Here is a 144,179-nt window from a genome sequence, read left to right on the forward strand (position 1 = left end):
AGATGCCCTCCAGTGCTTACGGCAGGGGGGGATGCCAGGGAGGTGACATGAACAGGCCACTTGGTCTCAGACTTGAGGGCACAGAACACGGATATCCCACTTTTGATGCAGCCAGACAGCCTCTCTGAAGATGCTTGACTGACATCCTGTTTTGGATGGAATATGTGGAAACAGATTTGGGAAGGGGCACACACAGGACCTTTTTAGAAATGAAACAGATGCATGGTCTATTCATTTCCTAGGGCTTCCGTAATACAGTACCACAGTCTGGGTGGCTTCGAACAACAGAAATGTATTCCCTCACAGTTATGAGGGCCGGAAGTCCAAAAGCAAAGCCTTGGCAGGACCCTGCTTTCCCTAAGCCTATAGAGGAGAGTCTTTCCTGCCTCTTCCAGCTTCTGGTGGCTTCTGGTGGCTCCCTGGCTTGTGCAGCATCACTCCAATCTCTGCCTCTGTCTTCACATGGCTGTGTTCCCTGTGTGTCTGTCTATGTTCAAATTTTCATCTTCTTATAAGGTTGCCAGTCATCTTGAATTAGGGCCCACCCTAATCCAATATGACCTCATCTTAACCTGATTACATCTGCAAAGACCTATTTCCAAATAAAGGCACATTTACAGGTCCTGGGGTTAGGACTCCAACATATCTTTTCGGGGGGACATAATTCAACCCGTAACACATGGATATGTGAAAAAGCAAAGATGCTATTCATATGATTTATTGGATCTATTGTCACTTCAACTTTGGGTTCATCCTCTAATAGAGGCAATGGCTTTTTATTTTTGGCTTTAATTTCAAAAAAGAGATAATCTTGTATGATGTAATATAATGTATAATAAACTCAGGTATAATGAAATTATAATACAGATATAGAAGGGGGCTGTAAACCTAAGGGGCAGGGAAGCTACTAGGGACCTAACTGTCACATGAAGTGTTCTTAGAAGAGGGGGAGGAGGACTGAGAAGAGGGAGAAAAATGATCAGAGAAGCTTCATGGATTGAATTCCCCCAGTACCTTGGGCAGATTGTAGCATGACATTGACGAGGGAGCACGGTTAGAGAAAAACAAACAAGGCAGCACCAGCTTACAGTGTGTGGTCCTAACATTCCAGAAGATCCTAGTGGTGGGAGACTGTTGCGTGCTCACAGAAGCAGTGGTGCCAAGAAGAAGACTGAGGTGAGAGCAGGTCCGTGGGGTTCCCTCAAGGGGTACCCGTGGGGCATGAAACACAAAGCAGTGCGTGGTTCCATATCACATGGGCCAAGTGGGCGGGGCCTTGCAAACCAAGGCTGCCCTGGGATTCCCCACAGCCAGGCATCATCTCTTCACCTGACCTTGGCTCCGATCTACATGTGATAAAGGGTATTATCTATCGATTACAGTTCTTAACTGAATTCTGTAGAAGGCCCTCTTAGCTGGTGTTTCTAATGTTCCTAGGGTTCCAGGAAGACGGGCTAATGCTAGCAATATTCAATTAACCACCTGGGGAAGAAAACACATGACAATCGATGCGGATGTTCATGCTACAAGCCAGGTTGAGCACTAAGGGCTGAATCTGGGGGAGAAGCATTATGGCCATTTATAACTTTGCTTCCGGAGCCTAAAGATGCCGTGAATGGTCTGGCTTTAAAAAATAAACGCTATGGGGCTTCCCTGGTGGCGCAGTGGTTGAGAGTCCGCCTGCCGATGCAGGGGACACGGGTTCGGGCCTTGGTCCGGGAAGATCCCACATGCCGCGGAGCGGCTGGGCCTGTGAGCCATGGCCGCTGAGCCTGTGCTCCACAACGGGAGAGGCCCATGTACGCAAAAAAATAAAATAAACCCTACGAGTTCATCCGAACCTGTCATAAACAGATTCTGACACATATTACATAATTTTCAAAATTGGTGGGTAGCACTGTAGCATGGTCACATGATTCAATTAAAACATATAAAAATGTGTACAGAGAAAATTTTCCTTCCTACCTTTTCTGCTTCCGTTCAGTTCCTATCCGTCCCAGCAAGGAATATTAATAGTAGTTTTTTATTTATCCTTCCAAGGAATTATTAAAAATTTGCCAGCCAACACAGATATATAATTCTGTTTCACCTTAATATTTTACACCAAGGTAGCATGCTATATGCTTTTTCCTACAACTATTCATATGAGTGTAAAATGGGGTATGTACATGTTTATTCATTACAGTGTTGTTTGCAACATCAAAAATTTGGAAATAACTCCAGTGTCCATCAAAAGGGGACTAATTAAGTTATGGAACATCTCCACTATGGAGTAATACACAGTTGTAAAAAAAAAATAATAATGAGGATGAGCCCTATGTACTTATATGAAAAGATCTGTAGGATGCATTAAGCAAAAAATTTCATGTATAAATAGTGTATTTAGTATGAATTTGGGGTAAGAGGAGATAAGAATAGATATATTTTCATTTTCTTGCATCTGAATAAAGAACAATCTAGAAGGATTCACTAGAACCTACTAAAGTCTTTACTTACAGATGGTGAAGGTAGGAAAATGATCAGAGACAGGGAAGGGGGTGAAATTTTCCAATATTTATTTTGTTATAGTATTTTAATTTTTGAACCATGCAAAGTGTGTTTTCTCTTTAAAATAAGACATACAATTAAAATAAATTAATTAAATGCACATCCCCAGCATCTGATAAGCATACCACAAGGAACTTACCCTACAAATATTTCTCACACATGTTCAAAAATACCTTCAAGGAAGTTCACTGTAGCGTTATTTCAACAGCAAAAGACTGGAAATGACCTAAATACCTATTAAATGTAGACTGGTTAAGTGAATTAAGTTACATTCAAACAGTGAAACACCATGCAGATATTCCAAAGAATGTGAAATATGTATTGATATGGAAAGGTCTCCAAGATATAAGTAAAAAAAAATGCAACATAAAAAACATTGTGCCCCCATTTTTGATAAAATAAATTTGACGCATGCACATATTCCCATGTATCCTGTATTTCTATTAAAAAAAAAACTTGAGGGGCTTCCCTGGTGGCGCAGTGGTTGAGAGTCCGCCTGCCGATGCAGGGGACGCGGGTTCGTGCCCCGGTCCGGGAGGATCCCACATGCCGCGGAGCGGCTGGGCCCGTGAGCCATGGCCGCTGAGCCTGCGCGTCCGGAGCCTGTGCTCCGCAGCGGGAGAGGCCGCAGCGGTGAGAGGCCCGCGTACCGCAAAACAAAACAAAACAAACAAATAAAAAAACTTGACGTGCAACGCTGTGTGTGTGTGTGTGTGTGTGTGTGTGTGTGTGTGTGTGTGTGTACACACATGGAAAATTTCTGGAAGCAAATACAAAAAATTGCTAATGGTGGTGGCCTCTGGGAAGGGGGTGAGAGTGTGTAGGGTAGGAAAGTCACCTATTTTTCATTGTAATGACTTTTGAACTATATGCCTTTTTCTGTGGGCATTTTTTTTCGATTAAAAATATTTACAAATAAATCAACAAATAAAAGTACATCCATACAATGAAAACTGCAGCTGTAAAACCAACAACTGAGGAAGATTTTAATGTACTTATACAGAACAGTTTCCAAGATACGTTGTTAAGCAATATATTTTTAAATTTTAGCTGCTTCAGGGTTTCCCATACTATGTGTTACTTGGTTGACACTTCTACCTGGTGTTCAACCCACACCAATTTTCATTACTTGGGGTATGAACATGTCACATCCCTGCCTTTCAGATCAAGGATGACTCTTTTTGTTCTGGTATGTCTTCCTCACCTCTAAGACTTGATACCAGTCTTTTGGGTTGAAATCCTAGCTCCTACTGGCTTGTGGACACAAGCGACTTAACTGCTGTGGGCCTCAGATTCCCCATCCGTCAAAAAAAAAAAAAAAAAAGAATACATTACAGGAATGCTGTAAGAATTTGCAATAACTATTTAGCACATAAGGACCCAAGGGTAAGCATTTTTCAAGATGGTGGCTGTTACTATCATTAATATTCCTTGGGATGTGGCCATTGGAAGTGTAGACAGGAGGGACCACACCCTGGTTTTGCACGAGGGGAGGCAAGGCTTTGTGTGTCATGGCCAAGGCTGTTCCAGAGGAAGCCTAACATTTGGCTGGTCTATTTGGCCACAGTAGCCTTGAGCCTGTATCTCAGAGAAGCAGCTACTAATAATAGTTCAGAATTCAGTATTCTCTGGGTACAACTGGGGCTGTGTTTTGCTTATACGGTGCATTTAAAGCCCCTCTTAGGGAAGCTTATTCTCGTCTTTTAAGCATGAATTGTATCTAGTGGCTCCTCCCCACTCCCACAAGATGCCTCTTGCTGCCTTCTGTTGCCCTGGGTCCATTAGTCCTATTTGTGTTTGAGTCTCTGTTTATAACAATGTCTTTCAGAAGAGGAAGTGAGGATGCCCATGTTGTCTTTCTTCACTTTTACAGAGTTAAAAAGAAAAAGAACTGTGTCTCCACTGTCTCTCCGTTTCATTTCCCAGGGCAGCTCTGGGTCAGCTGGTCTCACTGATTACCCAGTAGGCTTTCTGCCTTGATGCATTGAACAGGGTCTTTTATTATTGACTTTGGAGCTCCTTGTAAGGTACTCCAAAAAAGCATTTTAAAATAGTGTCTAGTGGGCAATTTACATTTTAACTGCTCCTTTCACTACCCCTCGCAACACCCTCACGTAGTTCCCTTTTCTAGAATTAAATAACCACATCATAGCTTTTGGGCTCCATGTCTCTTTTAGATGTTGAACTTGGCCCTGTTATGGTCTTTATTTATATAGTGGTTCAGTTAGGGTCTCATGCTTGTCCCCATTCTTCATCTTTCTCCTAGTGTGTGTCTTCAGGTTATATGGCATCTTGATAAATTAAGGGCCAGATAGTACTATCTGGGCTTGTTTTTCTGAGAATCCTCTGAGAATCACTGACGCTGTGATAAGCGATTGTGCTCAAGGAGTCATGTGATCGTGAGAATATGGTGGGTGTGAAAGGAAAGACTGAGGACAACCGTTTTCCAAAAGTCCTTTGGTTCCGGGTGAATGTCAAGTGTCTTTTCCCCATTAATTAATCTAGGATTTAAGATCGAAGATCTGTCTGTCTCTTGGGTTTTATTTTAGATGTCACAGTACTTTGGAGACCATTACCCTAGAAATACAGACCTGGATTTCAGGTTCTCTCTCGTCACTTTCCTACCACACTTTTACAAATCCCAGTGGGGGACCTGCCAACTTGCCATTTTCCTTTCTCTTTCCTTTATCCACACTCATCTTCCCTAAGGGTGGGCCCAACCTTATTCTGAAGGTCAAAAGCTCAATGAATAGTGAGAATTTCTTGTGGAAATTTCTAGTAGAAAATAACACTTCACAAGCCCAATACTAATGTTTCCAAAGCTGCAGGCCAGCGAGGACCCCCTGTCTTTCCCCACCACCAACACACAAATACACCTTCCCATATTATGTTCCCAATACCCTGAAGACGATACTGGCAGGGTGTACACTTGGCTTACTCTTATGTGGCCTCAAGTAAGGATGTGTTTTTTATTTTTCTTTTATTTAAAGGAGGAATTCTACATTTTTTTCCCCTTCTACTTTAAAACTATACCAAGAAGTTACAAGGGGATCAGCAACTTCCTCAAGAAACAGTTTATACTCAACTCATTCCATGATGTGGCAGCCTCATGGGTATGTAGCAACTGAATTACAGAGGAAGACATGAGCACAGTTTCTTGTGCTCTCCAAGAGAGAGAAAACCTAAAGTCAGTAAAGAAAATGGAATTGTGCACTTGGGAGAGATCTTCAACAAGTAGACAAATAGATAGCAGTCAGATATATTTCACTTCTCAAACTAAGAAGAATTGAAAAATAATACAACCCGATACTGGCAATGATGTGAAAATATGAGCACTCATATTCTTCTGGTGAGAGAATAAGTTGGAACAATCTGGAGGCAAAGTTAGCAATACTATATATCAGGAGCCTTAAAATCTGCATGTCTTTTGATTTGGCAAATCACCTCCAGAAATCTATTCCAAGGAAAAAATAGAGGTAACAGAGAATCTCACCAATTGGAACTTCATTATAGCATTGATTATCAGAGTAAAAGATTAGGAATATCCTAAGGACCAAGTAATAGGGAATTGGTTAAATGGATTATGATACATAAGAATGATGTCATAGATGAAAAGGGGCTTGGAAAGATGTTCTTGATATATAAGCAAGAAAAAAACATTAGAAAAACAGTATGAAGAGTGTTAGCTGACAATTACACCCCCCCAAAAAACCCAAACCAAACTAAACCAAAACAAACAAACAAAAACACACTAGAAAAACTTGATTAAGAAAAGCTAAGTTTATTAGATTTATTTCAATAAAGAAGAATACAGAGTCTTAGCAGTAGAGCAGAAAGGGGAAGCTGCAGGCGGAGGACGTTCACAGGGCTTTACGCCAGAGCTGATTGATTATAAGATGGGTCTTACCAGGTGGGGAACTGGTGGGGATTGAACGATTTATGACATAACAGCTTTGGATTGATGGACACAGTAAGGTACGGTCTTGAAACAAACATTGTCGAGCAAACTGTTGATCTTGATAAGTAAGCAAGTATTTTCTGGAGCAAACAGCAGGTTATTTGTGCCTAGTCCTGGTATAGTTTGGCACAGAAACAGGAATATATGTTTTGCTTACAATTGTTTACCATAGAGACAAGAAAGTACTTTGATTTCAGTTGTCAATAATAGCTCTTTTGTTAAAAAAAATTGTCTATATTTATATTTCAATCTCACTAGATAATTATGTGTAAATTAAATGTGGTTATCTCCTGGTGGAGGGGTTACAGGTATTCTTTTAGTTTCTTCTTTCTTGCTAGTTTGTATTTTCTAAGTTTTCTCTAATGAACATATATTCAGAAAAGAAGATGCATTCGTTTAACTCATACTGAGCCAGATAATTGCAGGACTATAGCATCCATAGTCACTCTCACTTCAGAACTTCTAACCCATTTCTGAGTACACCCAATCGAGGCAGAATTTTGTGGCCTACTTGGGAAACTGGCTAGATCATCACCTAATCCAACCATGCGATTCAATGTGCATTAGACGGCTTTTCATCTGTTCAGACAGATAAGCGCTATACAGACTGTAGTAGAAGGATCCATTCTTCAGATGTATAATGAAAGCATGCTTAGCAAACACAGACATGCATTTCTGTCCTGGGCCCTGTTATCATTCCACGTTCAGAATTACGATACCGTGGGGATCAGGGACTCCAGGGAAGTCGATACAGTGGGGATCAGGGACTCCAGGGAAGTGGTGAACCAGAAGTCTCGAATACTGTCTCATGACTCTCCAATCAACCACTGATAAATATTTTGGAGCTTCTGATATTAGCTGAGTGCTGGACAGCTGAGGCATGGCACAAAAATTGGATAACCTACGTTCCAGTCCTTAAAGGAGCTTAGTTTTTCATTGGGGAAGGGGCTATGAGGAGCGATGGACACACAGGGAACAATGCCAAGTAGCTACAAGATGGCATATAACCAAGCCACGGGTGGATCAGGTGTTGATTCTATGCTGGTCTCTATCATGACATTTGTACTATGCATCTTGTGTGGTCTAGACTCCAAGTCCTATACAAATTCACTGGTTTGAAGGTTTGGGACATTGAGATATTCTAGTTAAAGACGGGTTAAACTCAAATTTTTTTAAATGTCCTTTCTTTATATTGAAAATCTTTCCAAAACTTGAGTCTGGTTTACTTTCTGCATAAGTAACTGTAGCTCAGTGAACCTAATTGCGGGGCCCACAGTCATTCTCATTGCATCTAGATGTAGATTTCATTCAGTGTAGATGAGAAAGATAGGAGGCTGATGTGGACGTGAATTGACTCCAAAATAGCCTGAAATTTACAAGACACCCCCCCAACACACACACACACACACACATACACACACACACACATACACACACATTCCTAGTATCCATGTGTTTTCTGGTGATCATCTCTTTCCATTAAAGACTACAGTGAGACCTTCCAACAGATTGAAGATTCCAATTGGCCAAAATGTCATTCCACTTGAAATAACCCTTTATTATTCATAAATACTCTTCATCAAGGATTTCATCATCTCATAGGCAAGAGGCCTTAATAACCCCTGGGGGAAACTGAGACTCAGAAAGGGACTTTATGCCAAGTCACATAGTAACTAAGTGATGGACCTACGATTAAAATCCTCATCTCCTTGTTTTTAATCCTCAGCCTCCTACCTCTCTAGTCTGACACCCCATGCCTTTCCCCACAAGGCAAAACTTACTGGGGACTCTGGCAATCTTAAGCTACTAGACATAAGAGTAAAAAAGACACGGCCCACAACACCTTTGAGTATATGAGATGCTCCCATCTCCAAGTCCACCTTTTGGAAACTCCTCTGGAACAAGGCGCAGTTCTCCTCAATGCCAAGCACAGGGATTGCCACTCGCATGCCCCTTGGTTTTGTCACAGCATAGGGAAGGAAACAAGATGCAGAGAGATGAAGACCCATGTTCCCAGCCCTTGGTCAGCCTGTAGAACAGACCCTCTGCACGCAAACAGTAGAAACACAGAACACCTCCTGGGTGAACAAGATGATGATCTAACTGGCTATTAACAGCAACAACAAACTTGGCTAATGTACCACTTAGGATGTTCTGGCCACTCATAATAATAAACAAAGAAGCAATAAACATCCTCAAACAGTCTAGGATGTATCACAGGACAGGAAGTGCAGAGGTAGAACCAGTCTCAAGATTTGACATTTCAGCAGTTCGGGGTCCCATCGAGGACCCAGGCTCTCTCCACTCTTGTTGCATTTTGCAGTGTATTAGTGCCTTTGCCTGAGGCTTGGCCCTCATGGTCTCCAGAGGGCGGCAGCGCTTCCAGACCTCACACCCACATTCCGAGGGAGCACCAGAGGCAGTGACTTAGGGAGTCACTTTCTGAAAAACAAGGAAATCTTTCTCAGCAGTTCCTGAACAAACCTCCCCTCACAACACTGGGTGAAACTTGGTCAAGAGTCCACTCTGAAACCAACCACAGCCAGGAGGACAGGCTCAGACCATTCATAATTCACCCCTGAACCTGGGGTTGGAACCATTCTCACCTGAGTCACAGGAGGGTGGGGAGAGAGTGGGCAGGTGGGGAGAAGGGAGGAATGGGGAAGTGGACTCCGACCCCATCAGAGATCGCCAGAGGAAGATAGGGGTGGTCGGGATGGAGAGATGACCACCAACAGTATCTGCTCTGAGCTGCCGGCTGCCTCTCCCACCAGGACTTATTCCCTGAGTCAAGGGTCTGATCTCTTCCAAGGGATGAGAAGCTGTTCTGACAGAGCACGGAGAGCACAGAGGACTGCCAGGACCTTTGCACCTTTCAGCAGTGTGAATGCTCACAGAGATCCTCCTCAGGTGCAACGCTGACTTACAGGTAAATTCTTTTTTTAAATTTTATTTTAATAAATTAATTAATTTATTTTTTGGCTGCGTTGGGTCTTTGTTGCTGTGCGTGTTGCTGTTCTCTAGTTGTGGCAAGCGGGGGCTACTCTTCATTGTGGTGCAAGGGCTTCTCACTGTGGTGGTTTCTCTTGTTGCGGAGCACTGGCTCTAGGCACGCAGGCTTCAGTAGTTGTGGCTATTGGGCTCTAGAGCGCAGGCTCAGTAGTTGTGGCGCACGGGCTTAGTTGCTCCGCGGCATGTGGGATCTTCCCAGACCGGGGCTTGAACCCGCGTCCCCTGCATTGACAGGCGGATTCTTAATCACTGAGCCACCAGGGAAGACCCTACAGGTAAATTCTTACTGAGGATTCTGGGGACCTTAATCCAGAGTCAGTGACATGATGCTAAGGGTGGGAATTTCAGGCCAGGAAAGCTGATAGGGCGAGGCCACCGAGGGCCAAGAGAGAGCTTTGGGTGCAGACAGACCAGTCTTTTAAGGTGTTCCTTAAATCGCACCTACACTGTCACTGCTGGCCCACCCCCAGGTACAATACACATAGGAAACTGAAATAAGACCCACGAAGGAACATCAGTATATTTTTTTCACCTGGGCCATGTACCATGATAGAATTTTTAGCCTTGCTAAAATAAAAATCTGTTTTTGGATGGCTGAGTCACAAGCTTTTTGCTTTTCCTTCTGTTCTTCTTCCTCCTTTTTTTTTTCTTTTCTTTTTTTAATTGAAGTCTAGTTGATTTACAATGTCGTGTTAGTTTCAGGTGTACAGCACAGTGCTTCAGTTATACATATATATATATATATATATATATTCATTCTTTTCCAGATTCTTTTCCCTTATAGGTTATTACAAAATATTGAGTATAGTTCTCTGTGCTATACAGTAGGTCCTTGTTGGTTATCTATTTTATATACAGTAGTGTGTATCCGTTAATCCCATCCTCCTAATTTATCCCTCCCCCCCTACACCTTTGGTAATCATAAATTTGTTTTCTATGTCTCTGGGTCTATTTCTGTTTTGTAAATAAGTTCATTTGTATCTTTTATTTTTCAGATTCCACACAGAAGCAATATCATATGATATGTGTCTTTGTCTAGCTTACTTCACTCAGTAGGATAATCTCTCGGTCCATCCATGTTGCTACAAATGGCATCATTTCATTCCTCTTATTACTTTTTTTTTAGCTGCACCGTGGGGCTTGCGGGATCTTAGTTCCCCAACCGGGGACAGAACCCAGGGCCTCGGCAGTGAGAGCGCCAAATCCTAACCACTGTACCACCAGGGAATTCCCTATTTCATTCTTTTTTATTGCTGTGTAATTTTTATTTGCTTTTGATTTTTAAGAAGAATGAACATATTTTCTTTTACAATGGGAAAATAAAATAACGTTTGGGAAAAAAAGAGGTATTTCGTACACATTTCAAACAGCACAGGAAATCCCCACCTCCAGTAAGAAGTCTGATGATTGCCTTTGTAATATTTGAAAATAAACCAACTTTATTTGAATCAGTCAATATCAATCAAGACTGGAAAACAAATTTATGACTGGTTCAGGTTCATGAGGAAGACACTCAGCAATAGCTTCACGAAAAGGCATTTTACATTATTCAGGCTTGAAAGCAAGACCTGCGATTTTATCACCACAGTTAAAGGTCCTGAGAAAATCAAGTTACCATCATTGGGAGTGTCTTTATAAAATGATACGTTTGATCTTTTATAAAAGCTAGGCTTCTTTTGCTAAATTAGTTAGCGCTCCAGCTTATAAAATGGGATAGGCAGGTGGTCAGGAAAGATAGACAAATTCAAACATCAGCTGGGTATTTTATATTTTAAATATATGCAGAGTCCGTATTGCAAAATCTCTAATTATACATAAATACCTTAGACAACTGTATCCTTAAAATTGTATTTTGCCAGAACAACAGATTGCTTTTAGAGGAACACAGATTAGCCCAAACCCTACAACGAGGCAACTTTAAATTTTATTTCTGGTTGCAGAGAGTAGCATTGGATCCATTTCCTTGAGTAACATTAAGTAAGATTACGCACACTTTGGATCATACCTAATTACGAAATGAAAGTATCCTGAAAGTAAACTGGGAGGAGAATACTGACAAAGGGAGAGGAAGATGCATTCATAGGAGGGCACGTGTTGTTTGGATTAAATGCCAAGAGCAGTGGAGAGAAGCTAATGGGCCTTGTGTGCTAGAAGGGCCCCAAAGCCAATGATGTGATCACTTCTGTCCCAACATCAGAACCAGGATGCTTCACAGGCACACTCCTTTCTCTAATGCTTTAGGTTCTTTTTAATGTTACATAAAAGATAAGAAAGTGATCCCTTGTGAATCATCGAGCTTAGTTTTAACCATGAGTTACTGCTTCATCTTTCCAAGGAGGAAGACACTGGCATCTTGATTCCCTCTGCTGTTGACCTGGCTCCTGGTCAGTGGAAATAGGAACCACAGACGTACCTACTGGATGTCTTAGACCAACTTAATTTCAGACAGACTCTCCCTGCTTCCTCCTGATGGAAAACTTGCTGGGTAGACCTGCACTTTCCTGACTCTGCCTCCCTTTTAATTCTCTTTGTCCAGACCTTGCTGATTTCTAAGACTCTTAGATCTTCAGGGTCCATTCTGGGCATGATGCATTTTGCAACAATTCTAAGATGCTTGGTCTTGTCTTTCTGCAGAGTGGCCAGTGGGCACAGGTGTTGTGAGCTTCTGTTATTTCATTCAGTGCTAGAAAATTCAGCCCAGGAAACCTCACTCTTGCCATGGCCCCTTTCTAATGAAAAGATCAAACTCCTCAATGGCCCCACCAGCACGAGAAGTGAATGCTGAAGACGGTGCCATTTCCTAGGAAGCTGAAACCGGTTTGAGATCCTGCGGTCCAATAACCCAGTGGACTGTGGGTTTCACTTTTCAACTCACGAGCTTGGTGCCAGGCAGCTGTATCCTTGTTCAAAACAAGACAGCCATACTCATGCCTGTGATTCTGAATTGTCAGGTGATGAAGGTGTGCGATAGAAGGAACTATGCTCTGGACCAATCCAGATTTTACTGACCCAGCTCATCTTTTATAGCTATTAAAATCTTATCCCATACCCTCTTGGGGCCACCTGAGAGGCAGGCAGGACTGAGAAGATGGGTAAATTCAACACAGTCATTCTGAGTATGATTCTTGTTTCTCCCCCACTATGCTACTCCACCAAAAAAGCCACCGTGATGTGAAAGTCGAAGGAGAGAATTAAATCCAGAGTAAAACAGGATCTTAACCCAAATAAATCCCCTTTCAGCGTCATTGAAATGCTTTCTGAGTCATCGATATGCATTCCAGACCAATGACAAAGGTCACCTCCCATCTTAACACTCTGGAGTTCAGGGTCAAACTGCAGACCATCAATACTCCCTGAGTTGGTTCTGGGGACACCTAAGGACCTCTCCACACTGTTGCTGGGAGATGATAAGCTGTGTACATGACAAGGTCATGGCCAAAACCCGGGGAGGCTGAAAGATCTGGAGAAAAATCTCTTTGGAAAAAAATAATCATAAGGCAATATTATTATTATTATGTAAAAATATTCTGATAAATCTGGTCATAGACATTAAAGCTTTAAATCAATAGTCAGTTGCATCCCATGATAATCTCCTGTTGCAAGAAAAAGATAGTCCTGGATTGAGTACCAGGAAGTGCTGTCCATCTATCACTCCTCTCCCTATTCTACGTGGTTACGATGGATCATATAACTGTCCCAACCTCACCCCCTTGCCTTAATATTGTTATTTATGTAAAACGAAGTCAACCACAGAAAGAACATCTAGAACCAACAATGTGGATTTGGTTTGGCTTGTTTGTTTTTAAAGGCTGGGTTTAAAGACTCACCAGTTGCTGAATTCTGAATATCAAAGCAGAGCCTTGGGGTGCAAAAACTCCTCTGGGGGAGCTACTCCACTTGAGCTCCTCCTGTTTTCTCTGTCGCTGGCTGGCTATGCTCCTCAGATGTGCTTTAAGACAAGCGCCTCTCTGGGTCCCAGGAAAGTAAACTGCCTCTTAGATCATCACGCTTGTGCTGTGACGTTGAGGGAAGGATTTCTGGGACAATAGGATTTCACACTACGTAAAAGGCCTTTGGGATCATTCAAGCTTTCATCTCCCAGGAGGCCAGTTTGGGGCTTTTCCCTACAGTCAAAAGGACTGTCTCCTTACCAGTTCTTTTCAAACATCTCCAGGGACAAAATTACCAGGGAGTCTGTGGAAAGGTTCGCTTAGAGGTGAAAATGCATCAATTCATTCTGCGTTTTGAAAGGTCTCAGGCTTATAGGATGTCTTGCTGAGAAACGTCGTCTTCCTCCCTGGGCTAAAGGAGACCCTCCTGCTTCTCCTTGGCTCTGATCAGGGGCCCCTTTTATCTCCAGAGATCCCTGGAGGCAGGTAGGTCCGGGGATTGCTTGGGTTAGAATCTGGTGATGTTTCTACAGGAAGGCCCTGTGCCGTCCTGCCCTCGCTGACCAGTGAGCCAAGTCCTGGGGCTTTCGGGCACTTGGGAGCCTCTCTCTCCACCAACAGGCAACACAGAAGGAAGGATTGTTGGAGGCGAGGGTCTGTGGCAGGTGGACTTTCTCCCAGGGTGTTCACGGGAAGAGGGAGCTGATGACTAGCTCATTTTTCTTTGTCTCCTCTGCACAGGTCCCCGTGCTCAAGCAGGGTGAGCTTTTAAGGAGGTGAAATTCAAGGAGAATGACTACAGAGCGAAATATTAGCTAAAAAACAGTTTCTTCTTTTTCATCTTGCAGTTGAGTCAGATGGTAGGAAAATTGACCCAGATGTGTATGTATTTTCTGTTCGAGTTTAAACCACATGGTTTCCCAATCAGAAAGGCCCATGGACCTTATTCCTAAGGCTCCGTCATCAAGCCACCTCCTAAATGTATCTGTCACCCATCAGAGGCTACAGTTGATTCAGAGAGCACCCGGCTTAGCAGACTCACATCCAGGAGCAACTTGAAGAGACCGGACAGTCATTTTTGGCCAATTCTTGGATTTTGGTGGGTAGTTACATGACATCACCAGTTCAAGACTTACTTAGATCATAAGAGAGAAGACCTATCTAAAAGATTCCTGGGAAACATTGAGTCCTAAAGGACTTTTTTTTAATCCTCACCCATCCCTCCACCCCCCCACTCCCATCTGCCTTCTCAGAGACCAAAATTCCCTCGTGGATAAACACAGTCAAACCCAGGCATGTAATCTCCAAGGAAACCACTCCCGTAAGCAAGCAAACCCCATGGCTGGTAGACCCCTTGGGCCTTTTGGCATTGACACTGTTCCCCTCCCCTCCCCTTCCCAGTCCCCCCAGCTTGGAATTACATGCCAATTGCCCTTCCTGGCAAGGCCTGGACAGATAAAAATGGAGATCAGCATCAAGCCAGGTACCTGATAGCATCAGACTGCGCCTGGCACTGCAGCAAACTGAGACTGTGTCTGAAATAGTTTTCCAATCTGGCCTTCAGTGCCCGAAGGGACAGGAGTGCCAGAAAGTGGTGAGTGACTGGAGGTGTGTCTGCCGGATGCCCAAATGCACACCTGCTCCATTCTTTCCATTCACTCTCTGTGTCCCCCTAACAAAGCACTGCATCTCTTTCTAATGAGAACTAAGATGGCGTTTAGCCTTGGCCTTGGAGTTACTGACAAAGAGGTGAGTGGACGAGGACAGGGTGTTGCACGTGTCTAACACAGCCTAGGAGATATTTTGATATTGGCAAAAGGGGCCAGTGACAATCCCACAGACGGGTTCGTTCTCCCGCACTGACCCCAGATACACTGAACCCAGCCCAGGCCCGAAAGGCTGAGAGCTTGACGGTTTCTCTCATTTCTGCTTGCAGGTTCCTGCCTGATCAGATGGGGGTGGTGCCGACCTTCATCAAAGACAGCAGGCTGGGGTTCCAATGATGCCAGCAAGATGCGGCCTGATAAAAACAGAAGTCTCTGGAGGTGCCGTGGAAAAGGAGTCCGTGACGCTGGAGTCCTTGGGGAGATGGTGAGTCTTTCTGCAGCAGTGATGGGGCAAGACGGCCAAGTTCAGGATCGGCTGAGGCGCTTGGCCACATCCGCATAGGCCAACTCAATCTCACTGTCGGCCGCGCAGGTGTTGGTGAACTCGTCCCGGGCATAGGCATTCTTAAGGTACCGCCACAAGCCCGTCATCTCAGCCGGGAAATCGTAGTTGCGGTATTTCTTGGCCACAGTCTACAACAGAGATGGCAGGATGGAGATGGTGTTAAAGCGTGACACAAACCACCGGGAAGGTGTTAGTGGTGTGACCGAGTGTGTGCACAGAGGGAAGACCCTCCATGCATCCCAAGGGGCCGGCAGCAAGATGCTTGTCATACACGGTGGCAGTGCTGCCTTTTTAATGCAATTTATTTTATTTTATATTTTATTTATTTTTATTTTATTGTATTTTCTCAAGCAAATATAATTCGCCCTTTGACTTAGTAATTCTGCTTCCAGGGATTTTTTTCCTTAGGAAATACTATGGGTGTACAAGAAGATCTAGCTACACACATAGGACCGTAGGACTATTTGGAATAGCAAAAAATGGAATCCAACACAAATGTCCAGCAACACGTGAATGGATAAATACGTTATCATACATATCTGGAGAGCCATGAAAAATGATGCTGCAGAGGAAATCCCAGTGACTTGGAAAACGCTTCAAGAGAGGCCGTTAAGTTTGAAGTGTAGTATAAGGCATTTGGAGAAATATGTAGGATGACTAGAAGTATATACACCAATCTATTACCAGTGGTTATGTCTGCTTGATTGAATTACAGACAACCTTTTTTTTTCTTTTTTCCCCATCCACTTTGCTTTACTAAGCATCCTTATTTACAGAAGAGAATACAAAGCATAAAACGTAAGTTAGGTATAGCAATGTATATGGAGGTTCAGGGTATGTGGGAGTGAACAGAGATTTCTGTTCTCTCCTTAGCTTACCACACTCGGGGCTGTGGACCTGGGCGTTCTGAGGAAGTGGTGTTTGTGTTGAGAGACACAGTAGCATAGTGGTTAAAAGCGTGGGCTCTGGATCCCAGCTGACTGGATCTGCAATCCTGACCACACTACTTGACAGCTGTGTGACCTTGGACTAGTTACTTAACTTCTCTGAGCCCCAAATTCTTTTCCTCTAAAATGGAGGTAATAAGATGAGCTACCTTGGAGTAATAAATCAGTTAATACACATAAAATGATTGGGGGTGGGGGGGCTGGCTCATACTAAGTGCTCAATAAAGATGACCTGTTGTCAGAATTCACTGAGACCCACCTTTTGCCCACTGCATGCATTCCTTCCCTAGGTAGGGGCTGCGTGGTCTCTTTAATAAGGTCTCTCTAGCCAGGGAGGGCTTCAAAGACGTGAGACCTGTGAGTCACAGGGGGTCTCACACTCGGAAGGGCCCTGCTCTTGGTTTAACACTCTGCTGTCAACATCTGGAAACTGAAGACTTTTTTAACGGGCACCCTTTTAGTTTCGCTGGGCACTGGGGCCTGCACATTGACTAGTCTTGCCTCTACCCCTCGGGAACCGGGGAGGAGAGAGCAAAGAGTAGCCTCTCTCCTACACCACTGACTTCTGACTCCTTTCCTTGCTTTCTTTTTAAAGAGGTCACCAGATCACTGGCCCAGGGATCCTCCCACACAGGGAACGCCCCAGACCAGCCACTTCGGGCTTTCATCTTCATCTGGGCGCCAGTGCTGTGCCGGGTTCCCCAGAAAGCAGTTCTGAGTGAGGGACACCGATGACCTATTGTGTGAACAGCTCAGTTGCATAGACACGACCACGTTCCAGGGAGGATGCATTTCCCCGCTCCGATCTCCCACATCGGTTTTGAACTTCCATTACGGCCCTAAGCTCTATTCTACTCCGAATCACAGTCAGTTCCTATCCCCCCCTCTCTTCCCTAGCTTGTGAGCGGTATGAGGACAGGAACCACAGCTTCTTCATTTCTGTCTCCCTTGATAACCTCAATAATGCTGTTGATAAGAGTAACAACAATAGCAAACATCTATTCCCTCTGTGCTCTGCACCAGGCACTGCCTTAAGCACTTGGCAAGCTACTGAAATCCCTAAATAACACTACAAGGAAGAGTGTGTTATATTCCCATTTTACAGATGAGAAAAATAAGGCAGAGAGAGGTTAAACAAGCAGGGAGGGATTCAATAAAAAGTTGTATTTAATCTTTACCATCTTGTTATCCGAACATCAGACAGAGTGCATCTAGTGTCAAACGTATATGATCACTTAACTTTAAAGCCTGCAGATCCTTTGCAATGAGCAAACTGGAGTCACAGGAGATTTAGTGGTTTATACAATATTACACAGAAAAATAGTTCAACCAGTATGTTATCTATAATTTTCTATTAATCACTAATATCTATTACAGTCTAATCCAATTCTGTCCTGCTGTCTAATCCAATTCTTTCCACTTTGCCACTCAGCCTTATGTAAATGATAAAGGAATAGCTCTACTCAGAATCCCTCCTGTGCCAATTATTCAGCTACTGTTGCTTTATCTCCAGACCTACCGGTGTAGCTGTACCGGCTTCTTGGTGATGCTGGGACTGGGACTGCAAACCTTACCTCTGCTTTGCCGGCAACTCCCCTGAGGCTATGACAACAGGGGGTGCTAGAGAGAGGCTGCGCGACTGGAGGAGGGAACAGGGACTGGCCCCTTCCTGTGGGTTTCCTGTTCCTATGAGAGTCTCCTTTTCTCCAGTAGCAGCAGCTGAATCCAGTTTGCCATTCTGCAAACGCTCACAGGACCCATGTCCTCACACCAGCTCAGAGAGGCCGGCACACAACAGTGAGCCCACCACCGAGCTTGGGTCCCAGCCCTACAGGCCTCTCTGAACCCAGTCCTCAGCCCCAGCTAAGCAGCACCCCACCTCGGAGGTCCAAGGTGTAGCTCTGTGGGATCCCTCATGGAGTTCTAGGGGTTTTTTGTTCTTTAATTTATTTTGTTGAAGTGTAGTTGATTTACAATGTCGTGTTCATTTCTGCTGTACAGCAAAGTGACTCAGTTATACATATATATTACACATTCTTTTTCATATTATTTTCCATTATGGTTTATCCCAGGATATTGAATAGAGTTCCCTGTGCTGTACAGTAGGACCTTGCTGCTTATCCAGTCTATGTACACTAGTTTGCATTTGCTCATCCCAAACTCCCAGTCCGTCCCTCCCCCACCCCTGCCGTTGGCAACCACACGTCTGTTCTCTCTGTCTGTGACTCTGTTTCGTAGATAAGTTCATTTGGGTCATATTTTAGATTCCACATATAAGGGATATCATACGGTGTTCGTCTTTCTCTTTCTGACTTGCTTCACTTAGTATGATGATCTCTAGGTCCATCTATATTGCTGCAAATGGGATTGTTTCATTCTTTTTTATGGCTGAGTAGTATTCCATTGCATATACATATGTACATATACGTATACACACACATATATATATTACATCTTCTTTATCCATTCATCTGTCAATGGACATTTTAGGTTGTTTCCATGTCTTGGCTATTGTATAGTTCAAGTTTGGATCATCCCAACCTCTTCCCTCTGCCCTGCTGCCCTGAAGGAGGAACCTCAAGGGACATTTTGGCTTCCTAGTTCTTAGTACTTCTTCATATGAAATTATCTCGGTTAAAATAACTGGTTTGGGGTGGTCACTACGGAAGCCACCTGGCAATGTGTGTCTAGCATAGGTGTGGCCGATAACACAGGGGATGGAATCAGGGTCCTTCGACAGAACCCTCTGCTCACTGCAAGACGGCGGCTCCTTGGGTTTGCTCGCGAACCTACAGGAAAGGCTGTCTTGGGTAATGAGAAAATCCATGCAGGGGTGGAGGTTCCACCAAGGGACGCAGCTGGAAATTGCCAGAGTGAATGAAAAGGGCCCACACGATGCAAAGCGATGCAGCCCCTGTGGAAAACAGTATGACGTTTTCGCAAAAATCTAGAACTAGAACCACCGCATGATCCAGTAATTCCACTCCTGTTTATACCCTAAAATAACAAGAACAGTATTTCAAAAAGATACATGCACCCCAGTGTTCATAGCAGCACTATTTACAATAGCCAAGACATGGAAGCAACCCAAGTGCCCATCAACAGATGACTGGATAAAGAAGATGTGGTCTATATACAATGGAATATTACTCAGCCTTAAAAAAGAATGAAATAATGCTATTTGCAGCAACATGGATGGCCTTGGAGGGCATTATGCTAAATGGAAGAAGTCACACGGAGAGACACAAATCATGCGTGTTATCATTTATATGTGGAATCTAAAAAAGAGAACAAACTAGTGAATCTAACAGAGACAGATTCATAGATACAGAGAACAGACTAGTGGTTACCAGAGGGAAGGAGCAAAATAGAGGCTAGGAGATCAAGAGGCACAAAATACTACGTATAAAAAAAGCTACAAAGATGTACAATATGGGGAATACAGCCAGTATTTTATAGTTAACTATAAGTGCAGTATAACCTTTAAAAATCATGAATCACTATGTTGTACACCTGTAACTTATATTGTACATGAACTATACTTCAATTTAAAAAATGGAAAAAAACAGAAAGGAAAGGCCCACAATAAGGTCAAGGCATCGATCAAAAAATATTTTTCAAAAAAAAAATATTTTTCAAAATTATAAACTGATCCGTGGGGCAGCCTCAAGTCTCTACGTGCTGGAATGCATTTTCAAGTTTTTAAAGCATGTATATAATATGGGCTTGAAAACGGCAGAGATGCACCTTATGAAAATATATTTGTATTTATATATATAGCTCCCTTCCTGTTTGCTTCAGCAGCTGAACAGGTCCCTGTGCCACGTGAGGGTCCAGGGGCCGAGGGTCCCAGGGGCAGCCACAAGAGTCCCGTGTGTCCCTCCCTGCCCGGGGGGACCATGACCTTGGCCAGAGCTGGTTCTTTCCTCACACGTTGGCTTGTGTGGGGAGATGAGAATACAAGGCAGCCAGGCAACGAAAGTTCAAACCAGGCTGTCCGTGAGCAGCGGGGCCAGAGCAACTCAGCCTCCAAGGATGCAGCCATACCGAAGGAGAGCCAATGAGAGAGAGAGGGAGAGGACGCGCACGGCAGAAGCTCTGACGTCCGCAGGAACGTCCACGCTCATGTTCTGAATTTGCTTTCATATGAAAACAGTTAGCTCCCCCAGCCCAGATGAAGTCTTGGCGTCTGAAGCCAAAATGGAGGTCTGACTTGGTTGCCCCTTCGCGCTTTCCACACTTCAGAGGTTTGCCAGGGCTCTGGGATCTGATAAGCTGGGTCAGCAGAAATCCAAGAAGACGGGAGGTGAGGCCCAGCCTTTGTCCCCTCGCGGGCCATCCTCCCTCCGATCCCCAGCTCCTCCAAGTAAATGACACACTGAACTTCATCCCAGGACAGGAGTGTAACTTAGTCGTCCAGGGCTGGAGGAACTGGAGAAACCAGAGGATGAAGCGTGAGGCCTGGAAGATCCATTTGTTCACCTGATCAGACACGTGGTTCTTGAGTGGGTGGTCAACCCACGTGTGAGTGACAGGAGGAGGGACGGAAGTGAGGGGAAGAGGCGAGGAGGAATGTAATCCACATCTCTTCTTTTGGGCATGAGAGAAATGATTCCCCCAAAGAGTAAAAGGCCTGGCCCAACTCCTGCTGCACCCACGGGACCAGAACTTGGGTCTCCGGACTTCTAGAACAGGGTTCTTTCCATTACCTCACTCTGACAGTGTGACTGATAGAATCATATCACGCCTAATGGTGCCACTTGTTCCTCAGGAAATGAGAAAAAAAGATGTTTTGGAGGTGGGGAGGGCGTGCAGTAATTAATAACTTCAAAGACATAGCTTGGCTGGACCTACCAGTGACCATTGGCTTGGCCCAAACCCAAAGTGTCTTCTTATTAATAGACTGAATTTGCTCTGCCCATCAGCCCTGGCAAGCATGATTCTCTCCCAGCCTCCAGCCCTGACGTGTCCCGCAGGAGCACCGGTGTGTGCACAGCTAACATTTCAACTCAAGCTGGCATGTGTTCTGATTGGAGGGCTCTGATTTCCAGCTCAGGACATCAGCTGAAAACCAGTAGGCAGATATCCAGCTGATAAATGATTGAATCTGGTTCTCCTTAGTGACAGGCGGAAAGAAACTGGGGATCACAAGCTAGGTGATCAAATGGTCAATCAGTGAGTATTTATTAAAGGGCCACCATGTACCCACCATCATGCTTGGAGAAGACCTGTCCTCACAGAGCTTTTTGTCTGAGACAATAAAATATTAACACGTGTAACGTAGAGAGCAGTCTAGCTCTACGATCACACTGTAATTTTCTCTGGTCTGGTGAGAGTCAGAAAAGGATGTGATAGAAAACAAACTATGGTTACCAATGGGGATAGTTGGGGGGCGAGGGGTGGAGATAAATTGGGAGTTTGGGATTAACATATACACACTACTATATATAACATAGATAGACAACAACAGTATAGCACAGGGAACTATACTCAATATCTCGTAATAACCTATAATGGAAAAGAATCTGAAAAAGAATATATATATATATATATATATATATATATATATAAAAAACCAGATCACTTTGCTGAACATCCGGAACTAACACAACATTGTAAGTCAACTATACTCCAAGAAAGATGATTTTAAAACAAACAAATAAAATGGTTAAAAAAAATAAAAATGAAAAAAAAGGATGTGAGAAGAAGTATTAGTGTAGAGAAATGTGGGAGACACAACTGCTGTCTCCAAATGAGTTGAAGAGAGCAGCCCTGTTTCGTGTTGCTCCAGAGAACCAAGGGAGCAGGGAGGCACGTTTGGGCTCCATATGAAGAAGGATGGTTTAATAACTGGAACCGTCCAAAATAGTAGGGCTGGCTCGGTAGGCAGAGGGCTCTTCATCATCAGAAACGTGCAGTCACAGCTGCACAGAAGCCTGTCACAGACACACAGGAAGGGGTCCACTTTGGGGTGGGAGATTAGGGTGACCTCAGAATTTCCCCCTTCTTTCCAATTCTCAGACCCTAAGGCTGGTATAGGAAAGGATTACACTGCAGGTTAACCGTGATCAGTAAGTGCAGCAGTAGCAAGAAAATCCAGCTCTTCAACTGGTAGATGAGGAAGATGGCTGCCTGCCCCAGAGAGTGGCTACAGGGAATCAGAAGGTGCATCTGCCCACAAAGAAAACATGCATATGAGGGCACGCTTAATAGAGATGTCGGGGTGGAGGTGTGGCCAGTGAAAACCTATGAGGAAGAGGTAAGGAAGAGGCCTGTGGAGTGACAGGACTATATATAACAGGACAATAATAGCAACTATTATCTATCGAGCCCTTACAATATGGCAGGAACGTTCAGGCCACAGTTAGTCTCCCAACAGGCCTAGTTAAACAATACATGCCTATGTTACAGGTGTAACCTGGAGCTCAGAGAGGCTATACAGCCAGCATGCTGCGGAGGCTGACTCGGGGTCCCGGTTCGCGTGACTTCCGAGCTCTGATTCTCCGTCAGCAGGCGGCACTGCCCTCGCCTCACCTCCACAGGTGACCCGGGCCTTTGATGGAGCTGGATCTGGGGAGCATCTGCAGATAGATTAAGCGTTTTTACCTTGACCACATGGAGCTTGGGCAGCAGGTTGCAGTCGGCCAGGGTCAGCTCGTCTCCATCCAGGAACTTGCGCCGGGAGCCCTTGTCATCGTCCCCGCAAGTGCTGGAGTCGATCTCCTCCGGCAGAGGGGTGCTCAGGTAGTCATCCAGTTTCTTCAGTGCCTTGGTCAGGCCTCGCTCAAGGGCTGGCGTGGGACAGCAAAAGAAGTGTCTTTAGTCAACCTTCCTGCCGCTGGAGACAGCCACGGGGTCTTCAGAGCAAAGGAGCTTATCCAGAATCCTGTCCGCCTCATGATACTGGCTCCCCCCGTACTACAGAGTACCTGACCGCCAGGTACACGATGCCGTAGAAGAGTATTAAACAGCCTGAAAAAGCAAACCTTAACCAAACAATAAACATTTGCTCATCCTTTTTCTTTGGAAAAGATCATATAAATACAGAAATACAACCATCAGGATATCTGTCAAAGCTTGTACAATTCCTCTCCAACAGATGCAATAATAATCGTCAGTTTTCACTTTCTTCTTTTGCTCATCTAAATCTTGCCGATATTCCGCAATAAACCCGCATAAAAATTTTGTAGAAAGAAAGAACTATTAAATAAGTAAACAACAACGGCAGAGAGGTCCTAGGACAGAGATAGGCACCAGATTTGGGGGCAGCCTTAGCTATGGCTAGCCCAACCTCAGGAGGAGAGGTGTGAAGGCTTCCAGGAAGACATGACATACGACAGTAAGCACCCATGTCCGGGGCTGCCCCCAGGGAACCAGCGGGTATCAAGGAGGCATCCTTGAGTTTAATCTAGAGGGGTTGCTCTAAAAATCAGAGCGGTCCAAAATGGAATGGCCAACGCACCGGGCAGCAGGTTCCACCAGAAATGTGCGACCCTGCCTGCATGGAAACCTGTCACGGATACAGCTCAAAGGGTGAAAATCCGAGGGAAGACAATGTGGCAGAAGATTCTTCCTGTCTTGCCCCAGTGATTATCTAGCAAATAATTCACTTACGTATAAGAACAGAACAAAATACTCAGAAGAGCAGCTATAGAAAATCACTGTCACTCAGAGTCATTCCACCCGAAATCTCACCGACCACTCCAGTCAGAGAACCCTAACCTAGAACCTGTCCACCGGAGCGCTGGAGGAGATGGCTAGCCAGGTCATTGGCCAATGCACCTGTCATCAGCCCACCCTCCAATGACTGTTTTTTCCAGACTCTAGTTTAGAGATTGACACCGAGACAGTGGGAATCAGGCTGGATGTTAATTTCAGCAGCTAAAAGGAGGGAGCTGCCTCTGGAGGAAGAGCCCAGAGGACTGTGCTCTCGCTCAGATTTTCCCCAAATGTGCCTTCTGTTAGCTCCTCCTCGCATAACCCGTGTTTGTCTTTTCATAGAAAGACTTTGTCTGAGACAATGAAACGACACCAGCCCAAGATACATCAACTGAACGCTTACTGGAACATGTGAAAACAGGCTGGAGGTTGGATGTGGTTTCTCAACACTTCCTTCTCCCTGGCATTTGAACTTGGACTTCATCATCTGCTTTGTGTTTCCAGTTTGGGAGAACAGAGTGAGCGGGGCTGGGAAAAATGCTTGTATTCCCCTTAGTAATTGTCTAGACTGGGATGGGACGGCAAGCCTATGCAAGCGCACCAGCAGAGGGCGCCAACAATACTTCTTAGCACCCCAGCTCACCCCCACTGAAGCAGCTGTGATTTATACTGGGTCTCTTTGCTTCCACAAATCCCGCTACCCCTTTCAGTTATGGAGATGATGACAAAATCTTGATTCTAATGGAGAAAGGAAAAATCGGATAGAACGCCTGCTGAAATGCGATGAGCTGATATCACCCGCGGGAAAGAGACATTGATGGGATATGAGACATTGCAGGTTCTAACTCCAAATGCCCCCAGACACCTGAGCAGGTCCCTGCCCGAGTGCCCAGTCTTGGAAACGTGAAACTTGGTAAGAGAGGCCTAGAACAGCAACTGAAGCTCTTTGGGAGGATAGTTCTGGAGAAATTTCAACTCTCTCTCCAGCCGTCTCTTAAGGTGGAAGGGTAAAGTTTGGCAATGGGCAGGGTCATTGCCTTATGTTACAACGACGACACGCCACGTAACGTATCAAGTCAGGATGTTCTGAGGACATCTTCCGAGTGTCAGTTGCATCACTCATGTTTGTGCATTTTTGATCAGGAACGTGAAGGCCAGAGTTGGCGATAATCACGGTAGAGAAAAGAGGAGACGAGGCAGCAGGGAAGGGCCCATGTGACAGAGCTAACCCTGTGTTTAATTTTTGACCCCTCCCAGGGTGAATTTACTGTGATGCTGCTGAGGCTTACCCTCCAAGGCCTTGAACTTGACTTTTCAAATCCCCCATTTATTGTATTGGCTTCCGACTCCACAAATCCTGGAAATGACCCTGATCCTGGCATTTACGAAGTGTGACGGTGGGCAAGTTCCTCAACCTCTCTGAGCATCGCTTTTCTCATCTCAACTGCAGGATTAAAAATCCCTAACTCTCATAAGGCCATCGGGAGGATTAACTCAGCCAATGCGGGGAAAGTGCGTCACGCAGTGCCTGGCTCCTATTAGGACATCAGTTAATGACACTTACTGCCATTGTGTTACCAAACGTGGCAGTCACCCCTGCTCTGTCCCTCACCCCACACTCTTGGTCAGTATATTCCTCAAAAAATCCGAGGTACGGCAGAGCACGAGAGATTCTAAGCTCCAATTCTGAAGCCCAGTCCCTAGAGGAGGAAATTCAATGGCCTGCAGCTTGGCTTCTCTTACTGACTGAATGTCCAGCCACAGCCCTGTCCCTTACCCTCCCTCGGGATCCTTCTCGGTGACAAGCCGTGCTGAGAGGCAGGGCCAGAGGGAGATAGGAGTTCCTGTGTGCTAACACACTGCTGTGTTGTTGAATGACAAAGACCAGCGCCAACACATTCTCTGCTGCTTCTTTCCCCCCTACCTGCCAACTCATTCCTTCCTCTGACCCCCGCTCAATCTGGCATCCATAGAATTTAATGATCTCTTTTGGCTAATGGTACCCAGGTCATGAAACCGTTGCTGTTAAACTTTCTGCTCTGGTGAGAGTGAAGGGGATGTGAAAGAAACCAGAGCGACAAGAAGATGTTAATTCCTTCTGTGTTGGCATTTGAAACCCTCCCTCCAAAAGACTTCCTCTGAGTAGCAGGACGGCGTTGGGCAGGGAGGGGGTGGGGGGGAACCTCAGAGAGCAGCAAGCAAGCCTGAGGCCAGGGGACCCTGAGACCCGGGACCACTAACGTCCCAGGCACTGGATGGAGCCCCAGTCCTTGAACTGCTTTCTTCCCCTCTCCACCCCGCCCTTCCCGTAAAGATTTATTCCGTACCACACACAAACACACTGGGTGAAATATGTGATGAGGAAACAAGGGGAAGAGTTCGTAAATATTCTCAGCCATATGCAAACAATCTCAAATTTATTTTTCTCTTTTTTAAGGAGGAAAAAAAAAAAATCCACCCATTCCATGATCACTTCCAGATTCACTGAGGTTGATATTACATAAGACCCAATATTGTTTTCTCTTCGTAGAGAAATAATGACTTGGAAACGGCAATTTGAGCTAAGAAAATAATATACTCTTACCCGGGCATGGAGGCTGAATGGGGACCGGGGAGCCAAGACTCAGCCTCCAACAAGCTCTTGCAAGCAGGGCCCAGCCCGGGTTTGCTGGCACGCTTTGTGCAGCGGGGATATCAAGCAGCAAAGAGCCACGCAGACCCCGGGGGCTCAACATTCGCTTGGAGTTGAGCGATGTCACAGGTGACCTTTGAAAGGACAGGAGCAGCCCTGTGGGCCCAGGTTGCTATGTTTTCAGTTTCTCGTGTGTTATTTTTCTCTGGCACGTGAACTTGCAGACAGGTAAGAACCAGGGGTCCACCTCTGATCATGGTCCGCAGCCTGGATGGGGGTCTGTTCACCTCTCCCGTGGAGAAGGAGATGGTGGTCACTGGGAGCCTACCCCAGAGCGGGCACCCTGGACCCTGCTGTGTTCCTTTCCCTGCTCGAAACCTGTTCCCCAGCACCGGCACGAAATACAGTCACTGATGTTCTGAAGTGGACCAGGGGTGTTTATGCCACTGATCATTTAAATACACAACGAAGCTATTGAGATGAGAGTTATTATTCATCCCCATTGAACAGATAAAGACATTGTGTCTTAGTCCCATCCAAGGCACACAGGCCTGTGCCAGCAGGCTGTCCAAACGACTCCTGGCGCGTACCATGAAAAAAGTACCTTGTTTTTTTTTTGTTTTTTTTTTTTTGTGGTACCTCCTGGCACTGGGGAGATGGGAAGCCTGAGGTCTGTCGGGTGGGCGGCTTGGGGAGGCTACCACAGGGGCTCTGTCTCTTCTCAGTGACGCTGACCCTCCACATCCTTCCAGAGTAACCGTGGGGATGTTGACCCTTGGGTGGTGGTCAGAGGTGGGATACTGCTTGCCTCTGCCCGAAACTTTGATTGGGAAGAATACCCGAGCAAGGCACCCCATGGGGCTCCCCAGACACGTCTCTGGTTCCCTTTCTCCCTGCCTCGCTGTCCTCCTTCATCCCCAAAACCCCTGTTTCCATTTCCTACGTCCAAGATTCCATCAACCACAGAGCAGCTATCCTCCCTGTGAGCTGAGTCCTCCAGGCCTGGCTCCTGACGTGATAAAATGGAGAGAGAAAAAGGCATCTAGGACATTTTAAGACAATAGCTTGGCTTGCAAGGCTACTGTCTTGTTGAAAATGCTATTTTGAATATCAGAAGCTAACTATTAAATTCTTTTTTCTTTCTTAGAATTCCTTCTATAGAAACCCTCATCTCTCATGGAGTTGATGGAGGCCTAGGACAGATTAGAGTTAGGTACTCAGGAAAATATTTTCAAAATAGTAATCCTATCATATGAATGAAAAGCAAAATGAGGATTTAAAACCAGGGCTGCTGGATTCTAAAACTTAAACTTCTTCTACTCTGCAAGGCCATGTCTGGATGCTATGCGCTGGCCCACTGCTCCTTGGGGGTCCACCCAGCCTGCCGTCTTCCTTCCATACTGCAGACCTTTCTCACGTACCCTTATCCTCTGACAAGAGTGTGGCTGTCAGGATACCATTCCTCATGTCCTAGCTTCCAGCTTTTTTTTTTTTTTGCGGTACGCGGGCCTCTCACTGTTGTGGCCTCTCCCGTTGCGGAACACAGGCTCTGGACGCGCAGGTTCAGCAGACGTGGCCCACGGGCCCAGCCGCTCCGCGGCATGTGGGATCTTCCCGGACCAGGGCACGAACCTGCGTCCCCTGCATCGGCAGGCGGACTCTCAACCACTGCGCCACCAGGGAAGCCCTAGCTTCCAGCTATTTGATAACATATTTGTACTCTGCTATTAACGGGTTGATTTCAGCTATAATCCTTGGTGCTCTTGGTAACCATGATTGGCTCTAGAAGGAGTAATCTCTGAAGAGAGAGCCTACCAGGGCCCTTTACATCATTCCTCAGTAACAAATAGCAACTCTGCCTGTAGTCGGGGCCAGTGCTGTCCCATTGCCTCAGTGACAGCAAAACATCGGGGTGAAGAAAGAAATACATTTGGGTTTCACCTATGAAGGAAGAAATATCTAGATATTGAGAAACGCCTGGCTGACTGAATGAAGTTTTCATTTTCATCTTCTCATTTGAGACCATGTCAATATAAAGGATGCAAAAAAAAAAAAAAAAAAGCTGCTGTGGTTTGAGGGAGACCACAACAGAGATGTTTCTGGCCATCACATATTCTTGGAGGGAAAATACAAAGATGGCCTCACCTTGTTGATATTCGATAGCTTTAAGCATGAATGAAAATGTGATGGGAAAAACAACAACAAAAAAATCAAATAGAATTTACTATCACTTCTTCCTCACCTTTTGGAGAAAGAAGGCTTTCTTTAGAAACCAAGGGAGGTCAAATTGTTCTTCCGTGAGATGCCCAGGGCCAAAGATCCAGGAGACAGGAGGGGGCGGGGGCAGCAGAAAGGCCCAGGAGAGTTATGGGAGGTGGGGGAAGAGAAGCGGTGGGCCAGGTGAGCAGAAATGTAGATGCTGTCATAAAGAATACAATTTTGAGGAGAGAAAAAGATGTTCTAAGGGCATATGTAGGACTTTCAGCTTTGTGACGGGCAGTGTAATTTCCTCTCACTAAACATCTTCTGTAAAGGTCTGAATTCCTCTTCCAGGTTTTGGAATTAGAGTCATGTAGCTTTTCTCTGTTTCCAAGAGTCCTTAAAGAGAGGAAGGTGGCCCAGTTATATCTGGGTTACATGAGTATGAATGACCACATAGAGGGAAAATTATAAAGCAGGTAGAAACTGGGGGCCACATCCACTCTGATTCACAGTGACCCTTCTAGAACACAAAGCAGGTAAGGGGTGACTGATCCCCTCGGCCCCTTAACTCTTAAAGCCGTGTCTCTGCCGGGTCCTTAGACCACAGTGAGGCAGAAATGGCAGCAGGGTTGTAGGAGATGGGAACGGCTTTCCTTCCGGTTTGGTGGGCCCTTCTCTGCTGTGCCTGGGTCCTCTGGCTATGTTGGCAAATCACTGGTATCATCAGGGAAGGGATGGAGAGAGCCTGGGTCGGGGGTGTCAGACAGCCCTGGACCAGGCTGCCCGAGAGGGCCTGTGATGACAGGCATGATACCAGGCAAGGCGGTCCAGAGGTCCGGTGTTCAGGAGACCTGGGTTGGAATCCTGCCACTTGTTCTACGGAGTCTGGTGGGACTTAATGAAACATCATTGTTATTATACTAACTATGATCATTATTATGGCTGTAGAATGTCAGTTTGAGGATGGAGCAAGGACAGAGTGGGGAAAAGATGAGAGCAAGAGATAAACTCAAGGCAGAAGCTGGCTGTCTGAAGTGAGGCTTATCCCATCACCCCAGAACTTCACAGGTCCAAGGAGAATCGAGGGAGCTCAGAGGGTGAAGCCCACTCCTGCATTCCCCAGCATGCTCAGGACCCCAAGTCTCCTGGAATCATTTCTTTGGGTTGAGCGTTTTTCTCTCTGGGCTCTTTGGGTGCGTCAAATATTCTTGGTTTGATGGTTTGGAGAATTCACGTCCACTTTGGCATCAGACCAGGAATGGTGGACTTGGCCTCACAGAGGGGAGGATGCTGTCAAATGGGCTCTGTCTGTGACGGGCTCATATGTGGGAAGCAGTTCCCAGGCCCCCATTTCTAGGCACTGGTGAAAACAGGAAAGGCAGAAAAACAGTGGTTTATGAGACAGCAAAGAGCAATGACAATTTCAGCAGACCCCCTAGTGTTCCCTTGTGTGGCGTCCCCTGGTCTTGAGGAGAGTCTGCAGCTCATGCTGCCATGAGTATTATTCCTCCATTCTAGAAGGGATTTTGGCCTTGAATGAGAGGGATTTTAAATGGCAAATTCTTGTGGTTCTTCCAATAAGAGGCCAGTAGATAATTCTCTACTCCCAAGGCAGGATTCAACTCTTACAACTATAGTGGATTGGGATCTAGGACATCGTTGGATGCCTCCTTAACCCCCTTTCGTGGAGCGAATCACCAAGTGAATGGGGCACTCTCTGACAGATTTCCAAAGAATTCCAGAGGATCTTCCTTGAGGAAGAGACAGATCCTCTGCATAGCTCCCTCCTCAAACCCCGTAGGGCATCATTGTGAATAATCATCTTATTTATACAGCTCCACAAATCAACTTCATATTTGCCCTTTGTTCAGAAGTATTATTCCCAACAACAACAAACAACGATAACAAATATTTTTCTTTAAGAAAGATGAGTCTTTGGCAATTATCTGGCTGTGTTTAAAACACCAGCGTGGTAAAGAAGTTAGGACAATCCAACATGCCTTTCATAAGCTATGATTTTAAAGTATGAGGGGAGGTATGGATCACATAGACAATTCCAGATTCAGATAATTTGCTAAATCTCCTAAAAGCCACAGTAAATTTGAAGAGAAAGATTATCACTTAGCTCTTCACATGTAGGTTTCCTTTTGTGGACACAGTCTGTACCATGTAAACGCCCCAAATGTTTATTTATGAACAGGAGGAGAAAGAGAGACAGAGAGACACTGAATGCAGCCAACTGAAGAGGAAAATGCAGAAACTCACCAGGGAGGGTAAAAACTAGCTGGAGCCGCCAGGAGGGAATGTGGTCCGCATTAGGGAGCCTGGCCCCGACTTTTGTGACAGGGAGGTGGCGCCTCCTACTGGCTAAAGGAGATTCAAAAAAAAAAACTCTTCTGCAACTTCCACAGCAAACACGTATGTGTGTTTTCTATTAGGCTTTCCAGAAACTCATAAATGGTTGTAAAACCCATTGTGCTAATAGGAAGAACGACATAAATGCTGACTAAAGCTATTAATGCTGGTTGTAGTTTATGCAGCGGACTGAATCAGGCTGAAAACTGGGAGTTTTTTTACAGTGACTTTCCAACAGGTTATTTTTAAGTATCAGGCCATAGATTAGCTGGAGTGTTGATGTTCAAACATTTGGAAGGAGCTGGTCAAGGGAGGTTCTAACTTTCTCAGTCATCTGTTCCAGCGTTTAGACCTAGAGACTTTCATTCTCAACTCTCAACCCCTCCAAACAGGCTGAAATGATTTAATCACATTCTGTCTTGCTTCATCCTCAAATGGCCACATCTTTTATGTAAGAGCTATTAACAGCTTTAAAAACGGCCACCCTGCTGTCACAGCTCTGTATTTAAATGATTACTGGTTCTAGTCGTTTTGTGATTATAAATTCCTTTCCCGTTGGTCCATTCTTTCATTTGTTAAATGGGTATCTATGGAGCGCCCTCTATGGGCCAGGTTTGGGACTCCTAGTCCCCCACAGATTGCTGAGTTAGGACTCTAGAGGTGAAACTGGGATGGTTGGGTATATATAGCGAAACACACATGGTAGTTGTTCAATCAGTATGTGTTGTTTTATGAGTTGATTTGATCCCAATTTCCGAAATGACCTACCTACTCTTGTTCAAAAACTCCGTACCACATGCATTTTCAATAATGAAGTGTATTAAATGTATATACTGTGCCCAGATCAAGTGCACAGACCATGGGACCAGCTGCTTGGGTTGGGATCCCAGCTCTGCCACATACTACCTTAACCTCTGGTGTCTCAGTTTCCTAATGTGCAAAATAGACATCATAGCACAGCACACCTTATAGGGTGGCCGTGAATAATGCCTGCAGAGGGCTTGGGACAGCGCTTGGCAGGCAGTAAGTGGTCGTTATGTGTAGTGTGTGATGATGCTGGTGTATAAGGATCAAAGCTACAAAACAGCTAATAAATTCTCAGAGTTGCAAGGAAAAGGAATGTTTGATAAATATCGTGCTTGACTGGTCGTCTGCCTCGAGAAAGTCACCCCGGATGAATTAGGCAGAGTCTTTTTTTCTTGTGTTCAGCTGGTCCTTTCACTCTGACTCTGCTGCCGTGACCACAGTCCCACCAGAGTGGGCCTTCTTCCTAACAGTCATGCAATGAGGCAAACTTAGAGGCTAAGATGAGCGGGGGTTGGGGGTGACCGACACTTTTGCAGAATTTTCCAGATAGGCCACAATAACACCCGCCCCCTCCCTTGCTCAGAGCAGATCTCTGGGTGCCTGCTCTTGCCCCCCCATGGATTACAGTCTCGGGGGGGTGTGGAAACTCTCCACTGTGTGTTATAACTTTTACTAAACAGCTTTTGCTACGTGAGTCTTGTATTTTCTAAAGTTTGAAGTAAGAGTATTGCAGATTAAGTGTGCAATTTTATATTTCTGTTGCCTAAAACCTAGGTGGGGTAATGATTCAGAATTGGTCAACCCCAAGGGAGAATTTGAAATAGTATGCCTTTTTTTGGCATGGCTAGCTGAGATAGTTTCACCGCAGTTTTTTAAAAAAATCATACTAAATTGAAAGTGAATTATATGCGAGAATTCACTCTTACCTTCTTTGTTACCAAGAGAATCCAGATTTTTTCAGAGTAGCAACATGCTGGGTCACAAATACTTATTTTCCCAGACTCCCAGACTAGAGGAGGCCAAATGATCAAGTTCTTGCCAATGAAATGTTAAGTGGAAATTGATGGATACGCTTCTGGGAAAGAAAAAACAAGACATAGCTGGCAGTGCCTGAACTCAGATGTAATGTCTGGAAGTGGAGCAACTATCTTGTGACATGAGAATGGGAGTCACACACTCAAGATGGAGAATCAGGTGCTCTAAGGAGCTGGATGCATGACTTCTTGAAGAACTACAACTGCCTGGAATTCTCTCTTCTCTGGACTTCTTGTGATGTGAGAAAAGCAAACTCCTATTAAGAAGTAAACGTTTATAAAGATAAAGAATAAAATACCTAGGAATAAACCTACCTAGGGAGACAAAAGACCTGTATGCAGAAAACTATAAGACACAGATGAAAGAAATTAAAGATGATACCAACAGATGGAGAGATATACCATGTTCTTGGATTGGAAGAATCAATATTGTGAAAATGACTATACTACCCAAAGCAATCTACAGATTCAATGCAATCCCTGTCAAATTACCAATGGCATTTTTTACGGAACTAGAACAAATAATCTTAAAATTTGTATGGAGACACAAAAGACCCCGAATAGCCAAAGCAGTCTTGAGGGAAAAAAAAACGGAGCTGGAGGAATGAGACTCCCTGACTTCAGACTATACTACAAAGCTACAGTAATCAAGACAATATGGTACTGGCACAAAAACAGAAACATAGATCAATGGAACAAGATAGAAAGCCCAGAGATAAACCCATGCACCTATGGTCAACTAATCTATGACAAAGGAGTCAAAGATATACAATGGAAAAAAGACAGTCTCTTCAGTAAGTGGTGCTGGGAAAACTGGACAGCTACATGTAAAAGAATGAAATGAGAACACTCCCTAACACCATACACAAAAATAAGCTCAGAATGGATTCTAGACCTAAATGTAAGACCGGACATTATAAAACTCTTAGAGGAAAACGTAGGAAGAACACTCTTTGACATAAATCACAGCAAGATCTTTTTGATCCACCTCCTAGAGTACTGGAAATAAAAACAAAAATAAACAAATGGGACCTAATGAAACTTCAAAGCTTTTGCACAGCAAAGGAAACCATAAACAAGACAGCCCTCAGAATGGGAGAAAGTATTTGCAAATGAATCAACAGACGAAGGATTAATCTCTAAAATATGTAAACAGCTCATGCAGCTCAATATTAAAGAAACAAACAACCCAATCCAAAAATGGGCAGAAGACCTAAACAGACATTTCTCCAAAGAAGACATACAGATGGCCAAGAAGCACATGAAAAGCTGCTCAACATCACTAATTATTAGAGAAATGCAAATCAAAACTACAATGAGGTATCACCTCACACCAGTTAGAATGGGCATCATCAGAAAATCTACAAACAACAAATGCTGGAGAGGGTGTGGAGAAAAGGGAACCCTCTTGCACTGTTGGTGGGAATGTAAATTGATACAGCCACTATGGAGAAAAGTATGGAAGTTCTATGAAAAACTAAAAATAGAATTACCATATGATCCAGCAATCCCACTACTGGGCATATACCCAGAGAAAACCATAATTCAAAAAGACACATGCACCCCAATGTTCATTGCAGCACTATTTACAATAGCCAGGTCATGGAAGCAACCTAAATGCCCATCGACAGACGAATGGATACAGAAGATGTGGTACATATATACAATGGAATATTACTCAGCCATAAAAAGGAACAAAATTGAGTCATTTGTTGAGACGTGGGTGGATCTAAAGACTGTCATACAGAGTGAAGTAAGTCAGAAAGAGAAAAATAAATATCGTATATTAACGCATGTATGTGGAACCTAGAAAAATGGTACAGATGAACCGGTTTGCAGGGCAGAAGTTGAGACACAGATGTAGAGAACAAACATATGGACACCAAGGGGGGAAAACCGCAGGGGCTGGGGATGGTGGTGTGCTGAATTGGATGATTGGGATTGACATGTATACACTGATGCGTATAAAATTGATGACTAACAAGAACCTGCTGTATAAAAAATAATAATAAATTTTAAAAAAGAAGTAAACATTTATAAAGAGTGCTTAGAGCAGGGCATGGCACATAGTACTGATAAAATGCTACATAGGTTTTTGCTAAGTCAAATGAAATAAATATTTGCTTTAGGTTCTGTGATCAGGTTTGTATTCTATGCAGCCAAACACAACCATTGCCAGTACACAGAGATATTGCCAATACTTCATTATTGCATTATTATGCTAGCACCTTGGGCAGTGTCTGGTACTGAATACGTATTTGTTGAAAGACTGAGCTGTTCAGTGGGGTTTGAGGAAAGATGAGAGGCCCTAAATTGTAACTCCATGTCCCCCTATGTGTATGCAACTGGCTTCCTGTCCTTAGAGGACCTAGGATGGCTCCCTTCTTTGTGTGCTGAGAGCCCCTGGTTTCTGGGGGATGGATGTAGGGATTCCATTTGCTTGGCCTGGCATGCCCTCTTGCAGGGTCATGAGAGCCAAACGAGACGCAAAGGCCATCACCAATCCGCAGCCCCTGACACGCGACGCAAGCAGTACGGAGGCCAGGGCCGAACCTGGGCAGAGTGTTGAGGAAGCTTGCTTTGAGATCTCCACCATGGAAGCAAAACACGCGTAGCTGTCAATGCAAATGCCAGAGGGCATGTGACCATCAGAGTTAGAGTTGGGCAGGGGGGTGCTGAGAAATCATTGGGTGAGACCCTCTTCCCTGGAATATTCAGGAATGGAAGGCGTTCTGGACGTGCGCACAGAGAAACGCATTTCTTACTATGATCCAGATCATTAAATGCTGCTTCAACTAGGAGTTCCTAGAAAAATAATTTGACCCCTGGCTTCTGGCTGGAAGAACACTGGAAGTTAGTCTGGGTACTTACTCTTCCCGCCCTTGGTGATGTTTCACCTTTAACGCCGAATATAACGTTCCTTGAATGTAGTTATAAAAATGAGGGTGAGAAGAAAAGTACCATTTAAGCCAACACCACCACCCACACTGACAGTTTTCGTGGGGGAACTGTTCAGATTTTTACACTTTTATTGATTGGTTTTTTTGTTTGCTTGTTTTTTGCGGTACGTGGGCCTCTCACTCTTGTGGCCTCTCCCGTTGCGGAGCACAGGCTCCGGACGCGCAGGCTCAGCGGCCATGGCTCACGGGCCCAGCCGCTTTTGGCATGTGGGATCTTCCTGGACCAGGGCACGAACCCGTGTCTCCTGCATCGGCAGGGGGACTCTCAACCACTGCGCCACCAGGGAAGCCCTATTGATTGGTTTTAAATGAGGTTTTTCTTTTTTTTTTCCTATCATGATACTGGATTTAATAGAACAGGGGTTATATAAGCATGACATATTCTCAGCTGAGAGACAGTTCTAGCCCTAGAGTATCATAAAATTTAAAAGGAGACTGGGAAGTGTCAGGGGTAACCAAGAGAATGGAAGGGGCTGTACAGTGGGACAGGCTTAAAGGTGAGTGCGGGACGGGCTGGAACAGGAAGCATCCTGGAGGAAATGCTCCTGACACGGGTGAAGCAGGGTCAGCCCTTCCATCCTCTCTCAGTAAATGAGCAGAGAGGGTCGGGGCATCTCGAGGTGTTTGGGATATGGTTCGTTCATTCATTTAGCAAATGTTTATTGAGCACCTGTTCTGGGCTAGATGATGAGCTGGGCTCTGGGGATGAGGATGATGAATGAGACACAGGCAGCTTGTCTCCATGGAGACTGCTGCCTAGACCCTACTTCCCAAAGCTCCCTCCTGGACCAGCAGCATCAGGAGCACCTGGGAGCCCTCAGGCCCCACCCTAGACCCACTGCATCAATCTCTGCATTGTCACAAGACCCCTGGGGGATTCAAATGTACGTCCAAGTTGGATAATGGTCTGGATCACAAGGCAAAGTGAAGCGCCACTTGAGCCTTAAGTCCTGAACGTCTGTGTCTCTTTAGTGCATGAGGCTTCTCAGGCTGAACTCACCAATAGGCTGGAGGCGGGTTGGGATGCCTTCCAGAAAGACAGGTCTAGAGCAGGGTTTTAAAGAAAGCTAGAGGTTTTAAAGTCAATATTCTGTGTAGCAACTTTGGTTTTCAATAAATTATCCTCGGGACTTCCCTGGTGGTCCAGCCAGTGGTACAGAATCTGCCTTCCACTGCAGGGGAGGCGGGTTCCATCCCTGGTAGGGAACTAAGATCCCACATGCCGCGGGGCAACTAAGCTCGCGTGCCACAACTACTGAGCTCGGGCGCCTCAACGAGAGAGCACGCGTGCTGCAAAACTACAGAGCCCATGCTCTCTGGAACCCACGTGACACAACTACAGAGCCCAGACGCTCTGGAGCTCGCGTACTACAACTAGAGACAAGGCTGCACGCCACAACGAAAGATCCCTCATGCCTCAACAAAGATGTGTGTGCCGCAACTAAGACCCGACGCAGCCAAAAAGATAAAGAAAATAAATAATAAAAAAAAGGAAATAAAGTATTTTACATAAATGAATAAATAATCCTCTCTAAGTTGCTGATAAATACGAGACTGGATTTAACCCCTGGTTTCAATTCTTATGTTTTAGTATTACTGGTTTGTAGCAAAAGAGTTTAAAAGCTGAGAAGTGCCTGGTTTGCCCTACGTCCATCGCTGGCTCCATCGTGTCTTCTGAACAGTTTATCCACGCTTCAGCTATTCTCATGTGAAATGGAGAGAATGTTGCCCATCCTGCCTGGATAAGATCACGACAGATTTGACGAGGAGGATTCATAATTGGGGTGAATGTGAAGTTTTGGTTAGAAGGTTCAACCCACTACCTGGATTTCACATCTTGTCATTTTCAGCCCCAGCTCCACCACAAATGGGTAACCCATTCTACGTGCTCATTTCCCCAGAGCCATTCTCCACCGAGAGTCAACAGAGAAGAGGGGGACTTTTCCCTCAAAGCTACGTTCTAATCACAGATGAGAGACTATGAGTGCAGTCACCGTATAAACCAACTACAGCCCTCCAGACCGGTACGCGCACAATGACATGTAGACACCTGCACCCACATGCACCCCATGCTTCTGTGGTCTGAACACCATGGGGCTTAATGGCAAAGCTACCCCATCGTGTCTTGGCACTAATACAACTTTACACGCAAGCACTTTTATTTTTTCAGATTAATTGATCGATGACCCTGTTTATTTGAGGAGGCATGTAATGGCCGTAGCTGGCACATAGAAATATCAGAACACACACTAGCTGTTTGTGTGTGTGTATGTCTGCATGGAGGGGGAGAGAGAGAGAAAGGTAGAGATTGAGTTCCCACGTGCAGACTGTGTAAGAGCCTGTATCCGTTGCACAGGATAAAGTAACGGTAGCCCGAGGTGCAAGAGCACTGAACTCGTGTTCGAATTAGTCATTTAATGTTCCTTATTCCCCAGGCCTTGATCCGAGGCCAGGCCAGACCAGGCGAGCTCGTTCTGGTCAGACGGCGGGAAATTCCAGCACATGGAATGGTGTTGGTGGTCTCAGCTCTGCTGCCGGGAGCCCACACAGCTAACGGCGGCTCTCTCCACTAATGAATGCGCCCACCCACGCAGGACCCTGCTTGCCATCCCCCTTTCCCCCTCCTCCCTCCCCAGGCCTGCCGCCTTCAACAGCCCAATGCCACCAACCGCCTTCCTGAAGACTTCATTTCAGGAGCAACATCTGTGAAATTAGACATGGCCACAGCGACCGCCTTGATCATACGCCAAATCCAAGACCCTCTGGAGGGATGCTCTGGGCAGCCGCTGTAGGTGCCAAAAGGAATTGTTCGACCCTTCCCCTCCCTCCGGCTCTTAGCCTCAAGGACCCTCCGCGGGTGTGAAGACAGCCGAGCATCTCTGCAGGGCGCTCCACACCTCGGAGGTGGGTCCCACCGAGCCTAGGTGGTTTTTCCTCATAAGACTGTTAATCAAAGCAAAACGGTAACCCAACAAACAAACAAACGAAATACCCCAAGTTGGCCCTGGGCACGCAAGGGTGGCCAAGGAAGGCAGCCTGAAGGGCTCCTTTATGACCAGAGGCGTTTTTGAAATGAGACAGCAGTGGCTGTTTTGTGAGGAAGTGGGAAGACAGTCCCCCGCGTTACCCTCTGCACTGTGGTAGTCCAGGGACCACCCCGGAGATGCCCTCGTGATAACAGCCTGGGCTCGGGCCTCCTTCCAGGGAACCCGTTGTCCCGAGTTGGACACAGCTATCTTCCTCCAAAAGAAAACGTTGGGGTTTCTTATAGCATAGATCTGGAAGCCCACGCCACCTCAGGACCTCTGTCTCTGAGCAGCGCGATTACAACGCACGTTCCTTCTCCTTTTGACATATTGCCTTAGCTTTCATCTCTGAGCACGAGGTTGAATAAGGGAGGGTCGTGCCCATCCCCTTGGGAAGGCCTGGCCTCCAGCCTGGGCCCACCGTGACCTGGGGCTGAGGGCAGAAGGGAGGAAGAGGTGAAGGAAGGAAGGGCCTGGGATGGAAACGGTTGGTTTGGAATAATAAATGCACACACTGGCTTCTGAACGCGGCTTGCCACATCCTGGGGAATCTGGAGAAACGCTCCACCCCTGCCCCCCACAGAAGCTGGCTTTCACGAGGCTGCAGGAAAAAGCACAGGGGGCTTTGATAGTAAGGGGCTTGTTAGTTCTGGGCTAACGGCCCTCCCAGGCCGCTCTGACTCCTTTCAAATACTTTCCTACTTTAGGTCAAGGAAGTTCGTAAAAGCAAAGACTGGAGGTGATGGAGTGGGGAGAGGCAAGGGAGGAAGAAGTAGTTGATGGAGGACAGCTTATCACCAGGCAGCCAGCGACCTCTGGAGGATCCATCAGGCCTGGGACACATGCCCCACCCTGGGTGCAGGGGACAGATAAAGCAAGATGGCTTCAAGCCCCCGAAGGAGACCTGGCGTCTTCTGGAATTCCCAACTAAAGCTCAGGATAACCGAGCCCCTGAACGCAGAAGATGCTTAAAAGTCCATAGGCTTCCTTACACTAAAACATGAGGAGCTGTCCCTCGCGCTGATTCCTCCACCTGCCAGAAGAGGGCAGCACATACTTCTACATTACCGGGAAAGCTGGACTGCCCAGTCCAAAGGGTGGGTACCATGGGATCTGGGGGAGGATTCATGAAATGAACAGCAGAAGCAGTAACAGCCATCACCTATTGGTGCCTACTGTCTGAAGTGCTTTAATGCATGCATTCGTTTAACTAACATGACAATGCAAAAAAGGACACTATTATGGTCTCTATACTAGACATGAGGAGGATGAGAGGCATAGAAATTAAAAGAACTTGCTATTGTAGCCCTGGACTGTCTAAGACAGAGCTCAGCAAATTACAGTCCAAGGGCCAAATCCAGCCTACTGCCTAGTTTTGCACTGCCCTGAAGCTACGAATGTTTTTTACATTTTTGGATGGTTGAAAAAAAAGTCAAAAGAGAATAATACTTTGTGATCCCTGAAAATGTTGTGAAATTCAAATTTCAGTGCCATAAGAGAAGTTGTATCGGAGCACAGCCACACCCATTGGTTTACGTATTGTCCGTGGCCACTTTATTCTTCCAGCAGCAGAGTTGAGCAGTGGCGACATCCTGCAGAGCCTGAAAAGTCTAAAAGTTTGCCAAACCCTGAGCTAAGAGATAAGCACTACTTGTTTCCAGGCAGGAGAGACAAAGGGATATGGGGTTAGGACAGCCATCCCAGAGGGATCTGGAAGCAGTATTGACCTCAATTCGCTTTCCTTCCAACAGGGTAGCTCAAGGTCAAGCAGAAGGGAGGGTTTGACATTTCACGCTTAGCCTCTAGGAAGTAACAGAATGTTAGATTTAAAAAGGGCTATGGGAGGGCTTCCCTGGTGGCGCAGTGGTTGAGAGTCCGCCTGCCGATGCAGGGGACACGGGTTCGTGCCCCGGTCTGGGAAGATCCCACATGCCGCGGAGCAGCTGGGCCCATGAGCCATGGCCACTGAGCTTGCACGTCTGGAGCCTGTGCTCCGCAATGGGAGAGGCCCATGAAAAAAAGGGCTATGGGAATTGCCTTCCATATTTCATCGAGACTAAGATGCACATTTTTTCACATTTGACATATTCGAAATCAGACTGCGTCTTACCATGAAAATCTTAGAGTTTAAGTGAAAGCATTTTTGTTTACTTGAAGGCACATTTTGTTTCTTAGTGGTACTTAAAATAAGTGTCTTATAATAGTCGACCACTTAGGTTAGGAAAAAGTCCAACCTCTGAAGGTCCAGTCTCTTTTTGTACCCTTCCGTTGACGGGACCCTCTCTTCTTTAGTTGGTGGCCCATTCTGCAGATGTAATTGTAAACTTCTTAATATTGAGCTGAAGTCTTGTGATCCTCAATTTTCTATACATCCAATGGGGATTGTCTTGTTTAATATATGTACTTAAGGGCTCTTACAGATCTTATTAAAAGGGAGTGAGGGGGCTTCCCTGGTGGTGCAGTGGTTAAGAATCCGCCTGCCAATGCAGGAGACATGGGTTTGTGCCCCGGTCCGGGAAGATCCCACATGCCGCGGAGCGGCTAGGCCCGTGAGCCACAACTACTGAGCCTGTGCGTCTGGAGCCTGTGCTCCGCAACGGGAGAGGCCCTGACAGTGAGAGGCCCGCGCACCGCGATGAAGAGTGGCCCCTGCTCTCCGCAACTGGAGAAAGCCCTCGCACAGAAACGAAGACCCAACACAGCCAAAAATAGATGTAAAATAAATAAATTAATTTTAAAAAAAAGGGAGTGAGGGGCATGTGCTAGGGAAGAGGCACTTTGACGCAGGGGCAAGCATGAGCAGAGCTGGACGCAGGAGGAGTCTGTGTGTTGGTCTGATGGAGCCAGGCAGGCTGCGGACAGGGGTGAGCTCATGCGGACACGAGCCTTGGAGAACGTGGCAGGGAAAGAAGATCGCCAGTGCTACAGGCAGATTCTTTTTCTACTAGCATCCACCCGGAGCACGGCCCACTCCGGGGGCCACCTCTTAGAAGAGAAGACAGGAGTGATTTGAAGATTCAGGCCTGAATGGCGGAGGGAGACAAGGAAGGAGTAAGGAATCCAGCTGTGGCTGGTTTGATCAAGCTGCCTTTCCTGAGGGCTCCGGGAGATGCTGGGGGCAAGAGAGGCAGGATGAGAGTAATTGATATTGTGTTGATAACCACGATGTAGGCCTTCAGTCACATGTCCATCTAGAGAGAATGACCAGCCCAATGATGAGATGAGCTCACCGAGGTTTCTAGATACCCTGAGGGTCTCTTCTTCAGGATACGTGGCTGTGACTATCAATTTTCTCAGAATAAACCCAGGGCGCCTGCTACCTGCTTCCAGGTCCCAGGAAGTGAAGCCGCTGACACAAGCCTCAGGAAGGGAGGAAACCTTGATCCTTATTTGGAAACAGAACCAAGACTGCTCAGAGAAGCTCATGGCTAATGGAGACTCATTTGTCTGGTCAAGGATCTGGGGCCAGGAGGTGGCAGGAAATGTGATGCACTTGCCTTCCCCCCCCCCCCCCACAGTGGCAGCCAGGTGTGGATTTGGACTGGGGACCAAAAAGCCAGGTGCTTTTCATTTGGAGACATATGTCCTGGATTTTCTGGGACAGTACTGATTTCTTATAATTTGATTATTTTCAATGAAGGCAATTTGTTAGACATGTGATTTTTCAGTTTGGAAAATATGGCCACTGCACTTACAACTAATAAAGGTCAACAGCTAGAGAGACAACTCAGTGCAAGCATGGGACTCTAAACACATAGCACTGGGGCCAGCACATCATGGGTGTCCAAGGAAGGGGCTTTAGGACTTTATTTAGGAAGTTAGAAGTATCTTACTAGGGCAAATATTTTAGCAGGAGTATGTTAGGATATCCCAGTGTCTTCCATAGCTAGAAAGGGGGACATCTTTGCAAACACAGCACAGGGGCCCATCAGTCATAATAAAAAGAGACAGGCATGATCCAGCAATTCTACTTCTGGGTATTTATCCAAAGAAACAAAAACACTAAAAATTCCACTTCTGGGTATTTATCCAAAGAAACAAAAGCACTAACTTAAGAAGATATCTGCACTCCCACGTATACTGCAGCGTGATTTACAATAGCCAAGACATGGACATAACCTAGGTGTCCATCAACGGATGAATGGATAAAGAAAATGTGATATATATGTGTATACACACACACACTGGAATATTATTCAGCCATAAAAGGAGGAAATCTTGTCATGTGCAACAACATGGATGGACCTAGAGGGCATTATGCCAAGTGAAATGAGTCAGAGAAAGACAAATACTGTATGATCTCACTTATATGTGGAATCTAAAAACAAAACAAACAAAAAACAGAGCTCACAGATAACAGAGAACAGATTGGTGGTTGCCTAAGGCAGGGGGTGGGGAGCAAGCAAAATGGGTGAAGGGGGTCAAAAGCTATAAACTTCCAGTTATAAAATAAATAAGACCTGGGAATGTAATGTACAACATGGCGACTATAGTTAATAATAGACCGTATTGCATATTTGAAAGTTGCTAAAAGAGTAGATCTTAAAAGTTCTCATCACGGGCTTCCCTGGTGGCGCAGTGGTTGACAGTCTGCCTGCCGATGCAGGGGACATGGGCTCGTGCCCCGGTCCGGGAAGATCCCACATGCCGCGGAACGGCTGCGCCCGTGAGCCATGGCCGCTGAGCCTGCGCGTCCGGAGCCTGTGCTCCGCAACGGGAGAGGCCACAACAGTGAGAGGCCCGCGTACCAAAAAAAAAAAAAAAAAAGTTCTCATCACAAGAAAAAACTTTGTAACTGTGTGTGGTGATGGATGTTAACTAGACTTATTGTAGTGAACATTTTGCAATGAATACAAATATTGAATGATTATGTTGTCTACCTGAAACTAATACAAGGTTATGTGTCAATTAAAAAAAAGGGAGGGGGAGGCCTAAATTGGGAGTTCAGGATTAACAAGTACACACCGCTATATATAAAATAGATAACAAGGACCTAGAGGGAACTATACTCAACATCTTGTAATAACCTATAATGGAAAAGAATCTGAAAAAGAATAGATATATATACATAAATATATACATGAAGCACTTTGCTGTACACCAGACACTAACACAACATTGTAAATCAACTATACTAAAAATAAATTAATAATTAATTAGTTAATTAATTAATTAAATGCCTGTTGGATTTAGCCCCACGTGCACCACTGATGACACTTATGAAGGTTGGTCTAGGCCATCCTTGATTGGGTTGCATGGAAACTGAATAAATGGAGATACAATGTAGTGTGGATTTAAGAATCTGTCTATGGGGGACTTCCCTGGTGGTCCAATGATTAAGGCTTTGCCTTCCATGGCAGGGGGTGAGGGTTTGATCCCTGTTCGGAGAGCTAAGATCCACATGCCTCGTGGCCGAAAAACCAAAACAGAAGGAATATTGTAACAAATTCAATAAAGACTTTAAAATTCGTCCACATCAAAAATAAAAACAAAACTTAAAAAGAAACTTAAAAAAAAAAGACTCTGTCTATGAAGGACATTAAAAAAGACAGAGAGACAAACAGGCCTAGGCAGGAAAAAGAAGAAAATGGATGTCAGGTGTAGTGAGGACTGAAGAGGAGACGGGCGGGGAGGGGTGCAGCCCAAGGGCGGGGTGAAGACGGAGGAGTCATACTGGCATGAAGTCAGCGGGCCTGGGCTCCAAGAGAACAGGAAGGGGAGTCACAGGAGGGAATGGACAAAGAAAATGACAATAACAGCTCCTCTATGACTACGACTCAAGCCCCAAATCGGGAATACTTGTCATTCTCCTGGGAGGCCGGTTTGCTTTCATCTTGACCAGGGTCTCGTGGTCTGCCGTCTGCGTTCAGCACTGGGGCTCTGGGAGCTGCCTTTCCTGTCGTGCTCGCCCTGAGCTCGTTTTATGACCCGCCTTGTTTTTCTTTCTCACCTCCTTCTAGGGTATGTTGCTTTGCAGAGCTTTACGTGTCCCTGTGAGTGGCTATAAAGCCGTTCGTATACATTTCAAAATTAGAAAGAAAGCCCCCAAGACGGATGCATACAGAGGCGGAAATAAGAGAGAAAGCCAGACTTGAGGGGGGATGAGATGAGGGAATTTCGAGGGAGCGTTGAAAGACCAACAGTGGGAAAAACACCACTTAGCACAGAAATAGGTGGTACAGGCAGCCTGTGTCAGAGGTGTGAAAAAGGAATATGCAAATGTAGGAAGGAAAAGCCACGAGGCTGCATACGATCTACGGATTAGACACAAACAGAGGGGTTTGGGACTTTTTAGACCTCTTAGCAGGGGAAGAGAGCCCCGTGGACATGGGCTTGTGCCGAGGATAAAGGAACGGTGATGGAAAATGGGGGAAAGTACATGAGAATGAGACACAAGCCAACAATGAGATGGTCACGTGGGCAGGGATATTAACTATATCTAGGGACACGTGATAGGGCTGTAGGAATTAAAAAAGGACTTTAAAAATAGCGAATAAGAATAGAGAACTAAAAACACACAAGAGATCCATTTGTTAACTGCCTGGACCCTGCAGTATGTACAAAAAGTGAAATAAGCCAGTAGAATGGACAGGATTGAAGCAGAAGAAAAAAGAGAGGTTGGGGGAAAAGAAAGTAAAATATAGTAATTTATGCCCGGATTAGAATAAACAGCTAAAATGAGCTTCTTGAAAGCCAAGGGGTTTGGCAGAGGTTTTTAAGAGTCTGTTCAAACAGCAGCTTGAGGGTAACAAATGCAAAATACAAGATGGATATTCAGAGAGAAAAGCCCAGGTCCTCTTACAAGATGACAGAGAAGAGTGGGAGTGACAAGGTAAAGGAGGGTGTCAAAGAAACCCCTCGAGGGAAGGGATACACCAAACTGACATCCCAGCCGGCAGAGCGCTGAACAAGTTGTGGGGTTGGGAAGCGAGGGGAGCCGGAACTGCTGAGTCTGGGGGCTGCTGCCCAGTCTTGGGTCGCCTGGGGTCTGTGTGCCATGGTGGCATCTCTGAGGAAGGTGAACGGAGAAGGGCCAGGATGGGTACTCGCAGAGAGGGAGGACATTAGAGATGGGGCCACCGGCATGGCTGAAAAGTGGCCTCTGCCAGGCAGAGGCGGGATGCAGGATGCAGGATGCAGGGCAGAGCTGAGCACGGCTAACTCCAGGCTCGTCACCGGACATGCCAAAGGTGGGACGGATCGTGCTGGCTCCCTCCCCACCATCCTCTGCTTCAGAACTCTATAAACCTTCAAGACTCAACAAATGACAAAACCTTTCCTTGCAAGATTGAAACACGAATGTGCGGGGCCCAGGGCAGGGACTCCTGCAGCCACATCTAAATGCAGGGCTGCTCTCTCCCATCTCCAAGACGCCCTTCCTCGGGCCACGTGGTTTCTTGGTCTCTCGCTGCACCTCCGAGTTCCAAGGGAGAAGGGCCTGTGCTCCTGGGTCAGCCTGACTCTCCTGTTGAGTAGGGTCTGAGTTACGGTGCAGAGGAGAGAAGCAGTCGGAGAAGGATGCCTGAGGACAAGTCCAGAAAGCTGAACACAAAAGGCAAAGCCTCCCATGACCTGGGCAGTGTCTTATATCATAGATCAATCTTTTCCGTAAAGTTTTTCCTCCTCATCTTCACGACCCCCCAACCCCCTGCCCCCTTCCTCACTTGCTACTCCTTCTTTATCTTCCTCCCTGGCTCCGCTCCCTCAGACCCTCCTGACCCCACAGCTGTGGGTGATCCCTGGGTGTCATCCCTAGAGCTCTTCTCACTCACGCACTCCCTCGGGTATCAAAAATCCACAGATACTCAAGTCCCTTTTATAAAGTGGCACAGGACAGTCAGCCCTCTGAACCTGCCGATTCCACATCCATGGACCAAGGGAGCAACTGTATACTTTGGAGAGGAGGAAAATGCACGAAGAAAATGGGAACCAAAATTAAACAAGTGGAAAAGAGACTAAATGAGTGGGAGATTTGGAAGTGCTGGTTAGGGGTCAAAAAGTAAGAGCTGAAGCAGCGGTTTCTGATGCCAGTATTTGTGTTTGTCTCATTTTTGCTCTAGTAATAATCAAAGTTAACATTTAAAGAGCGTTTATGACGTGTCAGGCAGTGTGCTAAAGGATTTACATGCATTAACTTATAAATAAATGACTGCATGACAAACCTTGGATATGCTATTAATGGCCTTATTTGTCAGATTGATGAAATTGAAAGCATTATTAAGTATGTTTTACAGATGCAGAAACAGAGGCTCAGAGAGAAGTCTCTCGGGCAAAGTGGTACAGCTCTAAGTGGCAGATCTGGGACTCAAACCCAGGTCAGTAACTGCATGTTTGTATGTTTCACAGGCCCCTGTCGATGGTTAGTTTATCGAGGACAATGGTGTTGTCTCATTTGTCTTGGCAAGTCCGGAACACAGCCCGGTGCCTGGCACACAAGGAGCACCCTTTAAACACTAGCTCAGACTTGGATCCACTTCGTGTAATCTGTGTTTGTTGAATGAATCAATGAATGACTGAATGTACGAACTAACGGACAACTCCCTTGGGTGCTAGCTGTGGATGGCTCCTCCAGGATGGGGTCTTGAGTTCCAGTAGCTGGGGTCTTTTTTGAGGATTTGTGAACAACAGGGAGATTCTGAATGGTGGTTTCTGTATCCACCGCGGGAGTGGAGAATTGATCCGTCATGTAGAACCAGGTCACAGTGTGGGGTGTTTTCACGCTTTGTTGTTGACAGGGCAGAAGAGGACCAAGAAGACAGTCAGTGTGTTTCGGGGCTGGGTGGAGGGTGCTGGGGTATTATGTGGAGGGAGGGCTCTGCTCAAGAGAAAAAAAACAATTAAAAACACAAAAGGGACAGTCTGAAAAAAGGATGTTGGAAAAACAAACGCAGAGCTGAAGATGCAGAAGGCTGTCAGGGGAAGCCTGGGGGCTGACGCTGATGCCCTTGCAGAGACCTGTGAGTACAGACCTCGGACAAAGCAGAGACAGGGGGTGGACGGTCTCACAGGCCAGCGGCTGGTGGGGTGGGGCCGTGGGGCCAGCTCTCGGACGGGCCCACCGGAGCTCTGGGTGCTGGCTGGCTGAGCCTGAGAACTTGTGGAGTCAGCTGACCAGCTGACCGTGACTGAGGGTGTGGGCTTGGGGAAGAAGAGTGAAGGGGGCGGGAGGGGAAGCTAGAGTCACACTGAAGGAAGAACTTGGTGTCTTGTTAAAAGGCAGGAGCGAACAGCACAGAGGACTGTGATCTGGGGGACAGGCAACTGGGGACAAGGGAAACACTGGCGCTTTGAAATGTGCAAATGAGTTTTAGGGGACAAGGAGTCACAAGCGCAAAACCCATCACAGAGGAAAACAAGGTGAAACAGAAGCAGCGGAAACGACGAAAATTGGCGAGTGTTCAGTTTACAAGAGACTGATACATGATGTTCAGTGGTTGCTTTAGCTTTGGGGGCGGGAGAACTGTAAATACGGCTCATATGTAAATACCACTCACAACTGAGAAGTCTGGAAGGCTCGGCTAAGACAATCTGTCTGCTGGTGCTTCAACGACTATGAAGGAAGCTATTTGCGGCTGAAAGGACGCTGGATGTGGAATCTGAAAACTGGGGTTGAGAGCCAGCTTAGGCCCTGGGGGCGAGGACAAGCCACTGCCGTCCCATTGCTTCTGGGTCTGCAGCAGGGCAAGGGCAGGGGTTGCCTTTCACACGATCGATGGCTGTGAGGGCTGCATTAGCCACCCAGGGCTGCCACCACAAAGGACCACAAACCGGGTGGCTTCAAACAACAGAAATCTCTCCTCTCCCAGTTCTGGAGACCAGAAATCCAAGTCAAGGTGTCACGGGGCTACGTACCCTCCCAAGGCTCCGGGGGGATGCTTCCTTGACCCTTTGAGCTTCTGGTGGCCCCGAGCGTCCTTGGCTTGTGGCTACAGCACTGGAATCCCTGCTCTGTCTTCACACGCCCCCACCCCCATCTCTGTGTGTCCCCTTTTTCTTCTTCTAAGGACACCAGTCATTGGATTTAGGGACCACACCGAATCAGTATCATCTCATCTCGAGACCGTTACCTAACTACATCTGCAGAGACTCTGTTTCCAAATAAGGTCACATTCTGAGGTCCCAGGTGGATACGGACTGCGGGATAATACTCAACACACTGCAGGCTGCAAACATCAATGAAACAAAAGCGCTGAGTAAATTTAAAAGGTTTCCCTCATGCTTCTCCTGTTTCTTGCCCCTAAAAGGCCACTCTCGCTGCAGCGCCTCTTCATGCACCTCTAATGACTGCCTTGCCCACAGGATAACATCCAGTCCCCCCAGCTGGCACTGCAGACTCCAGATGCTTCTCTGGTCTCTGTCACTGGAGTTTTCTCACCCTCCCCACGTCTTCCATCCTATGTTCCCGGCCAGCTGACTCCCCCTGAATCTTCACCACCCAGGTGAAACCCCTTCAGGAAATCTTCTCAGATGACCCAGAGGTGACTCCTTCCTACTCCTGAACCCCTTTGGCAGATACGCTCTCCTCCTCTCACAGGGCAGATAATCAGACTCCCTTTGGTGAAGCCACCATTTACGTCTTGTCTTGGTATTTTTGTGAACTTAAGCCTTTTCTTCTGTACCAGTCAGGAGGCCTTGAAGACTGCGTGTCTTTTTCTAGTTCTTTTTCTAGAATCTAGTTCTGTGCATGGTACGATCCAGCTCCACAGCGGCTATTAACTGGATCATTTACTTCCCACCACACCACCGTTCCTGCCAAAAGTTCATCCTGGCTGCCTTTCCTGGTCACTTTGGTCCAAAGAGATGTCTTTCTCTTCTGAGCTCCTGCAGCAGTTAGCTCCAAGGTGGTCCAAACAAATGGACCACCTTGTTTCAGGATCCATCGCGTGTTTGTCTGATATACACTCAGTTCTTTGTTCATTCATGAAGACTCAAGAAGTGCTATCCAGCCAATCACCATTCATTCCCTCACTCATTCACGAAGTTTTCATGACGCCCTTGCTCTGCCTGGCCCAGCCCTGGGCTCCATCCTCCTATTCGGACGACAAGCAAACTTCCTCATCCTTCTTCCTTCTCCTCACAGGAGCTAACACTGTTCTAAAGTTACACATGCTCGATGTGACAGTTCTATTCAAGTTGCTTCAGCTCGTGCTTAACGGACCAAGTCAAGTGCGGGACTAAAAGTGCTACCAGCTTAAATGAGGAGCTCGAACCCCTCTGAGAAGGCACCAGAAGAGAACCAAGTCTGAGTTCTATGGCCAATGCTAGAAATTAAGGGCCGGGTGGAGGCTGAGCCTGGCTTGGAGAAGAGGCTTCCCAGCACCTTCTGCACTTGCCGTGGGGGGGAGTGCAGAGGGCTGGGCTCTGCCTTGAGCATTTACCACCACGGTGACTGCCCTGTCCCACCATGGGCTCTGGTCAACCCCCTGGAAGCCGCAATGTGTTGTTCCAAACAGGACTTCCTGTGAGCTCAGCAGGGTCATGAACTGGGGACAAACAGACGGTATTACGGCCGAGGCAGGACCCTGTGTGTGGTGTGTCATGATGTGCACCATGGCAGGCTCAGACACAAACTGCATCCCTCCTCCAGTTCCACAGTAAGGCTCACTGGCCGTTTCTCCTGCACTGGCCAGAAAGCAAGACCTACCACCCACTCTCCTGCATCAAGGGGGCCTCAGGGCGAGTGAATAAAAGCATCGATTCCAGATGCTTCTCTGGTCTGAGCGTCTGAAGATGCCCTGGGCAGGGGACAGTGCCACCAGGGGCTCTGGGTAGAAGGGAACCACTTACCAGCGTTGTTCTGCTGCTTTGTGTTTTTGATGTAGGCGGAGAACTTGGAGAAGATGTCGATGCCCGCTGTGTTGGATTCCCGGTGCTTCGCAGCCAATTTGGGGTACCTGGAATGCAAGACCAGTGTTCTAGGGTCAGTGAGAACTCAGAGCCCCTTCCCATCACCTCACGATGAGTTTCTAGCAGGAAACACTCTTGTTTCTAGCAGTATCTACAAATCTTTTGGTGTTTCTCCAACCCATCCTCTAGGGAGGGTGGGCACTTGCATCTCTAGTTCAATGATAGAGGAAACTAGAGTCCAGTGAGGTGTGGAGAACTGCCCAGGAACGCAGCCTGTGGGCAGAAAAGCAGAGCACCACTCAGAGGGTCCAGGGTGTATTCTCTTCCTGGGACCACAAACAATGATGCGGCAATGCCCAGGCCTTAGTCAAAGTTCTCAGTGAGTTCTCCTCTGCATCAGGTGGGGTCCCAGACTTTTCCCCAACCCGTGTTATCCACTGCCAGGCCTGCGATTATAATCCTGGCTGCGTGGAGCTAATTCTAGGAGCAAGGAGGTGCTAGGCACCTTGGCACAGAGGCCTCGAAATCGTCTCTTGAAAGGAATGGTCCTCTTCTGCAATATTCCTATTTGTGTGCAGGAATCAGATGCAGAAACTACCAGGCTACGCCAGTGGGACAAGCATTTACAATTGTCTTATTTCCAGGCATGGAGATGTATTTGCAATGACCCAGCGCCTCTCCCTCATGCATGCTTCCATTTTGAAGCCAGGAGAGTATAAGAGGCAAACTGGGGTGAGGGCTCTCTCCTACTGGCCTTGAGACCAAATGAGGCAAACTTGCTTTGACCCCACTGGCACCATCAAAACAAGCCATTCTAATTTTCAAAAACTATTATTTCACAAACATTTCACATGGCTGGCCAGGCAAGGGTGGGAGGAGGCGGGGGACAATTGCTTGGTCATCATCGTCACCAAGTATGTGGACCTTTGTGATCTCTGGGTGAACAGTGTGGACTGAGAACTATTTGGCTACTTTATGTTTAAAATGCAAAATCTTTTTTTTTTTTTTTTGGTTTAATGTTTTAAATAACTTGAACCAAAACGCCTGTAACAAGTATTTGTGCTCTTTCATTTTTTGGCTTCTCCACTGACCATTAGCTAGGACCGCCCACTCCTGGGCCACATTAGGTGGCTGTCAAATTTCAGATACTGCCATTGGACGAGTCCACAGAAAGTCACTGGGTCCAGCCCTCTGGCAAGAGTCAGATACAGAGGCAGTATCGTCCTCATTTTATGGGGAAGCAACTGGAGACCAGAGACGTTAAATGGCTATTTGAGGGCTCATGGGGAATAAATACTGGAGGGACCCTGAGAACCCAGTTTTTGGGCGCTGAAGCAGTGACCCTCCCACTGCATCACACCACTTCTCCAATATCAGCAAAAGCTAACTTGTACTGTGTCCACTACGTGCCAGACACTGTTCGAACCCCTTCGCAGTTTCATCATTTACTCCTCACAGTTTCATTGGTATTGTCATTAGCCTCATTTCCCACAGAAGACGAACGAGACACAGAGAAGCTAAGCAATTCGTCTAAGTTCACGTGGCCAGGTGGCAGACCCAGGAGCCCAACCCAGGCAGTTTCACTCTGGAAGCCCAGATCTTAAGTTCCATGTCTTGTGGCCTCTCACCGACTCTGCTGTTTACCCTCCAAACTCCCAAACACCCGCTGGAGCTGAGCTGAGCACCATGGAGGAACTCCCCTCAGCCACCAGGAGGGGGCGCTCTGCACAGGTTCTGCACACATATTTTCCTGAATACCCTGGGAATCATCAATTCATCTGCTCTGACTTGGGGTACAAAGCAACTGTTCCTGCAGGATGCTAGGTTAATCTTCCAAGACGAGGGAATTTAGGATCATCCATCCCTATTTTGGCTTTCTCACATAGAATTAGGCATGCTCTTAAAATGGAATGTCTTAAATTATTTTAATATATACAGAGTGCTCCTTGTTTTTGCTTGATAAGGTAATAACGTAAAGAGAGAAGGGCCTAGATAATGCATTTTTCCTTTGGGTTTGTTGGGGTTTTTTAAATTTATGCCATCATCTGATCAGACTTCCACTAATCTGACCATTTCTTCATGGCCAGTGTGGGCCAAACATGATTGGGGGGCAGCAAATCCAAGACAGGCAAAAAAAGGGCCACGTGTTCAGGGAGACCATGCGAGGGCCGTCCTGTTTTCTAAGCACGATGATTCATTGAGATCTGACTTTACAGCATAATGTCCCACCTGAAGACTGTCCTTGTGGGAAGTGTGTCTTCAAATATTAACCTTACAGAGTTTGGTAACTAGATTTGGGGCAGCTACTGTACAGGATGTTAAGTGCTTTATTTTAGCTCCATATCTACACTGCATTTTAAATATGCAAATAAGTGGGTTCCAGGGCACATTTTGTTTCTCTAAAAGGCTAACAAATAGCACTTCATTTATAGAAACATCTTTGAAATAAGATTGTGATGTCATCTGGTGACAATCAAAGAGATGGGCAATTTCTCTAACTCAAGGGTGAGCAAATGATGGCCTATGGGCCAAATCCAGCTCAACAGTTGTTTACGTACCTCCCATGAGCTAAGCATACTTTGTATACTTTTAAATAATTGAAAAAAATCAAAAGAAGTATATTATTTTGTGACATGTGAAAATAGTATGAAATTCAAGTTTCAGCAGTCACACATAGAACACAGCCACATCCATTTTCTTACATACTGTCTATGGCTGCCTTTACTCTACTAAGACTATATGGCCGCAAAGTCAAAAATGCTCCTGGCACTTTCCAGGAAAGTTGGCCAACCCCTGCTCTCAATAATGAAAATTTCTCCCCACTCTGTTTTTAAGATATCTTATTTCAAATGCATTCATTTTAGATATGCACTTAAGCTTCATTCTGGGAAGTAAAACAGTTGGCCACTCATCAAAACAATTTTTTTTGGTAAATAGTAGCAAAAAAAAGTAAGATATGATTGCAGATGGAAATGCTCTGATTGGCTTAGAGTCCCAAAAGACGTCTCACTGACTAACCATAGGCCATCACGCCCCTGAACAAAAGGACTCCATGCAACTAAACCAACATAAAGTAAGCACCTACCAGGGGCCAAGCCCTGTCCCTGGCATTGGGGGTACACTGGAGAAAAAGAGAAACAGTCATCTCGCCCTCATGGGGTGACCTCTGCTGATTCCAGGGGCTCTTCTGGCAGCCTGAGTGTTGACCCTCCATTTTCAAATAAGCTGAAAAGTGGAAGGATGTCCCCTCTCTCCCTTCTCTGTTATTCCTGCTTCCTCACCTCACCAAACCCTCACTGGAGAAGCAGATTAATGCTTCTGACTTTTCTGCTCCAGAACTGTGAGCCTGTCTTATCCCTGCTACTTAAACAAATGATCCCTGGAGGTGGATGGGGTGTGGCTTATTCATAAAAAGACAACCCCTGGGAACTGTGGATTTAAGACCTAAGCTCGCCAGTAGTTTTTATGATTACTGGGAGATGGTCACAAAAGAGGCACCGACCTCTCTAGCTCTTCAAGCTGCCGTATAACGTAGAGCTCTGACTCTACGTCAGGCACTAGGTTAAGCAGTATCATCTTCAATAATAGTCCCTCGAGATCAACACGACGTCATCAGTTTATAGATGTGAGAATTGATGATCAGAGAGGGAATGAGTAATTTATCTGCAGCAGAGACCACACATGCTCATTAAATACCCAGGTATCTCTCTGCATTTCCCTGCCCCTCCCTCTCAGATAGGTTGGGGTCATGTGACTGGATTCTGACCAATAGTATGGGAGGAGAAGTGATGTAACCACTCATAACCCTGGGCTTTAAAAATATTTTGCATCATCCTTCTCCTCCCTCTTTCCCTGCTGAAGGAGTCTTGGAAGAAATGTATTTCAACAGTTACAAAAGAGAAGAGGGCCACACTACACACTCAGACTCTGCATGAGTGAGAAATAAACCTGTATTCTGTTAAGCTACTGAGATTTTGTGGTCAATTAGTTACTTCGGTGTAGCACAACCTGGTGGTTCAGATTAGAACCCAAGGCATTCTGACTCCAAAGCCCATACAGTAAGCCCCCTACATACGAACCTTCAAGTTGCAAACTTTCAAAGATGCAAACGTGCATTCGCATGTCCAATCATGTAAGTTAGTTCACATGTCTGGCATACACTGTCACGTGCATGCATCCTCTACAAGTGGTTGTGCTTTTTGTGTACTTTACTATACTTTACTGTATAGTATTGTATAGAGTACAGTAGTACAGTATCTTTACAGCAAGCCCCGGATGTCCGGAAGCAAGCGTAGAAGCCGCGGTGAGATGTAGCTGGTGCCGCTAAGAAGCACAAGCTGTGGCCCTGTACTACTGCACTTTCCAAGGTACTGTACTCTAAGATTAAAAATGTTTTCTTTATTTTTTGTTTGTTTTTTATGTATTATTTGTGTGAAAAGTGTTATAAACCTATTACAGAACAGTACTATATAGCCGATTGTGTTAGTTGGGTACCTAGGCTAACTTTGTTGGACTTATGAACAAATTGGACTTAGGAACACACTCTCAGAACAGAACTCATCCATAGGTAGGGGACTTACTGTACTTTCAGCCACTATGCCATCCTGTGCTTGGTACTGAGGCTGCTTCTCCACCTCCCAGAGGATCAGAAGAAACTTCGTGATTTTTACTATCATGAAATATCCATAAACATTTCTTAAAATAATGAATTCAAAGTGTCTTCCAATTCTGGTATGGCTCTGAACACTGTTAATGCTTGAGTGATAGTTGACTGACTAAATGACAAGACATGTAACTAGACTTTACCCGTCCACTCCCCTGAATTTCTACCACTGTTTATTTCAAACCGCAACCAGCTCTGGGAAAGCACTTTGAAAAATTCGTGGAATCATAGAACTTCTGCTGAAAGGCATCTTAGAGACTATGTAGTTTCAGAGATGAGGGAATGGGGAGGGTCTGAGAGGGCACGAGGCTTGGCCAAGTTCATACAACAAGCGCTGTGTAGAAAGGTGGCCAGACTTTGGTCTCCTGACTCTCACTTCTGGATCCCACTAACTCGGGCCATTCCATGAGGATGAGGATGAAAGGCAAAGGCAGCATGTCAACAATAATCCCGACGCTTCCCTGTGCAGCATTAACTGGGTCAGTCTAAGGAGAAGGATGGAAGTTCGTCTCATTTGGAAACTTCTTGAGACTTCCTAGATTCCTCACTTTGACACCAAATGCTTTGTGGAACCCAATGTGATCTTTTAAAAAGATTGCTGGAGTGTTTGTGTGTGGGTTTTTTCCTTTAAAAAATAGAGCTAAGGGGAAAAAGGCTCCCACAATTTCTTGGCTCTCTGGCAGCTTTTACAAACAGCAGTGTGATGAGAAACACATGCCGACCAGCGTTTGTGGAACAGAAACGGGGGTTTTGCTGCCCCCTAGAGAACCAGAAGGCCAGGCTGCCCTCCTCCTGGGGCCTCTGGACATGGGCCACCTGACTGACCTCCCAGCTAGAGTTGGTGGGAAGCCAGCCGAGGTGGGTGGCTTTGCTGTGGGCAGAACAGCCGGTCTCCCTTTGCAGGGCTGAAGCACAGGTTTGCTGACATTTCCTGGGAGGTAATTATGGTACCTACCCCAGTCTGATCCATACAAAGGCATCTAAAGGACACTTCTGGGGGCTCTGAAATGGTTGATGGCCTCATCACTAGGGTCCCACCTCGGTGCCCTTCTGGAGTTGTGCATTTTCAGAGTTTTGAGGTTCTGCTACTGTGGCGTGGCGGACCGTAGGGTCACTGACACGTCAGGAATGGACTTAGTAAAACCTCCCACACACATCGCAGTCCAGAGGGACCTGGACCAGATGAAGCAGAGCTCAGGACAGGTGGAGAGAGAAGTGAAGAGGCGGCGTCTATGTCCTGCGAAGCTTAGCCTGATTGGAATCATGGAAATTTTCCAGAATCGGATGATATGGTGATGAATCCGATCACGGCCCTCGTCTGGAAGAATCTACCTGTACACATGGGCATACAATTCCGGGGGGGGGGATCCTGATGGGCCCCCTTGGTCCTGTTGGGGATGTGGATTAGAGAGCCCTGAGTTAGAGAAACAGCCCCCCAAAGGCACCGCTGAACCGGGACTGAGGGAGCCTGGCTAAGATGGGCATGAAGGGTCATCCTTTCACAGGGGAGGGAATGGAGGCCGAGAGCAAGAAAGAGACTGGTTCGAGGGGTCACAGTGCATCACTGGCAGATCCAGGAGTGGACCCAGGCCTCCAGGCCCAGCCCAGCCCAACCCTGCACGCCTCCACCCGCCAGGCTGGCTATCCATCCTCCGCATTGTTTCAGTTTCCCATTCCCTACTGGCCTTGATGGAAGCAAGGACTCCTGCGTGCGGGTATTACTTCTAGAAGGGAAAATGTTAACTTCATCGTGGACTTTCCCCTCTGGATCTCCCAGACAAAGTCCAAACCCTATTTAGTTATTGAAAACAGCATTCATTTTCTGTTGTTGGATTCCAAACCAGAGCCAGCAGTGAGGTTGAGTCCCAAGGGAGGAAGAAGGAGGCTGAGCCCCCTGGGGGTCTTTTCAGCAAAGGGGCTGGCCTGGTATTACGGGTGGGGCTGCCCAGCTGATTTAATCAATGCATTTATTTTAAAGTCTATTGGACTTGAGGCAATTTTCCACACTCACTATGGAGATAAACTGTCCTAATGTGGATGGCTGAGGATACATTTTTAGGAAGAATGTATAAATGGTTGAGGCCTAATTAGATCACGACTGGGAGTTCTGATTTAACAGTGATCTGCTAGATGTGTGACCTTGGGCAAGTTACTTAACCTCTTCGATCCTCAGTTTCCCCAGCTATCAAATTAGGATGATAGCACCTACCTTTAAGGGCCCACTAAGTGAGGGCTATATAAATATCAATTAAAAAATAAAACTTTAAAATAAATGCAAGATGGTCATTTTTATAGTCGATCCCACTTATTTTACCTACTAAGTATGTCCTAAAATCCTTCCTACCCCTCTCCCCCCATTTCCCTGTCACTGCCTTAGCCCAGCCCTCCAGTCTATCTTACGCGGAATGTCACCAGTTGGCTCCCTCCTAGTTGATTTCTAGGAGCTTTTCCTCCTCTGCCCTCCCCATCTCCCCCCATCCCCCAAAGTAAGCCTGAAAACGGATTCTCCAACACTTTTGCTTAAAGCTTTTCAGTGACTATCCCACAGGATAAAGTCCGTGCACACCTTACTCTATATGTAATATTATTGTTCCAGTTTTTTTTTAAAGGTGATTGTTTGAATCCCTGATTTCAGTAGAGTACAATGAACAAGTCTAGCTTCCAGCAGCTTTTAGAATTCTCCTCTCTTCTGTTCACTCCTTTTTCCCATCAGGAGCAGCTTATCTATCGGACAAGGACCCACAGCCCTCTGGTCTCTCCTCCCCCCGAGCTTGTTTTCAGAAGAGGAACTGCCTTCAGCCCGTGTTTTTCATGTTTAATCATGGGCTCCGACCTGACAGGGTCAGATTTATGACTCTTATTCATACCTTGGTGTGGTTTTACGTCATGGGATTACCTCTCTCCTGGCTGACTTTTCACTTCGTCGGCCTTTCAGCTCTTGTTCTGCAATGAGGGAGCCTTGGCCTTCACTCAGGCCGAGGGGCCTGGCGTTAAGGGGCATCAACTCTTGGGCTTGGACTTTGTGGAGGAGGTTTGAGACTGGCATCCCTTTGGGGGTGGGGAGGGCCACGCGGGACTCTCTCTTTGCAAAGAGGGTCCTGGGCTCTGGATTGATGAGGCCCCTTTGGAAATCTCCCCCAGGATCTAGAAAAGCACAAGGTCCTCCTCCCTGTCATTAGCTCCAGAAACAAGCAGCTCATTACTTTTCGGGGGTCAAAGTCTCCTCCAGGAACTCCTCGATCTTATTGACGTCCGTCTTCACGTCTCCGTTGAAGGTCAGGAAGGGCGGATGGGTGCCAGGGGCGAGGTTGTGCAGGTCGGCTGGCTTTCTGTGGAGAGAGCAAGGTTCAGGGGTGGCTTACACCAGGGTGCTTCACGGACAGGGAAGCCCAGGGTGTACTGTCCATTAGACGCCCGTCGGCAAAAACAGACCCGGTGTGAGGCGTAGGGCAGAGGAGGTTGGAGAGATTCTGGAAGGATGTGGTGTGACACAGGATATCCGACCGGTGGGATTCAGTGAGAGAGGAGCAAGTCGGATGGACTTTGAAAAAGCAGTGTGATCACAGGTGAATATCTAAGCTAAAGCCAAGCTTCTGATACCCAGGGAGGAAGTTGGGCTTTGCTTTCAAAAGGTCCTTCACCCATCAGCTTTACAAAAATGCACGAGGCAGAATCCCAAACTTTAAACGTTCATGAATTCAGTCACGCTTTTACACGAAGAACGATGTTCTCTGTTCTTTAAGGTTTGCGCAATGGGAAGGGAGTGACCTTGTGTTTGCCATGGGCCCCTATTCACGTCCAAGGCTGAGCTTCTGGGCTCCCCACAGCCGGTCAGAATGGAGGTGCAGAGATGGAGCAAAGCGAGGGGAAGAAGGGCTGGTGGACGGATGGAGGGAAGTGGGCAGGGAGAAGGCTGCACAGAGGACAGAGGGAGGAAAAGGAGAGATAATGATGGAAACTTCCCCGGGCAGGGCTGGACCATCAGTCACCCCAAACGCTCTCTCTGAGAATGCCACACTCCTGTGGGAGGCAAGCGTGGAAAACATTAGATGGAGGAACCCAAAAGGAGTAAACAACGGGGAAGAGGAGTCTGTAATGAAACACATTCCTGGCGTAATCAGCTTGGGAGGGGAAGAGAAGAATTTCAATTAAGGTGCCCCTCCCACATCCTTGCCCAACAGGCACACTCTCCAGCTGCCTTCTGTGGCACTTGGAACTCCTCAGACAATTGACACTGAGAAAAGCATTTCTAAAATCGAATTTTCTTGGTCCCTGTGTTTGCTTTGTGAGTGTTCTTCCTTTCAGACATTCTTTACCTTCTCCTCCTGTTTTTGAAAGCTCACCTAAGGCAGCAATGCTTCGGTTCTCAGCAGGGAGGGAAAATCTATACTGATTTTATTTTTCAGCAATGATTTCTCTGGGTATGGAATAATTGACATAAAGGTGACAGGGAGAGTATGCTAAGCTCACTGGGGGAAAGCTGTGGCAGGTGATAAAGACCCAGGGAGGGAGCCTGAGCCAGTCCGCATTTATAGGACAGGCGGAGGAGAGGAAAGAGAAGAAAGATGGAAACAGTGGGGGTTGTGATGGTGAACAATGCCCGTATTTTCAACAGCCATTAAAACTGCACTTTAAAAGCAGAACACGAGTAACTCTCCATCCCAGTCTCTAACCCAGAGCTGTCACACTAAGGAGTTCTAAAGATGCGAACATAGTGGGAGAAACAGTATGGATCCCAGCTCCTCGGAAACTCAACCTTTCACACCTGAAGTCCGGCTGGGGTCCCCTAGGTTGGGGGCACTAGTAGGACCAGAATGGCTCCCTCCCAGATGTTTAGGTGCTGCGCCCATCTCTGTGCCAGACACTCTCAGCCGAGATGCCCGTTGTCCATTCCCTCCTTCTTCCTTGCTAATCGGGACTTGCTCTGCTCCAAGGGTGTTGCTCGCTCTTGCAGCCTCCCTTGTAACTAGGGCTCTAGGGCTCTGGCCAGCAAGGTGTGAGCAGGAGGTTGCTGGGAGCCTCGAGGTTTTCGCCCTCCCTCATGGAAGAGTCTCTCTTCCTGCTCGTGAACGTATCATCCTTTACCTTTTCAGATCCACAGTGGTGACATTGAACACAACTCCTTTCAGCCAGAGGATCATAAAGAGGCGCTGGGAGAAGGGACAGTTGCCAATGCTTTCCCCATCGATTCCAGCCTAGAAAGAAGAGCACCAGAGTCCTGCATTAGCTCGTGCACATCAGCAAGAAGGAATATAGGACTGTAACAGCCAGACACCAGTCTGGGCAGAACCGAAAGTCCATGCCCCAGCCTTACTTTAAAGTTGCCCTCTAAGATTTATCCTTGTCTTCCTAATGTTTATGCAAGGTGACACCTGGCACAGGGTAAGGGCTCGATAAACACGTGCAGAACTGAATGTGAGTTTCCAGCATGGTGATTACGGAGAGTCATAACTTTCTGAAACCACTGAACCCTTGCATCTCAGGGTAAAAAGAGACCTTCAGGGCTTCCCTGGTGGCACAGTGGTTGAGAGTCCGCCTGCCGATGCAGGGGACGCGGGTTCGTGCCCCGGTCCGGGAGGATCCCACATGCCGCGGAGCGGCTGGGCCCGTGAGCCATGGCCGCTGAGCCTGCGCGTCCGGAGCCCGTGCTCCGCAACGGGAGAGGCCACAACACTGAGAGGCCCGTGTACCACAAAAAAAAAAAAAAAAAAAGAGAGACCTTCAGCATCACATAGTCTAACACAAATGATGTCAGACCAACTTCTATACTCTTGAGTAATCATCTTGTCTATGCTTGAATATCTCCACTCACCGGCAATGTATATCTCTCAAATCAGTCCATTCTGAGGATAGCTCTAAACCAGTTCTAACCAAAGAAATGCTTTTCTTTGGTTATACCTTGCCAAAGTATGTTCCTCTGTCGTTTATATTCTACCCTTTGGTCCTTACTCCGTGAAGACGTCATGAGTATAGACCCTCAGATTTTGACCCTATGTCTTTCTATCTTGTCAGCAGGCTCGAGACGTTACTCAATGTCCCACTAGGTTCTGACTACTACTTGACCTAGTGTCAATAAACTATTCATTTGTTAAATTATCCTTTTGCTCAACGAATACGTATTGACCATGTACAAGGCACTGGAAGAAATTACACAGGGGATTCAAAACTGCATTTACTCAGAAGCTTATGGCCTCCTGTGGGGTGGGCTGGGGGATGAGATGGGAACACATAGGAAAGCATGACAGATAGCATTATCGAGGACCTGCACACTTCTGCTCTCCACATTTCCCCTTCTCAGTACCCTCCTCAAAACAGCAGATTTTTTTTTTTTTTTTTTTGTCTGAAAGGCAGGTCTATCTTTACCTCTGAGTAGCCTGCAGAGATGTGAATTTTATAAAGAATACACTTTCAGAAACATACGAACAAAAAGTTTGGGGAACTGATCTCTGTGTAATTTTTTTTCCAGTGAGTGGTTTATTGGCCCCAAAATGGTACTTGGAGGGAGAAATCACCCATTCATTCTAGTTTGCTGTTGGCTCCCCTGGAAATCGTGGTGGCATCAGGACCAGGCTCCACTAACAGGGAGGGTTCAAAGAGGGAAGGCCCCCCCAGCCTTGTTTGCAAAGCTGCCAGCAATCCAAACAACATCCTGGAATGGGGGCTTACTAAGATTTTCTTTTTCTGAAAGAGAAGGAGAAAAAACACTACCCTCCAAGCTCATCACGTTATTTTTCCCCTCGAGGTTTGTTTGCTGTGGGGTTCGGGTGGGAAGGCAGGTTTGTGTCCTTATTTCTACCTGGCCCATCGCTCCCCGCAGAGGCTCAGGTTTATAATGGAAAACCGGCGCCTTTGCCGGTATTGCTTGTAGGTAATTGCTATGAAATTACAGTTATTTTACCTCTCTCTTAACTCCACCCAGAGCCCCATCCCCATCCAGTTCTCACTTTCCTTAGTGCTGGAGACAGACCCACCCTGATTGTTTCAGACACCACGGCTAGGTTATAGAAAATCAGAGAGGTGGAGGGCAACAGGGCGGGCGCCACCCCTGCCCACAGGGCTAAAGTTACCGATAAAGCCACACTCAGACAGGCGACTATGAATTTAATAATAGCTCGTTGCAAAACTTGAGTTGATGACATCAGTTCCCTAAGACTTTCTTTCCCAAGAAGTACTCATCTGACAGGTTCCTGGTCCTTTAAGACATCCCGACAAAGGAACTTTTCCCCAGGGCCAGTTATGGTGTAAGTGACAAGTGGAGAATTAAAAAACAAAAAACAAAAGCCAGGGTCCACACACTCTCATCTGTTTTACTTCCGGGGGTGGTGGTGGTCATAAGGGGATTGAAGGAGGTACTACTGAATTACTGGAATTCTTATTAGCTGGACCAAAAATTCATATAATAATGTTAATAATACCAACGAATGTCTATATAGTCAGGCACTGTTCGAAGTGCTTTACGTATATTATTAACGCGTTTATTGCTCATGAGAAACCTGTGTAGTGAGATAGTGTCACCACTTTACAGATGTGGAAGCTGAGTGGAAATTACAGAGAGGGGAAATCACTGGTCTGAGGGTCCCTGGAATGAACCCAGGAGATCTGGCTCCAGATCCTGAGCTCTTAACTGCCACGCGCAGACGCCACCCTGAGGGCCCAGCCCAGACGGGTAGCACGTTCACGTTCACCCAAGGTCACAGAGCAGGAGGTGCTGGATGTGCGTGACGCAGCCCAGCCTTCAGTCCATGTGCCACAGCTCTGCGGGGGTGTACAGGCTGGTGGTTGTCACAGCTCCCCACGTTTCCACTATTGTCTTATGATTCTAGACCTCGTAGACAAAAATTGCCGAAAGACCAAGAGAAATAGTATGTGAGGATTTTATGATTTACACCCTTTACTTTGCATCTCTCTTGAAGCTTCCCCTTCCCTTCCCTTTGCTTGTGCTAGGAACATTTAACATGAGATCTACCCTCTTAAAAAATGTTTCGGTGCACAATGCAGTATTGTTGACTGTAGGTCCAGTGCTGTAAGCAGCTCTCTAGAGTTTCCTCACTTTGCTCAAATGAAACTGTATTCCCATTACTAGTAACTCCCCACTCCCCCCTCCCCTTGCCCCTGGCAACCACCTTTCTACTCTTTGATTCTATGACTTTGGCTATTTTAGTTACTTTATATAACTGGAATCATGCAGTATTTGTCTTTCTGTGATCGACTTAATTCATTCACCATAATGTCCTTGAGATTCACCCATGTTGTTGCATATTTTAGAATTCCCTCTTTTTTAAGACTGCATAATATTCCACGGTGTGTTTATACCACAGTTTCTTTATCCATTCATCTGTCAGTGGACATTCAGGCTGTTTTCATATCTTGGCTATTTAAATAGTGCTACAATGAACACAAGGGTGTTAAGATCTCTTCCAGATTCCAATTTCAATTATTTTAGCTAACCACCCGGAAGTTGGATTGCTGGATCATATGGTAGCTCTATTTTTTATTTTTTGAGGACCCTCCATACTGTTCTCCATAGTGGATACACCACTTTGCATTTTCACCAGCAGTGTGCAAGGGTTCTAATTTCTCCATATCCTCACCAAGACTTGTTCTCACTTGTTTTTTCCAGAATGGCTACCTTGACAGGGGGGAGGTGAGATCTCATCATGGTTTTGATTTGCATTTCTCTCATGATTAGTGACATTGAGAATTTTTTCATATACGTGTTGGCCATTTGTATGTCTTCTTTGGAGAAACATCTATGCAAGTCCTTAGCCGTTTTTCAATTGGGTTATTAGGTTTTTTTTTTTTTTTTTACTATGGAGTTGTTTAGTCTCCTCTTTTCTTCCTTCACAACTCACCAGTTGCCCATGGAAACCATTTGCTAAACTCATGGGTTAAATGTGGTGAGCTTGTGGCAACCACTTAAAACATTAACCAAGAACTTGGTGGGGCTCAACGGGACCCCAGGCCCTGAAAAGTATGAGGGAAAATCCAGATGGGCTGTGGTCCAAGGAGGCTCTGAGCAATGTGGGCTGGGGACAGGCAAAAACATGGTGTACTGGGTTGAGTAATGTTCCCCCCAAATTGATGTCCACACAGAACCTGTGTGCGTGACCTTATTTGGAGACAGAATCTTCACAGATGAAAGCAAGTAAAGATGAGGTCACGCTGGATTTGGGCGGGCCCTAAACACAACTGGTGTCCTTATAAGGAGAAGGAAGTTTGGACACAGACATAAAGGAGAAGGTCATATGAAGAGAGATTGGAGTGATCTGTCTGCAAACCCGGGAACACTAAGGATGGCCGGCAGACCCCAGAGGCTGGAGGAGACAAAGAAAGGGTCTTCTCTAGAGATTTCAGAGACAGCATGGCCCTCATGATAACTTGATTTCAAACTTCCAGCCTCCACAACTGTGAGAATACATTTTTGTTGTTATAAGCCACCCAGTTTATGGTGATTTATTTTGGCAGCACTGGGAAACGAAAGCGAACAGTAAGGTCAAAGGAGAATGGTGTACAGCTACTGGCAAACTTCCCAAGTTCACAGTTCTGCTTTGCCACGGGCCTTGCGTGCACACAGCTGCCAGCCAGCTATGACCCCAAAGTACTGTCTGTTCCCTAGACATAGTACATTTATTTACTATTAAGTGTATATACTGTACTATACCTTGTTATACTATATGGTATTATATACTATATTATTTAAGTTGTAATAAAACATAAAATATTATACACTGTATAATATCACATACTATAATAGTAATAGCATCTGTGACAAAGCGAGAGAGAGGCATGGACATATATACACAAACAAACGTAAGGTAGATAGCTAGTGGGAAGCAGCCGCATAACTCAGGGATATCAGCTCGGTGCTTTGTGACCAACTAGAGGGGTGGGACAGGGAGGGTGGGAGGGAGGGAGATGCAAGAGGGAAGAGATATGGGAACATATGTATATGTATAACTGATTACCTTTGTTATAAAGCAGAAACTAACACACCATTGCAAAGCAATTATACCCCAATAAAGATGTTAAAAAAAAATAGTAATAGCATGATGTAATTATATAGGTTGTATGATTATACTTTATATGTTGTATGCCAGCTAAGTCATATTATATGTTCTGAAATATTGCCTTCCACATAGTCTCTCCCCCATATGGTGAGCTTGGCTGTCCCCAAAACACGACTATGTTTTATTCACGTTACCTTCAGCAGCAACAAGCACAGGTACCTGAAACTGAATTGATATTCAGTGCCTGTTAGAATGGATACATGTTGAGGGGAGGGTGACACTGCTCCACTTTTATGGCTTGAGTATCCCCAAATTTTGATGATGGCCCTCTGAAGAGCATCCTGAGATAAAAGCTTGGGCTGTAGAAGACATTATAGCAGGAGATCACGGTTCTAGACCCACCTCTGCCTGTAATTCACCGTGTGACCCTGAGTCTCAGTCTTTGCACTTTTAACTTCCCTCAGTGTTGTGAATTCAAGTGCCTAATGAAATTAAGCAGTTTAAGACAGCAGTTCTCAAACTCTTTGGTCTCAGAATCCTTTTATGCCTTTCACGATTGGTGAGAATCCCAAAGAGCTTTTGTTCATGTGAGTTATAGCTGTCGATATTTACTGTATTATAATTAAAGCTAAAAAAGTTTCAAATATTTGTTTACTCATGCATTAAAATATAATACTAATAATAAACACATTACGTGTTAACATAAATAACGTTTTAATTAAAGAAACCATATATTTAAAAAAAGAAATTTAGTAAGTAGAGTGGAATTGTGATATTTTTACAAAATCTTTAAAGTATGACTTAACAGAAGTTGGCTTCTGCATTCAGTCTTTTGCTACTTGGTTGAAGTATATGAAGAAAATCTGGCCTTACCCAGATATGTAGTTGGAAAAGGGAGGAGTAATTTAATAGCCTTTTTAGATAATTGTGGGTATTTTTCTTTTATACCACACCTAAACTCAACAAGTGCTAGTTTCTTAAAGGTGAGTCGATAAGTGGAATTTGAAACCCAATCAATGAAAGTCTTCTGTTCCACTAAAACCCATTCATCTATCTCACACTTTGAATGGGTCTTTCACCCATGAATGATTTTGGCACGTCACAAATTCATCTTTTGGAAAATAGCATTTCACGGAGTTAAACAGATCTTCCAAATGGTGATACACCTCTTTATACAGTAGCAAAGGATCTCCTTCAGTAATATGACCACCAAGCTCAGCTGAAAAGTTCAAGCAAAAAGAGGCTGCCAGGATCCTGGTGGCAAACACCTGTTTTCCAATATTCTCATTTTTTCTTGAAAGCTTGTCTTTTATCATTGACAATGAATACTGTCAGCTGTGAGTCTTGAAATGACAAGCTCGTTTCCTTGATTTCCCAGGAAATGTCTGGCAAATAAATACCAAGTAGTAAAAACCATAGTTTTTCTGCTGGTTGTCCTTCAGGTAAAAACTGTTCTGCGAAAGAAACTTCTGGTCACAGCTCAGTCGCACAAGTGCTTCTCCTGAGACGACCATTGTGCTTGGCAATGAGGCCAAAGAGCTGGATGTGCATGTCCCATTTCATCTGCCAGAATGTTTAAAAGACATGTACTTGTGAGTTGAGATTTAATTACATTCGATAGTTTTTACTGCTTCATCAAGATCGTTCACAAACGAGACTGGCTTTTTTTTTTTTCTGTCCATGCCTGACTCCTCCGTTACACCACTGCCTCTATTTGCCCTAAAATGCCAGCAAATTTTACCCACAAAATAGCAACTCCAGGGGAAAATGATGACTTTGAAAATAGTTGTGACCTCTCAGCAACCCCCCCAGAGGATCTCCTGGACCCAGGAGTCCGTGAACAACATTTGAGACCTGTTGGGATAAGATACCCCATGAACAGACCAGGTACATAGAGCTTCCTCTCCAGACAACAGAGTGAAGTTGATAATTGCCCCCAAATCGTCTGAGGGCAGCAAGGTCCAGAAGAGGGAAGAATTATTCAGAAAGGATCCAAAAGGAATAGCAGAACGGGGAGAGATGGCATTTAAGCTTGACAGGTGTCGTGTCCCTTACCAACTTATTGTTTCCCAGCTCTGAAGGCACCCTTCAATAAATGCTGGGTGAGAAACAGTGGCAATTCCTCTCTGCATTTCTAAAGTGAGCACGAAGGTAGGATTTCCCAGAAGACAGGACTGGAGGGACCCTGCAGGAAGAAGGGGCTCTTCTGCTGCCTCTGGCATGGACTGGGGGGTCAGCAGTGAGCCTGCGCCCACCCCAGCCCAGAATGTGATCCCTCCAGTTCCCTGCAGCCTCATCCTGCTGCTAGCCCTCTGGACACAGAAGGCAACGCCTCCATGTAGCCTGCGTAAGTCTGCCTGTGGCCAGGGTGTCCACACAGATCTGCCACTGACTCCGCAAGCCCCGTGTGGCCTGAAGCCCCCCATTCCCGCCAGCACCTGGACCCCAGTGCACACCTATGCCCCCACTGCTGACCGTCTGCTCCCGTCCTGAGCGCTGGAGGGTGGCTACTGCTTGCCCAGTGACTCCAAACCAGCTCTAGCCTTGCCAGAACGGTGGACGTCTATGCTTTCTGCTGGGCTGACCACACTTCCCCTGTGAGAGTTGAAACCCTTCTCAGTTTGTCATCCCTTGGCTATTCTCCTTCAACTCTAGGGTACCATGTAGTGTCCTTACATGTAATGGTTACTCTTTTATCATAGCTAACTATTGCTCTATGTTATACTCCTGCTCAAATCACTGTGTGGTTTCTCTCTCCTGATTGGACCCAGACTACGACAGATGCTTAGACGTCAGACATAGATGTCAGATATTTCCAAATGGAAGATTTTTAGGCTATTTGTCTGATTCCTTTAAAAATCTCACACGGTTAAGTCCTAAATGAGGTACTAGAAGAAAAAAACCTGAATTTTCTCCAGAAAGTTAATTAAGTCACCATTGATGTCACATTTCAACTTTGTGTTACTTTAGTCCATGAAAACTATCCTTGAAGACTCAAGTGATTAAAAATTTTTTTCAAGTTACAGATAAAAATTCTACAACAGCTGGACTAGAACTGACCTCAAGGTTGATATGGTCCAGCTCTTTCTTTTTACTGGTAAGGAAATAGGCCCAGAAAGTTTAGACGTTTTGCCCATGGTGGTACAGCCTGGTCCCATGGCAGAATCTGGGATATAATTTTTGTTTTTAATGCCGCGCCGTGGCTTATAGGATCTCAGTTCCCCGACCAGGGATTGAACCTGGGCCATGGCAGTGAAAGCCCGGAATGCTAACCACTAGGCCACCAGGGAACTCCCAGGGATACAATTCTTGATTCCCAATTCCTACCTTTTCTCTATGCCAGGCTGGTTTTTCTCTTATGGAAAGAGTGTTGAAGCGACAAAGACCACAGGAAGAGGACTTTCTTTGGATATAAAATGACTCATCTTTATAGCACTAAACTGATGCATATCACGTGGAAGAGAACATTTTCCTTCATAGTAGCGATATCTGGACCTGCCCACTTTCTCTTATTCATGTAAGTCAGATAATATTCCTTACTATGGCTATTTTTTTTAATACTCAATTATCTGCTGTTCCAGTAATTTGGTTGGTCAGCCTCCCATGAACAGAGATGGGATTTGGGGCGGGTTGTGGTCCGCTTGAAGATGGCGGGTTCTACCCTTGAAGAAACAACATTCTTTTTCTCAGTAGTCACATAAGGCTTAACTCACTGGGGTCACTCAGGCATTTTTCATTCAATAAGCAGTCAGGTAATAAGTATACATTTGAGGCTTCAGAGATTCTTAGCATTTATCTGAAGCTGATTATAAAGGTTGAATCAGCTCTATGCAGAAGGCTGCCTATATAACGTCATATGAGGAATTTCAGGTGTATTCGTCAGGGTTCTCCAGAGAAATAGAACCAATAGGATTTGTGTGTGGATAGAGACAGAGATAGAGATAAAGAGAGAGAGAGAGAGAGAGAGAGAGAGAGAAAGAGAGAGAGAAAGATATATATAAATATAGATATATAGATATATATATAGATATATATAGATATATATAGATATATATATAGAGAGAGAGAGAGAGAGAATTGTCTCCACCCAATTGTGGAGGTTTGGTGAATCTAAAATCTCATGGGCTATATCATCAAGTTGGAGACTCAGGGAAGAGTGGCAGTTGAAGTCCAAAGGCAACCTGCTGGCAGAACTCCCTCTTCCTCAGACGTTGTCAGTCGTTTCTCTATTAAGGCCTTCAACTGACTGGATGGGGCTCACACACAGGACAGAAGGTCACTTGCTTTCCTCAAAGGCTACTGATTTAAATGTGAACCTCAGTCAAATAAACACCTGCCTAGAAACAGCATAATATTTGACCAAATATCTGGGCACCACAGCCTAGCCAGGTTGACACATAAAAATTAAACATCACACCAGATGAATTTAAAAATACTACCTGAGACAGGTAACCCATCAATTTAGTATGCGTCATCAACACCTCAACTGAACATAGTTATGTAAATATCCCCTCCCAAAGGACCTCATAGGCTCCATGCCCAGAAGGCTACTCAGCTCAAGTGTCTGACTAAGAGAGCAGGGTCCAGTGGTACCTTGGACCCTGAGTTAGCAGCCTGGTCTGATAGTGGCCTTGGGGCCAAGGCTGCCTACAACTCAATGTGTTGCGTAATATTACTGTGCTTGAGGCCTCTTGGGAGTGACCTTCAACCTACGCTGAGCTTTATGGCGTTCTGCACTGAGTCTGTACTCACCCTCCTGTTTGTTCACACACTCTCCGGGAAAGAACTGCCCTCTCCAGCCCAACACCACACCCTAACACCATGCCCCTTCTTTCCACTCCTACATGTTTTCCTTCCTATCCTTTCATGTCCAAACTATTTGAATAGGTTACTGTGTCTCTCTTAAAATTCTTGCCAGTCTTCTACCTTAACACCCTCTTCTAAAGCGATTCTCTTTCAGTCACTTTCTGGGACTAAGCAATTTCCCTTCCCTCCTTCCTTCCTTCCTTCCTCCCTCCCTCCCTCCCTCCCTCTCTCCCTTCTTTCCTCTCTGACTTACCCTTACTTAACTCTGGTAGCTAGAACTTTCGATTATCTCTTCCTCTTAAAACTCAGCCCTCTGCTACCTGCCTTGTCACCTGGTGCCTCTCCTGTGTCCGGGGCTGGCTTCACACACATGCCATCTGTGCGGATGCACGAGACCCTGAGCTCAGAAGGGCCTCACAGTTGGCTTAATGCTCTGTTGTTGCTGTCTCGAAATTCTTAATCCTTTTTGAACAAAGGATCCCTCGTTTTCATGTTGCAGTGCGCCCCACCAGTTGCAGCCGGTCCTGCACGTGACTCTCCTGTTCATTTACTGACATCCTCCCCTTCCTGACCTTTGCCCTCTCAGCTAATTGCTCTTCCCCCGCCATACTTTGTACGCTTTTGAGAACTCATCTACTCCTAAGAACGTGATTATCCTCCCCAAGACAGCAAGAACTCTGGCTTTTAGACCCATAAACATGTTATTTACCCAGAGCTTAAAAAAAAGGAAAAGGAAAGAAAGGGAACAAAGAAAAAGAAAAATGTTGAAATGCTTCAGGGCTTGCTTGCTTTAAGTCTTCCTTGTTAGTTCCTTCTCCTTTCCTAGTGTTCTCACTCTAGTGTTATGTATTGTTCTAGAATTTGCTTCATTTCTATTAGATTGTTTTAGAGTTACTAGATACGTGAGGTTTTCTTATTAGCAAGTCAGACACTATTCCGTATTATGTCTTTTGATACCAAATGATCTGTCCTTCCAACCATCTAGTTGGTAAGCCTTCCATTAGCATGGATGTGACTTGGTGACTTGTTTTATTTTGGTTCTTTATTTTATGAAACCCTAGGAACCCAGTAAGGGCTCAAGAAATGTAAATTTGATTCCTCTGATATGTCTTCCAGATGACTCCATCGTGCTTAGCAAGGCAGAATGGCTCTCATTCATACCAAAAACCTGCACCAAGGCTTAGAAGGTCCCAAGGTCCAAATCCTCTGCCTCTAAGTTTGACTCTTTTGCGGCACTGGCCCCACGTGTAACATTTAAAAACTAAATTCCATTGCACTAGAGGCAGGCTTGTGTCCTTGACTTCACAGAGTTCAGTAGTACAGCGTAAAGGGCCTGGTGTAGAGTCATGCAGACCTGGGTTCAAACTCCAGCCCTGATATCAACCAGCTGGATGTGGCAGATTTTATTTCCCAAAGTGGCTACAGTACTATTTTCAGTCCCATATACTCTCCAGGGGAAAAGCCTATATTTTCTTTCTTGAAATCGGGTGGACCTTTGTGGCAGCGTAGATGAATAGAAGAATGTCACAGTGTGAGATCTGAGACCAGATCATTAAAGGGGATGCAGATTCTGCCTGGCCCTTTCTCTCATTTGGGATGCTTACCCTTGGAGCCCAGCCACCATGTTGTGAGGAAGCCCAGAGCCCATGAAGAGGCACTGTGTAGTGTTCTGGCTGATCCCCAGTTAAGTTCTCAGTTGACAGGTGCCCTCAACCACCACACACATGAATGAGTGAGATTTCAGATGATTCTAGCCCCCAGCCTTTGAGCTGTCCCAAAGGATACCTAGTGAAGTAAAATGAGTCATCCCCACTAAGCCCTGGCCAAACTGCAGGCTCATGAGCAAAATAAATGCTGTCATTGTTTAAAGCCACTAAGTTTGGGGGGTTTATTATCCAGCATATAACTCACATACACACTTAGCCTCAGGTTCCTTATCTGCAAATTGGGGGCAAGAAACGTCTACCTTGCAGGGTTGTTCCACAACTAGATGATAATACGTACAAAACACATAGTTTTCGCTTTATAAATTTAGAGCTATTGTCATCATGAGCACAGAAGACAAACATTTAGGAAGAGCTGATTAAACATCCCTGTTTGTGAAATGCTGTGCCTTAGTAAAGAGTCAGTAGATCTCTCTCTCTTTTTTTTTTTTTAACATCTTTACTGGAGTATAATTGCTTTACAATGGTGTGTTAGTTTCTGCTTTATAACAAAGTGAATCAGTTATACATATACATATAATATCCCATATATGTATAACTGATTCACTTCAACGGCACAAAAATTCAGCAATACCTCCATGTTCAGGGTTTCGTGTGTGGAGCAATACATTCAATGGAGAGAGTAAACACAGGAAGAACTATGGCCACTGTCCACTGGCCGGAGATGGGTGATCCTAAGCTAGGGCAGAATCCCACTGACCATGAAGGGGAAAAGGGAAAGTGATTCATATTTGGTTAGCTGTTGGTACAGTGATGGGCACATGCACATCTGCTCTCCACAAGGCCATTGAGTTTCTATGCAGAGCAATGTTCTGCAACCAAACAAGGTTTTCAAGTAGCTCAGGAACCAGACTCAAAGGTCTGGAATTCAAGGAAGATGGATGGGTAAAGCTAAGGGATCAGGTCTGTGACAGATTCCTGGCGGTTTTATATTGAAGCCCAGTGGAAGCCTTTGTGTCCTCTGCATACCCAGGAACCTTCGCCACAAATATTTATGGGACCGTCATGCTATTCTTTAGGCCTGATTATGGCTCTCTAAGCTCAGATCAGGAGAACTGAAAGCTGGAATTCTTCCACCTCAGAAATGCACCAAAGCACAGGAAACCAAAGAACAACACAAATCTACAGCCTCATATAAACAGAACTCCTTCCCACATGGGTTTAATTTGAAGAAGACATCTTCTTACTTAAGCCTCCCCTGGAGAATACCAGTCCCTAATGGAGGAAACATGCCTTCCACTTAATTAGGCCGCTGTCAGAAGTTTTGCTTTCCTCCCTTGACACACTTTTTATTATTTAAGATGCTATAGAAATTAGTTCCAGCTTTTGATCATGAATCCATTCCCCCTACATTCATGGAATGAGCCTGCAATTCCTATAATCTTCATACCAAATGAGGGTATCTTGATACTGATTCTCTGACAAAGAGAATGGTGTTTGGGATCCTGTGCTGATGGAGATTCTGCAACTGTTCTTCATCCTGCCCTCTGCTCTGGATGTCTGTGTTTTTTTGTGCATCTTAATATCACAAACTGGTCTGAAAAGACTTTAGAGAAATCACAAAATCTGTCACCGGGCCTCTCAGTTGGGTTCACTAAGCTCTCATCTATCCAAACCTCTCCAATATGAGAGATTAAAAGCCTTGTGGCACTAAAATCAAATCCGAATCATGAGTTTTGCTAAATAGGGTGATGTAAATCCAGGACCCTACGGAACATTCTTTGCAAAATTAGTATTTTATAACATGTCCGTGAAGTAAGGCTTATAGAGATTGAAAAGTCTATTCTAATATTCATTTAATAATGCCACGGCCAGGTCCCATGGTCAGATACTCTGATTTATTTAATCTGGGGTAGGACTCAAGTGAGTTGTTTTTTTTAAAAAACTCTCAGAGTGATTCTAATGTTCAACAACGCCTGGCCATCTCTGACCCAGTGGTGCTCAAAATTGGGGATGGACAATAGAACCCCCTAAGGAGCATGATAAAAAAGAAAAGTGACGACAGAGCTCCCACAGCCCACCCCAGACACAGGGAGGCCAGAGTCTCAGGAGACCCTTGAGGTGACCTCCGCTCTGTTTGTTCCCTATTTCCCTATCTAACCTGGAAACTCCTTTGGACCACAGCCCCCTTCTCCGCCAGACCCCACTTCTACTGCTGTTTCTCCCCACCATCAGTCCTTGCCCTGGAAGAAGGGCACCACTTTGAGTCATTGAGGGAATGGAGGACACAGTTTGGATGAGAACATTGGTAGAATCTCAAGTCAACACAGCCACGACGTCAGGAGCTTCACTCACAAACTGACGTCTTTCTAGTTGCCCATCCACACAGAGCTCTGCAGGTGGGTCCTCCCTGAAGGTGACAGCACTGTGACCAGGTCCAGAAATCCTACCCGCTTGGACAAACTTCTCACATGGTCAGATGTGCTCAACCACCTTCCTCTCCCCAGGCACTATCCTCTACTATCCTCTAGCCAACGGTGGGGGGAAACTTCGCTGCTTCTGCAACGCAGGATTCCATCAAGTCCTATGTTCGGCTTTCCTGGCTGTGGGGGGCACTTAGGAGGCTTTAGCTCCACCCTCAACGATGTGTAATCACCCAGCCATTTGGGCAAGGTGGGTCCTTGCAGTGAGGGGGACAAACATCTCCACTAACGGCCTCCTCGGTGCAGAGCCCAGGAGGGTGGTGCTGAATGAGACCTGGTCATAAGTGGAGTGATAGAGCCTGGGTGGGGTGGGAGCAGGAAGGAGACCCCCTGAGACCTCAGGGAAGGTTTGGGGGCAGCAGAGGCTCCTTCAAGGCTCTACCTTATCACAGCTTGCCTTGATATGAGACTTGAAGGGTAAGAGGATTTGTTCAAGCAAAGTGGTGGGGAAGGACATCAGAGCAAAAGTGACCAAGTAAGAATGGGTCTGGAGGCTTGATGACATGATGCCAGGCGTGTCAGGAACCATGAGCACGTGGGCTTGTTCTTCGTGCTCTATCAGGAAAGCCCACACAGGAATTCTCCAGCTCCCTTTCTTCCTCCAGCTTGAGGATGCCAGCCCAACCACACACCAAGCCACAAAGCAGTCAAAAGCCTATCTTCTGGGAACCACCTGTACCCTGGGTCTGCTATTCCTACCCTCACTAGTCTCTAATCCCGCCAACCACCCTTGGCCAACATGGCATCTTTCCCACTTTCCTTTCTCAAAGCCAACTCTGAAAGTATTCCCACTGAAGTGTGGATTCTGGATAACGTCTCAACGTTGATCGTGGACCAGATGTAAGCAGAGGGGATTAAAGCTCCAGTGGTGGGTTTTCAGGCCTCTGGCAGGGGAGTGAGGAACCGGGAAAGGAGGAAGAAGGACTGCAGGAGCTTCCTGGAGTCTTGAAACAAGACACATGGGCTCTCACCTATCACATCCCGTGTGAGATCCAGTCAGTTCTTACCTCTGCAACTTACAAGGACAAGCGTCTATAATGGGTGCCCGGGCCAAAGGGCAGCACTTCTTATTGCCATGCTGCTTTCATTTCCACCCAAAATTCTCTATTTAAAATCTATTTAAAATTGGAAGAGTAAGACTCTATTTAAAATCTATTTAAAATTGGAAGAGTAAGACTTAAAAACAAAAATAACACATTCCTTTCTAATTAATTTGGAAGTGGGAAACTATAGGCATATTAAGTGTTGCCTTTAATATCAGTACTGTGAATTTGGGATAGTTATGTTTTCCTATACGCTGTGCAATAAGGCCTTAGTCAGACTTTTTGGAGAAGCAGGATGGTCGGGTGAACTGAATGCCTTAGGTAGCCCTTTAAGCAAAAGAGCATGTAATGAAAAGCAGAGGATCCAGAGTCCTGTGTTCTCGACCTAGTTTTGGCACAAAGAACTGTGTGATCTTGGGCAAGTAATTTCCCCCTCCCTGGGCCTTAGTTTTGTTATTTACAAAGTGGATGAATTAGAAGAGATGATGTTGAAAGATACTCCAAAATATTTCTAAAGTGTGACTGGGAGAAGGTGAATATCACCGAATCGTTTATTTGCATTTAAGAATTCTGATGGTGTACCCCTGAAATTAACACAACGTTGTAAATCAACTACAATGGACCTGCGGGGTAGCGGCCAGCACTGTGAGTTGGAGGGCAAATGAAGACATAAAGCAAGAAGCCTCTGTGACCACCTTCAGAGGCTCCTTCAAGGCTCTGCCTTCTCACAGCTTGCCTCTAACATCTCTCCATAGTGTTCTCAGTACATCACCTTCAACAGCAGTTAAAGAAGCATTCCCTCTGGGAAGGCTCCCCACACCCACCCGGATCCCTCAAGCTTCATCCAACCCTCTTATGTTTCAGACCCAGCCAGCTGGAGGTCCAGAGACTTTAGATGACTGTCCAAGACACCGACAATCAGTGGGGGTGGAGTTTGCAGTAGAAGGGAGATGGCTGAAATCTCAGTTGAAGTCATTAATGTAAGTAATTCAGCCATAACCACCAAAGCCATGAGAACTGAATCCTTTCAAAAGTCCTCGCTTACCTGCCCTTTGATTCTCTTAAGAGCAAAATGGTGAAGACACGAAAAGAGAAGTTCTGATTATCGTAGGCCACAGATTCTAATCAAGGTTTATGCTGCTTTAATGTGGAGGATTCCCTCAGGGGAAAGACCAGAAGCCAGTCTCACACTGAAGTTCCTCATCCCCCAGGGGGCAGACAGAAGAACAGCCGGGTAGCTAAATCCCGCCTCTCCAGAGTCCCTCCCCAGAGGTGATGGGGGAGATTAAGGAGATAACACAAGTAAAATGCGAGGGCAGGGGCTGGAAGACAGCAAGCACTCAATACGTCAGCTGTCATCGGTGTCCCTCTGCTTTCTGGACCATCTCTCCTTCCTCCTTCTCACACCTCCAGGTCACTAAAGGTCATGGGCCTGGAGGGTCTTCTCTGCCAACCGCGCAAGACAGGAGTATTCTACTAGCCAAGTGCCTTCCATCCCACGAGCCCACCCTACTCATTTCGTTCAAGCTCCTGCAGAACTTACTGTAAAGTGTCATGCCGGATGACTCTATCTCCTGCTTCAGAGGGGGGCTTCTTACAAACAGCATCCCAGCTACAGACACAGAAACGGAGCCAGGTTGTGCGTCAAGGAGACCTCATTTCATTTTCTCTGCCTTTAAAAACTTCGGTCTGAGCTCGCTCCTGGCTGAGTTATATATTCAAACTCAAGCCAAGCTATAATTGAAAAGAAGTCTGTCTTTTGTAATTCCCTAGGCCCAAAGGGAAAATGAAAAGCTTTCCGAAATGGCAGACTAAGGCAGGAAATGTTCTATTTATTGTACTCCCATAAAAAAAAAAATTAAAAAAAAAATGACCCCAGTAATTATGCCACACACACAATAGTCCAGGTCTTCACCCAGGAAGCCACAACCTGAGATGGAGTCTGCGTTTCTCTCCAAAAAGGGAATCATTCCAAGACCTACCATATTTATTTATTTTTCACAAGTTCTACGGTTCCAAGAGACAGATTGCCCACCCTGCTTTCTGCCTGGCCAGTGGGAGTCAGAAGAATTTTCGGGCTGGTCCTAGATGTTCTGCAAGGTAAATATGTCTTTGAGAAAGTCACTGCCTCAGTGTGGTCTTGTGCATCCTCGCCTGTAAGATGAAGGGATGACTGGACAATGTCTAGCTCTGAATTCTCTGCTTCTCTCCATGCTCACTTGTTCAGCATTATTAACTGGGCACAAGAAGTTAGAAATAACCCTTGCTTGTGAAGAGCTATAATGCAAATTCTCCACTTCATGCCTAGGAGAAAACACTGAAAGTGGCCATCATAAAGAGAGAAAACTGCCCCAAACAACTCCAGAGTAAGTGAGGTGCAGAAGTTTTCTCTTCTTTCCTTTCCTTTCTTTACCTTTCCTTTTTTGCAGAAGTTTTCTTCTCCTCTACTGGATCTTTTCTGTACATCTCAGAATTTGGTGTGATGCTTCTGGGTACCTCAAGTTCACAAGTACCACAAAACCCCTTGTTTGGGCTTCTGTATCCTAATACTGGGATCCACAGAGAGAATCCCTCAGATCAGCCATTTGGTAGTGCAGAAGATGTGAAGACACGTTTCCAGTTCTAACAGAGATCATCATGGAAGTGTATGTCACTGTAGGTAGTCATCAAAGCATATCATTTGTATTTCCATTTAGTATAAAGGTACCGAGTAGAATTGTTGCACCTGTGTGTTAAAAATTGCACTAATGCGGGCTTCCCTGGTGGCGCAGTGGTTGAGGGTCCGCCTGCCGATGCAGGGGACGCGGGTTTGTGCCCTGGTCCGGGAAGATCCCACATGCCGCGGAGCGGCTGGGCCCATGAGCCATGGCCGCTGAGCCTGCGCATCCGGAGCCTGTGCTCCACAACGGGAGAGGCCACAACAGTGAGAGGCCCGAGTACCAAAAAAAAAAAAAAAAAAAAAAAAAATTGTACTAATGCCATGTCCTCCACACCCCAACCCCCAACAAACAGTATCCACCCTTATAAGCCAGGACAAACCAAAGTCACAACAGCTTCCCTTTACTTGCAAAACCTATCTAAGGAAGGAAGCCTGCTATTGGGCTATGTTTAGTCTAGATGAGCTAAGCAATGGCCCGCAGGGATTAACAGCAAATAGTCTTCTAGATCGTACCTAATGTTTACGATCAACTCCTTCCAATGATCTTCTGATGGAGGCTCAGAAACGACAAAGACTTTTCAACCCCGCTTCATCTCCCACCTATTGGAAGAGGCTGCTGGAAGCACGATGAAGAAAATTCTGAGGTCTCAGCTAGGATCAGTGGGCAAGAATGTCAGTGTCCTTTGGTGATCACGTGCTTTATTGATCATGCTAACATTAGGTGGAATTCTGCAGACACTTCCACGTGTACATTTGAAGAGGTAGAAGAAACAGGGCAAAGCTAAAAGAAGAAGCAGCATTTTCCTCTGTGTGTGTGTGTTCTCCCATTTGGCTCTTATCACATCTTTCTTGAATGGAATTTCTTTCTGCTAACTCATAAAACAGACCCTGTTTTATTTTTCTCTTTTCAGTCCCGTGATATAGTTAAGGGCCAGATATAACACTCTAGTTGTTCAACATATGGCTTACACGCAAAGACCACAGTCTTGGAGACATACGGTAGGGCTGAAGAGAAACAAGACCTTAGGAACAATATAACGTGAGTAGAATATATGATTATCCAGGACTTTTGCTCTGTCATATTTGCAGTTCTGGAACCAGCTTTGAGCATGGCATTTCTTCTCTCAATTGTTTCTCCCAAAGGGGAATAAAAGATGGCTTGAACTGGCCTCAGAGCTCTCTCCCTCATCTGTCACTGGGGATAAAAACTGCTGCCCGCCTGCTTCAAGCTCTCTGTGAAGTTCAAATGAGATGATGTACATGCAAGTGCCCTGCAAGGAAGGGGCACAAGAATAACACTATGACCCCACATCTGGTCCTTCATCAGCAATTACAGCTAGACTACGATGCCCAACGGCTCGACAGTAGGGGAATGAACGTGCACCCAACCCTCCACCGAGTCCCAGTAAGAAAGTCCGGTCTCTCCCACAGAATTCTCAGCAATGGCCCTGAAGGGAACAACTGTCTTCAAAGGAGGGAATTCTAGGCTGTCTACAGCCGTGCTACTCAAAGTTACGTCCACGGACCAGCAGCAACAGCCTCCTCTAGGAGCTTGGTAGGTACGTAGATTCTCAGGCCCTACCGCAGACCAACTGAACACGAGTCTCCATTTTCAACGAGATCTCTAGGTGATCTATGCCTATTAGCGTTGGTGAAGGTTGGTCTTCAGAACCTTTGGATGACAAAGGCCTCGTAGAGCAACAATGCAAAGACGTTCACGATCTGTGCACTAGGTCAGTGATGTCCAGCTTTTCTGTTTGGTCTTAAAAGGTACCTTTTTGCACATCTGGATTTGATATCACTCCTGTTTGGGGGGGTGGGAAATCTCTACTCTTGTACCTAGGAATCTGGCCCTACTGGGTTCTAGAAATGTGAGTGAATCTCAGCCAACTTTCCATACCTTGCACAGAGGAAGGGAGCCTGAATGCAAGTAGCAATGGCAGCCCGGCGCTGAAAGCGAACACTTCAGCTGAAACTGGAGCCAGGGCTAAATTATTTATTGAAATTCCATGATGTGGCTTGTCCATCAGGAGCCAGCAGAGCCTAGAGTCACTGAGCCTGTCCATGCCGTGCAGGCCCCATCCCTGTGAAGCCCCCTGCCTCTTTGCCTGTGGGGACCAGTCAGATGTTGGACCCTCTCCTGAGAGGTTAAGTTATGGAAAACTGACAAGTCGTGGTTTGTGACCTGGGCTTTCTGAAGGTGTCACATCAGCGCCCATCGCTGTGCAGTGCAGGCTTCCTGCCTGCCTGCAAGCCCTGGGGCATAGAAAGCTTACACAGAGAGGGGCAGAAAAACAAGAAAGCCAGTATGTTGCAACTTACTCTCAAAAAATAAAATAAAATAAAGAATAAAACAAAACCAGAAAAACATTCTCTGCCTCAGGGTTTCTACTTATACAATGGAGAGAAAAGGTTTCTTGGCTAACCAACGTGCCAATGTTTATAAAACAAATTAACCTCTGTCGGTAACTTGTCCTTTTATAATCACAAATGTTCGATCCCCCAAAACAAAATACTGTTAACAACATGTCCGTTGAAAGCAGAATGGTTGATTACAGGACGATCCAGCCGTGTTTAATGCAATAGCATATGGCCAGTAAAAGGAATGAGTTGGAGTCTTAAGTCTTATCCTGGAATATCATGGTGGGGGGAAAACACAAGTCACAAAGTGTTGTGAGTGGTATGATCCCTTTTTATTTAAAAACAAAATGCTGTGTTACACATGAACACACACACAGGGCTTTGTTTTTAAGTTAAAAACGTGTGTGTATGTATGTGGGGGGTGTGTGTGTGTGTGCGTGTGAGAGAGAGAGACAATAGACGGAGGGGAGTGGAAGGCAGTACTTAACACCAATAACATCAGCTTTTCTCCGGTAGAAGGCATTTGAGGGGTGGGGAAGGGAGAGTCTTCATATTTTCTTTATGTGGTTTCAGATAAGGAAATATCTGAAACCCTTGGGCCGGATATGTTGCAAAATTTTAAATATTTTGGCATGTAGAAAGGTAACAAGATGCACGTAACCTCATACCATCCTCAGCAGGCTCTGGGCACCACCCTGTAATCAAGTCCATTCACATTTCTGCAGCACAAAGTGGGACACATAGAGGCAACAAACAGCCTCCAAAAATTTAGGTCAGTTTTGCCTTCAAATGAATTAGCCACAAATTTCCAAAAGAACTTTCAGGTGTCAGAGCTTTTTGAATTTCAGGATTCTGGATCCATATATCTCTTTAGGGTCTGATTTGCCACACTGATCGTGTATTTGTAATTTAAACCAACAGAATAAAATAAAAGGGAAGGGACAAAAGAGAAAGGAAAAATAAAGGGGAACCCCCTGTGATGTACCCTTGGGTACTTGCACTTGTGCCTCCAAAGGGCTCTGACTTAGAACTTGAGAGTGATCCCGCGGACGCAGGTTTGGTGAAACACATGCAGAGAGTGGGTTTGTGCATTTGAGACATTAGCAAATTCAAGCCGGCTGGACTGCTGTGTAGCAGATACAGCAGAACACAAAAGAAGATGAAAGAAACTGTTTTAACAAAACAGAAAAAGTAACTTAGGTGCTAGGGAGTAACCAGCTCCTAAGATGTGGTTCCTGTTATTCAATGTGCAACTGAAACCAAAGCATCTGTGTCAAAGTTAAAATGCACACTGTGTGAGATCAACAGGGAGAGGCCAACATACGTATCCATGGCAGCCCTAGTGCACCATCAACTTGTTCAGTGATGGTCTCAGATCCTCACTGGGGCAGGTGAGCTCTTGCTTTTTGTGGGTCTCCATCAATCTAGACACTTCTTTTAAAAATATAAATAGTGATGCTGTTGATCTTTAAAATACCTTCAAAGGTGCCAAGTGTCCAATTATGCCAAATCACAAAGAACAAGACGGTATTTTAACTGTCAGTCTCCAAGCTGTAAGTCCTGGATAACCTAAGCCAGGGCAGTTGGAGCCTTTGTTTCTCTTACTGTGAAATGGGGGCTCGTACCATTCACCATGCTCACCTGGAAGGTAATCAGTAAAATTGAAAGGTGTTTAAAAGCCTTTGGATTAATACATGTTGTAAGTTATAAATGACCTATTTCTCTACATTATGGAGGTGAAGGATCAGGGCCTGAATGTCACAAAGGGAATACAAATGATCAGTGGTGGTGAAATCACTGGACCAGGAATCAGAGATCCTAGGTCTGGTCGAGAGGCTCCCCTAAAAGTGGGAGCTCCTTTCATACCTGGGTCTCTGACACCTGCCCTGTCCATCTTTCAGAGTGACAACAAAGGTCAAATGAGACCATGCAAATGGGAAAGGGCTCTGATCACTGGAAGTGCTTCCAGCTTCCAGCTACCTATAAAAAGATGAATATAATAATAATAATAAAGTTATATATAAGGCAGAATGGAATAAATGGTAAATACAGTCCCACCAATGTGTTCTACGTATCCAGGGGAGCAGTGTTCACTTCTGGGTGGGAGATTAGGAAAGTGTCCTTTCATTTTCACCATCTCCTACGGATTTATTTTTTTGTCTGCTTGCTTGTGAAATGTGTAGGGTGACCAGCCATCCCAGCTTGCCTGAGACACAGGGGATTTCAGAGCCTTCAGGGCTTAAAACTGGGAAAGTCCCTGGCAAACTGAAATGCGTTGCTAACGCTATATCTGCACATTTCTACTTTCAAAATAGGATTTAAAGGGACATTTAAACATAGATGCTCAATTTAAGAAACTCATTCATACAAAGCCTACTTGTAGACAGAGTTCATTCACTTCAAAGCAGCTTAGAAATTTCAAATAATCCTTTCTTAGCACTTTTGGTCTATCATCCTGCAATTTTATCCTTCATAGGATCAAATCCAGTGATTCTCAGTATTAAGATTGGGAGTTTGGGATTGACACGTACACACTGCTATTTTTAAAATAGATAAACAACAAGGACCTACTGTATAGCACAGGGAACTCTGCTCAATATTCTAATAACCTAAATGGAAAAAGAACTTGAAAAAGAATACATACATGTATAAGTGAATCACTTTGCTAAACACCTGAAACTAACACAACATTGTTAATCAACTATGCTCCAATATAAAATAAAAATTAAAAAGTAAAAGATTAAAAAAAAATCATTCCAGACTTTGTTTAAGTGGGTGATGGACATTGTAGTGGCTCAGACCTATGAGTTTTCCTAAAATAACTAGAAGAGATAAAAGACAGCTAGTCAGAAAAACAATAACAGATGGGTACTGCTGATTCCCTCGAGAGGTGGAGTTTCTGAGTGCGCCATGTGTATGTGAGGTGCGTACCGTATTGCCGTATTCGCTTGACTTTTGACTGAACGGGCAGTGTAGTTCAAACAGATCTGCCCACATATCAAAAGAGGAAGTTAGTTCCTTTCAGAGCTTTCTGCTTTGCAAGGAAGCTGTGTTTAAGCTATGTGATGATTGATAATAAATATTTGTAATAAACATTTATTTTAAATAAATAGATTGGGTACTTGCTTTTATTCTACCCTTGAATAACAGGGATTATAGCAACGTCTCCATTCTTCATTTTGACCCTGTGGCCTTTTGGATTTTGCATCCCTCTTTTCTATGACAGCCCTTCAGGCTTCAGAAAAACCTCATTTTTATCAAATGCCACTGCAAACTTTACAGACAGGCATACTGTAATTGTTAGCACTTCATGAAAACTATAATGAATCAAAATGGCTATGTGACTCTTTTGGAAAGATTATCTTTTTGCTGTCATGCCAGCAAACTCTCCCAGATCTGTAGTCCAGCTGACCTTCCTCTGTCATCTGTAAAGTTAAAAATAACAGACATATATACTAGACTGTCCTAAGTTGTTTCCTTGGCCCTTTGGAGCCCATATTCAGAACCCTCCAATGACCTCTCACTGATAACAGGATAAAGTCCAGCTCTGTGGGCTGCCTCTCAGGGGGTCCCACTCTCTCTTCCCAGTTTTAGCAATAGTCCCCTTTCAGGACCCCTTCCCTTACCTCCTCACTCCTCCAGGCAAACCGCTTGCCCACCACCTCTGTTGGAACTTGATTTGCTATAGTTGTACTGTTATCTGTACCCTTTCTCTCTTCTGGATTGCATTTTCCCTACGTTTCCATTTTCAAATACCAACCCCGACCCGACCCTCCCTGGAAGGCTTTTTATGCCCACTCCTAATAGGATTATTTTGTGAACAGTTCACTTCATTCATTCACTAGACACATATTAGGTATCAACAATGTATTATGTACTGTTCTAGGGACAAGGGATGCCCAGTAAGTCTCCACTCAGCATCTCTCCCTACGACGTGCTGCAGCGCTGATGTTCTCTGGAAGATGCAGAACATGGGAAGGCAAAATACAACAGTATGTAAGCTCCTGAGCTTTGGAATCTTACTGGGCTTTGCCACTTACTGACTCTGTAATCTTGGGCAAGTTTCCTGGCCTTGGTTTGTTCATCTGTAAAGTGGGAATGCAATGTGGTACACACCTCATAAAGTTGTGGTGAGGATTCCATGAGATGGTTCATGTAAAGCATTTAGGGATAGTTTGTGGTACAAACTAAGAGCTCAATAAACGTTATTTACATTACGTTCTTCTAGCTGGTCTGATTCGCCCATCCATATCGTCTGCGTCTGTGATGCCTTCTTTTCTCTCTGTACCTTTCACACAGAGAAACAGGGCTGGGCCCCGTCTTCACTGTATGATAAAATACTCCTCTCTCCCACTGGGGATTGGTTAATAAGGGGTCATTGGAAGTTTTCAAATAAAAATATAAATGGGAGTTCTTAAATACTTTAAACATGTTAATGAAAGACTATTATTTAAACATGTTGAAAGGAATTCTAGAAAGTATTTATTCAACAATATTTTTTGGAAACTTTTAGAACAGTGGTCCTCAAACTTTAGCATACCTCAGAGTTATCTGGAAGGCTTGTTAAAACACAGTAGGTTTGGGGTGGAGCCCAAGAATTTGCATTTCTAACAAATGCCCAAGGAACGCTTCTGGTATAAGGTCCACACTTTGAGAACCTCTGTGCTGGTGCCAGAGAGAGAAAACAATTCAGCTTTCCGAAAAAGTCACCAGACAAGGTCTGAGGAAAACCCACAGCAGAGTGGGACGAACCCTGGACTCAGACAACCCAAAGTCTAGCTCTGGTTCCCTCCTTCACTGGAATATGACCTCGGACAAGTCATTTACCTCCTCTGAGCCTTGGTTTCCTTATTCGTAAAGTTAGGATAAGAATATTCCCTTTATACCTCACAGTGCTGTCAGGACCCGGGACAAATGTAAAGTATTATATGTATGGACTGGAGATCAACTTAAGAGTCATGGGTAAAACAAATAACACATGTTGGCGAGGATGTGGAGAAAAGGGAAGCCTTGTGAACTGTTGGTGGGAATGTCAATTGGTGCAGCCATTATGGAAAACAGTATGGAGTTTCCTCAAAAAAACTAAAACTAGAATTACCATGTGATCCAGCAACCCCATTCCTGGGAAAAAATAAAAACACTAATTCGAAAAGATACATGCACCTCAATGTTCATAGCAGCACTACTTACAATCGCCAAGATACAGAAGCAACCTAAGTGTCCATCAAAAGATGAATGGATGGGCTTCCCTGGTGGCACAGTGGTTGAGAGTCCTACCTGCCGATGCAGGGAACACGGGTTTGTGCCCCGGTCCGGGAAGATCCCACATGCCACAGAGCGGCTGGGCCCGTGAGCCGTGGCCGCTGAGCCTGCGTGTCTGGAGCCTGTGCTCCACAACGGGAGAGGCCACAGCAGTGAGAGGCCCACGTACCGCAAAAAAAAAAAAAAAAAAAAAAAGATGAATGGATAAAGAAGATGTGGTATATATATACAATGGAATACTACTCAGACATAAAAAAGAATGAAATTTTGCCATTTGCAAAAACATGGATGGACTTGGAGGGCATTATGCAAAGTGAAATAGGTCAGACAGAGAACAACAAATACTGTATGACATCCCTTATATGTGGAATCTAAAAAATACAACAAACTAGTGAATATAACAAAAAAGAAGCAGACTCAAAGATATACAAGACAAACTAATGGTTACCAATGCGGAGAGGGAAAGGGGGGAGGGGCGATGTAGGGGTGGGGCAGTGGGAGGTACAAACTACTGGGTATAAGATAGGCTACAAGGATGTACTTACTGTACAACATGAGAAATATAGCCAATATTTTGAGGCGCCATATCTTCCCCCTTTCCCAGTCCAAAATGACCCCTTGAGTGGAAGAGATACCCTCTAAGCAGGTTGCACTCTTTTCCAGTTCACTGAAGTATTATTTAGTATCTTAAAGACCCAACTCCCTGAATAGATTCCCCAGTAACTCAAAACCTTAAAGCAGCTTTGAATCAAGAGCCCCTCTGGAAAGGGACATTTAGGGAAGGTGTGCCCAGGGCTACAAGCAATCCGTCTACCCCTCAGGCCTTCTGCCTCGTCTGGAATCACCTTGCACTGCCAATAGTTAATTAAACACTTCTACCGCATAAGATTAGCACCTGTGAAAATCACCCTCACTAAATTACATTTTAATATCATGGCCTCAGCCTTTGCCAGCTGTCACAGAAGAAATCACCACACGAAGCTTTCTACTGCATTTATTGTTTTTAAAAAGTTGATGACATTATTAAATTCTTCAGTGTTTCCCCACACACAACACATAAAACATCATTTGAGAAGTGACCTTAAGACCCAGTGCCACATATAAAAAGACACTTAATGTTCAGGGGAAATGCAAGTGATATAATGCTGTGAATAAAGCATCCTGCTAAATGTATAGGCTATACGATCCCAATACTTAAAAAAAAAAAAAAAAGACTGAAAGAAAGAAACCAAAATGCTATCAGAAATTATCTTTGGGTGGTAGATTGTGAGAGATGGTCTATATATTTATCTGTTCCCAATTTTCTTCAAAGAGCATGAATTACTTTTATAAATAGAAGAAAATTAAATTATTTTTTGAGGTAATGCAGTGGTAGGGAATTTTATTTAGATGGCTTCTTCCACTCTCAAGAAGAGAATTCTATAACTGATTTTGTTTTCTTTCCTCCCCTTGCCTTCCAAGAAGCTCAAAATCATATTTGAAACACACTCTCAATAGCTATGCTCACTTTGATCGTAGGTTCTTAGCGTCCTTATTTTCACTTTCCATTTCCTTGTAATTTCCTACTATAAGCTTTTACTTATTAGACAAGTAGAACCTTCCTGTCCTATATAATTTCTGACATTTCTAAACACTCTGGAGTGGAAAAAAATGCAATAGGGAGCCGCCACCTCAAGCGAAACATTTAATTCAACAAGTTAAATCATGCAGCTTCTAAACACCTCTTCCTTAAAGGCTTATGTTTACAACCAGGGAGAATCTGAAGCAGTGGGCAAATCTGAGTCAATGTTTTTGATTGTCAGAGGCCACGAAGTGTATAACATCCATCTTCTGTACGCGGTGATACTCGGAGGGGGTACAATGAGGGCTCCTCTGACCATGGACTCTGCGGGGCTGCACCTCGCTATGGCTGTTCAGTGTTGACGGCGTCAGCCAAGAGGACCACGCTGAAGGAAGACCTGCTGTCTGATGGAACACAGAGAGCAGTCAAGGGTGGCCCTGAGACTTTGCTCTGGGAGCCTGGGGGATGGCAAAGCCAACATGAGGGAGCCTGGCTTTGGGGCAAAGTTCAGATGTGAGAGGAGGTGGCCGCACAACAAGCAGTTCGGAACAGTGAACAAACAGCGGACCACGAACCCAGCGGGGGCTCCTGTTCTGTGCCAGCCCCACCCTATCCATTTGGGTGGCTTGGGAGAAGTCCCTCCTGCCCCCGCCTGGGACTCAGTTTCCTTATGAGTTGAACTAGTTCATCTCTAAGGCTTTTCCGGTTCTTTTGGTGGTTGAGTCTGTGACATTATATCCATATAAGCTCACGAGAGACTGCGCACGTGGAGATGCAGACCTGGATCCACTCTGTCTCAGATAGCCTGGCTGCGTAGATGAGTGGTTTTAATAAGAGACATTTAAGAAGGTAATGATTAGCGTTCAGCGCTGACTGGCATTTTTCTCTCTCATTTATCTCAGTCTAAATGACAAGCTATTGGAGTTGGGAAGCACTGAAAAGAATAACGATATATCCAGAAACGGAACAGCTTTGGTAAAAGATGAGAAATAATTCGAGGATAAGGTGAATAACTGAGGCTGGTTGCCTAATTGTATGGGCTGTCCAGGGAAAAGCCTGCACATTGTAGGACAGGGAGAATCATGGAAAAGCAATAAAAGAGAGGGGCTGAGCATCCTTATGGCATATATTCGGTGACAGCCCACAATTCTCAATAAATCTGCTAAATCCTCAGACCTCTACCCAGGGACTCTCTCACAGCCTGATCGCACCTGATGGAAAGTTCCTGCAGCGGCGCAGAAAGGGAGGAGCAAAGGGAATCACTGGGTAAGGCTTTACCGGCACTCTTACTGGGAAGCTGTAAAAAGCCAGACCTTAGGGAAGGGGTGTGTGCAGTCATGCACCGAGCCACCGAAGTGTCACTGAAAGAGTAATGTCCCTCCTACCCTCCTGAGTGGGGGTTGGGCTGGCGCATGAAGTCAAGACAGGAAACGTTCCTGCACAGCACGTGGTCCTGTTGCTTTCATCACAGCCTGCTGGGCAGGTGACAGTGGTATCCCCCAGAGCCCAGCTGGGGTCACACTGCTCCCCTACTCAGCTCTCCACAGGGAGTTATGGGATGACAGGGCAGAGGGAGGGTGAAGAGCCACATGGAAGAGTTAGGTATGGACCAGCTGGGACCAAAAGGCAACAGGTAGGTCAAGGTGGGTTGAGGGCACGTCTGATTTAAAAGAGGATACAAATAACCATTCATTTTAATTTATGCATACATGCATTCATTCACCAGACATCTCCTCAGCCCCTAATAAGGGCTAAGCCCTGAGTTCGGGGCTAAAATATAGTCTTTCCCAGATAGCTCTGTACCTTCCTCCCCCTTCTAAATTAGCCCCTACTTATTTCCTTCATAGCACCTTATATATATATTTTTAAAAATTTTTTATTGAAGTACAGTTGATGTATATAACATCATGTAAATTACAGGTGTACAATATAGTGATGGACAATTGTAAAGGTTGTACTCTATTTACAGGAGGAAGAGGGGAGAGGGAAAGATAAGGGTGGGGGATTAAGAGGTACAAACTATTAGGTATAAAACAAGCTACAAGGATATTTTGTACAACAGGGGGAATATAGCAAATATTTTACAATAACTATAAATGGAGTATAACTTTTTATTTCTTTATGTCCTGTCTCATCCACTAGAATATAAGTCTCATGAAGGCCAGGACCCTGTCTGCTTTGTTCACTGCTGTGCTCTGGCACCTAGAACAGTGCCAGGCTCATAGCAGGCCCTCAAAAAACTGCTTTTTGAAGGAATGACTCACAGAGATGAACAGACCTTGGTCCTTCGAGAAGAGATTCCAAGAGAGTGTGGAAAAGCATGTAGTGAGGCAGAAAACGAAAGGGAAAACCAGCACAGAAACTGAATTCCACCACCCTCCCCAAATTTAAAAAGGTACTTGGCATCAAAAAACAAAGCATCAGAGGAATTATCAATGCATTGGTTCCTTGTGTTTGAGATGCAAGGGTTGAGCAGAATTGAGTCTGCAGTAATTTCCAGGCCTCCTGGTCTGTGATTCTACTGTCTTCATCTAGATGATGCCAACACTCTTTCACGTGGCCCGGGCCATCCTTAGACCCACTGTGCTCGAGCGGAAAGGACACTGGCAGAAATCAGAAGGCCTCTATCAATAAAATGGGGATGATGACATTTGGACTAAGTGCCCCCCCCCAACAGTTTTGTTTTGAAGGACACATTAGATAATGTAGTGCCTGTGCTCCACAAACTGTGACATCACGTGTAGACAATCACAATTTGACTGTCACCAAGATGCCTTCCCCTGGGACTCACTGCAGGCAGAGGCCTTTGCTAGGGCTGGTTACTCACAAAATGGGGTTCTAAGAGTGGACTTTTAAGGAAAAAAATCATGAGGAGCTGAGTGCCTTTGTTTACAGCCATCACTCAAAACCACTCATGAAGAATTCATTGAGTTTCCCATGATACTTTGTTTTCAAGGGTGAGAAGACCAGGATGCAGGAAATCCTTTCCGTCTGCAAACGTTCACTGAGCAGCTCTGGGTCAGGCACTGTCCTAATACAAAGGGAATAAGGTTAATAATCACCATCCTTGACCCCACGACTGCCTCAAGGGCAGACACAGAACATTCAGTCTTTGGTACCATTGGACAAAGCCACCCAAAGGATGAAGAGCACCGGCTGGGAGTCAGGAAACCCGGCAAGTACAAATCCTGCTCAGCATCAATTTTGGTGAAAGGACTTTGTTGCCTTAGAGGACAGTGGTATCTGCAATTGGAAAGGGTAGGCATGAATTGAAGGTTTTGGACCATGTGGTCTCTGGAGTTCCAGTGTTCTGTGGAGGTGCCTCAGGGCCCCTTGGGGTCGGGAGGGAAGGGGAGTCAGAGCTCCCCTCCTTTTATCTTTTTTATATATGAGGTTCCATATATGATTTAGTGAACTCCAAAAAAGTGGAGTCCAAAAAAGAATTCCTTGCCACCAGGAAATACTTGAAAAATACTTGAAGCTGCAAGGTCCTTTCTGATTTTTAGAGCTGAGATTTCCCCTCTGCTCATTCATTGGGTAGAGAACCTCATAAGGATGCACTCTCCTCTACAATCCACAGGTATTGTGACCAGTAGCTCAAGCATGGATGGCATCACTTAACTGCTTAGGTTACAAAGAGACAGTAACTGTGACCTCGCCCAACATAAGGAGGATTATGCAGGGACAGACGACCTGGAGCCATATTGTTTGTGCACAATTTCAGAACAGCATTAACGTGAGTCATTTTCCATGAACTACTCATACGTATCAGTGGCAGTTGTGTCTCACTTGAAAGTCAGTGTGGCTCCAGTGATGCCATGAAACTGGAGACCTGATACTCTTCCACTGGCAGCCAGTGGAAGATGCTGAGAATAGCAACATGAGTGGTACTGTGGACTTCACCCAAGCATTTGACCCCATTAACCTAGCTGGTATGTGGGAAGCTCTGCAAAAAGTTTGCTTCCTAAAGACATTTACTAGCATCGCTTCTCACTCTACAAAACCTGACCTGATAATGCCCCTGCCAGACATATCCTTCTCAAGTCAACATTTAGCACGATCTTCTGCTGCCCTTTGAAGTTAGATACCTGTGGGTGTCTGTATCCACATTTACCTCTTCTGCTGAACTGCAGTCTCCATTGGAGAAAGGAACATGATGTATACATCTCTATATTCTCTGCAGTGTTTATTGTTTATTGATTTTAGCTGATGGTGAAAGTTGTTCAGAGAGGGACTTACAGAATGCATTTATTTTGTTTTTTGATAATCACAACACTAAGGCTTTAAAGGGGTGTCTTATTCTGCTTGGGCTGCTATACAAAAGACCATAGACTGAGTGGCTTAAACAACAGAAACTTGTTTCTCATAGTTCTGGAAGTTGAGAAGCCCAAGATTAAGATGCCAGCTCCTATGGTTCCTGGTGAGGGCTCTTTTCCTGGCTTGTAGATGGCCGTCTTCTGACTGTGTCCTTACACAGTGGAGAGATCTCTCTCTTTCTCATTTTGTAAGGCCACTAGTCCTATTGGACCTGGGACCCACCCTTATGACCTCACTTCACCATAATTACCACCTAACAGCCCTATCTCCAAATACAGTCACGTTGTGGGGTTAGGGCTTCAACGTATGAATTGAGGGGGGCACAATTCAGTCCACAGCATTCCACTCCTAGCCCCCCGAAATACATGTCCTTCTCACATGCGAAATACATTCATTCCACCCCAATGGCTCCAAAAGTCTTAACTCTTTGCAGCATCAACTCTGAAGTCTAAAGTCCAAAGTCTCATCTAAATATTATCTAAATCAGATATGGGCGAGACTCCAGGTATGATTCATCCTAAGGCAAAATTTCTCTTCAGCTGTGAAACCAGACAAGTTATGTGCTTTCAAAACACAATAGTGGGACAGGCATAGGAGAGACATTCCCATTCCAAAAAGGGAGAAATACAAAAGAAGAAAGGATGATGGGTCCCAAGCAAGTCCCAAACCTAGCAAAGCAAATTCAGCTAGATCTCAAGTCTCAAGAGTAAACCTCTTTAGCTCGATGTCTTGCCTTTCAAACCACGCAGTCTTGCCCCCACGGCTCTGGGAAGCCTCCCTCCCAAGGCTCTGCAGGGCGATTTCACCACAGCAGCTCTGGTTGGAGGCTGTCTGACCTGCGATGACTTGGGGAGAAAGTTTAAAGACCAGTCTCAGTCCACAGGGCCCTGGCTGTGAGTTCAGAGGTAGCAGCATGAATCTCCTACCCACCTGGGTAGAACTGCTTTGCAGTCTGGAGGTGCTGATGTGCATGGGGGACTTGGTCTGCCTTCCTAGGCTGCACCTGACATCCATTTGAATTTGTTTCATTCCATCAAAATGTCGGGAGGAAGAGGGTATATAAGTATGATTGGCTTTAACTCTGAATACTCTCCCTGCCCCCACGGATGTTTTCCAGGTGTCATTTTACATGAACTGTGTCCCCACTCCTGACTTTCATCATAAGACCTCAGAGACCCCCTTCCAGGTTCTCCTGCTAAAGCTGTATTGTTCTGTAAGTATCCTAATTCCCAAGACTAGCTCTGTAAAGAAGGAACAATTTTGGCTGACAAAAGTCAGGGCTACTTTGAAATTTTGGAAAAAAGTATTAAGGGAAATACCCCGATTAAGGTGTAGATCAACGGAAGTAGTTTTCTAGAGTCACCATTTTTCTGTGCCTAACATCACTGCTGGACCAGTATCTCGGGCGCTGCCTTCACAACATCACATTCACAAAGTCAATAAACATGTAAATCAGGTATATAGTATAACCTGAATGGGAAAATGAGAAAGGCCCATCTTTCTCTCTACAAGGATTCTCAGCTTTGGCTCTGTTTTGTAAATGAGGGATATTAAAATACACAAAAAATTAGCTTGAGCAAGCTAGGCATCCCATTAAAAGTACCCAAATCCCCCAAGGATCCCCCAGGGCAAGTCACACTGGCCTCCAGGATGGGAACCAGTAGCAAAGTACCAGACCTGGGCTAGTGTTTTGAGGAGTTTCACCAACAGGATGATGGCTGAATTCTGGGGTCAACTCTTGGGTGTTTCTGTGGGTCCAGGATGGGATTTATTTCACATCCGTAAGCTTTCTTCAATGACATCTCCCCCCATATATCCATCTGTGCTCATGAGAGGGGAGTGGATGGGGAACTTGGCGGTAAATGCCTAGGCAGGAGACCCAGCTCTTCCTCCTACGCACTGTGTGACCTTGGCCAAGACACAGAGCCTCTCCCTGAAACCTTCCCCCATCTGCAAATTAGGGACATGGAAACAGAATTGTTAGGACAATTCTATGATATAATTATGCAAATATTCTTTATAGGCTGCAGTCTGTTTTACAAATAAAAGGTATGATGAAGATAAGCGAAACCAGGTAGATTCTTTGCACTCCTCTAAAAACCTCACCCTCTCTGTCACTGCAGGTGGCAATGACAGACCAGTGCTGACCAGTGTTGGACCATTATTTTTTAAAGTGGTTTCCATTCATGCTTAAGTTACCAGTTTCCATTCCAGCAAATGGGTCAGTGAGTTACAGAGTTGGCTAAAAATATAACTGTCTAAAGCAAACAAAAAGAAACCTCCATGTTGACTGTTGTTTCCATTTGAGCTGGCCCGTAAGTGTCTGATGGAATGAAGTGTGACAGACAGATGGCGGGTTTAACATCTCACTCCCAACAACTGTACGTGGAATGTCACAGAACCTCCCTGAGCCTGTGGGGGAGCTCCCTGGTCGAGAAAATCTGGATAACAACATTTACACTGCAGAATGTTTATAAGAGAATATATGCAAAAAAAAAAAAAAAAATCCCGTCACATAGTAAGGGTTTCCTTCCTCTCTCAGAAAACAGAATCATGCCAACTCCAAGGTCTTAGATGTGAGCTCATCTAAGCTTGGGGAGAAATATAAATAAAGTTGGTGGGCATCTAGCAAGGTCAAAGTGAAACCCGAGTTTCCAATGCAATAGTGTCCTCTGAGTACCTAAGACTGTCAGCTCCCTTAAGAGGCCCATAAGTTTTTGGGTGATTGGCTTGATGTATGACACACCTAAATTCAAGACCAGGTTCTGCCCTTTAGAGCTGTGTGACTTTGGGAAAGGGACTGGATCTCTAAACCTCAGTTTCCTTTCCTATGAAATGGGCCCATATCAATTCCTTCCTCATGCAGCTGTGTCGATATGAGAAGATGGTGTATATGAAGTGCTGGGCTGTATTATTATTGGTAGAGGAAAGTAAGCTCAACCTACTTGTGACAGACCCTAAGGTAACAGCCCCATGACCCCTGTCTCCTGGCATCTGTGCTCTTGTATAACCCCTTCCCTTGAGTGTGGATGGGATCTAGGACGTGTTTCTAGCTAACGGAATATACTAAAGGTGAAGGGATTTTGCAGGTGTAATCAAGGCTCCAAATCCGTCGAACGTAAGTTAATCAAAAGAGACTCCTAAGCAGACCTCACTTAATCAGGAGAAAGCTCATGAAAGAGAGGCTCTCCTGCTGGCCTTGGAGAAGCAGGCTGCTGTGATGTGGAGGCCATGTGGTAGGGAACCGTGAGGAGCCTCAAGGGGCTGGGGGCTTCAGTCCTATTTCTGTCAACCCCCGTAAAGGCTTGGGAAGGACTCTGAGCTCCAAGTGAGATGCAGAGAAGAGGACCCAGCAAAGCAGTCAGACTCCTGGTCCACAGAAACTCTGATATAAGAAATGTATTGGTTTAAAGAAGATATGGTACATATATTCAATGGAATATTATTCAGCCATAAAAAGGATAGTAATCTGTAGAGACGTGGATGGCCTAGAGACTGTCATACAGAGTGAAGTAAGTCAGAAAGAGGAAAACAAATATCGTATATTAACGCATATATGTGGAATCTAGAAAAATGGTACAGATGAACCAATTTGCATGGCAGAAATAGAGACACAGATGTAGAGAACAAATGTACGGACGCCAAGGGGGAAAAGGGGGGAGTGGGATGAATTGGGAGATTGGGATTGACATATATACATAATATGCATAAAATAGATAACTAGTAAGAACCTGCTGTATAAAAAAATGAAATAAAATTCAAAAAAAAAAGAAATGTATTGGTTTAAATCACTACGTTTGTGGTAAATTGTTACACGGCAATAGAAAACGAATACACCATTGCTTCTGGAAACCACTTCTAGAGACAGGCTTGGATGGAAGGAGGACCATCCATCTACAGAACTGTTGGGTATAGGGATAAAGGAAAGGAAAGGAAGCTTCCCCAGACACATCGGTCCCTTTTTCAAGGACTGTGCCTGGTGTGGCCACTGGGAAGAACCTCACCTGGCCCTTGCCACGCCAGTCATGCCCAGGTCTCCATGAGGCTGCCCAGTGGCCACCTGGCTCTGGTTTGCTGACCTGCCCTATAGAGTCGGGTTAGTCTCTTATTCTCAGCTGTGTGTGTGTGTGGTGTGGGGGGTGTCTTAGTTTCCACATCTGCAAAATGGGTATAATTATATGAATCTTGCTCAGTTCAGAAGGATGTGGTAAGGATAACATAAAGTAATCACTGTGGAAATAGATTTTGTAAAATTAAAATAAAAAAGAGTGGCAGCAATCATTCTTCTGAAGGGGGGGGCAATCTCTGGCCCCTTAAAGGGCGGGCTTCTAATGGAACCTGGAAACAGCCACTGCTCTCACCCACAGGGGACAGTCAGGGTCAACAGCTCTGAGGTCTCAGTAACTCAAAGCTAAGTAGAGACAGCAGCTGTAAATTGTTCAGGAAATTTTTAAAAATTAGTCTTCAATTTCATGTTACTGATTTTATATATTCCACCAACTCCCCCCAAAAGTTTTGAGGGCACTCAAAATCAAAACAAGCTATGATCATAACAAAAATAATTAACAAAAATAATAGTTCCAAACTCCTCTTCCTTATCGTCAGGAACCATCATGACTTGATCACAAACAGAGCAGATATTCAGGCCAGTTGTTCAAGGACTGAAGTATCTGCACTGGTTGGTCAGCCACTGTTGTAGAGCACCTCCCCACCCCCCACCCCATTCAGGACCCCCCTGATTCCCCAGCATCCAGCACAAATGGATTAGCGGCAGACATGGCATGGGGCAACCCAGACCTTGCCCCAGCGCTGTAACTGATGCTAAACGTTAGAGCATCTATTATCTAGACAACCAAGCTTTCTAAGTGTAGCTCTTACTCATCCCCTGGGCATAACCAAATGGGTTTCTCACTGGAGGCCCCCACACCCACCCCGTGCCCTACACTCTCATGCTCTGTCATATTTCCGCTGCTGCCTCTGCCTGGAATGTCTTCTCTACTCCCCACTGCTCTCTGCCTGGAATCAGTCTTCTCCACCCGCCACTGCTCTCTGCAGACCATATAGGAATATGGCTCTGAGATACCGAGTGCTGGCAGCCACCTCTCTAAGCCTCAGTGTCCCCATCCGTAAAGTGGGACTTCTAAGAGGACCTACAGTGCAGGTGATGCCTGAGCACACTTCTAGGTGCAAAGAGGTAGAGCGCGGCCTGTTCGTATCACCAGCCCTGCTCTTCCCAAGGCTTCTCCTCTAATGCAGGCATCCATGCAGCCTTCCCCCAGCCCCTCAGCCTCAAGTGGCAGCTCCCTGCTCTGAACTCTACAACCGTCTCCATCAGCCTTCCACCTGGCTCCGGCTCCTTCCATCTCCCAGCATCAGGCAGGTGTGGAAGTGGTCTCCCCCTCCAGTCTGATCAAGAACAGACACCCTGATTCATTTTGTCATTGCTAAGCCCGGCGTGGTGACCACCTGGGATGCTGAAAGCCTCAGTGAAGCTTTGCTGACATAAGAGGAAATGCCGAGATAAGTGCCTGTTGAAGGAGTAAAGGCCAGAAAGCGTTCAGTAAGAAATGCCATGGAGCTTTGTAGACAGGAGAGCAGCACAGGGTCATGGACAGTCCAGCTCTACTGAGCACTTACTAAGAGCCAGACACTGTCTGAAGCACTTGGCATACTTGAACTCACGTAATCCTCCCAACAGCCCTGTGAAGGAGGTCCTGAAATTGTGGATCATCTGCTGCACACCTCACAGGAGCGAGCTCACTGTGGGCAGGGACCGTGCCCTTCCTCGACACAGAGCGGCGGCTCACCAGCCAAAGGCAGGCGTGTTCCCTTCCACCATCCTGGGCGCCTCCCTTCCCCCCCGCTTCAGGGTCCTGTCTCATGATGCACCTCCCCCCCCCGTACCCCACATCTGACTTCGGATGCTTCACTCACACTAAAGTACGATAACCGTTGAAGTCTCCAAGGGGAGGCGGCACCATTTGGGAAAATGCAAGAGTTTTTCTTTGTGTCCCTGAAATCACACCTATTTTAATCATACGTAAAGCTAGTACGGCAAATCCATATTCTATTAACTAAGAAAGAGGGTGCAAGGAGCCAGAGGGAGGCAGGAGAGTCTGTGTGAATCAGAAGGGGGTTGCTTTAAAGCAACACAATCCTGAGCCGGTTTCTAAGAAGGTAAAGGGGAGAGAAGAAGGAGAAGAGCATTCTAAGCAAAGGACAGGGTGCATCGGGGGCCGAGGCTGTCATGCGAAAGTCTGGCATTAAGGCAACAGTAAACACAGATTTGTTCCCATACCGGAGTTCCTGGGTGGAGCATAGCGGCTTGTATTTTTCAGAAGCTCCCTGAAAGGTTCCGATGTGCAGTCATTTGAGGACTTAACGGATTAAACCAGGGATGCCCAACTCTGGTTGCATTTGGAACCCCCCGGGGAGCTTGTAAGAAATGCTGAAGCTTGGGCCCCAGCCACAGAAATTCTGATTTAATTGGTCCAGAGCGGGGCCAGGCATTGGCATTTGTTGAGGCCTCCCAGGTGCTTTCTAAGGAGGGTTGGGAATACAGCATCAAGGTAACAGGCAGGGATGAGTACAAACAGAGGGTCAGGGTAATGGCAAAGGAGCTTAATGAGATAGAGTGTGAGGGATTCAACATGGACACTTGACAGCCTGGTCAAATACGGGTATTAATTGAAACTGCTTTTAATAAGAACTTTAAATTTTTGACTTTTATGGATTTTGCATATACCATCTATTTCCCAAAAGGTATGATCATAGCAAAAGATAATGAACAAGAGGCCTCAGAATAAGGTGGATAAAGGGTAGTGATGCAAGAGAAAATTGGATCCAGAGCTCCAGAGGATGTGAGGTAAGCCCCTTCCCCTGTCTCGGGCTATTCAAGTCATCAGCCATCGTTCGGCAGCATCTGGGGTGCTCACACCTGTAAGTTCCATCCCTCACCCTCACCCTGCCTTGGGTCCCTGACCCAGGGCCCTTGTCCTCCATCTTCTCACGTGCCATGCGAGACACTGCAACTCCACCCACTGAGGAGGTGCTTGGCAGGTGACTGGTGAAATGCATTGCTGACCCAGCTCATTTTTCACAGGCAGCCTCTCCAGAGGATGACAGGAATGTGCATCATAACATAGATTATCTGCGTTTGGAGACGGTATGCCAGGTTAACTGACGTGTTTGCAATTTAAAATGAGAATGACAGTTCGTGAAAAATCATGAAAGTGAATGCAAATCCTTAGGTGCAGAAAGTGTCAGAAAGAACACGGAATTCAGCCCTGCCCCTGCCACCAATTCAAACTTCTAGGTGAATCTGTTAGAGCGTGTGTTACCCCTGATAGGCACACATGTATGCATGGTATACATATGGATGGCCACATCCATGTGTATTTATGTGTCAGTCCATCTGCTGTATATCAGTGTTTCTCACCTCTTTTTTTCATTATCACCTCTTCTAAGGAGACTTTTTAGACCTTTTTTTCCCTCATTAACCCCCCATGAAAAGTTAATACCACAGATATACTGTCTATCTGTTGATGTGCTGTGTGTGTATTTGCGCTTTATATATAAGCAGAGTAAGATTTTTCAGCCCTCAAGAGCCAATTTTATCCCCCTTGGGGAGATATTGCCCCCGTTGAGAATGTGTGGCCTATACGTTCATCTGTGCACACGTGCAAACACACACACACACACGTGCACACCACTAGCCAGCTAGCTAGCGGGCTCCTGGGAGAGAAACCCGCAAAGCACGTTGAGCTCTTAGAGGGGAGGCTCCCCACTGATCACAGCCAAACCAGAGAGCAGCCCTGGTCCAGCGGTTCTTGTAGGAAACAGACACCAGCAATTAGAAAACCGGGGAACTCTAGCCAGTTCTGAAGCTCACTGGGCATGACCTGGTTTCCGGATCTTCAGAGTTGGGAGAGATTTTATAGGCCACACAAGCAGAAGACATTTAATTGTTTATAAAAAGAAAATACCAAAATTCTAATTTTTGCATTGCCCTTGCAAACTACTATGTTCAAATGCCTATTTTAAAGTAAGTGAACAAAACACATTTTGGACCAAAAGAACCATCAGCATATTTATCATTTCATAGATCTGGTCATCAGGGCAGGCAAGATTTTACTGAACAGTCAACAAGTCAACCCCTGAAAAACTCATTAAGTATCTGTCAAATGTTTAGTTCTGTGCAAAGACTTGCAGGGGCTGTGGAAGTAAAGGTCAATGTCTTCAAATGTCTAATAGCCCAGTTTTGTTGTAACTTAAACCAGGTATAATATCTGAGGGGTAAGGAGGCTCTCGGGAATTATTGTAACCTGTTTCCACCCAGTGAAAAGGCTTTATTTTGGTGGTACTAAAGGGGGTGAGGAGGGAGGAGAAAAAACTCACAGTGTGATCTGCTTGACCCCAGTCTTTCCCCCAGCGAGTCAGATGCTCCACATTCATAGCAAGAACTACACAGGAACCTGGATCTACGTTTCCGTCAGTCTCCAATAAAATCACCCCAAAGAATTTACTGAAGTTATGAAAGAAATATTTGGTGTTAAATATCCTAATAGGACAGTCTAAGCACTCAAACTAGGTATTATAATTAATATCGTAGGATCAGTAAGACTTAAAAGAAGATTCTGTTGCACAATTCTTTCTAAGGAAATACTGATAAGGTAGCAAACCACAGGATTCACTGTAGCTAATTGAAGCAGTAAAGGAAATGGGCTGGAAAGTCCATTTCTGGCTTCTGCCTTGAAGAAGCAGGGCCCAGAAGAAGGATGTTCAGATGGTGCTGGGTCGCCACAAAGTAGGACAAATGTCCCCTATATGCGTCAATATTGAAATCAGTTGAAAATACTCTCCAAAATATAAACATGTGAATAGTGAGCAAAAGTTCCCTTTATTATTACTTTGTTGGCATTCAAAAGAACCAGCTTCCTGCCAGATCACTGTATCTGAGACTGCTGAAAAGACCCTGAATTTGAGGAAACAAGGCGTACACAGACATACACACACAGATGCACGGACACACACACACAGACACACACATGCAGACACAGACACATGCAGACACACATTCAGACACATACAGATACACACAGAGACATACACAGACACACACACAAACACACATAATGAAACTGGCCAATGCAAAAGTTAATCAAAATAAGTCAAAGACTTATTTAGCCAGAGACCATAAGTGGATTCCATGAATTTATATAATGTGAATTGAGGCCAGGATCTAACAGGCCCAGGAATGTAGTTCCATCTATTTCATAGTTGAAGAATTCCCCAGAGAGGCCAAGTGTCTTGGTCAAGGGCCCAGGGGAGTCAAGGACATAAACCACTCCAAGTGTTTACTGTTAGGAATGTTTGCCTTATAAGACAACATTCTCCTTTCTCAGAAAATCTACCTCTTGCGGCAGATTATGAGGCCTCACAGATTGGCTTGCCTGTTTGAATCGCTTACCTATCTCACGTGGGTACAAAACTGGTTGGGAAATGCAGCCATTATTGTATTTTACCCAGTGACGTTCCTGGACAGACCCCCTAGCGACTCCCCATTGCCAGGTGGCTGTGTCCCAGCGCACAGATGTCAGGGCACTGCCCAGAAAAGCAGCATGTGTCAGCAGCACGAGGCTTGGTGGAAGGCGGGCCAAGCAGAAAACGTCAAGGGGATCATTTGACAGAACAACACCCCAAGTGCAGGGCATGAGAGAAAAATCATGCTGCCAGGAGTGGGGAATGAGTTCTGTTCACACACTGCTCTCCCACACAAGGACTGGAGTCCACAGCCACAGAAACCTTTTCCTGGGTCTGGTAACAAAGTCTAGAGCCTCAGTTTCCGTGAACATTTCATCCCGTGCAGAACAGGAATATTACTAATTTGGATTCACCCAGGAACATTCTCTAAGAAATTCAGAATGCTTCATCTTACAGTTCCACTCTGGGGTGGCCAGATCTCAGTGCTTAGTGGCAAGGACAGTGACAGGTGAGTATAGGCACCTCTACAGAAGGCAGCCCCTCCAACCTCAGCACATGACAGCAAAGGCTAAGACCTTTGCTCTGGGTAACATACCACGGTCAGTTCATTTCCTTGTCAGCTGGGCCCCTTGGACAGGGGTCAGCCCAACACCTGCTTTTGTAAATAAAGTTTTATTAGAACAAAGCATGCCCATCATCTATGTATTGTCTATGGCTGCTTTCTTGCTACAGCAACAGAGTTTGGTAGCTGTGACAGAGACTGTGTGGACTTCAAGGCCGAAAATATTTACTATGTGACCCTTTATAGAAAAAGTTTGCTGACCTCAGTCTAGGTTATGGGAGCACGAAGACCCCTCACCAAGTAGATAGTAAACTGCTTGAGAGGGTCCTTTTGGAATCTCCCACCAGGCCTCCCACAATGCTCAGTACACAGTAGAATCCACCCAAGAATCAACTTGTGAGTTGAAAGGGACCTCAGATATCATTTCATCCAATCCTCTTATTTTAGAGATGAAGAAACTCAAACGACCAGTCCGCAGTCCTAGAGTGGCAGGAAGCAGTAGCAAACAGCAACTTTCCTGAATTCCACTGTATTGCTATGTTCCCCAGTAAATACTCATTAAATAAGGAATAAATGCAAAGATACATATGGATCTATATAGCAATATCATTAGTTGAGCACATGGTATATGCCAAACACCATATGAACATAGGCATTTCCGTCTTGGACCTCAAACCTTGGGAGAAGAATGTATACATAAAAAGTTTATATGTATATTATATATTATGTATAATATAAATATGATAATATATGTATATGTGTGTGTGTGTGTGTGTGTATAAAGCAATAATAAAATGATGGTGCACATGCTCCCTTGTAGGAAACAGCCAGCCATGAGGAAAGGTTCCATCTGATCTGTGACGTCAAAGTAACCGTGTCAGTTGGATACTGTCCTCCTTGCTTGAACCCAACAAAAGGAAATCAGCATGAGCCCGGGGGGCAGAACCATGGCACGAGCTGACAGCTGTCTTCCATCCCTGGCCTCTTTTCCCAGATCCTCATAGACCATCCTCCCCCCACATTACAAGTCCTTCGTCATCGAGGGGCATCTGATAGCCACTCCTTTGCCCTCCTTAGCTGATGTCTGATCACACGTCGGGAGGTACTCCTTCACCCCAAAGCGTTAACCCGCCAGACCTTCCCTCCAAGGACCCTTTATCTCCACTCAGGAATGAAAGGTGCCTCACCCTTGATAATGTAGTTCTTGGCACACAAGTCGAAAAATGTTTTCTGAAGAGCATCAGGCCTCGATAGGCTCCAATTGCCCTTTACGATGACCTAAAGTGGGAGCGGGGCCAGAGGGATAGGCCTTGGGCTTTCTCCAGTGGTGCCCTTGCTCTCCCGGTCAAGAGCAGCGCCCGAGGTCGTGATGGGGTGGAGAACAGGAGGCCCTTCACCACCTGGTCCTCCAGAACCTGCCCTGGCAGCAGGTCTGTTGCGGGGAGAGGTGGATGGCCTCATCCCCCTTCTTTGCCTCAGCTTAGCCAGGAGGCAAGCTCACACTGGCCCCTCACACCCTGCCCCTGAACTGAACCCCAAACCCTTATCTGCCTATGCCACAAAGCTCAGCTCAGTGCCTTCCTAATACCAGGTGCCCTTGCTTCCAGCCTTGTATGTGCCCTTGGGTCCCAGTCCTCCTGCATACCCAGTGGATGCCCTGCCCACCCCTCCACCCAAGACTGCAAGTTCTGCCCAGGCCTGACTGTGTCTGCGTTGTGTACCTTATTCCCTTCCAGACCAGGGGCTGGACACCTGGTCGACCTCATGCAACAGCTACCACGTGTTAGAGTGCGTTGCAAGCACGTTTGACTTGAATTTTGTTATTTTTCATTACTAACATATGTTACAAGATGTGGTTTTGTAGTCAGTCAGACCTAGCTTTGAATCCTAACTCTACTACTTTCCATGGGACCCCAAGTTGAGCTCTAACTTTTCCAAGCCCCAGATTTCCCATCTGTAAATCAGTCACAAGGTACCCACCCCGTGGCATGTCTGCCTCAGGGATACTGAATTAAATGGAGTGGCGAGCACAATGTCTAGTGCATAGCAGATGCTCAAAAAATTGAATTTATTATAAAAGCCTCCCACCGCTTTGCTACCTTTGACTATGTCATGTGTCTCAGAATGATTCAGAAAGGGCCTAGCATCTGTGAGGCTGGGCCCCCATAAAGTGAACCACAGCCAATAGCTCTATTCTCCCTGCTGACTTCAGTCTGCTGTGTGTGGCAATATAATAGCCTACCCTCTCTGGGCCTCCACGTCCTCTTAACAAAAGCACCACCAGGTTCCTCAGAAGCTGCTGGAATCCCGTGAGGACCCAATGGAACCCACTGAATTCCAGAAGCAACACTGTTAAATTTATTTTGATGTATTATTTTTCATCCTTAGAGGGCCCTGCCAAGTTGTCTGTAATTATTTTTATTGTAGGACTCTATCGTCCCTCTTTAAATGAGTCTGGTTCTTAGTAATGGAGTAGGGGCAGAGTAAGTGGAATAAACACAGGTTTCCTTCAAGCCAAGGGTTCCATCCTTGCAAAGATGAGTTTCAAAGCTTACCCTAGAATCCTGAGGCACTTTGGCCAATGGCCATCTCTTGGCAAGGGGATGGGGTCCGCTTTGGGTAGCTACCCCCAGGTCGCACAGCAAGCATGACCTCTACTCCTGGCCTGAAAGATAGCAAGCTCAGTACACAAGCTGTTCTCCTCGTCTCTCTCTGCCCCTCCTTCGGATCCTCTTCCGCCTGCATCCTGACCTGATAAAGCAATCCCAGGCAACGAACGTGGCAGCAGGGGCTACAGTGTCCAGGTATAGCCCATCTGGGTAATACTCACATTTTAAAAAGGACCTCTGGGGGACAGGCCTTAAAGCAAAGAGGCTGAGCAAAGGGTGGGAACTGATTGACATCCAAGTGTGGGAATTGATTGACAGTGGTAGAGAAATAGGAAGAAGACTTGAGAACAGGTGGGTCTCTAGGAGGCCCTACCTTCCATGTCTGGTCATCGCCTGGTTTGCCTAAGTGTAGAGATCTGACTTGGCCTTGGACTATTTGTGGTCACCTATGGAGAACTAAGGAAAGGCGAAGCCTTGGGCACCCCACTCTAGCTGGCCATTTAAGAAATGTCTCTTCACTCAGCACGAGCACTTCCTCTTCACGCAGCTGGGAGGGTCTGGGTGCAATGAGAAAGCAGAGCGCACAGATCCCATTGCCTGGGGCTGGGGGCCAAAGCCTAGTCCTACCGCGTCCTAGCTCTGTGGCCTTGGACAGTGGACTCGGTCCCTCTGAGTTTCACTTTCCTCATCTGTAACTTGGGAGTAATAATAGGACCCACCCATAGAATTCAAGGAGCTAAATAAGCAAGGCATTCAGACCAGCACAGGACCAGAGCTATGGTTATTCAGTTTCCAAACGTATTCTCTGACTTCGGAAAGTGCAGAGACACTCATGGGACCAAAGAGGACTGGGGAATGAGGGTTGACTTTTCTACTTCATAAGTCAAGTCAGCTCCCCTCTGTTTATCTCACCTTATTTCCCCTGACATCCCCCCCACCCATCAATTCCCGACATTTTCCACTTCAAGCGCATTATATTCTGGGGATAGGGGTGAACAGCCGTGCAGAAAACACAAGCCCATGACTGTTTTTTTAACTCCAAAGGCCGTGGAGCAGGTTCTAAAGTCAAGGGTCAATATTTAAGATGATTGGAATATAATGTGCATTGAGGTGACCTGGGAGCAGCTGGAAGACCCGCTGCCCCTCAGATTTCTCTCCAGTGTGTGTCACGGTCCTTCACATTCCCACTGTTAGACTCACTTCTCTGGGTTCAGGGTATCCACATGGGCCCTTGTTAAGTCATGGGCAGTGTTCCCATAATGCACTGTGCATCAGAATCCCTGGGGCACTAGTTAATTACAGATGCCCGGGACCTCCTCCCCACAAGACTCTGATTCCTAAGTGTGTGCCGGAATTTGTAAAGCGTCCCAGGTAGATCATGTGATCGTGCGAGGCTGGGACACCCTGTGCTGGTTGAGATCACTCGAGTCTGGGGTCAGGATCTCCAGGTTTCTCCCTCAGCTTGTGCAAAAGAAACCAGAGAACAGGCCCCAGAAAGTCATCTTGTCTGTCATGAGGATTAAACCTCTTCCTTCCTCCAAGGGACTGTGTGAGGATAAAATCAGATGAGACTCGAAAATGCTTCCGAAACTGTACGGACACATAAGGAACCGTTTTAAGGGAGTATAGGAAATCAGGCTGGGAAAGGGAATGCAGGCCTGGTTAGAATGTCCCTAATGTCAGGTAGAAGCAGGGGAACTCGATCTAGCAGGTAGAGGAGTGGCTATGACAAAGAGAGTATTCCAGGAAGATTAAGCTCATGGTATCAAACATGGCAGACAGGAGAAGAGAGAGGCTGTCGGCAGGATGCCGTCCTAGGGAGTGATGAGGTGACATAGTGGTAGGAAACAAGGAAATAAATCATTTCTACGGGAGAGACTGGTTTGTTGTTTGTCAAACCTGCTTCCGCTTTTCCTGAAAACACAGCTCAATGACACTTGAGTTCTGGACTATGGAAAGAGGCTGGAAGTGACTGGGCTGCTTCCAGGCAGGGACCACGCACACTTTCCATGTGGTCCTCCGCCTCTTCCCCATGACGCTCCATCCTTCCCCCTGTGCTGGTCGAATGCAGAGTCCAGCAGAGGAGTTGGCAGCCTTAGGGAGTGGCAGGACCACAGAGCAGATGGAGCCAGAAGAAGGAAGATCGTTCACCAAACCCTCCACTGAGCTATTGTGGGAGCAAGGTGATGGGTGCATACGGACCAATACAATGCCCTACACTTAAACAGTGAAAACTCTAGTTTACAGAAGTTCATGTTTCTGATTTTATTTGACCCTTATAATAATCCCACCAGACAGCTAACACCTCTGACGTACTCCTAAAGTACTCCAAGGAGGAGAGGTCACGTAACCTTCCCCACGTGGCATCCTTCTCTCCCGAAAGCCCTGTGGTCCAGCCCTGCTCAGAACCCTTTATCTCCACAGGAAAAATCTGAGGCATTTGTGATAAAGGACCACAGACATATGGCTCCTTTGGTTTCCAAGGCGAAAAAACAAAGACAGAGTGGATGCTAGATTTTATGATATGACTACAAAACACCACAGAATCCAAATGTGAAAATGAATAAAAGGCAGGTGAGACTGCCCCTCCCTGCAACCACCCACCTGCTGTGTTTCCTGGGTCTCTGCTCCCTGTCACCTTTGGAAAACACAGGTGGGCAGTGAGGGGAGAAGAGCCTTGGGCTGAGTCAAGAAGTCTTTATCTGCTGTCATGCCAACCTCCCAAACTGAGTTTTTAAGCAACAGTAACTGGGACGTGGTTTTCACTTCCTCTGCGCTCTAGGTAATGGGTTCGCAGTTGGCGTCCATTCACTACACACCCTCCCCTCCTTCACCTTTTGTGTTATCTCCAGTCTGATACTTGAGTCTTCCCCACTTAGCCTAGAATAATGATAAACGGAAGTGGAAAGCATCACCTTGAGCTCCGTAGAGTCTGGTATAGGGTATAGGGTAACCAGCACCAAACTTCTACACACCACAGCCTGGGGGTCACCCGAGACACAGTGTGATGAACTCCACTTCAGAATACCTCTCCTTAGATACAAAGGAGCCAGGCACGCCACGTTCAGATTATTAAGCACTTTCCTCGCTTTTAAAATATAATTGCCCCACAAGCAGGAGGTAACACATGCGATCTTCTGCATTTTAAATAAAAGCCCAAATCGCTCAGTTTGCCTCACGATCTGACCCAAACTTATATATCTGTCTGCCTTCCCCATATCCCTTCACACGCCTTGCAGTAGAATGCTTAGTTCTTCTAGACGCTTCCTGACACTCCTTGCCTCTACAAGTCATCGTCCATATGTTGGTTTCCTCCGTCTGGGACATCATGTTTATTTCCTACCGCTCTGCTTCTTCATCACCTTTGCTAAATCCTGCTGGGCCTCATTCCTCCCTCTCAAATGGACATTTCCTAAAGCACAGTCCTTACCTCTTTACCCCCTCTCCAAGCTCCCTCGTCCGAACCCATGCCTTCAACGGTGGTAGGAAGGAAACACAAGTTCAAATCCACGCCCCTAGCCTGACCTTTATCTCTTTGTTAGCTCTGGTTTTCCAGCATCCCAGTGGCCATCTGCCCTCCACTAGCGGGCCATCACCTCAAACAGAACAGTTCTAAAACCAGAAGATTAGTCTCATTACCAACAACTCCCTTCCTCGCGGCTCTATTTCTATCCTAGATCCGCAGGGTTTCCAGGTTTAAAAGGAACCATAAAGTTGAAGCTCAATTCGTTCATCTGCACTCCATCCATTCACAACAGCCTGGACAACAGTGGTCAGGCCCACCAATAGCATCACCATTCCAGACCTGGAAACCAGTCTCTCCAGAGGTGAACTGACCATGAACCTGAACTCGGGCCTCCCTCCTGTGTTTGCACAGGCTTCTTCCAAGGCCTGTGCTCGTTCTGTACCCACATCACTCCTCCCCAGCAGGCTCCTCCTTTCAGCCCCAGTTTGGGCTCACAGTGGCCTCCCCGCAGCAAACACTGGAGGAGCCTCCTCCCCGGCCTCTGCTGCAAGGCTCTCCTTCTTCATAATCACCGTGAACACAGTCATAAGAGCAAAGGCAAAAACAGCAGCAGCTCACGTGTCATCTCGCTTCTCTTCCTTAAACCCATATAGCAGGTAACCGGAAATGTGAGACTGTGAATTTATCTGACAAGAGGGGGTCAGACCAGAAAAAAAAGAAAGAAAGAAAGAAAAAAAGAAGCCATGGAGGGCTTCCCTGGTGGCCCAGCGGTTGAGAGTCCGCCTGCCGATGCAGGGGACGCGGGTTCGTGCCCCGGTCCGGGAAGATCCCACATGCCGCGGAGTGGCTGGGCCCGTGAGCCATGGCCGCTGAGCCTGCGCGTCCGGAGCCTGTGCTCCGCAACAGGAGAGGCCACAACAGTGAGAGGCCTGCGTACCGCAAAAAAAAAAAAAAAAAAAAAAAGAAAGAAAGAAAAAAAAGAGGGGGTCAGACCAGATGACTTCTAAGAGGCTTTTCCCAATCAGAAATTCTATGATTTTATGACTGTGGAGCCCATCTTACAGAAGAGGAAGCTTGGCCTTAAAGAAAGCCACACAACCAATATGTAGCAGAGCCAGACCTGGAATCCAGGTTTTCTTACTTTTAATTCATTAATCTTCCCACCACATCGTGCAAAATAGCATAGGAACCATTCTAACGAAGCAGGGACCAAATCAAGCTCCTACCCTGGGTAGAACCCTCTGGTAACTCCCCATTACTTACCAGGGGACAAAAACCACTTACCTGCCATTCAAAACCCCTTCCCACTGCTGTGTTTCTATCTTATTTCCAAATGTGGCCCTCCATATACCACTCCCTTCAGCCAACCTCGTATACCCACTGGGCCCAGCACATCCTCATCTCCATACTGTTTCTGGACCTGACATGCTTGCCCACTCCTAGTAACTCAGTGACTCTCGTCACTCTTCAGAGCACAACTCAGGCCCCACCTCCTCGCAGACTAGACCTGGAGACCTCATTTGAGCCACATGGGTCCCTTCACCGGCTCCCCTCATTTCATTTCCTACCACTCACGCGGCATGATGTTGGCATTTTTACCCCTCAGCTGCAAGTTCATGGGCTGCTGAGACCCCATCTTCTTTGATCTCCCCTCCCTGATTTCAGCTGTCACTGAGCCTGGCACAGAGTATGTGGGTCCATAAACATGCTTGTTAATTGGTTAATTGATTGATGGGTTGTTTTTAATCTCTTAACTCCCTACATTTCTTATCTTACTAATATTTCCTTCATGCCCAGCTTTTTAAATTACTTGTCACACCTATATCGTAAAAAAATTACAAAGGAAGAAAAGCAAGTGCAAAAGAAAGGTCAAAAGCATTCCTGGGCTTCCCTGGTGGCACAGTGGTTGAGAGTCCGCCTGTCGATGCAGGGGACGCGGGTTCGTGCCCCGGTCCGGGAGGATCCCACATGCCGCGGAGCGGATGGGCCCGTGAGCCGTGGCCGCTGAGCCTGCGCGTCCGGAGCCTGTGCTCCGCAAGGGGAGAGGCCACAACAGTGAGAGGCCCACGTACTGCCAAAAAAAAAAAAAAAAGCATTCCTTTCTTCCCTTTTCTGGTTTATTTAGGGTCAATCTGGGGTGATTCATGCTAATAAGCGTATCTGCCTCAGCCTCCTCCATCCCAGGAAATGCACGCTTCCAGTGGGGAGTCGACTTTCTCTTGCCCTTTGGATCCTCCACTGGGTAGGTTCAACCCTATTTACCCATGATCTAGGCCAGTGGTTCTCAATCTTTGATGAATCCCAGGATCACCCAGGGGTAGACGCCTGGGACTCAACCCCACCTCCTGAATGTGAATCTCTGGGGACAGGGCTGGGCAAGTCCACATGAAAAAGCTTTGCAGTGACTTTTTCATGCCCCAAAGGTTGTGCGCCAGTGGCCTAGCCATTGTTCACCATAAGCGCTGCAATAAACATAACTCAAAGAAACTTCCCGTGCTAACAGAGCTAGAGGGGACTTTGTTTTAGAGGTTAAAAACTCCATTTCTTTTTACCAGAAAGAATTCATTTTAGTTCTGACAGCAGATTATCTATCTTATTTATCCTTAAAGCACTTCACATCTCAGAACTAAGATACTCCTTGAATAAATATATGAGTGTGCAAAGTAGATTCTCACTCAGGGAGCTGGCAGAGACACTTCCTTGGTAGTTGGAGCTGAGCCCTCACAAGCAGCGTCAGATCTAAGATGCCCCGGGGTGGAGACACACCTTCAGGAAGCCCATGCTTTAAACACTTCACCTCTTCACTATTTCTGGTCTTCCAGCTTCGATGAAAAAGACAACTGAGAATGTCTCCCGGGTAACAGTTTTTAAAGGTACCAGATATTGAGAGTCTATTATGCTTTTCCTATAGTCCAGATAGATAATACATGTAAATGTGTGTGTGTGTGTTTTCTAGGAGAGTAACCATGGCTAGGCAGAGCTTGAAGTTTGCAAGCAAGTGAGAAAATCTACCAGGGGTCTTCTTGGAACTAAAGGACCTGGACTCCAGAGCCTTCTCCCTATTGAAGGGTCAAAGTTGTAGCACCTACAGATGAGCCTGGGAGGCCCCACCTGGCATCCAGTGACAAGAAGGGGATAAAACCCCGGAAGTATCATCTCCATGGAGCTGAAAGGGGAGGGGCACCCCCAGTGGTCTGGCGCATCCTGGTCCAGCCCCTCGAGCTATGTGGGAGCGACTACAGGAGGAACCAGCACCCCTTGAGTTGGAAGAGCCCACGCATTGGTCAGAGATCTGGCCTCTCCCTGTGGTTACATACTGCAGACAGTGGCCTGTGGGGGACTCCAGCTCCCGAAGCAGCAGCCCTGTGGGAGGCGATCAGATCCAGAGACAGCTGCCCTGTGCTCGGGCTCCCAGCGGCCTTTGTCCCGGCTCCAGCAACGAGGCAGCAGAACATAGGACTGAGTGTCTGAGTTCTGGGACACATCAAGGAAGGGACAAGCAAAGGCTTGGCTTCTCACTTTTGGGGCTATACTGGGCCTGCAGAGGAGGCTTTACTTAGACCCCAGATTCATACACAGCTCATTCAGTGCTCACACCCACCCCAGCAAATAGGTATTGCCATTATCGGTACTGCACTGGCAAGAAAACTGTGGCCCAGAGAGGTCAAGCAGCCTGTCCTAGCTCACACAGCAGATGACTCTCAGTCTGACACCGAAAACTGCACTTTTCTACTACACCTCCTGTCACCACTCCCATGGGCCCAGCATCTGGAATCTCAAAAGGAACCAAGAATGGAAAGCTTTTGACCTGACCGTCTAAATTGATGGGCTCTTTGCCCTGGGTGGAGAGAGCCACCAAACACGCAGAGAAACAGTACAAGTCGGCAGGGAGGCAGGACCTGACACCACTGGCTTGTGGGCTTTAGCATCTTGAGACCCTCAGTCCTCACTCCCACCCCCTGCCAGGGAACCTGGGACGTGTATGAGTCACCCTTGGACACTAGCACTCCCATGGGTGTGTTACCAGGTAAGGATGCACTCGCTGACACAGCAGGGCAGATGAACTGGTGTATTGGATTATTGACCGAAGATCAAAACCAGGAGATAGTGGGAAAGAAAAACAGTGGCATAATGTGATCAAAGGAGCTTCAAAACCTGATAAACCCATGCTTGGGCAGGCGACCAGGCAGCCAGTGGGCAGCTGGGGCCTGAGAGGCAGCACAACAAGATTTGATCCTGTCTGTTCTGGAAGTCAGATGACCACACCACGGGTCACCACGTCTTGACTGGCGCTCTGCACCACTGTCAGAGCCTTCCGGATCACTCAGTAAATGAAAAGACTAGTCATTTCCATCAGACAAACAGCAGGACTCCGTTCTGTTTCCCCCAGGCTGAACTGATGATCATTTACTAGACCGACCCCATGCACGGATTGTTCTGGAGTCCTGCGGATACGGCTTTACAGTCCGTCAGCATCTGTTCACGGAGCACCGGTTGGCTGCAAGCTCTCTATCAACAATGCTCCTGATCGGGATGATCACGATGCCCAGAGGCTGTTAGAAGTTCTAGACGTTCATCTGCACTAACAAGGCCGCCTAGTTCAGCTGTGGCAAAGCTGACTGCCTCGGGACCCGCCTCTCATGAGGACTCAGTGGCTCTCCACCAGAGCTGCATGCCTTAGTCACCTGGGGGTGTGGTAAAAAATACCACTTCTGGGTCCCACCCACAGAAACTCTGCTGTAATTGACCTGGGGAGCAGCCTGGCATCAGGAGTTTTAAAATCTCCCCCAAATGATTTGAATATGTAGCCAAAGTTGAGAACCACTGGTTTCTGTTGAAACTCACACCCTTGGCCCCAAGAGACCCTTGCTGCCAACTGGTGCACCATCATCACCTCGCTTTGGTGGCTTTCTACCTCCGGGCTCTAGGGGTGGCACCGGGGCTGAGGGAGTCGACACAGATGGAGATCTAACTACGCAGCACATCCTGTATTTGTCTTCCCAAATCACTTTCTGTTTTGCTTTTATTTCCGTGCTCTTTTTTCTTTCAATAAACCACACTCACTGCCACTATCAACTCTAACCTGTTGTCCTCCCTTTGTGATCAAAGTCCCAGCTGCGTATGATCTCACTTATTCTCAAAATAGCCCTGCGAGTGAGGAATCAGCCAGGCCATTGTTCTCTAAGGCAAATCAGGGACCTGCAGATCAAGAAAGGTTCTGTCTGCCATGGAGCTCATATCCTTATCAAAGTCAATGTGTTCATGGCAATTCCCAATTTACAAAATGCTTTCCTCTACTTGTTCCTGTGGCATCCTCACAGCCAGTCTGTGGGGGAGGTATTTTCATAACCAGGGTGGCCACACGTCCTGCACAACGTCGGTGACACCTGTTCCTAACCATTGGTAGCACCTCCTTTCTCTCTCAGAAGTGTCTTGGTTTGGACAGTTCAAGATACGGGTGCCTTATGTGTAACCACCCTCTTGTTTTAAGAGGGGTGTATTGGGACTCATACACTTGTTCATACACTCTGAACTTGTTCAGAGTCACTCGACAAATGAGAGGTAGAGACAAGATCTGAACCCAGGTCTCTGTCTCCTCTTCCCCGTCCACATTAGTTGGGAAATGAGAATCAGAGCTGACCTCCTCAAACCTCTGTGATCTCTTAAACACCCCCATTAGAAAGTTCCCTGGACGGGAGAGACTTGGAGTACAGAGCAGGGCTGGGCAGGAGCTTTGACAGCGTTTTATGACCACATTAGAATGGACTAGTAAGTTGCCAGGAAGTGTCCTCTTGGAACCACTTGAAAGCCTGACTTGGCAAAAGAAGGTGCAAGACCTGACATATGGGTGTTTGGAAAAGAGTAAGAAATTTAGAGTCTAAACTGCTAGCTGAGGACTGGGTCTGAACGCTCTTTACTGCCATCTACTTCTGGGCATTTCTCATACGCTCCCTGAGCACCTGAGTTCTTCAACCATAAAACGGGACAAATCATCGTCCTTAGTTCCTGAGGTTGTTACAGGGAGAGCAAACGGCCGCTTGCCAAGTGCTCTGACAGCATCACGTCTCAAGAGGTCCCTGGGAGCCACATTTACTTGTTGACATCACTTTTCCTGAGTGAACCAAGGCTCACGAACAAGGATGCTGGGGGTCTGATGAGATAAGGCATTTGAATGCGCTCCTTAAGTCCTAAAACGCTGCCATTTAGTATTATTATTAGCAGCCGCAGTAGTAACAGATGATTATCAGTTGATGTGGCACAGAATCGTATGTCCTTGAAACTCTCTGGATTACGGAGGTTTTGAATGACACACCCAGGGGCCAGGCCAGGTTCGGGGGGGAGGGTGTCCCCTTCTGTTGAAGATGACCACATCACAACTCTTAACTGGGTGAGGCAAGCCTGCCTGGGAGGCTTCCTAGAAGCCAACCCGCTGGGCCTGCAGAGATTACCTCGGATACCTGACCCCTTCAACAAGAAGGACTTTCTCGTGCTTCCTTGGTGGCGCAGTGGTTGAGAATCTGCCTGCTAATGCAGGGGACACGGGTTCGAGCCCTGGTCTGGGAGGATCCCACATGCCGCGGAGCAACTAGGCCCGTGAGCCACAACTACTGAACCTGCGCGTCTGGAGCCTGTGCTCCGCAACAAGAGAGGCCGCCATAGTGAGAGGCCTGCGCACCGCGACAAAGGGTGGCCCCCGCTTGCCACAACTAGAGAAAGCCCTCGCACAGAAACGAAGACCCAACACAGCCAAAAATTAATTAATTAATTAATAAACTCCTACCCCCAACATCTTCTTTAAAAAAAAAAAGAAGAAGGACCTTCTTCTGATGGGAAGCATACAGCTAAGAGACACGGCAAACTATGGAAATGCCTGATTCTATAAATCAGGACATTGCTTCTCTAACACGAAACCGTTCAAAGCCTGGGCAGTGTCTTTATTTTCACAATTTTTTTCAGCCTTTACTTGTCCCTGTAAATGATAACTACTGACCAGAAGCTCAAAAGGGGGGTGGGGGAATCGAAAGAGCTTTCCTATCTGATTTTTTTGTTCCCTCATCAATCTGGTTTCTGCGCTGACCAAGAAGGCCTGCCTGGCTCTCATGGGTTCCTTTCCTTTAGGGAAAAAAAAGCAAATGACAACACGGGTACTTTAGAATTCTTGCAGGCACTGGGGGCTGCGGAGTGAGCTTTCTACACAAATGGAGAAACCCTCCAAGCTGCCAACCTGAAATTCAGAAGGTGCAGGTAGAATGGTCTTCTCACCTAGGCGCGGGGCAAAGGGCTCCTTTGGCTCTAAAAGAGTCAATTTGTGTTTCAAATATCTTTCAGGAACTTGACACCGTGAAACTACCTGCTCCCAAGGAATCTGAGAAAGTCCTGGAATAGCTTTCCTCAAGAAGAACAGCAAGCCTCCTTGCTCAGTAAAAGCTCTCCGTATTCACTCCCTAGACCGCAGGCTTGGACGCTGGGGGTCAGGGCAGACCTGCGGGGCCCTGGGTCCAACACTGCCCAGCCTGGGAGGACATGACCTCTTTCATTACCTGGTCTGCCAGAGAGCCTAGAAATCCTCCCAGAGGGGTCCCAGAAACCAAATGAGGGAGACAGAAATCTCATTTGGGGGGAGAGAAACAGGCTGAGGAAAGTAAGTCTCACTAAAAAACAAATGTAATATCTATGGATAATTTTGAAAAATAACTCTCCAAAATGAAAAAATCCGGCCGAATAGATTTAACAAAGCTTCGTGGTGGGCTGGACCGACTGAGACAGAGCAATTTCCAAGTGTAAGATAAGTCACAACTGCTTTATTATTTTTTAGGTGACAAAAGGTACCAAAAACCAAAAGGCCATATAGATCTTATACTTTCTGTGAAACTCTATTTGTTTAATTAGTTTGTATTAGATTAGGATCCTTTGGCCAAAACAAATTTAAAAGACGTGTATATTCCCCATCCCTGGGGAATATATACGCCTTTTAAATTCAGCCAGGAGGCCCCTGACAGGCACCAAGCTCTCTTCCCTTCTCAGTTACCTGTATATGTCTAGGGAAACTGCATTCTGAGGGTTTTTCCCTTTTGTGAAAGGTCTCTGCGCTCAGGCAGCCAGCCGACGCCCCCTCCCCCAAGTTCTGGCGACTCTGCACCGCCCCGGAGGCAACTTCCCTGCGCCTCAGGTTTCCCCGCTTCTGCTGCACGAAGACCTATCAAATGTTTCTTTCTTATTACGCTCGAGGACCGGGAGACGCTGCCTCGGCCTCCATCCTTCCCCCTCCAGGTTGCAAAGGAAGTGCAGCAGGTTTGGATGTTAGCCCGTCTCTGCCCAGGGAGCAAGGCAACTTAATTTAAGTTTTTCCCCTGTGCCCCTTCCTCCCAGTCTGCCCCAGGTTACCCTTAGCCTTTCCTGCTACAGCCCCGCGGAAGCATAATTATGACAATTACAATAATGTGGGCGAGTGGAGTGTTTGGTTTCTGCTTTGCCGGTCACAGAGCAAGAAAACGTCTTTGTTTCCTTTTGCTTTTCTTTTAATAGCACTGAGTAAAAGAGAAAAGGGGGATTTTAAGAAATGTTATTTTTGCTTTGCCAAAGGTCATATTATTAGTAATGCTTTCTTTTCTCCCTCTTCCTTCCCCTCACCCCGCAACTTTAGAAGAAAGCTTCAGGGGTCCAGCCAGGTTCCTGCCATCTCCCTGCACCTGGAGATGCCCTTCAGGGCAGGCCAAAATCGCGCCGGGGTAGGGTGACGGCTGGTCCTGCGGCGGGTTTGACAAACTGCCTAGCAGACTCTCCGAGAAGACAGCCACCTGCCAGACTGCACCTGACTCCATCCCTCCCGGGAGCCCCGAAGCAACAGAAAGGCCACCCAAGGGACCGTCAGGGCTGGGCTGCGCTCCCTGGGGAAGGTCCGCGTCCCAGAGCGCTCAGCGCCTGGGCACGTGAGCCGCGAGCCTGGCGGGAGGCGCGGCAGGTGCTGCGGCGCCGGGACGCCGACCTACCTTCACGAAGAGTTCGATCTCGGGGTCCCTGTCGTCCCCGTTAGCCGTCGCCGCGTCCGTCATGCCGTCGGCGCCCGGGGCCAGCGTCCCGGGCCGGGGAGGCGCCACCTCTGCGGCGCCCGGGCCAGCGCTCCAGCTCCTGCCGCTGCTGCTGCCCGGCTGGGCCCCCTGCGGAGGGAGTTTATTTCCTTTAATCTATTTCTCCAGCCGGTGACAGCGGTGCCTGAGAGATCGGTGTCCCTGGCGATCGCACGGAAAGGAGAGAAGCCAGCAGGGGACAGGGGGCGGCGAGGGAGAAAGGTGGGCTCAGGGATGGCCAGCAGGTCCTGAGAGCAACAAGTGCCGCGCGCTGAGAGGTGTCACCGGATCCGCGCCCGGCAGCGATCCCGCGGTCGCCGCCCGCGCCCAAAATAGCCGGCGCCGCGGGGCGGGGTCAGCCCCAGCGGGCGGGAGGGGCTCCCCGCGAGCGCGGCCCCCGCCCCGCACCCCAGGCCCTGCGGGGCGCGTGCAGACCGGCCGGGCGGCACCGCCACTGGGGTAGGAGGATGCCCTGAGAAAGGTAAAGGGGGATGGGAGTGGGGGGATGGAGAGGATGAGAGAAGAGAACAGAAGAGAAAGGGAAGATGGCTTTAAGCTTTACGTTCATTAACGAAGCATCAGTTCCTCCAAGTTACTCTCCTAGCAGCGTTACCCACGAGGAAAGCCCCTTCTTGCCTTAGGGATGCTCAGAGTGGGGAGGGGCTGCGGGTAGCGCGGAAGAGAACGGAAGGACCCTGAAAACCATGCATTCGCCATCCTCGTGCTGGATCAATAGAGTAGGGCTGGGGGCAGGGGGAGGCAGGGATGGCCAGGGGGTGATGTGTAACCTTCTGGGCTGCTTTTCTTCCTCTTCCTTTCATTTTGTCTTTTGCATTCTCTTCTTTTTTCTTTCTTTTCTATTCTTATTTTACTTATTTTCTCTCTTTTTTGTTTGTTTTTTCGTTTGTTAGTTTAGTGAAGGATAATACACGCATGGGGCAAAAAATGCATATATTGTAAGTGGACAGTTAAATAAGTTTTCACAAGTTGAACCCATCCATGAAACCAGCACCAGATGAAGAGGTAAAATGTTAGCTACCCGCCCAGAAGCTCATTCTGATCTCTCCTGTCTAGCTCTCCTCCCTCTCCAAGGCTCTCACCCACCTGGGGTGAGACTTGTAACAGCACAGGGTAGTTTTGCCTGGAATCTTATAATAAACGTAGTATATTCTCCTCCGTGTCTGGCTTCCTTTGCTCACCAGCACGTTGGTGAGATTCATCCATTCTGCTGTGTGTAGTTGGAAACCACCCATTTTTATTGCCGTAATTTATTTATTGATTCTTCTGTTGATGGACATCTGCATAGTTTCCAGTTAATGACTACCATGGGGCTGCTATGAACATTCTATAAAAATCCTTTCACGATACGTGGACACTTTTCTGTTGCCTATATACTCAGGAATGGAATTGCTTGGTTCTAGACTATTAGAATGTTCTTGAATAAACATTGCTATGGGGCTTCCCTGGTGGCGCAGTGGTTGAGAGTCCGCCTGCCGATGCAGGGGACGCGGGTTCGTGCCCTGGTCCGGGAAGATCCCACATGCCGCGGAGCGGCTGCGCCTGTGAGCCCTGGCCGCTGAGCCTGCGCGTCCGGAGCCTGTGCTCCGCAACGGAAGAGGCCACAACAGTGAGAGGCCCGCGTACCGCAAGAAAAAAAAAAAAATTGCCAGACAGTTTTCCAAAGTGGCTGTACCAGTTTACATTCCCAAACTCCATTTCTTTTAAAAAAAGGTGCTAAGTCTTTCGCATCTGGTATCTGGTCAACTTCTATTTGTGTTCTTTGCCTTCTCTTTAGCTGCTCTTGTCTGTGCTCTTTCTTGCCTTACTTACAAATATATATTTGTTCCACAGCTTTCTAAGAAAAAAAAAGTAATCACTTAATAAAAATAAGTAACAGTACTTATTAGGTACCAGGCAAAAAAATGCTAAGCACTCTCCATGTCTTAACTTATTTAATCTTTACAGATAGTGTTAGTATCCCAATTTTACAAGTGGGGAAAGTGAGGCATGGAGTTATTTAAGTAACTTGCCCCTAGTCATGCAGCTAGGAAATGGTGGAATCAGGATTTGAACTCAGACAGACTAAACCCATGCTTTTAACGACTCTACTAACTGCCTCTCTCAAACTTCAGGCACACTGGGTAAGGCACTTTGGGGAAACAAAGGCACTGCCCTGGTCTTAATGTAGATTAAAATCTATTTCAGGAGAATAGTCCCATGAGAGGAAGGCTAGGGCTGCCACACATGGCACATGGAGGGGCTGCATAAGTCAGCACCTGGAGAGATTATTCACCACAGTTGGAGTGGCCAGAAAGAAAGACCTCCTAGAGCAGAAGGCACTACAGCTGAACCTTCCTGAATAGTCAGGTATCTGATAGGCAGAGAAAATGGCAAGGTATCCTGACCGCCCTTTATGGCAGGCTGTTTCCCCATAAACTCCAAGTGCAAACGTCTCCTATACACTGAAGAAAGCAGTCACCAAGCCTAACTTGCAACCCTCATGGTACACCATAGCTTCATCAAGGTGAGGCTTAATTGCTCTCCTCCTCTTTGGTTTCTGGCTTACATCACCAAAGCCTTTAGAGAAGCAGTCACCTTCATAGCTGTACATTCCAAACCAATGACCTCATACTCCGGGAAGGACAAGGTTACAGAGGGAGACTGCTACGTTCACTGCATGCCGCACAGACTCATCACTTTCCAGCTCTGGACAGTGGACAATATTCACAATAGCACTGTGAAAGAGGTAAATAAAATTATATGCCAAAGTGCCTTTGAGGGTTTTTTTTTTCTTTTTTGAATGAAAGATGCTTTACACATGTGATTATTTTCTTGGCTATGAGCTAAACAATGTGTGGTATGACCTCTACTTTCCCTAATCCCAAACCTAGCAGAGTTAGCTTTTATTTCATCTTCTCCAAAGATCTACCACTTACTGAAAAAAGGAACAGTTCCCTTTTAATTTCTAGATAATACCTCCCATTTGGACATCTCTGCAGATAACTGATAGTTTTGATCTTATAGACTTTCATTTTGCAAAAAAAAAATTCTTCTTTGGTTATAAAATATTTCTGTGCATATTTCTAGTTTTTATTTCCACATTCTGTTTTAGTTCATGATAAAAAAGACCTTATTTTGTACCCTTTCATGTCAAAGCATAATTGGTTAAGCAATTCTAGCTTTCTTCAGAGAAAAACACTTCCCTGATCATATAGACTGTACTTCTAATAATCATAGTTTCACAAACTTGTTGCAAGTTTTGGATAAATCCTTATTAGGAAAGCACTTCAAAAACATATCCAGTGCTCACTTTAGCAGCACATATACTAAAATTAGAACAATACAGCAAAGATTAGAATGGCCCCAATGAAAGGATGACATGTGCATCTGTGCAACACCCATATTCTTGTATGATCGTTGAAATAAGAAATTATAACATATGTGATTGGATTTTCAATACATTCAGATTTAATGATATGACATAAAGGGTGAAGGCAAAGGAATTTATATAGCTGTCATGTTTCTATACTTTACTTGAAGTGGTGACCTATGAACTCTTAGCAGATTGAGAAAAGTTAGGTATGTACATGGTAACCACTCCTAAACAACAGCTATAAAAGTTACACAAAGAGATATAGTTAAAAAAAACCAATATGTAAATTAAAATGTAATGACAAGAAATATTCAAATAATCTAAAAGGGGGAGAAAGAGAGCAAACAGAAAACTAATAAACGGCACATTACAGAATCTCACTTCAAACATGATGATATAGATAAAGTAAAAAGATGAGTAAAAATGCCATGCAAATGCTAATCAAAAGAAAGTTAGGCACCATATTAACACCAAACAAAACAGACTCCAGAAAAAGGAAATCATCATGAATAAAGAGACGGGTATTACATAATGTTAAAAGAGTCAACTCATCAAGAAGCTATAACAACCCCAAATGTGTATGTACCTAATACCAGAGCTACAACATACATGAAGCAAAAGCGATAGAACTGAAAGAAGAAAAAGACAAATATGCAATTACATTTGGAGACTGCAGCACTCCTTTGTTAGAAATTGATAGCACAAGAAGACAAAAAAATCAGCAAGAGTATAGAAGACATAAGTAATACTATCAAACAATTTGATCTAATAAACATTTATACAATATCCCACCCAAACAACAGAATACACACTATTTGCAAGTACACACAGAACATTCACCAAAATAGACACACGGAACATTCACCAAAATAGACAAAAATAGACCATATTCTGGGTTACACAATAAACCTTATTATTTTTAAAAGAATGAAATCATACAACATATATTCTCTGACTATAACAGAATCAATTAGACCAATAATAAAGATATATGGAAAACCCCTAAATGTTTGGCAATTAAGCAATACAGTTTAAGAAATTCACTTGTTAACAAAGAGGCCTCAAGGATAATTAGAAAATATGTTGAACTAAATACAAATGAACAGAGAACATACCAAAATTTGTGAGATGCAGCTAATGCAGCCCCTAGGAAGAAATTTATGTGTAAAGTGTTCTTTTGAGAAAAGAATAAAGGTCTCACATCAATAACCTAAGCTTCCACCTTAAAAAAATTAGAAAAAGAAGAGCCAGTAAACACAAAGCAAGAAGAAGGAGTAAAATAATAAATATAAGCACAGAAATGAATGAAATTGAAAAAAAGATAAAACAATGGAGGAAATCAATGAAACCAGAAACTGGTTCTTGTAAAACATCAATAAAATTAATAAACTTCTCGCTATATTTACAAGAGAAAAGGAATATATCATCATGAAACAAAGATGATCCTTATAAGGAAAATTTCCAAAAATGTTCACCTTACACAATACCAGAGTATATCATTAGTTATAGGCTCTAACTTTTATGTACCTAATGGTATTTAGTTGAATCCGCTCATTCTGCCCAAGGTAGCTATTTATATAGGAATCAGGTTGTTCAACCCTTACATTCTCTGCAGAGGATCTCTTGGACAAGCTCAAGGGCTTCAGGTTCAAGCTGAGGAGACTGGCAGATTTTGATGACAGCTGCAGAAGCACCAGTCATATTGTCTCTGAAGGAGGATCAAGGGAGGGTAGACACAGAGAGATGAGGGCTTCCACCTGCATGAGGTCACAGGTCGGGCCCTGAGGAGGACGGGGTGGGTTGCTAATTCTATTCCTTCATAAACTAATGTGCTCTTGGGCGTGCTCAACATCGCCAGTGATCTCTGTCCTAGCAGCAACCTGCCAGGGAGTAGGCTGGACTGAAGCCAGGGGTCCTTGTCAACAACTGTCACTCATCCCACTGATTCACTCATTACTCCACTAGAGTTTTGGGGGTGCCATGCTCTTTCTAGAACCCTCTGAGAACATGTAGTGTGCACATCACTTCCTGACGATGAGCAGATTTAGCTCCTGCATTATTTCTTCATGGAATTCCTTCAAGGATTGAGTCATGTCTTTCTCACAAGAGTGAAAGCTCCTTGAGGAGAGGAATCCAGTTTTATGTCTCTTTTGCACACCCCACAGAATGTAATGGCCCCCGGCTATAAACTTGCAAACAAACTGATAATATTCCCAGTACAGTGTACATGCTCATTAAATAATGGTTGATGGAATCAGTGAATAGATAACTGCCACCTATTTTATTCACAGCCTCTTTTTCCTCTTGGACTTCTGTACTCATATCTCTCAAAGGCTGATATTAGTGAAATGGACATTACAGTGTGAAGTCTTTGTAAGTATTCTAGCTTTGAACTGAAACACAGGAAAGGGTTCTGTAACAAAAATAATACTTAACATTTACTAAGAGGCCACCATGTGTGGGAACTCTGAATCTCTTATTAGCTTGCTTCATCTTCATCATAACCCAAGGCAGGTGCTATTAGTCTCATTTTGCAAATGAGGAAGCTAAAACTTAAAGAGGTTAAGTAACTTGCCCAAGGTCACATAGATAATTATAAACAACACAGCTGGTATTCTGACCCAAGTCTCTCCATCATTAAAGCCTATTTTCGTAACCACCAGGATTTACTGTGTATGTGAAGTAGGATGTGGCTGGACGAGGTTGAGATGCTGATAGAGACTTAGAAAGTGCTTATTGAATTGGTAGGATCAGTGCATGGCTGGTCTTAGATAAGGAGTGACTGGATTCGGGGACTCTGGAACCCTAAGAGACAGCCAGAGATAAGCTGAAAAAAGAAATCGGGACCAAGAAGTAGCACATCAAAAATAAAAAATACCCAGCCCCGGGCTCCCCTGGTGGTGCAGTGGTTGAGAGTCCGCCTGCCGATGCAGGGGACACGGGTTCGTGCCCCGGTCCGGGAAGATCCCACATGCCGCGGAGCGGCTGGGCCCGTGAGCCATGGCCGCTGAGCCTGCGCGTCCGGAGCCTGTGCTCCGCACCTGGGGAGGGCACAACAGTGAGAGGCCCGCGTACCCACCCCCCCCCAAAAAAAATACCCAGCCCCTAGAGAAAGGAAAACCACAGGAGACAAAAGGCAAGAGAAAAGTGATCTCAGGTCATGTTCTGTTGCATCACCATGCATTTTTGACAGAGTTTACTACTCTGGTGACTGTCCTCACTTAATGGCAAAGCTCATACTTCAGTCACAGCAAGATCACATAAAAACACAACTATTACACAAATGCACTTAAAAAACCTTGGTCCAAGGTAAATACATATAACAAAATTCCAAAACAACTGTTGACCCATATTACTCTTACCCACACATCTGACTTTATTTTGGCCAAAAGGTTCATTTTGCCAATTGACCAGAGACAGCCTTTAATAACTCAAAAAAGGGTGTGCTGTTAAAGAGAGTGAGGGTTGGAGAAGAAGCAAGGTGAGGGACATTGGGGATGGAAAGTCAGCATCTATACAAGTGGGAGCAGAATATAGAATGTTTTGAGGGAAGTGGGCAAATGTCCATTACCAAACAGATTACAGTTCCGAAAGGAAAAGTTAGGTGTTGTTATAATGATTGACAACTAGAATCCATTCTTTTTGTTAAAGGGGCCCCTAATTTTCCTTAAGATTCTACACCTCCTCCATTCACAGCCTGTTAGCTTCAAGTGGAGTTTCAGGGGAGGGTAGGTGACTCGTGTTGGCCAATGGGAGCCTCTGAATCCCTCTGAGCACAGTGATTGGTTCAAAATGGACACACGATCAACTTGGATCCAATGAGATCCAATTCTGGGACTTCGGTCAGAAAAGAGACAAGTTTTCCTTCTGCTGGACTTACGGAGAAACTAGGGTATGACCCTGGAGTTGCTTGCACTATCTTGCCACCACTAAGATGGAGTCTCACTGAGAGTAAAGCCAACAGAGAGAAAACAAGGGCCAAGAGATGGAGAGAGGAGGACCATGTTCTGTGAGGGACTGGACCTCTTTGTGCCTAGAATTTCCTGTCCTGATGGTCAGTAAAATCTCTTTTTGGCTCAGACCATCTTCAGTTGGGTTTTCTGATGTTTGCAACTAGCTATTTATATCCACAGCAGTTAGAACCTGCATAGACTAAAGAGGGCCATGGGCAAGAAAGAGATGGTCCATATGACAGAAATAAGATCTCAGCAACAGCATGATGCACTTTAAAAAAGAGGCCACATCCTAAGATGAATAAAAAGTATTATTTTTAAAGGTCTAGTCCTCATAAAAACACTATGTAGTCTTCTCAGGCTCATAACCTAAGATATAAGATGAAAATAAAAATATGTTCAGAAATTGACAAAGCTACAGAGAAAAGTCCTATGTGTAGATTGAAGGTGATCATAGATAGCTACACAATAAAATGACAAAATCATAAAACAATGTCTCCAGGAATTGATTTTTTTTGAATGTCTTACAATACAGTGAGAAGAGCACCGGGCTTAGATCCTGAAGTTCCAAATTGAAGACTTGGCTCCTGCCATTTTCTAGCCTTGTAACCTGGTCATCCAACCCCTCTAAGTCTCAGTTTCTTTATGTGTAAAATGGGGATAACTGTACCTTGCCTCAAGTTTATGTAAAGTTTAAATAATTCTATTTATGAATATCCACAATGCAGCCAACATACTGACTGACCCATAAACAAAGGACAAAAGAGCTCTTTTCCCCCAAATGTATATAAGGCAGCACTGCATTTCACAGGCAGCTTCTCACTTAATCCCTCACTTCAACCCCACACACAAGGTAGCTACTATCATCACTCTGTTTCGCAGATGAGGAAACTGATACACACAAATTAGTCAGTAAGCATAACTAACCACAGAGCTCTAGAGCTGGGGTTTGAATCGGGTCTGTTTGACTCCCTAGTGTCTACTTTTAATGACCTCAATAAATAAGCACTATTTAATATTATTTTATTATTATATTTAAATGCATAGAAAAGTGAGAGAAAGAGAGACAGAGACAGAGAAAAGAAGTAACCACCCGGTTTGGAAGTGAAAGCTGAAGATCAGCTACTGGAACATTCAAACAGCAATGCTCCCAGGTGAAGAGTGGAATTTGTACCCTGTAATTACCCTGACCATGCTTGATGGCCTTCATCCTTTATCTTTATCTGACTGTCTGCCTGCCATCGTATCAGCTCTTCAAGCTACATAAGGAATTATTTCCTGAAAGGCATAGTATATTATTTAGAAAATTACAAGTTCCTTCTTGGAAATGGGCAGAATTGATCTAACTGAATTGTTATTATTATTTTTAAAATAATCTATCCTAAAAGTGGGAGCAGCAGTATAAGTCTGTTCCTCTCCTAGAATTCTAGGAACATATCTGTGTTTCAGTCTTTCTTCCTTTCCGTATATTTCCTTGTATCTCTCTCTCTCTCTACTTTAGGAACCCAGAGAAACAGAACATAACATTTCTGTGCATTATTACCTGGTCATAGCTAGGCCGATACAGAAGAAATTTATTTCTGCAGCACAGTAATAAGTGGTTCTCTTTAATCTATATTCAGGGAGGAAGATTTGATTCTATTTTTGTCATATATTTTCGCCAACCGTGCAATCTTTTACAAGCTGCCAGGAAGATTAACCCTACTCCCACAAAGCTTGGACAGAAAAATCAGAGAATATTACCTTGAATTGCTTCAGTTTTCTTCTTCCAGGGAGAAGGCAGAAATCACTTCAAATATCTCACTTTGGTTAAATTCAGCAAATATGGTCGGCTGTTCTGTGCCAGGCACTATGCTCAATGCTAGGGATAAACTTATGAATAAAACCCAGCCGCTCGCTGTCCCACGGAACTCACAGTGCCTAAAACAAGTGTGTGTGTGCGTGCGTGCCTGCCTGCGTGTGTGCGTGCCTGCGTGCGCGCGCCTGCGTGCGTGTGCGTGCGTGAGTGCGTGCGCGTGCGTGCGTGCGTGCGTGCGTGCGTGTGTGCGTGTGTGCGTGTGTGTGTGTGTGTGTGTGTGTGTGTGTGTGTGTATGGTAGCGGGGGTGCTCCCATTCCTCAGCCCGGCTAGTTCAGTAGATACAATGTGTTTTTAGGAACACAGAATCAAAATAGATCTGATAGTATTGAGAAAAGATGCTCATTACCTACATTTTTGTAACCAGATAGCACTTGAATCTATACCAGCTGCCTCATGAATGAGTCCTCTTCCACTGAGACTTCCATGGCCGGGGTTACTTTCACATTTCTTTATCTATTGAGTACCTATTATGTACCAAATACTCTTAGAAACACTGGATGTACCTTGGGGGAAAAAACCATTGTGCATGGCCCTTGCCTGGTGGGTCTTGGAATTCATTGTGGGAGATAGAACAAACATGTAAACAAATAAATAGATGTATAGTTATAAAATTGCTCAATATTATCTGGGAATCTGGGTTACAATGCTAAAGAGTCACCTTGAGGAATGAGGGAACCTCCTTCTAGGGTGTTCCTGAGGAAGGCCTCTCAGGGGAGGTGACATTTAAGCCCAGATCTGAATGATAAAAAGGGGCCAGTCACTTGAAGACTGAAGGGAAGAGAGAAAGGAACAGCATGTGTGAGGCCCCTGAGGTAGATAGAACAAAGCATTTTACGTTGAAGAACTGAAAGTCTAGCTTGAAATCCTCCATGATATCCCTATGTGACTTTGCGGGGGTCACATTTTCACCTTTTCTTATTTAGTTACATTATACAACCTTTGTAATTTCAATACATTATTGGAATTGTTGGAGAAAATCTGCCTGGAGGTTTTCATTCAGTGAAAAAGTTCCAGCCTGAAGAAATAATGACAGCTCCACTGAATGTATATTGAGTTTGCAGCCGATACACTTTCTGTATTGCTCTGTAATGATGCGTAATTTCCTCAGTTAAATACACTTTGGAAAGGTTTGCAATGCACCCCCATACAAAAGGTAGACATTAGTCTAAGACTCCTTTGCAGTATCTGTTTTTCACCTCAAGATCTCTCCCACTTGGCTTGGTCATTGGCTGCATCTAGACCAGGCCAGGACATCGACTGGGGGGTGGGGGGGTGGGGGGGCGGATGGCAAACCCACTTCCAAAGGCTGATATTTTATCTAAGTGATTTTATGTTTAAAAAATGCAATGAATTTCATTCAATTACAGTGGAACTAATTCTTTTTTACCTTGCTCTTTAGGAATCTTGTAAACCCAACCGTTGTCACTTTTCCTCAGTCATAAAATTAAGCCCCCAAATGAATAGAGCTGAATATGGACTCAGTCACCGATCTTCCGTCCACATAGCACAGGGTAATTGCATCGCTAGACACCAGACCTAATGCCCTTAATGGAGCCTCCCAATGTTTAAGGCCCAAAGGGACAAACGCTGACCTAAGCTCTGCCTTTCTCTCCACACCCGGCTCCCCATGGGAAGTCATCAAATTAAAGGGCAGAGGGATGCAAAACAGCCCCGCCAAAGTGATCTGGCTGAGTTCATCCGTCAAGGCCAACTCCTCTGTTCCTTCCCTCTGGTTGTAGGGCTGCTGTGCACCCAGCCTGGTGGATGCTCTCCACTCAGCACCCCTCACCCCTGTCTCCGAAGGCCACAGGCATTCTGAAGCTGCTCGCCCTGCAGTAAATAAGGCTGAAGGGGGTCTTGTCTGAATGATAAATAGTACTGACCCTCTGCATGCACCTGTCACAAATGAAGACAAAATACCAGAACAACAAAAAGGGAAGGCGCTTGCTTGCACTGTATGCACGCAGGACTTACTCCCGTTTATCGACGTCTGAAGATCTGTTTATGTTCCTCTCTCCTCTAGTAAGCTGTAGGGGCCTAAAAGGCATACAGCATCCATTCTCTCTCTCTCTCTTTCTCTGTCTGTCTCTAGGTTTACTAAAAAACTGAGCAGTAAGTACAGAGTTTCCATGAACCCCCTGTCCCCACTCTTGCACAGCTTCCCCACTATCAGCGTCCTGCACCAGATCGGTGCATTTGTCACAATCAGAGACGCCACACTGACCGTCATTATCACCCAAAGCCCACACTGACATTAGGGTGCAGTCCTGGGGTTATATATTCCATTGGTTTTGACCAGTGTATGATGACATGCGTCCACCATTGCAGTACCTTACAGAGTCGTCTCACTGCCCTAAACATCCTCCGTACTCCACCGATTCATCCCTCTCTCCCCCTAGCCTCTGGGAACCACTGATCTTTTCACTGTCTCCATCATTTTGCATTTTCCAGAATGTCATATAGTTGGAATCGTAGCCTTTGCAGACGGGCTTCTTTCACTGAGCGTTGTGCATTTAAGGCTCCTCCATGTCTTTTCATGGCGTTCATTCTCTTTGTCACTAGCAGTGAGCGCAGAGCCTCACACAGAGGAGGCACTCAACTGGCATCTGTTGAGTAAATGGGTTGATAAAGGAGCAAACGAATGAGCGTAGTTCTTGGAGTTCCTTTGATGACTGCTGACGGAGGCCTGGTCAGTGCAGGCTCTCTGCCGGGCATCTTCAGACAATAAGAACGTTTGCATGGGCCCTCCAAAAATATTTCTCATTTTATCATACCAGCAGTCATGGAAAGTAGGAGAACAGGTATTTTTCTTATTATCCCCATTTTAACGAGATCAGAAAACTCAGATTCAGAGAGGTAAAATAACTCATCCAAATTCCCTGTGCTGGAGAGCAGCAGAGCCACCACTGGCCTCTGGAACTCTCTGATGTACTCTGATGTCTTTATCCTATACAGAGTCTCCCCTGAAGCCAGGCTCTTGGTCATTCAAACTAGCGAATAGTAAACAAGAAACTAATTCATGCTGAGATAGTGACAGGTGAGGGCCACCCAATCCCAATCTTGTTATTCAGGGGAGCGCATCTTCTCACAAAACAAGAGAACCCCAATTTTCCTTTCACCACAAGCAAACTATTGTTGGGCTGTGGAATTGAGCTCTGGGGAAGGAAACTCGAACAAGGATCTATGAGCAGCTCATACTCATTCAACAGCAAAGAATGCACTGCTGGGCTTCCTCTGCTCGTGTTAGAGATCAAAAAGCTTCAAGGATCTAGGCCCAAATTCATTTCAGATCTTCAGTGTGATGGGCCATCAGGGGACAATGAACTTCTGGGAGTGATGCCTGGTTATGAGTGAGTTATGAATGAGGCTTATGCCGTGAAATCCAAGGCCATCTGGGGTTCCTTCATTCATTCCCAGATCTTAGATGTTAGCCTTTATCTCGTCCCTGAGAGCCTCATGCTAATATATCACTGTGCTGTGTAAATCCCGTGGGTATCCCAGTTTCCTCAAAGTCAATATTTCCAAAATACCACACAAATAATCCTCTCCTTATCCTGTATTTTCTTTCCTGGCCAGTGACATCATCATCTATCCAGTCACCCAAACCAGAAACCAAGCCCATATTTTTGTTTGATTCCTCCGTCATCCCAAATCCATTAGTCACCAAGTCCCTACTCTCAAATCTCTCCACTTTCCATTTGCACTGCCATGGCTGCATTGCCTCCTGCCTAAACGGTCACAGAACATCCCTAACTGCCCTCCACCTCAGCCACTCACCTTGCCCTTAAGTCCATCCTCCACCCGGTGGCCAGAGTAAGCCATCTACAAACCTAAATGTCCATCGACAGAGGAATGGATGAAGAAGATGTGGTACACAGATACAACGGAATACTACTCAGCCATAAAAAAGAATGAAATAACACCATTTGCAGCAACGTGGATGGGCCTAGAGATTATCATACTAAGTGAAGTAAGTCAGACAAAGACAAATATCATATGATGTCACTTATATGTGGAATCTAAAAAAATGATACAAATGAACTTATTTACAAAGTAGAAACAGACTCAGAAAACAAACTTAAGGTTACCAAAGGGGAAAGGTGGGGGAGGGTTAAATTAGGAGGTTGGCATTAACCCCTTATAACTACATATACAATAGATAATCAACAAGGACTTACTGTAAAGCATAGAGAACTCTACTCAGTACTCTGTAATAACCTATGAGAAAAGAAACTGTAAAAGAATAGATCTATGTATAACTAAACCACCTTGCTATACACCTGAAACTAACATAACACTGTAAATCAAATATACTCCAATATAAATAACAATTTAAAAAAAAAGCACATTGGGTCACACCAGCCCTTGCTCAAAACTCTTCAGTGGCTCAGTGTGGACCATGATGTGACAGGTTGTGACCTGCCTGCCCAACTGGACTCATCTGGCTTCAGGCCCTAAAGATTCCGGGAAGCCTATGACGGTTGATTTCCTGTATACACACCCTGCTGTTTCCTATCTCTGTGTCTTTGCTCCCTTTCCTTGAGATACTTTTGCACGTTTCCTCACCCAGCAAACTCTTTCTCATCCTTAAACTCATGCTTCCGTAACCCATTACACAAATCTCTCTTCTCGTTCTACTACATTGAAATTATTTATGTATCTGTTGCCCTCTAGAGCTAAGATCTTCGAGTACAGGAGGCATCTACTCATCCCTTTACTTTAACCACCTTTTGTATTGTACTCATCACTTTACACAGCGACAGCCCCAACAAATTTTCAAGCTTTGAGAAAGCAGGGTGATGTTTCTTATCTTTGTTTCCCCTCATGCCCAACACATGGTATACGTTTAGCTCTATCTGTCCACATCTACTCATTTGTTCAACAAATCCTTATTAAGGTCCTATTTTCTTCCTGTTCTTTGCAGAATATAAGATGTTGCTCCAGTTCTTAAAGGTCTTACACACTAAATAATATAAGCAGCTTTTTAATACTGAGTTGGTGGTTCTGATATCTTGATTAATTGGGAAATGGCTCCCTTGCCCCTCACCCTCTCCATGGCATTTACTCTTTCCAACACAAGACTATTCACTCTTTGCCAACAGATGCCATAGTGAAAATAAGAAAACACGATGTGTGAAAACACAAAGGTGAGCCTTGACTCTGGGTAGAAGATATGAACAGTTAGTTCACAAAAACAGGAAGTTGGGGACTAATTAATATTAGTCATGTTAATGAAAAGGCATACCACTTAGCTAAGAAACTGAAATTGCACCGATGAACAATTTTTCTCACTTATTTAGTTCGTAAAATTTTTTAAAGATTCATGATAAAAATTGTAGGTAAATATGCAATATGGGTAGGGAGTGTAAATTGGTACACCTTTTTGGAGGGCCTGTTATCCATCAAATTTGAAGACAAATTTGGGTCAAATGAAGACCCAACAAGTTCACTGATAGGAAATTCTTACGTGAGCAAAGAGTGTAGATACAAAGATGTTCACTGCATCATTGTTTGAAATAAGGAAAAATTGGAAGTGAACTAAATGTCCACCAGAAGGAGACTGGGTACATTTTGGTGCGTCCACATAATGAAGGCTATCACAGGAAAGACGTAGATTGTGTGACATGGAAAGGTGTCCAGGATATATTGTTAAATAAAAAAAGATAACAAATTGTGGAAAAGTGCATGCATTTATTTTGTTTATGTTGTTTTTGTAAAATATATGTCATTCTACACACTTACACGTATTGTTTGGAAGGCTATACACAAAACTCTAGTGATTATTTCAGAACAGTGGGATGAGGGAGGGAGAAATTTTTTATTTTCATTTTTTACAATTTTTGCTTTGTATGTTGCTGGAAATTTTTTTTCAGGCATGTCAGGAGACTGTCAGAGCTCCCTCGGGCGATGTGGGTCCCCCACTGCTGCAAAGTCAGTCACGTTTGTCTTTGGGAAGCCAATTCCCTCTTCTACAGAGTTGCCCTGGATTCAGGACCCTCGTCCCCCACAGACATCCTCACACTCGAAGATCCTACTTTCCTCTGGAGACCCTCCCACTGCCCTTGTTTGTACATCTGCAGGCAGCACAGAGGAAATTAGCCAATGGCTCAGTCCCGTCACATCTGCATTTACAAAGGACAATGCAGGTTGATGGCCATAAATAGCACAAAAGTCAGCCTTTCAAGAAGGGTGTGGGGCCAGCAGAGTTTCCTAGGACAGTCCGTTCCTGAATCACTCAGGGAGCATCTTAAAAATGGGCTCCTCTGAGCCCCTCCCACAAACACTGAATCGGAGGGTGGGGTCTGGAAATCTGCATTTTATAAGTTCCCCCCACCTCCCCTTGTGATTCTCTTGCCCACTGAAGCTCTGTAGCCCCGCAGCAGAGGCGGAGAGGAGAGGAGGGGAGGGGAGGGGAGGGGAGGGGAGGGGAGGGGAGGGGAGGGGAGGGGAAGGGAGGGTGTGGCCGCCCGACACTTTCCCGTGCCCCTCTACAGCTTCTACCTTTATTCTGCACACACAGGAAGACCCACCCTGTTTCCTGATAATATCAGCCCAGGAAGCTTTAAGTCTTGACTTTGAGAGTCCCACAAAGACTCTGTATAGAGAAGAGAGAAGAAATGCCAAAGGGTGGGAAACTAGCATCACTTTGTAACAAATAAACTTCTATCCATAGATGCATTTATCTGTAGATTTATCTATATCTGGGGAGCATCTTTCCGGCATGGTCCTCCCTGCACTGACTTCCATCACGATAGCCAGAACAGCTGATCACCACCAATTATCTATTTAATAGGAATAAAATTTAAAAACAATCAACATTTGATCCTTAAATGGCATCTGAAGAGCCAGCTTTGACAATAACCCCAGTGGATGGCCATCAAATGCTAAGTTAACACAAGAGGCTCTTAGTGATTTTTTTTTTTGTTTTTTTGGGGTTTTTTTTGCGGTACGTGGGCCTCTCACTGTAGTGGCCTCTCCTGTTGTGGAGCACAGGCTCCGGACGCGCAGGCTCAGTGGCCATGGCTCACGGGCCCAGCCGCTCCGCGGCATGTGGGATCTTCCCAGACCGGGGCACGAACCCGTGTCCCCTGCATTGGCAGGCAGACTCTCAACCACTGCGCCACCAGGGAAGCCATGGCTCTTAGTTTTTTAAGGCAACAATGGCATCTTAGAGTAAGAAGACTAAGGGTAGAGCCCTGGGACTGCTACTCTCCACTTGCTAATATATCAGAAACAAACAAACAAACAAAGCTACCAATGGAGATGGTGCCAGAGTAGCTTCTCCCTGTTTCTGGAGGGTCTGGATCGTAAAATACTGGAAGCTCTGATATGCCCTTGGGGAGAGCCTTCCTTTTTTCTCTAGGTCAATGGTTCTGAAAATTGGCTGCATTCGGGGCCCATCAAAATATTTATTCCCATCTTCCATCACCAGAGACTCTAATGTCCTTGGTCTGGGGTGTGGTCTGGGCACTGGGATTATTTTTAAAGCTCCCCAGCTGATGTAGTGTAGCCAAGTTGAGCCAACTGCTTTTAAGAGAGTCTTTTTAGGTCCACAGAAGGAAGGCAAGACGTCCCCTCCAGGTAGCCCTGAGCCAGGGGATAATTCTAACACAGTTGCTTCAGGCTGAGCCGGTGAACACATCGCAGCCCATGCTGGGGGCACTCCATGTCACATCCCAGGAGCCCACCCCCTTTTTCTGCGGTAGCTTCATCGGGTAGTTCAGTGTGAACTTGACACTCCCACCTCAAGGACTACACTCTTTCAACGTTCTGTCTCAGACCTTCTCGGAGCAAAAGCGGCACCCAGCTGATGGAGGAGAGAGCAGGCATGCAGTGCGCCGGCTCAAACTGTGTCCTTTGGACAATAAAGGGAAGAGTGACTCCTAAGGTTTGGAGAACTGGGGTTGCAATGGCTGTGTGGCTTTTCACAAATCAGTTAACCTCTCCAATTCGTAGTCTCCTTAACTGTGAGTAGGGCTAATCATATTTAATATGGACACTTGTCTTCAGCATGAAACGACATAAAGAATGTGAAAGTACTTGGTTAAAAGGAGGTGCTCAAAACATTAAAAATTTTTACCTTACTTCCAACCCAAATAACCCTGTAAGATAATTAAGGCAGCCCATGTTTTCATCATCTTGTGGGGCTAAAGCAAATCTAGAGCGTTTAAGTGACAGATCTCAAATTTCAAAGGGTATCAATGGCAGAACCAGGTCAGGAACTCAGATCTCTTGGCTATTACCAGTCAGTGCCTTTTCCCTATTTTGTATTCTGCTGGGATCTTTTCCTCAAAAGACAGTAGGAATTTTCAACTTATTGACTAATGTTAGAAGAAGAAAAAACAAAAAAAAAGCTAATGGAACAGAAAATATTTTCCTTCAAGTAAAAGGCACTTTGACTAAGTGACAAGTACAGTCATTTGGTTTAGGATATGTTATTTAAACAAACCTGCTGCTTAATATTACCTGGCAATTGCCCGATGCTTTAATTCCTTTTAAATGATATAACCCAGCCTCAACTCCCCTCATAATGCCTCCATCTCTACAGTTCTCTGGGTCTGTTTGCCTCTGGACGTTGAATCTCTCAGAATTGTGTTTGAAAAACCAGCATTGACTTACATCAAGCCTGGGCACTCTCTGCATCTACCCCAGGCTCTCACTTGGGGCCTCTGGGCTGATGTACCTGGTCAGTTTGCACAATTAGTCAAGTCACTCTAAGGGCCACTTGTCTGATGGGAGCACCAGCCGACCCGATGATGGCATCACAACCAGACTTGGCTCTTAATAAGCCCTCTCCACTCAAACAGCCTGGTCTATGTCCTCCTTGTGTTCAAATGCTCAAGTCTCACCTCTCCAGAAAGGGTCTCCTATCCCTTCAGCCTGCAGTAATTTTTGCCTTTTGAAACTCACAGTCACTTTTATTGTTTCATTTGGCATTTGTTTAGCATTTGGCGATTTATTTATTTTTACCCTTATTGTTTAATCCTAAACTGTGTTCTATTATTAGTTTTCCTTTCGCTCTGTAAATCTTGTCTCCCCAGTGAGACTGCAGTGCTTTTGAGCTTAGAATAATGTCTTACGGTTCTTTTCATTTCCCCACAGAGCACCCACAGTGCTAGAATCGTGCTCAGGAAGTACTTGTTGAATAAATGAACGGATGGTGACTGAATTCAGTGGCATTGCAGAATAGCAAGTATTTTATTAGAGGATTCCCAAGGGTTCAAGGTTTATAAACCTTGTGTGTTTTGCGGTATAAGAGTTATGATAGCTTGTTTTGAAAAGAATATGGGAAGTTTCTTCTTGGAAATCACTGCCCTCCAAATTCTGTCTACCATCTTACTCCAAAATTAAAAATAAAATAACATAAAGTCTCCATAGTATATTCTATAAAAGCTGAAAAACTGATTTTAGATTCCTGAAGAAAAAGAAGCATGGGAAAAAATACCCCCTAAAATCTTTTTTCCATTCTTAGTTTAACAATTCTTATTTAACCTCAGGTCTTAACATTTAAAAAATTATTGAAATATAACTGACACAACATTATGTCATCTTAATTTCAGGTGTACAACATAATATTTCAATATTTGTCTATATCAGGAAGGTCTTAATAGTTTTGCATGTACTGTATTTTATCTCCTTTGCTTCCCTTATGAGAATTCAAGGGACCCTCCCTCCCATAAGAAGAACATCCCTGTGATTCTGGTTGGCGACTGACTATTAATTATTCCTCCCACCCCTTACTCAGAACAGTGCTAAGAAGCTCTTTTGCAAATGAATACCCAAACCTCGGTCTGGTTCAAAAATCAAAAGCACCAGCTTTTGATCACAGTTTATCAACTGAATGACATGCCTTGGCCAGTTTGAAAGAACAAATTACTTCAGTCGTGATATTGGGCAGAAAGGCCTGAGGGTGTGGGCACATGGGTTGTGCTCACTAAGAAATTACTGAAAGCACAAGGACTAAATAAGTAAGTGGATGGACCGTCTGCAGAATGGTCAGAGAGCTCCCCCGGTTTGCTGAACGGTGCTTGCCCATCTTGGGTGTGTACTACGGACGTGGTCATTGCTGGGTGGCTGAAAGCACAGGGGGGCATATAACGGGAGAATCACAGCGAGGATTGGTATTGGGTTACAGACAGGGATTCACCAAAAGGCAGATCGCTGAATCGGTAGAAGATACTGAAATTGTATTGAGAAGATTAAGCCAGTGACCATGAACCTCCGGATTAGAGGCTGGGTCTCCGCCCGAGCCCGGGACTTACTGCACTCAGAGGGCCCACTTACCGAGACTAGCTTTTTAGTTGGCAGAACGCACTGGCCAGCCCCTCGGGCAGCCGTTCTGTGATATCAGACATACTAACAACGCCAAAGTGAAGGGGACCCAGGAGCTCACCCGGTCCAATGCCTTCGTTTCCCCCCTTTCACTTTTATCGATGAAAAAAAAAAAAAAAATCAAAGCCAGGTCCATAGTTAGTGGCTTGTGAGACTCAATAATATTTGTTGAATAAATGAAAGGAAGTTGGACTCATCTACTTTTGCTGTGACTGCAAATCTAGTCTCCAAACTTAAAGACCTTGCCTGTCAGAGAAGTATTGCCCACCCAGGTGGGACCCCATACCCCCAGGATCTCATTAGGACCCAGGGGCAGGGCTCCATCTTTGGGAGAAAGGGGGCAGGCAAGGGTGGAGTGGGTTGACTTCTCAGAAGCCCTTCTCTGGAACCATTTTTCCAGCTCACACCCCAGTCTTGACCGTTACTCTGCCAAAGTCAGAACATAGGAGCCCCAGATGATGGAAAAGGAGGGAACTGGGAGAAAGGGAAGTTTGGTGGCATCAAAATCCCACTTCACATCACAGTGTTGTAAAAACTCAGCCCTAGTGGGCTCAGCTATTTACATTAGTGAGTAACCATGTGCCAGGAATCTCTCCCCCCTACCCCCACCCCCCACTGCACTCTCTCTCCCAGAATGGCTCATCTGGGGGCCTTGCCTTTCTGAACTATCTTGGCTCTGAAGAAGATGTCATTGTTTTTACTAATTTGAGTGTTGCTTTTCAAGAAACACAGAAAATTGAACCGTTTATCTTCCTAGATTTTGCTGTTATAGCAAAAGTTGATGAGTTGGGAACAGATAAATTCACTAAAATTAGTTGTTTCCAGATACTTAGGTGATGAATAACTTAATAATGCTATAAAATCTATGTACTGTGGTGATAAGAATACCATTAATGCTCAGATAATAATTTAGCTCCAAATGAGAAAATTATTTTGGAAGGAAAAATATCTTATAAGAGAAAAAGAATACTATGAATAAATGAGAAATGAAAGCTTTTTCATGGATGGAAAGCCAAGTATCCTTAAGATAACAAAACTCTATTCATATGATAACAATTTAAGTCTTCATAGTATTTTTTTTTTTTTGCGATACGCGGGCCTCTCACTGTTGCGGCCTCGCCCGTTGCGGAGCACTGGCTCCGGACGCGCAGGCTCAGTGGTCATGGCTCACAGGCCCAGCCGCTCCACAGCATGTGGGATCTTCCCGGACCAGGGTATGAACCCGTGTCCCCTGCATCGGCAGGCGGACTCCCAACCACTGCGTCACCAGGGAAGCCCCATAGTATTTTTTGATTTTATGTTTTAGATTTTATAAAATTTGAAACACTGGTTTTAAGATTCCTCCAGAAGAACAAGCAGGACAAATATCCAAATTGTTTTTTCCCAAAAGGATTGATAAAGGATTTAGTGTTTAGGTTTTAAAACAAGTGACAATTACCAAAACTATATGATATTGGGTTAAAAGCAAGAAAAAATGTGGTATAGAATAGATATTTCAACGGTAAATAAAATTATTATAAGAACTTATTAATACATGAACAAAAGAATATACAAATGCAAGAAATAATTATTATTTACTACATGAGGCAATCAAGTCACAGTAAGGAGAATATACTAGATTCACACCTCATATTGTATACTATAATACATTTTGGTCAAAGTAAAATGATGAACATATAAAGAAAGCTAGAAGAAAATAAGCATATTCTTTCCAATTAAGAAAGAAATACTTTTGATTCCTAATACATAAGTAGACGTAAAATAGTTAGAATACAAAAGGGCTTAAAAGATAAAATATGAGTGAGAACATTATATGTTATAAATGTTAAAGGAAAAGCTTTACCATAGAGAATGGAGAATTCATCTAATTAGTTAAGATCAATATTCAGCTTTCATTCAAAATGAGGTCACAGGAAATAAATGGAGAGTTTACACCCGAGGAAATGCAGACAATAAATCACCACATGGAAAAATGTTCAGTCTCCATGGAAACTAAAGAAATGCAAACAAAAGAACGTTGCAACACCACGGTACATCGATTAAAGGAAGCAGAGGCATTGGCTGTTCAGAGGATGGGCTGTGGAGTAGACAGATATAGACATGGATCCTGGCCTTGACACTTTTCAGCTGTGTCTTTGATCAAGGGTCCTAAACCCTCAACATCAGTTTTCTAATCAGTAACAGGAGGCTATTATATACTTACAAGAGTTACTGTGGGGACAAAGTCATTAACGTCAATGACTACAGTATTGGGCACATATTGAATATTTCCATTAATAGTAACAGCAGTGATGGAATATAGTAATGGTGGTATTGGTGCTGGTGCTGGTGAAGGTGTTGATGGTGTTGGTAGTGAAGATGATAGTAATTGTAGTGTGGATGACAATCTTGGTGTTGATGCTCTTGGTGAAATTAATGGTTGGTAGTGCTGGTTTTGGTGGTGGTGGTGTTGATGGTGATGATAGCTGATCATGGTGATGGTGCTGATGTTGGTGGTGAAGGTGATGGTGGTAGTGGTGGATGAGGACTAGTGATGTTAAAGATGGTGGTGATGGTAGCAGATCATGGTGATGGTGGTGGTGGTGCTGGTGTTGGTGGATTTGATGATGGTGATGGTAATGAATGATGGTGATGGTGGTGGTTGTTTTACTGATGAAAGTGATTGTGATGATGGTGACATTGGTGCCATGGTGGTCGTTGATAAGGTGATGGTGATGGTGATGGTGGTGGTGGATAAGGATGCTGGTGGTGGTATTGATGGTGATGGTAGCTGATGATATTAATGGTTCTGTTTTTGCTTGTGTTGATTAAGGTGATGATGATGGTAGTGGTCGTGATGTTGGGGGCAGTGGTCGTGATGTTGGGGGCAGTGGTCGTGATGGTGATGTGGTCAAAAAAATGTTAAAATAACATCTTGGTGGATAAATCAGAAAAACGAAGTGTTAAAAATTCAGTGCTATTGGCCTCATAATTTATTCTGTAGTCTTTCTGGAAAGCAATCTAGAAATATATAGAAAAAGATATACTATATTGTACACTTTGATATAGAAATTAAACTCTTGGGAATATACATCAGAAAAATATCTCCCAGATTAAAAATGGTCCGGAAATGGGATAGCAGTGCTCTTTATAACTGGGAACAATCCAAAGCCTCAACAACAGGGAAATGACTAAGCAAATCATGATACATCAAGATGATGGAATAATATCATGCAATTATTTAAAGTGAAACATGAGGAAATATGCATATAAAAAACGGCATTAGACCAACACAAAACCATGTGCTTAGTCAGTGTGCTTTTACCAAGGAACAGAAGAAAATATAAATACATGTGCTTAGAGCTCAATAAAGATTTACGAATTAAGTTTCTCCCTCTTTAAATTCTTGCTCAATAGACTCAATTTAGGAAAGGTCATGATTAAACTCAGGCTATACCTCACTCCAAACAAGTGGTCGCTAACTGACTGGTTCTGAGTCCATTTATCACCTGTCTTTTAGTCCCCATCCCAACTCTCATTTTATCCTCACAATGGTTAGAAAGAGCTTTCAAAACCTAACAGTTTTTTTGTTTCAAAGCCCCACCCCCAAATAAGAGGTCAGAACAGAACCTAGAGGTATGTATGTATGTATCAATTAAGTCTGTATCAATTAACTTGAATGTGAGTTAGGTTTGTGGTTGAATATAAAAATCCCACAGGTATTGCTAAGTTGTGAAATTGGGAGTACTTACTTGACTTCTCTGTGTCTCCATTTCTCCAGCTGTAAAATGGTAATGACAATAGTAGCAAATTCATTGAGCTGTTGTGAGCGTTAAGTGAGGGGCTCCATGTAAAACATGGCAGAGTGCCTGGCACAGAGTAAGTTAATGTCCATTATTATTTGTATTGAATACAATCATTGCTATTATTATATGTACTCTTCCAGAAAGTACCAGGAGCTCTAGACCAGAAGCAAAAGCATTGAGTTTCCAACTAATTTATACAATGGGAGGGTTAGTTCAGGTGATTTGTGACATTCCGTGTCTAGGAAAGAATAAAGTTTTCTTTCTTTTTGCCTCATGTCAAGAAGAATAATAAACTCAAGAAATAGAAACTAAAATGGACTTCCTCCAAAACTCTTATTTTTAAAAAATTAAATATTGCATTAATAAAATACTAAAGTTTACCTCGCTTAAATATTCTGAACATTTTCTTTACTCTCTTAATGGAAGCACCAAAAAGACTGTATTTCTTCTTCAAATGTTACTTATCATTGAAATAAATAATAGCTGCTTTCTCTAAGTTGGACTTAATATTTTTTTTCAATAATTTCCTCCTTGACTTGAGTTTCTGTATCTTCAATTTTTCACTAGGGTTTTTGTTTTTTCTGGAGTTTTTAAATTTTTCAAAACAAATTCAATTTCAATTCCCATCAAGATAGAAAAAAGGATGCAAGGACCGCTTAAGAAGCAGGCAGGTAACGTAGGCCCTAGGAAGTACGGCGCCCCCAGGTGTTCACCCAGGCGTTTTTCATACTCTTACGTCCTCAATAGAGACATGCCTCTGAAAACCCCTAGAGGGCGCTGTTTTCCGACTTGTTTTCACCTCCCCCTTGTTTTCTCAATTGGAAAAGGCAGGGAAGAGTGAAGTAAACGAAACACAGAGGCTGTGCACGCCCAAGGGGAACGAGAGTATGGACGCTAAGTTTCTGTTTCCCCGGTGAGGACGCAGAAGCCCAGAGAAGTGCGGTGCTTGGCCAAGGTCACTCTGCTATTCATTAGAAGTAGACAGAAAGCTAGGATCCAGACCTCAGACCCAGACCTTCTCTGCTCCACCACTTGCCCATTTCAGTGGGTAAAACACAATATCCATCAGGCGGGAACCTTGAACACACACTTTGGGTGCACATTCTCCCTTGCTTTATAGTTTTTGTTTCCAAGGAGCACTGTCGATGACTGACAAGCAGGGATATATTTAAAAGTGTATAATTCACCGGGATTTTCTACCTTGCGACTCTCCCCAGCCTGCTCATAAATCACACCTAATGATTTTGCCTATTAGCACCAGCAGAGTTGGTTGCTGCTACTGGATGGTATGGTGATGTTGAGACCATTGATGATGATGATGGTGATGATGATAGCTAACACTTACTGAGCACCTTCCGTGTGCCAGGTACTGGGCTAGGTGCTTTACATACCTCTCTAGAAATATACATAAATTTGGAAATTTCATGCTGTGATTCTGAATCCTTTTGCTTTCGTTACTGTTATAAACTTTCAGGGCACAGGTAAAATGTAAATGGAGACTTGCCGCCCACCTGGAGAACTGGGAATCTAGATTCCTTCGGGTGACCTGAACGAGGATGTTTTGGGGAACTGGATTCTCTCATTAAACAGTCATAGATTTCACAGGGTTTGTCTTTGGGGGGCCATAGAGGTACTGAAGGTGTAAAAATGCATCTCCAGTAATTCCTAGGGTTACAACACAATGAATAAAAGCTACAATCTACGTTTTATCCTATTGAAGCCAAAGGAAGTAAGAAATTCTCAGCTTGAATTCGAAATGGATCTGGAAAAATCATCGAACAATGAAAATCAAATGCAAAACTCTCTCCTAAATCATCAAGGCAGTGGGAATTCATTTGCTGTGTTTGCAGACTTCATTCTTGGGCACTCAGCTTCCCCAGAACCCCGCTGGCACCTAGCACACTTTCCATAAATAAATAATTCTGAGTTTGCTGACCTGGAGCAGTGAGGAGGCAGCTGCCCCTTCTCCACCCTGCTCTCCTCTGAGAGTAAAACGCCCTCTTACATTTTTAATGCCACTCCCAAGACTCTGTGTCAAGTTTCCACAAAGTTTGCCAGAGTAATTAGCTGCCTCTTTTTAATAGGCAGTTCCAAGTGTTCAGAAAATAAACAAATTTGACAACAATCTTTTTTTAATTAAAAAAAAAATCATGACTCAACACAGTTGATTTTACACTTTCAGAAAGATTGGCTTCTATAATTTTACCACCTGGCCTGACACACTGAAATTTACTTTATTTAAAACAATAACAATAAAGTTATTATTATTTTTCTTACTTCCTTCTCTTCCTTCCGCTCACAGATACGGGAAGCATGACTCACCCTAGACTGACTCAGACAGAGTGTGACCTCATAAAGCACTCACAGAGTCGGGATCTCAGGGGCTCCATTCTCCATGATGCTGGGTACCAAGAAACCACTGGCCTTCTGGGCAACAAGATAGTGTTATGTGCAAATTTGGGGATCTTACGTGTAAATTTACTTAATGCCATTGGGTCCATGGTTCCTTGTATATCAAACAAGATAACCAAAATCAGAAGCACTAAGCCAGATAAAATGAATTTTGTTATTATTCAAATTCAAGGTAATTTTATTTTATTTTTTAAAAAATATATCTAATTTTAAAAATGTAGTAAGTAATCTATAAATTGTGAATAATCTAAAAATTATAGAGAGATACAAAGAGGAAGAAAATGGTAAGGGCTAACTAACTATGCAAATATAACCCCTGTTAACAATTCTCTCTCTCTGTGTTCTACACAAGATTTTTTATCTTTTTACAGCTGCAAAATTGAAATCATACTGTATTACCAGTTGGTATGTATCAAGATCCCACTATCTTCCACATCTTCTTCTTTCCTATTAAATAGTATCCAGAAAATTTCTACCACGCCCTAGACATTGGAAGCCCTGAATAATTGTGCGATGAATATAAATATTTCATTATTAATATTTCATTATTATCATTATTACCTTCAAATACAAATTTCACAATCACCTTAACTGTGTACAGACAGGTGCAGACACTTTGGGGTAGGTAGGTGGGACCAGGGGTGGGGGGATAGGGCTGAGAAGAACGATGCCTGAATTACCCCCTTAGTTTCCTGAATTATCTTCTCTACAAAGACTCTGAGTGAATGCCAGTTTGCATTGAAGGTAAACAAAGTGGACTTGATTTCCAGAGAGGACTCTTGCCTCACTTCCCAATAAGTGTGCCAATTTCCTTAACTCTGACTTGTAATTTTGCCTGTGGGACTTTGGTTCCCTCCACTGTGCCATGAAGGATATCTCCAAGGCTCCTTTCTCCTCTGACAGTCTCTGCTGCCATCTGGTCTGCCTCACTTAAAGACCTTCCTAGTCAAAGTAAAGTTATCAGCAAGACAGGCTCATGAATTCTACCTTAATGGAAACAAAAGAAACATGATGAAGGATTAATACAGTGTCCTCAAAACAACCTGTGACCCTTGTCTAACAGTGCCAAGAGGGTGGAAAGTCAAAAGCCTCTTTACTGTCTGACCACCTGGGACTGACTGCCTGTCCTGGGATTAGACATTTTACATCAGCCCGTATGGCCATCAGTGTGGTTACCAGAGACCCCACTGCTCACCTGAAAACTGTGTTTTTTACGTTTAGTTGGGTGTATTCCCCAGGCAAAGCCCTTTGAAGCAGAATCCATTTAAAGTCGTTTTAACGTCCTTCTTTTAGTAGCAGTGATTTTCTATATGGAAGCATCTGGCAGTGAGATCTCTCACACAGGAGGCACTTATTCCTAACAGGCAGCACGGATTCGGGTGGGAGGCACCTGTCTTTACAGC

At 45.3% G+C, this 144,179-nt stretch overlaps 1 protein-coding gene across 1 annotated transcript; it reads right to left on the reverse strand.

The window, feature by feature from the left end:
* Window positions 1-14,817: 14,817 nt before the first annotated feature.
* On the reverse strand, window positions 14,818-117,162 carry CLIC5 (chloride intracellular channel 5). The gene is made up of 6 exons (XM_082847729.1): window positions 116,985-117,162; window positions 60,797-60,906; window positions 58,915-59,040; window positions 50,989-51,095; window positions 23,133-23,317; window positions 14,818-15,707 (listed from the first exon to the last, which is right to left on the reverse strand). The coding sequence occupies exons 1-6, from the start codon at window positions 117,045-117,047 to the stop codon at window positions 15,540-15,542; spliced, it is 759 nt and encodes a 252-aa protein (XP_082703855.1). The 5' UTR covers window positions 117,048-117,162; the 3' UTR covers window positions 14,818-15,539.
* Between the last annotated feature and the right edge of the window lie 27,017 nt (window positions 117,163-144,179).

This window comes from Leucopleurus acutus (genome assembly GCF_964270905.1).
Source record: "Leucopleurus acutus genome assembly, chromosome: 10".
Classification (NCBI taxonomy): Eukaryota; Metazoa; Chordata; class Mammalia; order Artiodactyla; family Delphinidae; genus Leucopleurus; species Leucopleurus acutus.

What these genes read in the sequence shown, in the direction of transcription:
- CLIC5 (XM_082847729.1), bottom strand. Translation starts at nt 117,047, where the DNA reads ATGACGGACGCGGCGACGGCTAACGGGGACGACAGGGACCCCGAGATC. An exon ending in AAAGCAGCAGAACAACGCTG is followed by an intron (nt 23,318 to 50,988) that starts GTAAGTGGTTCC and finishes GTCCCACGCCAG; the next exon opens with CCCTTGAGCGAGGCCTGACC. An exon ending in CCAAGCTCCATGTGGTCAAG is followed by an intron (nt 15,708 to 23,132) that starts GTAAAAACGCTT and finishes TCTCTGTTGTAG; the next exon opens with ACTGTGGCCAAGAAATACCG.